The sequence below is a fragment of the Rhinoraja longicauda genome, chromosome 4 (assembly GCF_053455715.1).
Source record: "Rhinoraja longicauda isolate Sanriku21f chromosome 4, sRhiLon1.1, whole genome shotgun sequence".
NCBI classification, from domain to species: domain Eukaryota; kingdom Metazoa; phylum Chordata; class Chondrichthyes; order Rajiformes; family Arhynchobatidae; genus Rhinoraja; species Rhinoraja longicauda.
The window spans coordinates 68,163,740-68,273,328 of NC_135956.1; the positions used below are offsets into that span (position 1 = coordinate 68,163,740).

Consider the following 109,589-nt stretch of genomic DNA (forward strand, 5'->3'; position numbering starts at 1 on the left):
TCCCTTCCTACACAATGACATGTAGCTGACCGGCAATGTAAACAATAATCCCGAGAGATTTGACAGGTATATTGAGATAAGGTGGCTTGGGAAAGAATAGGTCTCCTTAAAGATCAGCATGGCTGTCGTAATGTAGAACGAGAGATGAGGGAGATTAAATAAATTCTGATTTTACTGAGAAGATCATTGAAGCTAAATTAAGGCATAGGAGTTGTGATGAGTTCGATCAGATATGAATTATCTGTGAGGAAGTATTGACGGTTTTCAAACATATTGAGGTGAACATTTCCCCAGCGCCTGACAAGTACATCCTCGTACCTTGGGAAGTTAGGGTGGAAATTGTGGAGGTTCCTGTAGAGATATTTGCATCATCGTTAGCCACAGATGAAGTTCCAGAAAACTGGAGGGTGGTTGACACTGTACCTTAATTTTAGAATGGCAGTAAGGATAAAGTAGGAACTACAGGCCGGTGAGCCTGACATCAATGGAGGATAGGATTTTAGAGGGAATTCTGAGAGAAAGGATCTACAAGCACTTGCCATAGGTATGGACCGACAAGGGTTAATTAATTCAGTGAGAAGAAGGGCCTCGACCCGAAACCTCACCCATTCCTTCTCTCCAGAGATGCTGGCTGACCCACTGAGTTACTCCAGCAATTTGTGATACCTCGGGTTAATTAACTTGGCTTTGTGTATGGGAAATCATATCTCACTGATCTGATACAGTTTATTGAAGAGGTCACCAAGAGGATTGATGAGGGCATTGTTTAGTTTAGTTTAGTTTAGAGATACAAAACTAAACAAAGCAATTGTGTATATGGACCAAGGCGAGGCCTTTGATAATGTCCTGTGTTGTAAGCCAGTAGAGAAGGTTAGATCACATGATCTCGCCTTGTACTCGCTGGAATTTAGAAGACTGAGGGGGGATCTTATAGAAACATATAAAATTCTTAAGGGGTTGGAGAGGCTAGATGCGGGAAGATTGTTCCCGATGTTGGGGGAGTCCAGAACCAGGGGTCACAGCTTAAGGATAAGGGGGAAGTCTTTTAGGACCGAGATGAGAAAACATTTCTTCACACAGAGAGTGGTGAGTCTGTGGAATTCTCTGCCACAGAAGGTAGTTGAGGCCAGTTCATTGGCGATATTTAAGAGGAAGTTAGATGTGGCCCTTTTTGCTAAAGGGATCAGGGGGTATGGATAGAAGGCAGGTACAGGCTACTGAGCTGGATGATCAGCCATGATCATATTGAATGGCAGTGCAGGCTCGAAGGGCAGAATGGCCTACTCCTGCACCTATATTCTATGTTTCTATGTTTCTATGAAATCCAAGGCAAGTTACCTAATTGACTGAAATTTGACTTGGAAGAAGAACTCAAAATGCAGTTGTGAAGGGTTGTTTTTCAATTGGAGGCTTTGACTACAGAAGCAGACATAATTACCAATTTCAAAAGTTATTTGGACTACCATATGGATAGGAAGGGTTTAGCGGGCTGTGGGCCAAATGTAGGAAAATGGGACAAGCCCACAATGCCAACTCAGTCAGCATGGATAAACGTAGAACAGACCATCACAGAACAGGCCATTCAGCCTACAATGCATGTGCCGACTCAGTCAGCATGAATCAACCAGACCAGCACAGCCCAGCACAGCCCAGCACAGCCCAGCACAGACCAGCACAGACCAGCACAGACCAGCACAGACCAGCACAGAAAAATGTCTGAGCCGAACATGATGCCAAGTTAAACGTATCTCTTCTGCCTGCATATAATCCATACCCCTTCATTCTCTGCATATCCATGTGCCTATCGACAAGCCTCTTAAACATCACTATCTTGTCTGCCTCCAGTGCCCACCACCCTCACCAGCACGATCCAGGCACACACCACCGGTAAAATATATTGCCCTGCACATTTCCTTTAAATTTTTTCCCTCTTATTTAAAACCTATGGCCATCTAATATTTGACATTTTCACCCTGGGCAACAAGGTTCTGATTTGTCTACCCCATGTGTGCCTCTCATAATCGTACAAACATCCATCAGGTCACCCCCTCGGCCACTGACGCTGCAGAAAGGGCCTGTTTCCCTGTTCCATGACTATGAATCTTATTCGGCTCTTCAGCACACCCAGACCATATTAGTTATCAGGCACCCATCTACACTATTTGCTCAACACTCAGTCCGCAGCCTTGTATGTTGGAGTGTTTCACTCATCAAATTAAGAAGTGCAAGTGCCTTCCCCCAATAGGCTCTGCAGGAAATGCGACACCATTTCAGCAGCTCAGTGCTGGCTCTTGGTTTCTACAAGTTTGGCAGCATTACAGGCGCCAGCTCTGGGAGCAAACTGAGAAGATCCAACAAGCAAGATCCTTTCCCCAGCACCACACTGTAAACTGGAACACCTGGCTGAAAAGTATGGCAGAAGTAGGCCCATTAAATGCAGCATAGAAAAAAATGGCAGTCCATTTGCCTCCAGAAATAAAGTTTGATAAAATCCAACATTGTGTAGGCTGATCCAGAAGATTAAGATGCACAGGGTTAATAGTGACTTGCCATATGAATTCAGTACTAGCATACTGAAAGAAGACAGAGGGTTGTGGTGTGAGGACAATATTCAGGCTGTGACCAGTGGAGTTCGGCAGAGATCTGTGCTGGGACTTCTGCTGTTTGTGATATATATAAATGACTTGGACGTAAACATATATGGATTGGTTAGTAAGTTTGCAGATGACACCAAGATAGCTGGGGTTGCGGGCTGTGAGAAAGGCTTTCAAAGTATACAACGGGATATAGATCAGCTGCAGAAATGGACAGAGACATGGCAGATGGAGTTTAATGTGAGCAAGTGTGAAGTGTTGCTCTTTGGGAGGTCAAATGTAAGGGGAAAATATCGAAAGAATGGCATGACAATTAACAGCATTGATGTTCAGACAGATCTTTGGAAAGGATGAAGTGAATGTTTATCAGATTGTTGCCTGGATTAGGAGATATTAGCTCCAGGGAGAGGTTAGACAGACTTGGATTGTTTTCTCCGGAATGTGGGGGATGCAGGGAGACCTGATAGAAGATTAAAATTATAAGAGGCATGGATAGGGTAGACAGTCAGAACCTTTTTCCCCAATATGGAAAAATAACATACTATAGTGTATAGCTTTAAGGTGAAAGGGGCAAACTTTAATGGAGATGTGCATGGCAAGTATTTTACACAGAGACCGATGAGTGCCTGGAATGTGTGGCTGGTGGTTGAAGCAGATACGTAGGTGCCATTCGAAAAATGATGGTCTTGGCACCATGGGCAGCACAGACATTGTGGGCCAAAGGTCCTATTCTTGGGCTGTACTGTTCTGTGTTCTATATTCTAGATGCCACCGTGTTCCTCCAGCAGTCTGCTTTCTGCTCGCTAAATATATAATTCATTTCTCTCGGTTAAATAAGTGATCTGCAGAGCTCTGAAGAAAGGGGAAACTGGACTAATTAGTGAGAATCTCACCTGAAGAATCTATTGTCATGTGGCTCAGCAAAGTGGGTCATTAGAGTCATACTGCACAGGAACAGGCCCTTTGATTAAACACATTACACTGACCAATCTGGGAGTCTTATTTGTCTGTGTTGACCCATATCCCTCCAAAGATTTCCTATTCATCTACCAGTCCAAATATCTTACAATTATACCCACATCTACCACATCCTCTAATAGCTTGTTCCATGTACCCACCACCCCATGTGAAAAAGGTTGTCCCTCAGGTCCATTTTAAATCTTTCCCCGCTCATGTTAAATCTATGCCCCTAAAAAAAAGTCCCAGACTTGCCTTATACTCAAGCCCTCCAGTCTGGCAACATCCTCATGAAAATTTTCTGCCCACTTTCCAGTTTAATGACATATTTCCTAGTCAAGTCAAGTTTATTTGTCACATACACATACACGATGTGCAGTGAAATGAAAGTGGCAATGCCTGCAGATTGTGCAAAAAAAGAATTACAGTTACAGCATATAAATTAAAGTTAATACAGAAAACACAAAATTTAGTCCCTGGAGTTATAATAGTTAACAGTCCTGATGGCCTGTGGGAAGAAACTCCGTCTCACCCTCTCCGTTTTCACAGCATGACAGCGGAGGCGTTTGCCTGACTGTAGCAGCTGGAACAGTCTGTTGCTGGGGTGGCAGGGGTCCCTCATAATCTTGCTTGCTCTCGATCCACACCTCCTGATGTATAGGTCCTGCAGGGGGGCGAGTGTAATTCCCATGGTGCGTTCTGCCGAACGCACTACTCTCTGCAGGGCCTTCCTGTCCTGGGCAGAGCTGTTCCCAAACCAGACCGTGATGTTGCCGGACAGGATGCTCTCTACAGCCCCAGAGTAGAAGCATTGAAGGATCCTCAGAGACACTCTGAATTTCCTCAGCTGTCTAAGGTGGTAAAGGCGCTGCTTTGCCTTACCCACCAGTGCGGCAATGTGCGTTGCCCATGTCAGATCCTCTTTGATACGGACTCTCAGGTATTTAAAGCTGCCCACCCTATCCACAGTAGACCCATTTATCTCCAGTGGCGTGTACGTCCTGGGATGTTTAGCCCTTCTAAAGTCCACAATCAGCTCCTTAGTTTTTGTGACATTCAAGAGGAGGCTATTGTCCTGACACCAGAGTGCCAGATCAGCCACCTCCTCCCGGTAGGCCTTCTCATCGTTGTCGGAGATCCTGCCCACCACCACAGTGTCATCAGCAAACTTGATGATGGAGTTTGAGCTGAACCTGGCCACACAGTCATGTGTGTACAGGGAGTACAGTAGGGGGCTAAGGACCCAACCCTGGGGGGATCCTATGTTCAGGGTGAGGGGGCTAGATGTGTGTTCCCCCATCCTGACCACATGGGGCCTGGCGGTGAGAAAGTCCAGGACCCAGGCACACAGAGGAGTGCTAAGCCTCAGTTCCAGCAGCTTCTCAGCCAGTCTGGTGGGGACTATGGTATTGAAAGCTGAACTAAAGTCAATGAACAGCATCCTCACATAGCCCCCCCTCTGGCTGTCCAGATGAGAGAGAGCGGTGTGCAGAACCTGGGAGACCGCATCATCCATGGACCAGTTCGGACGGTATGCGAACTGTAGTGGGTCCATGTTGCGAGGAAGGAGGGCACAAATGTGCTTCTTGATTAGTCTTTCGAAGCATTTCCTGACAACCGAGGTGAGGGCCACCGGTCAGTAGTCATTAAAACAAGCTGGAGAGGCATTCTTTGGCACCGGTACAATAATGGATCATTTGAAGCATGCAGGGACCACGGACTTTGCCAAGGAGAGGTTAAATATTGTGGCGAGCACTGGAGCAAGCTGAGTATCACAAGACTTTAGTACTCGCCCAGCTATACCATCTGGGCCTCCAGCTTTCCTCGTGTTCACACGGGCCAGAGCCCTCCTCACATCGTGCTCGGACACCGAGAATGTGTGCACATCCCCGGCGGTGGATCCCCCTCCAGCCTCGCTAACCAGCGCCCTGTCGGTGTTGTCTACAGCTGGGATATCCGCACTACACACAAGTGTGATGGTTTGAACACTCAAAGGCAATTGTTCTAACTTGGTGCGAGAGTCTGAAATGGCTTTTCTTCAGCACCAAGGTTTTAAAGGAAATTGGAATCACGGTAGAGTAGGTAGTGCATATTGCATTGTTCTTCAGGGACAGAGATGGGTCACTGCCAGGCAAATTAAAACCATGAAATGCCAGTGCTGGTGCTGTGTACTTCAGTACAATGGCTCCGGAACAACCCTAGCAATACCAAAAGACTCATCCATCTCCTGCTGAAAATGTAGACGGGAGCTAGGTTTAACGGCTGCAGTTGTGGACAAGATTGTCTCCAGATGCATTCCAATGCAGCAACTGGAAGGTTTGACATGTGGGAGTGTCTGCTCCCAATGCTTCACTGCCAGGTTTGATAATGGTTTGGTGAAGACCATACATGACAAACCTCTTCTGAAAGAGGAAGTGAAGAGATGGAATCAACTTCTGTCACAGCATAGAAACTCAAATACTACACGAGGTAAATATTGGCTAGCACTTTTATTGGGCAGCTTGCAGCCCAGCGTTATGAACATTGACTTCTACAACTTTAGATAGTTCCTCTGTCCCTCTCTTCCTCTCCCCCTTCCCAGTTTTCCCTCTATCTTCCTGTCTCCACCTATATCCTTCCTTTGTCCCGTCCCCTTGACATCAGTCTGAAGAAGGGTCTCGACCCGAAACGTCACCCATTCCTTCTCTCCTGAGATGCTGCCTGACCTGCTGAGTTACTCCAGCCATTTGTGAATAAATACCTTCGATTTGTACCAGCATCTGCAGTTATTTTCTTACACTTATTGAAAAAGTTAGTCAATTTGACAATTGCAAGGTCAACTGCACCTGAGAGCTTGACAGAGACATTGACAGCTCAATCAACAATGCACATTTACCCATTTCAGGAGCGATGCTTGAAATTCGGATCTTAAGGGTTGAGGAAGTCTCCAAGGGCATCAGGGGCTGGGAAAGTTATGGAATGTGCAATAATCTAAAAGGCAGGGTTTGCAGGAGGGACAAATGGGTGGACAGATGTTCACACCGAGTGCACATGACCCAGGGCCATTAGAAGCACTTGCGATGGACAATGGAGGGACCAGACTCATCATACTCCTGCTTACTGATCCACATTTGCTGGAAGGTGGAGAGAGAAGCCAGGATGGAACCTCCGATCCACACTGAATACTTCCTCTCTGGTGGAGCAATGATCTTAATCTTCATGGAGCCAAGGCTGTGATTTCCTTCTGCACCCGGTCAGCGATCCCTGGGAACATGGTGGTTCCACCAGTTAGGACAATGTTGGCGTACAGATCCTTCCTGATGTCCACATCACACTTCATGATGTTTTTATGACAGGTCTCATGGACCCCAGTAGATTCCATCCCAATGATGGATGGTTGGAAGAGGGTTTCTGGGCACCTGAAACGCTCGTTGCCAATGGTGATAACTTGGCCATCAGGGAGCTCGTAGCTCTTCTCCAAGGATGAGGAGGAGCTGGCCGTCTGCATCTCAGATTCGAAATCCAGGGCCACATAGGAGAGCTTCTCCTTGATGTCACGGCTCCCTCTCGGCCGTGGTTGTGAAGGAGTACCCACGCTCGGTCAGGATCTTCATCATGTAGTCAGTGAGATCCCGACCAGCCAGGTCCAGACGCAGGATGGCGTGTGGCAAGGCGTAGCCTTCGTAGATGGGCACAGTGTGACTTACACCGTCCCCAGAGTCCATCACAATGCCAGTGGTGCGGCCAGAGGCATACAAGGACAGCACAGCTTGAATGGCAACGTACATGGCTGGGGTGTTGAAGGTCTCAAACATGATCTGGGTCATCTTCTCCCGGTTGACTTTGGGATTGAGTGGAGCCTCTGTGAGGAGGACAGGGTGCTCCTCTGGGGCCACTCGCAGCTCGTTGTAGAAGGTGTGGTGCCAGACCTGTCAAAGTACCTGTTCTTGTGCTGTTCTGTTCAATGTTCTCTGTCCAGCGAAAAGCTTTATTTTGCATGCGGTCTAAACAGATCAGATATACGATACATAAATACAATTTAGTGAAACTCAAGTACAATAGGTAGAGTAAAAGGGAAGATATAGTGCAGTATATAATAGAAAGTAGGTGCAGGAGTAGGCCTTTCGGCCCTTCGTGCCTGCACCACCATTCAATATGATCATGGCTGATCATAATTCTCAGCATTGCTGCGCATAAATTTAATAGGCAATGTTCAAAGTCTACAATGGGGGAGAGGTGAATCGGGCATTACGATAAATTATGGAAGGATCACTCAGAAGCCTGATAACAGAGGGGGAAAAGCTGTGGATATGTCTGTGCAACTGAGATGGTGTAGCCATTCCAGAAACCTGGTTAAGATTGACAGCTTAACGTTCCAGGGTACAGATCCTTCAGGGGAGATAGATGTGGGGTAAAAGAGTAGGAGATGTTGCCTTATTGATTGAGGATGTTACTACAGTGGTCAGCGATGACATTACTGATGGTTTGTCCAGTGAGGCTATACGGGTGGAGCTAAGGAACAAAAAAAAGGAATGATTACATTGTTGGAGGTGCACTGCAGGCCCACAAATAGTCAACAGGAATTAAAAGAGCAAATATGCCAGGAGATTGCAGGCAGCTGCAGGACTACTGAAATTGTCATAATAAGGGATTTTAACTTTCCCAATATTGACTGGGAATTTCACAGTGGAAAAAGTTTAGATGGAGCAGAATTTGTCAGGAAAGTTTCCTCAGGCAATATGTAGAGGCCCATAAATGGGAGAGGGCAACGCTTGATCAATTCTTAGGGAATTGGGAGGGGCAAACACACAAAGCGTTCGTGAACGAGCCTTTTGGGACCAGTGACCATTGTTCGATTAGGTTTAAGATAGTTATGGATAGAGGCAGGGCCGGAACACAAGTCAAAATTCTGAATTTGGCAAGGCCAACTTCGAAGGGTATTAGACAGGAACTCGTTCAAGTTGATTGGAGAAGGTTGTTTGAAGGAAAAGGAAAGCTGGAAAGCGGGATGTTTAAGCGGGATGTTTTTAAAAAATGTGCAGGAGCGGAGATAACAACTGGAACCTCTGCACTCGCACAAGACCAAAATATTCACTGTCAAATCTCTGGGATTTCAGTCGAAGTCCATGGCAGGTGGCATCTCGCAGTCTCATTCCTTTCAGAGATTCAAAGTGGTTGCGATGCAGGGGGGGGGGGGGGGGGGGGGGGGGGAGGTGCCCAGCAAGAGTTAGAGACAGCATGGTGAATGGGATTAGGTAATAATCAATGCAAGGCAGGCTCAATGGGAGTGGCGGGGAGGTGGGAAGGAAATGACAAGTTTGGGCACAGAGGCTCCTACAGCAGAGATGGGGATCTTATCGAAACGTATAAGATTATTAAGGGGTTGGACACGTTAGAGGCAGGAAATATGTTCCCAATGTTGGGGGAGTCCAGAACCAGGGGCCACAGTTTAAGAATAAGGGGTAAGCCATTTAGTACGGAGATGAGGAAAAACTTTTTCAGTCAGAGAGTTGTGAATCTGTGGAATTCTCTGCCTCAGAAGGCAGTGGAGGCCAATTCTCTGAATGCATTCAAGAGAGATCTAGATAGAGCTCTTAAGGATAGCAGAGTGAGGGGGTATGGGGAGAAGGCAGGAACGGGGTACTGATTGAGAATGATCAGCCACGATCACATTGAATGGCGGTGCTGGCTCAAGGGGCCGAATGGCCTACTTCTGCACCTATTGTCTATTGTCTATTGAGTTAACACAAAGCATGGAGTTCCCAGTAAGAGAAGTCAGAACTCAGGTGTGGTCAGGTTTCCCTCCAGCCTCCCTGAACACAACCAGCTCAGCTCTCCAGAGACTCCAATCTCCCATTTCTACAAGGGGGAGAGAAAGGGGACTCTGACTCAGATGACAGCACACACTGATTGACACCTACATGGCACAAACACCAAGAGAGAGGCTGCAACTGAACAGAACAAACCAGGACATGAGGAAGGAGGGGTATCCAGCAGAAAACAGCTGGAGGACTCACCTGGTGTCGAGGCCATCCCACGATGGAGGGGAACACAGCCCTGGGGGTGTCATCCCCTGCAAACCAGCCTTGCACATCCTGGAGCCATTGTCCACCACCCATCCCCTGCACAGCCAGCCTTGCAATTCCTGGAGCCATTGTCCACCACCCATCCCCTGCAAAGCCAGCCTTGCACATCCTGGAGCCATTGTCCACCACCAGCACGGCAATATCCTCTTCAGCCTTGGTTTACAGTGAGTGGGGAGTGACTGAAAAAGAAAAAAAAAACGTTAACCCCAAGACACAACTCAGAGCACAGACCCAAACTACATCAGCGCATACTAAAGTAAACCTCACCTCATTTATTTGTGTAAATTCCTAATTAGAGATTCCCACTAAATCCCGTTGCTCATGAGTTAGCCCAGAACCATTACTTGCACATTAAGCCACATGTTGTCGACCTCCCCGTGGTGAGCCCTGTCAACTGACCTCAGTCAGGCGAACGACAACAAACAGAGACAGCAAAAGCAGAAGCAGCTTCATAACTTCTGCCGCCTCCATCGCAAGAAGAAGAAGCCACAATCACTGCCTGTCACAGAGAGCTGACTCAATTCCACTCCTTTTGCAAGAGACGAACTCTGCTGACTCCGACTTCCTTTATATGGTGCCCAGTCCTTCTCTGTACTGCCCAAGGACTGCCAGCCATGAGGATCAGCAGGATTCAGTTCAGTTTATTGTCACGTGTGCCGAGGTGCAGTGAAAAGCTTTTGTTGCGTTCTAACCAGTGAGCAGATAGACAATACAAGGGGGCCTTCAACCAGAGCTGCACCTGGAATGTCAGTCATTTATCGGTTATTTTATCCAACAGCAACTCTCTGACTAACACATTTTTCCACTTTCCATTCTGATTTTAATGATAATGTCTGTTCAAAAACTACTATTCAATTAAACTATGGAAGTGTATGCCTATCTTTCTTTCTTTCATTCTTTTTCTCTCTCTCTATCTCTCTCCCTCCACTTTCCTCCAACTCTCTCCACCTGAGGCCCTATCCCAGGTGTTGTTTCCATTGGTCGTACGCCAGCTTCTTCTGTTTTGCGGGTGGAATTTGACAAAGCCACCAGTCTGAACATGGCATTCACATTCCACTGCAGCACAGATACATACACGCACACTGCTCATTAAACCTCCAAAAACCTTCTTGAAGTAACAGCAACATGCCAGCTGCATTTCTCATTTGCCTGCTGCATGTGCAGACGTGATTTCACTGAACAAGATAAGGCCTCTCAGGTCCATCAAAATTGCTCATCCTCACACCGTTTAAAAAAAATGTTCAGCACCACCTGACCATTTTAGGTTTATCTACTGAATTCTACTTATTTCCTCCACAAAATGTAAACATCTATAAATGGGAAGTGTGGCAAGTCCAGAAGCGGGTGAGTGTTGAAGACAGAGTTTATTTGCATGGGCAAAAACCCCGTAACAAACGCAATACTCACAACTGTAGACAACCAACGAATACGTCCTTACTGGACGGAGTTCAACACTAGACTAACTCGGCTCTCCCGCGCTGGCCCACCTCGTGACATCGTTAGCCAATCCGAGGGTTCGAACTCTCAGCCAATCCCTATGTCCCTACATGACCCCCCCCAGAACCCTCGGTACGGTACCTAACGGGCAGCCGGACCGCCCGGCCTGAACGGGTACAGGGAGGGGAGGCCGGTACCCCCGGCGACGAGGGAGGCGGGGAGGGCCCTGCAGGTGGAGGCGATGGGAGCAACGCTGGGAGGGGGAGGTAGGGAGGGCCCTACAGGTGGAGGCGATGGGAGCAACGCTGGAGGAGGAGGCAGGGAGGGCCCTTCAGGAGGAGGCAGCGTAGCTGGAGGGGGCAGAGGAAAGACGACCGGGGGCAGCGGAGGCCGGGGCGGCGGGGGAGAAGACGCAGCTGGGAAACCAGGTGGGCCGGCCAGAGGAGGTTGACCCACCAGAACGGGATGGTCCTGGTCTAAGTGGGCCGGTTTAAGCCGGGAGACAGAGACCAGCTCCTGTCGGGTGTCCACTTGCAGAGTGAAGGTGACCGCCCCTCTTTTGAGCACCTGGAACGGGCCCTGGTAGACCGCAGAGGGGGCCGGTGGGAATCCCGCCGGAGGAAAACGAACTCGCAGTCGTGCAAGTCCGCAGGTACGTGCGCTGCGGCACTCCCGTGACGGGAGGCCGGGACCAAGGCCAGGGAACCTACCTGAGCCCGGAGAGAAGCCAAAACCGACGGAACGGAAGACGGCAGGTCGGAGGATGGAGGAAAAATGTCGCCCGGCACCCGCAGGGGCGAGCCATAGACGAGTTCCGCCGAGGAAGTACCCAGATCGGACTTAGGGGCCGTGCGAATACCGAGGAGGACCCAAAGCAGCTGGTCAGCCCAGTCAGGGCCGGTCAGGCGGGCACAGAGGGACGCCTTCAGCTGTCGGTGGAAGCGCTCTACCATCCCATTAGCCTGGGGATGATAGGTGGTAGTCTGCTGCAAGCGGGACCCATACAGCTGCGCAAGCGCGACCCACAGGGACGAGGTGAACTGGGCGCCCCGGTCGGTAATGATGATGGCCGGGACGCCGAAACGGGCAACCCAATGCAACGCCAGGGCTCGTGCGCAGGAGGCCGCCGAGGTGTCCGACAACAGAAAAGCCTCCGGCCAACGAGTAAAACGGTCTACCACTGTCAGGAGATGAGTGTAGCCCCTAGAGTAAGGCAATGGACCAACCAAATGTACATGGATGTGGAAAAAACGGATGGGCGGGATCACGAAACTCTGGCACGGAGGCTGGACGCGGCGGTGGACCTTGGAGGTCTGGCACGGGACACAGGCGCGGGCCCAGGCGGCAACCTGCTTCCGCAGGCCGTGCCAGACAAACCGGGCGGCCACCATAGCCGAGGTCGCCCGAAAGGACGGGTGTGCCAGGTCGTGAATGGCCTCAAAAACCTTCCGCTGCAGGGCGGTCGGCACAACCGGGCGGGGGCGGGGAAGGGAAACGTCACACCAAAGTGTGGTACCTGTGGGGCCGCATGCCACCTGGCCCAACCGCAACCCTGAGGCGGTGGAGGCATACGCTGAGGCAATGTCTTCCAGGCGCTGAGCCTCCGCTAGCTCCCGAAAATCCACCTCAACCCCCACCGCCACAACAGAGGAAATGGCCGGGCGGGACAGGGCGTCAGCAACAGCGTTAAGCCTACCCGCGATGTGGCGAACATCCGTGGTGAACTCCGAAATGAGGGTGAGGTGCCGTTGCTGGCGGGCCGACCACGGATCCAAGACTTTAGAAAAAGCAAACGTGAGGGGCTTGTGATCCGTATAGACAACAAAAACTCGGCCCCCCAAAAAATAGCGAAAATGACGGACAGCTAAATAGAGGGCCAGGAGCTCCCTGTCGAAAGCACTGTAGTTCAGCTCAGGCCGAGTGAGCTGCCGGCTGAAGAATGCCAGAGGCTGCCAGTGACCATCGACCTGTTGCTCTAAGACCCCACCCACCGCCACGGCTGAGGCGTCCACCGTGAGGGCCGTGGGGGCCGAGGGGCGGGGGTGCACGAGCATGGTGGCGTTGGCGAGGGCCAGCTTGACCGCATCGAAGGCCGCCTCGGCAGCTGTGGTCCAGACCAACTCAGCGGGATAACCCGCGAGGCATTGAAAAAGGGGGCGCATGATCCGAGCTGCCGCAGGCACGAACCGGTGGTAAAAATTCACCATGCCTACGAATTCCTGCAAGCCCTTGATGGTGGTAGGGCGGGGAAAGGCGCGGACGGTGTCCACCTTGGCGGGCAATGGAGTGGCACCGGCTGGTGTGACCCGGTGGCCCAGGAAATCCACCGCGGACAGGCCGAACTGGCATTTGGACGGGTGGAGGATCAGGCCGTGGACCTGCAGCCTTTGGAACACAGTGCGAAGGTGGAGCAGGTGCTCTGGGACCGATCGACTAGCGACCAGAATGTCATCGAGATAAATAAACACAAAAGACAACCCGCGACCCACATGATACATGGGACGTTGGAATGCCTGAGCCGCGTTTTTGAGACCAAACGGCATGCGCAACCACTCAAATAAACCAAACGGAGTAATCGTAGCCGTCTTGGGAATGTCCGTTGGGTGGACAGGGATCTGATGATATCCTCGCACCAAATCGATCTTCGGAAACACCGTAGCGCCCTCGAGGCTGGCTGAGAAGTCCTGTATGTGAGGGATCGGATAGCGGTCAGGCCGAGTGGCAGCGTTAAGACGCCGGTAGTCCCCGCATGGTCTCCACCCCCCCCAGATGCTTTGGAGACCATATGCAAGGGGGAGACCCACGGGCTGTCTGAAGGCCGAACAATCCCCAGCCGTTCCAAATTCAGGAACTCTTCCCGAGCCATGGCCAGCTTGTCGTGGGGCAGACGCCGAGCCCGGGCGAATACAGACGGCCCCTCGGTAGGGATGAAGTGGACTCCAAAGACGTACGGGTATGTAGGTTAATTTGACTGGGTAAATGTAAAAAAATTGTCCCTAGTGTGTGTAGGATAGTGTTAATGTGCGGGGATCGCTGGGCGGCACGGACTTGGTGGGCCGAAAAGGCCTGTTTCCGCGCTGTATATATATGATATGATATGATGATATGATGATATGACACTGTGCTTGGCGGAAGGGGCATCGAACCGCTGTACGAGGTCCGGGAAATCGGCGAGGACCACAGCGTACTGATCGGTGACCGCGGTGACGGCCTGGATCGACGGGTAGGGTAGAGTGGCAGGTGGAGGAGTAGCAGGCTCCATGCTGTTAGCCAAGGGCTGCAGGCCCTTCCCGCGGACGTCTGCGACCAACGAAAAAGCCCAGAGGAAATCCGCGCCCAGGATGGCCTGGCCCACGTCGGCAACGATGAACTCCCAATGGTAGGTCGCGGGCCCGAAGGACAGGGATATGGCCCTCTTGCCATAGGTGCGGATGGGACTGCCGTTGACCGCGATGAGGGGCGGATCCTTCCTACCTGATCGAACTTCGCAGCCGTAGGGAGGCACGATGCTAATGACCGCTCCCGTATCGACCAGGAACACGGTGCCGGTACCTCGATCCTTGATGTAGAGGCGGCGATTGCGGCCGATCGAGACTGCCTCTATGTTCGATCGGCCGAGGCATTTCCCGAAAAGGTGCACATGCCCTGCAATTTCGGGCTTCCCCGCCCCACCGCTGGTGGAAGAAACACCAGCCGCGCCTGTGCGGCTCTGTTGCATGGGCCCGCTGCGAAATGGCGGGCGCCGCAGCTCCGTCTTGGCGGGCTTTCTGTAAAATGGCGGCTGATGTGCCGCCATCTTGGCCGCGCGGCCGGTCATTCCTAGGCCTGGAAACCCGGTTTATCGACTCGTCTCCCGTCGGGGCCTCCGTCACGAGGGCGTCCGCCTTCTCCGCGAACGCCACCGGGTCATCGAAGGAGACATCCGCCAAAACTAACCTGACGTCCCGGGGCAATTTCTCCCGGAATGCCGCTTCAAACATCATGCACGGCTGGCGGTCGCCGATCAAGGTAAGCATCTCGGTCATTAGGGCGGACGGTAGTCGATCCCCCAGCTCCGGTAAACTTTTTCTGTCAGAGAGTTGTGAATCTGTGGAATTCTCTGCTTCAGAAGGCAGTGGAGGCCAATTCCCTGAATGCCTTCAAGAGAGAGCTAGAGAGAGCTCTTAAGGATAGCGGAGTCAGGGGGTATGGGGAGAAGGCAGGACCAGGGTACTGATTGTGCATGATCAGCCATGATCACATTGAATGGCGGTGCTGGCTCGAAGGGCCGAATGGCCTACTCCTGCACCTATTGTATATTGTCTATTATTCAGATAATAATTTGCCTTCTTGTTTTTGCCACCAAACTGGATAACCTCACATTTATCCACATTACACTGCATCTGCCCAATCACCTAATCAATCCAAGTCACCCTGCAGCCTCATAGCATCCTCCTCACAGCTCATACTGCCTCCCAGCTTTGTGTCATCCGCAAACTTGGAGATGTTACATTTAATTCCCTTGACTAAATCGTTAATATATATTATAAATAACTGGGGTCCCAGCACTGAGCCTTGCGGCACCCCACCAATGCCATTCTTCAAAGAATCTTTTAATTCCTACTCCTTGCTCCCTGTCTGCCAACCAGTTTTCTATCCACGTCAATACCCTACCCCTAATATCATGTGCTCTAATTTTTGCACACTAAACTATTGTGTGGGACTTTGTCAAAGGCTTTTTGAAAGTCCAGATACACCACATCCACTGGCTCTCCCTTATCCATTCTAGGTTATATCCTCAAAAAATTCCAGATTAGTCAAACATGATTTCCCCTTCATAAATCCATGCTGACTTTGACCGATCCTGTCACTGTTTTTCAAATGCGCTGCTATTATATCTTTAATAATGGACTCAAGCATCTTCCCCTCTACCGATGTCAGGCTAACAGGTCTATAATTCCCCGTTTTCCCTCCTTTCTTAAAAAATGGGGTTATATTAGCTTCCCTCCAGTCCACAGGAACTGATCCAGAGTCTGTAGAACATTGGAAAATGATCACTAATGCATCCCCGTCACCTGTGCGGGTTTTCTCCAAGATCTTTGGTTTCCACCCACACTCCAAAGATGTACGGGTTTGTAGGTTAATTGGCTTGTTTTAAAGTAAAATTGTCCCTAGTGTGTGTAGGATAGTGTTAATGTGCAGGGATTGCTGGTCAGTGCGGACTCGGTGGGCCGAAGGGCTTGTTTCCGCGCTGTATCTCTAAACGAAACTAAGAAAGGTGGGGAGAGAGAGAGGGACGGACGAGGGGGAGAGAGAGGGGCGGGCGGGGAGAGAGAGAGGGGCGGACAGGGGAGAGAGGGGCGGAAGGGGGCAGAGAGAGGGGCGGATGGGGTAGAGAGAGGGGCGGACGGGGGAGAGAGGGGGCGGACGGTGGAGAGAGGGGGCGGACGGGGGGGGCGGACGGAGGAGAGAGGGGGGCGGACGGGGGCAGAGAAGGGGGTGGACGGGGGAGAGAGGGGCGGACGGGGGCAGAGAGGGGGGCGGACGGGGGCAGAGAGGGGGGCGGACGGGGGGCGGACGGGGAGAGACATAGAGAGACAGAGGGAGCATTTTATCCCATGCAAAGAAACTCAAATAGTACACCGATAAATATTGGAAAGCACTTTTATTCAAAATGTTAGTCAATTTGACAATTGCAAGGTACAGGTAAATATTCAACTGCAGCTGGATTTTGACAGAAACATTGACAGCTCAAACAACAATGCCCATTTACTCATTTCAGGTGTGATGCTCTAAACACTCTCAGGGATTTTTTTTTCCTTAAACGTGGTTCAGTGTCCAGTGGCATCAGGAGTTGGGGAAGTTATGGAATGTGCAATAAATCATAAGGCAGGTTTGGCAGGAGCTGCAAATGGGTGAAGACTGATGGTCACAACGAGTGCGCATGACCCAGGGTCATTAGAAGCACTTGCGATGGACAATGGAGGGACCAGACTCATCATACTCCTGCTTACTGATCCACATCTGCTGGAAGGTGGAGAGAGAAGCCAGGATGGAACCTCCGATCCACACTGAATACTTCCTCTCTGGTGGAGCAATGATCTTAATCTTCATGGTGCTTGGAGCCAAGGCTGTGATTTCCTTCTGCATGCGGTCAGCGATCCCTGGGAACATGGTGGTTCCACCAGACATGACTACATTGGCGTACAGATCCTTCCTGATGTCCACATCACACTTCATGATGCTGTTGTAACTGGTCTCATGGATCCCAGAAGATTCCATCCCAATGAAGGAGGGTTGGAAGAGGGTTTCGGGGCACCTGAAACGCTCATTGCCAATGGTGATAACTTGGCCATCAGGGAGCTCGTAGCTCTTCTCCAAGGATGAGGAGGAACTGGCCGTCTGCATCTCAGATTCGAAATCTAGGGCCACATAGGAGAGCTTCTCCTTGATGTCACGGACAATCTCCCTCTCGGCCGTGGTTGTGAAGGAGTACCCACGCTCGGTCAGGATCTTCATCAAGTAGTCAGTGAGATCCCGGCCAGCCAGGTCCAGACGCAGGATGGCATGTGGCAAGGCGTAGCCTTCGTAGATGGGCACAGTGTGACTCACACCATCCCCAGAGTCCATCACAATGCCAGTGGTACGGCCAGAGGCATACAAGGACAGCACAGCTTGAATGGCAACGTACATGGCTGGGGTGTTGAAGGTCTCAAACATGATCTGGGTCATCTTCTCCCGGTTGGCTTTGGGATTGAGTGGAGCCTCTGTGAGGAGGACAGGGTGCTCCTCTGGGGCCACTCGCAGTTCATTGTAGAAGGTGTGGTGCCAAATCTTCTCCATGTCGTCCCAGTTGGTCACAATCCCGTGTTCAATTGGGTATTTCAGGGTCAGGATGCCCCTCTTGCTCTGGGCTTCATCCCCAACGTAGCTGTCTTTCTGACCCATTCCCACCATCACACCCTGGAATGGAGAAATTGGACAGTAGATAAAGTAGAAATTAAAAACATAGTAAAGATGTTTGTAAAAAAAAAAAAATGTAATCTCATCTCCAACAGAGCTTTGAACATAGAACATAGAACAGAGAACAAAAAGGATGTCTATTTCCCTTAAGTTTGCATCAATTATGTGTTGGAGTGTTTGATACTGTACACCAAGCCCCTGTATCATCCCAAAGTCCACATCAAAGTTATTCATTATCAAAGATTCAGACGTGTGAGGAGTTGCATTTTGGAAAGTTAAACCTACGCAAGACTGAGGAAATTGAAATGCCCAGGGGAGTGTTGTGGAACCATCAGATACATGAACAGATTCTTCCCTGCTGTTATCAGGCTACTGAACAGTCCTCCTACAAGTTAGGGTGTGGTATTGATCTTCCAACCTACCTCATTGCAGACCTTGGACTTTTTCGCTGCAACTGTAATGCTATAATTTTGTAATGCTTTATTCTGTAATCTGGTATTTTTCTCTTTGCACTGTTTAACTTGTGTATGGTTATGCTGTACTCACGTACAGTATGAATTGATAAGACAGCACTCAAAACGTTTTTCACTGGTACATAGGACAATATTAAACCAATGTCATTACCAATTGAACAGAGAGACCTAGGAGTGCAAGTGCATAGAACCCTAAAAGTGAAGATAAAGATAGACAAGTTAGTAAAGGTGGGATTTGGTACGCTTGTCAGGGCACTGAGTGTAGAAGTTGGGATATCACATTACTGTGTACAAAACATTGGCAACAACACACCCGGAGAATTGGGTTTGGTTCTGACCACCATACTATAGGATGTGACCAAGGTAGAGGATGCAGAAAAGATTAAGAAGGATGTTACTTGGACTGGAGGACTTGAGTCATGAGGAGAGGCTAGAGGAAAGAGAGCTCAGGAGTGCTTTGAGAGGTTTATAATACAATGAGGGACATAGATAAAGTTGGATGTTCATGGTCTCTCTTCCAGAGTTGGGGAGTCTAAAACCTTGAGGGCATAGATTCAAGTGGAAGAATATTTGAGAGGGTTTTGAGGGGCAGTTTTTTTCTGCCATGGAGGATAGAAGGTAAGTTCAACAATCTGCCAAAGGATGTTGTGGAGGCAGGTACAATTACAATATTTAAAAGACATTTGGACAATTTCATGGCTGGGAAAGGTTCAGTAATATGGGGCAAATGAGACAAGCTCAGGAAGCTCCTTGGTTGGCATGGATGAGTTGGGCTGAAGTGCCCATATCTGTGCTGTACCACAATGGCTATCAGAGTTGATTGGCTAGGAAGACCTTTCACACTGGCACAGCACCAGAGGCAATCTGTGGTGAGTAATGAAGGGAATGCACAAGTAACTGCATATACTGGAATCGTGAGCAAAACACAAGGTGCTGGAGGAACTCAGCGGGTCAGGCAGCGCCTCTGGTCCTTCGGCCCACAATTGTCTGCGCCGAACATGATAGAAGGTTAAACTGATCTCCACTGCCTGCACATGATCCATATCCCTCCATTCCTTACATATCCAAGTGCCTATCTAAAAGACTCTTTAATGCCACTATCGTATCTGCCTTCACTGCCAACCCTGGCAGTATGTTCCAGGCACCCACCACTCTCTACGTTATAAAAAAAAATTGCCCATCTCACCTTAAAGCTATGCCCCCTAGTCTTTGACATCTCTACCCTGGGGAAAAGGTTCTGACAGTCTCAGGTGCTTTCTGACCTGCTGAGTTCCTGTAACTTGGACAGGTTGTGTGAGTTGGATGAAGGGATTAAAAGTACCATTAGCAAATTTGCAGATGATACAAAGCTGGGTGGCAGTGTGAACTGTGAGGAAGATGCTATGAGGTTGCAGGGTGACTTGGACAGGTTGTGTGAGTGGGCGGATGCATGGCAGATGCAGTTTAATGTGGATAAGTGTGAGGTTATCCACTTTGGTGGTAAGAATAGGAAGGCAGAGTATTATCTGAATGGTGTCAAGTTAGGAACAGGGGACGTACAACGAGATCTGGGTGTCCTAGTGCATCAGTCACTGAAAGGAAGCATGCAGGTACAGCAGGCAGTGAAGAAAGCCAATGGAATGTTGGCCTTCGTAACAAGAGGAGTTGAGTATAGGAGCAAAGAGGTCCTTCTGCAGTTGTACAGGGCCCTAGCGAGACCGCACCTGGAGTACTGTGTGCAGTTTTGGTCTCCAAATTTGAGGAAGGATATTCTTGCTATTGAGGGCGTGCAGTGTAGATTTACTAGGTTAATTCCCGGAATGGCGGGACTGTCATATGTTGAAAGATTGGAGCGACTAGGCTTGTATACACTGGAATTTAGAAGGATGAGAGGGGATCTTATCGAAACGTATAAGATTATTAAGGGGTTGAACACGTTAGAGGCAGGAAACATGTTCCCAATGTTAGGGGAGTCCAGAACCAGGGGCCACAGTTTAAGAATAAGGGGTAGGCCTTAATGCTGCAAGTGCTCAGCGTCTGTGGGGAGCGGATGTTTCAGATTCACAAACCTTCATCAGAGTGGGGGGGGGGGGGGAGGGGGAGGGGGAGGAGGAGGGGGAGGGGAGGGGGAAAAGAACCAAAGGTTTTCTCTCTTACCTCTGACAAATGGTCGGCTTCTGAAACATTAACTCTGCCTCTCTTGCTACATTTGTCATCGGACCTGCTGAGTTTCCAGCATGTTCTATTTTGTTTATTCGTACCCAATCACCAACTGAATCCACATAATTACCTCTGATCCATATGCCGTACAGGCGGTTCTCTAGTATAGGAGGTGGTTCTGTTGCTTCACAACTCTAGGACACCAGTTCAATCCTGACTTGCAGTGCAGTCTGTTGTGAGTTAACATGTTGCCCCACTGTTACCCCCACAATGAGTGCCCGGTAGAATTTCTGGGCACTCCAGTTACCCCTTACATCCTGGAGCTGTGCTGCTTGGTTATTTGTAAGAAGTTGTGGACGTACCCCAGTCTATCACACAGGCCAGACTCCCTACCATTGACTCCATCTACACTTTACACTGCCTCGGGAAAGAAGCCAACATAGTCAGGGACCACTCACACCCTGGTCATTCCCTCTTCTCCCCTCTCCTGTGAGGCAGAGATAACAGTCATCCCATAAGCTAAGGGTGTAGTCTCGATCTTCCAACCTACCTCATGTGGAGCTTGGTCCTTTTCTCTGCAACTCCAACAGTATAACACTAAATTCTGCCCTCTGGTATTTTTCTAACTGCACTACCTGTTGTATTTGTGTACAGCTTGATTGTACTCATGCGTAGGATAATTTGACTGGATAGTACACAAATAAAACATTTTCACCACATGACAATAATAAACCAATACAAATAATTGTTAAATGTCCTCAGTGTAGATTAATGGGGAAGGAATCAAAAGGGAGTCAATGGACATGTGAGAGAACAGGTTTTAGAGATAGAGTGAAGTAAGAACAGAAATGAGACCGTTGGGATTGCTCCTCAGTAGCTGTAGACTACACAGCATGGAAACAGGCTCCTTGGCTCAACTCTTCCATGCTGACCCAGCTGAGCTAGTTCACTGCCCTGGTCCACAGCCCTCCAAACCTTTCTTATCCATGTAACTGTCTTTTAAGTGTTATTATACCTACTTCAACCACTTCCGCAGGCAGCTTATTCTGTGTGAAACAAAATTGCCCCTCATGTCCATTTGAAACACCTCTCGCCTTTAAACCTATTACCTTTAGTTTTAGACTCTCTTATCCCAGGGAAAAGACTATAGCTGCTCACCTTATCCATGGCGCTCATGATCATTGATACACCCCCCATCCCTACAAGTGGCGGCGCTGCCCTGCAGCTGCGGCTCGCCGGCAGTCAGTTTGTCTTTCTTCTTTCTTTGTCTATTTGTTAGTGTTAGATGTATGAAATAGCCTATCTTTAGCTGTGTATATGTGGGGGGTGGTGGGGGGGGTGGGGGAAACCTTTAAAAAAATCTCTTCCTCAACGGAGATGCGACCCTTTCCGAGTCGTATCTCCGTTTGCGTTAAAAAAAAAAAATTAAAACGCGGGGCCTTCCATCGCCCGCGGGGCCTTCCATTGCCCGGCGCGGCTCGGCCGCGGGACTTAGCTGCGCACGGTACGACCGCGGGGCCTTCCATCGCCCGGCTCGGCCGCGGGATGTTTCAGCGCCCGGTGCGGCCTCGGCCGCGGGGACTTGGGGAAAAGAGCGGAAGTTTTGTTGCCTCCATCACAGTGAGGGGGTGTTTGGAGTCACTGTGATGGATGTTTGTGTGACTGCTGGTAACGTGATTTCGTTCGGTACCTCGGTACCTCGGTACCGAATGACAAATAAAGGCTCTGTACTCTGTACTCTGTACTCAGGGGAAATGAACTTCATATGCTGGTTTATACCAAAAATAGACACAAATTTCCAGAGTAACTCAGTGGTTCAGGCAGCATCTCTGGAGAAAAGTAGGGGGGGGGGGGATGAAAGTAATGCAGGAATTACTTGACATTAGAGAAATCAACAATGCTGCCTGACCCGCTGAGTTACTCCAACACTTTGTGCTTTTTTTGTAGACCAGCACTTGCAGTTCTTTGTTTCTACACCAAGGGTGTATTCGGATACTGTGCGTTCCTCCACCAGGATGATGGAGGGAAGCAAAGGATCCGAGGGAGCCCCCCAATTCATGGGGAGAACGTTCACACCCAAAGTTAGACTTACACCTAGCTCCCTGCAGGCGTCAGGGCAACAGCACCACCTGCTGCTGCACAGCGGAATAGTACAACCACATGCAAACTGCAGGAAGAGCACCTCAGGTTCTGCTTTTGTTGCATACAACCTAATGGTATGAACACTGACTTCACCAATTTCAAGAAATATCCCCTATCCTCCTCCATTTCCCCTGCCCTGCTCACTCCGGTGCGTACACATTTCTCTCACCACTCTGCTCGCCTTGTTCCTTTTCCCTCCTCTGTACACTCATCTCCCATCCCAAATCCCACATTTTCCCTCCACCCTGTCCCCTTTCACCCATATCTCTCCTTCTGATTTTACATTTCACTCCTCTTCCCAGACACCCTTTTGTCTCCTTTCCCCTATAGCCCTGGTCACTTAGTCCATCCGTCTGCCAGCCACCCTCCTCTCTCCCTCACCAGTACCCACCTATCACTTGCCAGACTTTGCTGCACCCACTCTTTTTTTGCAGCTGTCTCCTCTTTACTCCATCAGTCTGATCAAGGGTCCTGGCCTGAAATGTTGCTGTCCATTTCCTCCACAGATACTGCCTGACTTGCTTAGTTCCTCCAGCACTTTGTTTTTTTTAACAAAAGGATTCACTCTTGAAACTTGGGAATGTAGAGAGTGGTTCAGGTTCTTGGAATTTACGAACTTTTAGACTCCACCGGATTTTCAAAAGTGGTGAGAAATGGGGAGGGGGATGAACTCCGGAAAATAAGAGGCACCACCCCAAAACATGGGGCCAGGCTGCGTCGGGAAAAGATCAGAAAATCTCTTGCCTACAAATTCAGATGTTCTGTAAAAAGCTGAGAGGCTGCAGTCAGTTTTAATCAGGTAACGTGTTATTGATGGGTTACACAACCAAGGAAAGTGAATGGGATAAAAACGCAAGCCATGTGGCTGCCGTTAAATGTTCACGAAGCAAGATGGGAACATTTTACTGTGAAAATTAAGTGCAACCGGATGACTGATTAAACAGAAGAATGCCTAGTGTTATGTAGACACACGGCACTGCAGATACTGCTTTACAAAAAAGACAAAGTGCTGGAGTAACTCAGTGGGTCAAGCAGTATCTCTGGAGAACATGGATAGGTAATGTTTCCGGTTGGGATCCTTCTTCAGACTGATTATAGTAGGGGGAGAAAGCTGGAAGAGAGATGGGGATGGGACTAAGTCTGGCAAGTGATAGGTGGGTACATATGAGCAGGGTATTGATGGTTATACAAAGGCCAGAGATGAAAAGACAAAAGAGTGGTGAGACGTGGGGAGAAGACGAGTGAAACGTGAAACTAAAGGAAGGAATATAGGAGGAAGGGGATGGGGAGAAATGGGTGCGTATCCAGATAAGGCACAGGGAAAAGAGGCAGTGGAAAAAGGGGAAGGGTGTGTTTGAAGGTTAGTTAACTAAAATTGGAGAATTCAATGATGATAATGTTGAGTTGTAAGTTACCCAAGCGAAATACGAGGTACTGTTCTTTTAGTTTGTGTTGAGTTTTAAGTGCCGTGCAACTTGTGGTCACAAAAAGTGGGACTAAATTAAGGTCAAAAGAGACAATGGAGCAGGTGTCGATTGGTCAGGAGAGTTTAATTGTTAATGTACAGGGAACAGAAGAATGAAATTCCTACTTTGAGAAATGTTCTGAAAATTACTCTTAAATCTCAAAGATTCTGAATGTGCTGGGTCTGATGTGGCGAGTTGTGTAACCCGAGACATTGCGCCTGCAGCCATTGTGTATCTGCAGCTTGAGAGAGAGGAAGGCGGTCAAAGCGAGATAGTGACTCTGCAAGTCAGCACGAGATAAGGGAAATGCAAGGAAACCGCCTGGCAAGTCGGCGCAACTATTCCATATATGGAAGTAACTGTGTCCTCGCCCTCTGATTGGCTTGCTCGAGATGCAAGGGGCCTGTACGTTCTGAATGAGCAAGAGAGAGCCCAAAGAGGAAATTCAGCACATGGGCAGCCACAAGGCAGGACCTACCATTGCAGGACAGCCTAGTTCAGCTTCAGATTACAGACCCAGCCAGTACACCTCCCACTCAGCACCCAGACTCGAGCCACAAGTTGCAGGATTTGTAGCAAAGAGAATCAAGCAAGAAGAGCAAGTTAAAAAGACATCAATTGATCTCCTTAATACTTTAGACAGGCACAAAATGTTGGAAACTTAGCGGGACAGGCAGCATCTCTGGATAGAAGGAATGGGCGATGTTTCGGGTTGAGACCCTTCTTCAGACTGGAGACCAGCATTTTGTGTCTATCTTCGGTTTAAACCAGCAACTGCAGTTCCTTCCTACATACTCCTTAATACTTTAAGTGACTTTAGTGCAACTTGGTCTTCAGAAAGAACCAAGCTCAGCTCAAAAATTTGTTTGCCCTCAACATCAATTGACATCTAAAAAGCAAGAGGATCGACACATCCAACAGCCAAGAGCAGACTGGCCAAGGGAACACATTCGAGAACAAGTTAGAGGCCCCATCAGAAGCAAAGACCTTAACACTTAGCCCGGAGCTCCACTTAAGAAAGGCAAGATTAGAGAAGGACCTACTAAGTTCCATTGGATCCCTCCATTAGCCCAAGTGTCCCAGAAATCCAAAGTCATGCCTACAAACCAGAGAGAGGAACCAACAAGGATGTTGGATCAGATGACAGCACAAACCCCACAAAGACAGGCTGCAGCTCAAATTGAACAATTGAGCAGTCAGGAGAACGAGCTAAATTCATACTCAGGACACAAGTACAGTGAAGGGTGTCAAGCAGACAACAGCTGGAGGTCTCACCTGGTGTCGAGGCCGTCCCACGATGGAGGGGAACACAGCCCTGGGGGCGTCATCCCCTGCAAAGCCAGCCTTGCACATCCCGGAGCCATTGTCCACCACCAGCGCAGCAATCTCTTGATCATCCATGGTTTACAGTGAGTGGGGAGTGGCTGAAACAGAAAGAGAACCCGTTAACACCAAGACACAAACTCAGAGCATAGAACCCAAACCACACCAGCGCACAGAAAACTAAACGCTGTCTCATTTCCTTGCGTAAACCGCCTGTTACAAAATCCCACTAAAGCTAGCTTCTGCCCCAGAGTTAGCCCAGAACCATTAAGCCACACTCACTGCCTGTCACAGAGAGCTGACTCAATCTCACTCCTTCTTCAAAAGAGGAACTCTGCAGCGCAACTGTCTATTCCGACTTCCTTTATATAGTGCCCAACCCTTCTCTAACCCACCACAGGATTGACAGCCAATGAGAATCATAAAAGGAGGGGGGGGGCGGGGGGGTTAGGGGGGGGGAAGGGGGGAGGGGGGAGGGGGGTGGGGTTGGGGGGTGAAAGAACAACCAATTATCTTTCAGGGGTAGAGCTGATAATGTCAATCATTTATTGATTCATTATGATATGATGATATGATTTATCCACCAGTGACTTTCTGACAAATGCATTTTCCACTTCTTTTGAGTTTTTAATGACCTATTATCCAATTTCACTATGAAAATGCATGTCTCTCATTATTAACCTCCCTCTCTTTCACACACCAAGAGACGAGGGTCAAAAGTGTTTAATTGTCATGTGTCATGTGAAAGACAACGGAACAATTACATTCTTACTTGCAGCAGCTTAGCAGACTTAGCATAATAACACAAAGTAGAATAATCAAAGAAAATTCAATAAATTAATAAACATAATACTACTGCAAAAAAAAAAACGGAAGTCTGTAAGGCAACTAAGACCTGCCCTTATAAGTTCATAGTTGCTGGTTGTGGTTATGGTTGTGCAGTGTGCAAGAGCCTGATTGTTGCTGGGAAGAAGCCGTTGAACCTGCAGATTACAGTTTTCAGGTTTTCTTCCCTCCAACTCTGTTTCCCTCCACCTCAGGCCCCTTATCCTTGGCATTGCTTCCATTCCTCAGACTTCAACTTCTCCCCATTCTCCAGGTGGAATTTGACAAAGCTACCAGTCTGAACACAGCATTCACATACCACCACAGGCACAGGCACAGGCAGAGACGCACACACTGCTCATTGCAGATTCTCAATGCTTCCTCCTCACTGCCAGTACACACTGATAGCACACACACTCTCTGCTTTCAGAGACTTTTGTAGATTAAATGCTCGTGGCTCTTCCTTGACACCCTGTGGTGTGAAGGGTGTCAGATAGGGAAAAACGTAAGTAGTGAAATGTAAAGGAGGGAACTGCAGGTGCTGGTTTACACCGAAGATAGACATAAAATGATGGAGAAACTCAACGGGACAGGCAGCATCTCCAGATAAAAGGAATGGGTGATGTTTTGGGTCAAGATCCTTGAAATGTAAAGCCAGAGAGAGGAATATAGGTGGAAGAGGAGGGGGGCGGGGCGGGGGGGGGGGGGGGGGGGGGGGGGAGTGAGGGAGGAGGATTGCATCCACCTCTTTTCCAGCTTTCTCCTCTCCTACCACAAATTAGTCATGCCTCCTTTTCCCCCTTCTAACCTCTTCCACCTATATCTCTTCTTCTAGCTTTACATTTCACTTTTTTTCCCCCCTTACCTGACACCCTTTTGTCTCTTGATCTACTTTTTGTCCCTTTTTGTCATGTCTTTTCATCTCCAGTATTTCACAAAAAGCTGGAGTAACTCAGCGGGTTAGGCAGCATCTCAGGAGAGAAGGAATGGGTGACGATTCAGGCTGAGACCCTTTTTCAGATGGAGTCTGAAGAGAGGTCTCGACCCGAAACGTCACCCATTTCTTCTCTCCTGAGATGCTGCCTGACCCGTTGAGTTACTCCAGCTTTTTCTGAATTACCTTCGATTTGTACCAGCATCTGCAGTTATTTTCCTACACCCTTTTCATCTCTAGCCTTTGTCCACCATCTACCAATCAAACCCCCCTCATATGTATCCACCTATCACTCGCCAAGCTTTGTCCTGCCCCCACTTCATTTCGAGCTTTCTCGACCCCTACTATAATCAGTCTAAAAATGGGTTCCACCTAAAACCTATCCATGTTCTCCAGAGATGCTGCTTGACCTGCTGAGTTTCTCCAGCATGTTTTGCACAAGATTGCAACATCTGCACCTTTCCTTGTGTCTCCATCCTCTCAATACTCCTGGCCAAACACGGCTGGAAATCCCCTGAGGACAAGATTGCTCCTGGAGCCCTCTCCTCCTGTTAGCTCTTTCATTGTTCACCACCACTCACAACCAGTGACCAGCTGGATGACAGAGGTCAATCTCATTTAGCGCTTGCGCCCCTGATTATCTTTGTTACCTTCTGTTTCTCATAACATAACATAACATAACAACACTTTATTGTCATTCGGCACAACACCGAACGAAATTTCAGCAGTCACAAGACACAGCAAAAAAGAAAAAAAAAACACAGGACACCCGACCCCAACACAAACATCCATCACAGTGACTCCAAACACCCCCTCACTGTGATGGAGGCAACAAAACTTCCCCTCTCATGCACACTGTCCTTCATTTCAGCTCCATCAGGTTGGCACTCAGGTTGGCAGCCTGTCCACATTCCGCATAAAAACATGTGTAGGAAAGAACTGCAGATGCTGGTTGAAATCGAAGGTAGACACAAAATGCTGGAGTAACTCAACGGGGCAGGCAGATTCAGGAAGAAGGGTCTCGACCCAAAACGTCACCCATTCATTCTCTCCAGAGATGCTGCCTGTCCTGCTGAGTTACTCCAGCATTTTGTGTCTACCCTCATTAAACCATGGTCTATAATACAATCCACTTCTTCGAAACTCCCTATCACTTTAGCCAATCTTCAGCCAATAGGTTAAGAAAATCAATCAGGAGGGCCAAAATATGAATAAAATGGAGTTGGCAGGCAATGTAAAGTCCTGAGAGATTTGACTGGTATATTATGAGCAAATGGGTGGCTTGGGAAAGAATAGGTCCCCTTAAAGATCAGCATGGCTGTCTTTATGTAGAACAAGAGATGGGGAAGATATTAAATAAATTCTTCTCATCTAATTTTACTGAGGAGAAGGTTATGGAAGTTGAAGGATCGAGGCATCGGAGGTGTGATGTCTTAGATCAGATCTGAATGACCAAAAAGAAGGTATTGGCCTGCAGCGTGAATCAGCTGGAGATTGGGATTGTTGAGAGGAAGTGGAGATGCTATCAACAATATTGGCCAAACATGGCTGCAAATCCATAGATAGACACAAAATGCTGGATTAGCTCAGTGGGACAGGCAGCATCTCTGGATCTCTGGATAGAAGGAATGGGTGACGTTTCAGGTCTGACCGCAAATCCACTGAGGACTGGATTGCTCCTGGAGCCACCTCTTCCTGTTAGCTCTTTCATTGTTCGCCTCCACTCACAGTAGCTGGGTGACAGCGGCTGATCTCATCCACCACTTAAATCGCTTAGGTTATCATTGTCACATGAACCGAGCGAGGTACAGTGAAAAGCTTTGTTTTGCATGCTATCCAATCAGATCAGATAATATTGTACATAAATACATTCAAGTCAAACACAATGTTTGTGAACAGGGCTGTGTTCTGAGCCCCATGCTCTACTCCCTCTTCACACACGACTGTGTCTATGATCCAACAGTAATGGTGGCGTGAGGATATACCGGGCCATGAGGTTACAGACTGCAAGGATGAACATATCTGCAACTGCCGATGGCCCGCACTGCCTCCTGGGTGCCCAGGATTGACTGCCTGACCTGTCTGACACTATCCCATTTAGTACAGTTGTAGGGCCGCACAACTGATGGAGGGTGTGCTTTGAGTTTATTTATTAACAGGAGAGGTGGATGGATTGGGAAGGTTGAGAAAGATTTAGTGGCCTGCCTTTGGGAACTGAAGCACCCAAGGGAATCACGAGTTCACAAGCAGAACCTGCAAACTCCACACAGTCAGCACCAGGGATCGGGATTGATCCAGGATTGCCGGACCTGTGAGACAGCAGTTCCACTTGCTGCAGCTCTGAGTTGTCCCCATTGTTCCTTTATCCATAATATTGGTTTTAACGGATGAGAAAATGTGTCAAACCCCCACTTAGTATCCTACATGCGCCTGCAAAGCTGCAGCAAGTAAGAATTTCATTGTTCTGGTTTGATATCCGGTGCAGAGACACTCTTGATCTTGATCTACATCCTACAATTAATATAGAACAGTACTGCACAGGAACAGGCCCCATGGCCCACAATATCTACACCAAAAATGAAGGCAATATTTTACACAAAAACTGCACTGAGGCATGTGAGATGGCGGCACCACATGGATTCTCTGTTAGATGCAGTCCTGATGCTAGACTCAAAATCTCCATCATCTATGATTCTGTGAGAAATATACACACGTTTAAGCATTAGAATCGCACAGCTGAGAAGCAGGTCTTTCAGCCCATCTCACCCATGCTGGTCATCGAGAAGCCACCCACATTAATCCCATTTACCAACACTCAGTATATATTCTTCCTATACTGAGGGGTTTCAAATGCTCATCCACTGATATGGGAGAGCTTGCCCTCACCTCCCTCTCAGGAAGTGTAAATATCATTTCCGCAGGCCAGTGCTGCCTCTGGTTATTGTGGTTTCTACGAGTTTAGGCTCTGTGATGCTAAGCTTTGCAGGCTACGGTTTCAGCGGACTGACAAAGACTCAAACAACCAATGAGCAGGTTTCATTTTTCAGCACCTCACTGCAAAATGAAGCACAGCGGAAGTGGGTTCATTAAACATTTATTCCATTTCCCCCTAGTTAAAAGAGTAATCTACAGAACTTTGGGGAAGAGGGAGTAGAAACTGGACGAATTGGGTACAAAGTCTTTCACTGTATTGCGCTACATATAACATGAATGCAGAGAGAGGTTTGTCAAAAAGACATAAGGAAGCATATACAGGATAAGGTTTAGGAAGGTGAAATAAGACAGGGCCTTTGAGGAATATATATGAAAAAAACCCGGGAAAGAACTCAAGTAGGGAATTAGTAGGACCGGGAAGGGGCCATGAAATGTTGGATTAACGGTAACAAGGGGAAAGATAGAACCATTCACGAATAAGAGAGGGAATTTATGCTTAGATTCAGAGGATGTAGGCAATGTACTTAATGATTACTTTGCATTGGTATTCATCAAGGAGGAGGACATCGAGGATGATGAGATTAGCGTGGGGTATACTAATTTACGAGGGCAGTTTGGGATCTAGGTGTTGGGTTTACTGAAGAGCATTAAGGTGGATAAACCCACAGAACCCAATGGGGTCCGTCCCGGGTTATTTAGAGGGGCAAGGGAGGAGATTGCAGGGGCCTTGATGAAGATGGTAAGCCTCACATAAATGGTAGAAACAAGAAACTGCAGATGCTTGTTTACAAAAACATATAAAGTGCTGGAGTAACTCAGTGGGTCAGGCAGCATCTCTGGAGAACATGGATAGGCAACATTTCTGATAGGGATCCTTCTTCAGACTGATTGAGGTAGTGGTGGTGGGGGTGGGAGGGAAGAAAGCTGGAGGAGAGGAAGGGCAGGATAAAGCCTGGCAAGTAATAAGAAGATACCGGTGAGGGGTGTTGAAGCTCTTGGAGAGGATTCTTGGGAATAGGATTTACTTACATTCAGAAAAGAATGAGCTAATTAGGGACAGTCAGCATGGCTTTTCCTGAGAGCAGTTTTGAGGAGGTGACAAAAGTAGTTGATAAGGTTGGGACAGTGGACGTAGCCTACTGGGAATTTAAGGCATTTGACAAGGTCCCTGATGAAATGCTGATTCATCAGTTCATGATGCAGGAGATCCACAGTGACGTGTCATTTGGAATCAGAACTGGCTTACCCATAGAAGGCACAGGCTTGTGGTGGAATGATGTTATTCTGGCTGGAGGTCTGTGACCAGAGTTTCATAGGGTCAGTGCTGGGACCTCTTGTTAGGGTTATATTTAAAAAAACTTGGATGAAAATGTAGATGGGTTGGTTAGTAAGTTTGCAGATGACACAAAAAAAGACCAAAAAAGTTGTGTAGAGCTAAGGAGGCTGTTAATGGATACAGATCAGCTACAGAAATGTGTGGAAAATGGCAGATGGCATTGAATCCAGACAATTGTGTGGTGTTCCACTTTGGGAGGTCAAATGTAAGGGGTAAGTATACAATTAATGGCAGGAGCCTTAACGTCATTGATAAACAGAGGGATCTTATGATTAAAGTCCATAGCTCTGTGATAGTAGCAAAACAAGTGGATAGAGTGGTAACGAAGGCAGATGGTATGCTTGCTTTTATAGTTCGGGGCAGTGAATACAAGAGTCAGGAAATAGTTTTGCAGCTTTGCAGAACTTTGGTTCGGCACTATTTGGAGTATTATGTGCAGTTCTGGTCACCCCATTAGAGGAAGGAAGTGGAGACTTTGGAGGGTGCAGAGGAGGATATTTGGATTAGAGGGTATTAGCTGTAAGGAGAGGTTGGACAAAATGGGATTATTTGTCTGATCTCTAAGCTCAGAGGTTGAGGGGAGACCCGATTAGAAATAGATACTGTAAATAATGAAAGGCATAGATCAGGTAGACATTCAGAACCTTCACAGGGTAGAAAGGTCAGACTAGAGAGCATAGCTTTAAGGTGAGAGGGGGAAAGTTTAAAAGAGATGTGTGTGGCAAGTTTTTTTAAAATATAGTGAGAGCGATGGGTGCCTGGAACACTTTGCCAAGTGTGGTGGTTGAAGATGTTAAAAAGTTTGGAGGAGTGCTTTGGTGAGATGCCCCAGTTAAACAAGCCATCGCTCAGGACCTTTAAGTGCATTCAGAACTTGCTTTTGGCAACATCTCCTCACTATTTGCTAATTCACAGGGTTCCTTAGGAGTGACCAAAGTTTCCATTCTAATATTAATACTGATGCATGCACAGGACAGGATAGATAAACAATCTTGTACAGAGGAAACCTGCATGCCATAACATTCAGAGACCAATTGCTTTCACGTCTGCTGACATCCCTTGATGTATTTCCCTCTCAGTCGCCATGTGGCCGCAGCAGCAGTTAAACCTTCATATGCAGGGAGCAACAGCAGAAATACCCCAAGGCTCATCCATGTGCACCTAGAAGTATAGGCAGGAGCCAGGCTCAATGGCTATACCCGTGGACAAGCTTGGTTCCATCTGGGTTCCAACACAGCAACTGGAATGTTGGACACGTGGGAAGTGTCCACTCCCATTGCTTCACAGCCGGAGTTGGCAATTGGATCCATGGTGAAGATCCCATATATCTCTGAGAAATAGATGGATCAGACTTCTAGCTTCAATATAGAAACTCAAAGACAGGGAAGAATTATTAGCAGAAAACTTTTATTCAAAATTTATATAATCTGACAACTGCAAAGTACAAACATACTGCTTAATTGAAGCTTTAGGATCTGTGTCCCCCCCCACGCTCCCCCCCCCCCCCCCCCACCCCCAAGACATTGATAGTTCAACCATGAAGGCATATTTATCCATTACAGGAATAATACTTCAAACACACTCATAGACAATTGTTTCAACATTGTGTCACAGTTTGCAATCGGCATCATAGGTTGGAAAAGTTATGGAATGTACAATAGATCAAAAGCAGGGTTGGAAAGAGTGACAGGTGAGTGAAGACTGATGGTCACAATGAATGCACGTGACCCAGGGCCATTAGAAGCATTTGCGATGGACAATGGAGGGACCAGAACCATCGTACTCCTGCTTACTGATCCACATCTGCTGGAAAGTGGAGAGAGAAGCCAGGATGGAACCTCCGATCCACACTGAATACTTCCTCTCTGGTGGAGCAATGATCTTAATTTTCATGGCGTTTGAAGCCAAGGCTGTGATTTCCTTCTGCATGCGGTCAGCGATCCCTGGGAACATGGTGGTTCCACCAGTTAGGACAATGTTGGCGTACAGATCCTTCCTGATGTCCACATCACACTTCATGATGCTGTTGTAACTGGTCTCATGGATCCCAGAAGATTCCATCCCAATGAAGGAGGGTTGGAAGAGGGTTTCGGGGCACCTGAAACGCTCATTGCCAATGGTGATAACTTGGCCATCAGGGAGCTCGTAGCTCTTCTCCAAGGATGAGGAGGCGCTGGCCGTCTGCATTTCTGATTCAAAATCTAGGGCCACATAGGAGAGCTTCTCCTTGATGTCACGGACAATCTCCCTCTCGGCTGTGGTTGTGAAGGAGTACCCACGCTCGGTCAGGATCTTCATCATGTAGTCAGTGAGATCCCGGCCAGCCAGGTCCAGACGCAGGATGGCGTGTGGCAAGGCGTAGCCTTCGTAGATGGGCACAGTGTGACTCACACCATCCCCAGAGTCCATCACAATGCCAGTGGTGCGGCCAGAGGCATACAAGGACAGCACAGCTTGAATGGCAACGTACATGGCTGGGGTGTTGAAGGTCTCAAACATGATCTGGGTCATCTTCTCCCGGTTGGCTTTGGGATTGAGTGGAGCCTCTGTGAGGAGGACAGGGTGCTCCTCTGGGGCCACTCGCAGTTCATTGTAGAAGGTGTGGTGCCAGATCTTCTCCATGTCATCCCAGTTGGTCACAATCCCGTGTTCAATTGGGTATTTCAGGGTCAGGATGCCCCTCTTGCTCTGGGCTTCATCCCCAACGTAGCTGTCTTTCTGACCCATTCCCACCATCACACCCTGGAATGGAGAAATTGGACAAAAGATTAATTAGATTAGGTTAAAATGATCACTTAAAACTTTGGACACTTGGAACAATAGAAATTCACTTATTGCAGGTGCTGATGCAACATCTCCTGGGGATATCTTCTCACCAACCTTGCCAAGTCAACAACCACACCTTGCTGTCAACGGGTCATAGAATTAGAGGTGTACAACACAGAATCAGGACTTTCAGCGAAACATGTCCATGCCAAACATCTAGTCCACATCTATACAATCCAGTTCATCCCATCTTTAGTCTTCTATGCACTGGTGATTCTGTACTTCTCAGGATTCTAACATGTTCAGATTCTCTTCCTTCTTTGGCGCTTCAGTGCGTTCCCAACTCCAATTGTTCTCTGGCTGAAAGCGTTCTTCCTCAGTTCCCCTCCAAACCATACTGCTAACCCAGAATGGAATTTTGGACACCTTGGAGGAAAACATCTACCATCTACCCCATTTTTGCCATCCAATTCTCAATACTTCTCCTGCCCTCCTCATCGTACTGCGCTCCTAGGAAAACAAACCCAACCCCTCATGACATAAATGCCCCATCCCAGTCAAAAACTTTTCTCACCCGGTCATTCCTTCTTCTCCCCGCTCCCGTCCGCCAAAAGGTGCAGAAGCTTGAAAGTGCGCATCAGACAGAAACAACTGCTTCCCTGGGTCATAGGCTTTCAATATGAGAAGCAACTCTCCACTACCACCTTCTATCTACTTCAAGCAAGTCAATTTTGTACCCACTTGGCGATCTCACTCTAGATCCAACATGATCCGACCTTTCAGACTCACCAATCATGTGACACTGTCAAAATTTTCCTCAATCACCCTTTTCGAAATAAAATGCAATCAAATTGGTAAGAACAATCATCCACGCACAAAGCCGTACTGACTACCAGTAATCAGTCCTCACTTTTCATATGCCGGCTGATCCTGTCCCTCAGAATCCCTTTCAGTAACATTCCCACCTCCCACTTCATGCACTGCCTTGAGGACATAAAATGTTGGATGGCACAGAACTTCCTTCAACTAAACGAGAGCAAGTCTGAGGTCATCCTATTTGGTCCCCCCCGACTCCATCAAAACGATAACAGGCAGCCTTGGAAACCTATCCTCCCTAGTCAAACCGCATGTCAAAAACCTTGGCGTGATATTTGACTCTGCATTAAAGTTTGACAAGCAAGTCAACGCTGTGGTAAAAGCCAGCTTCTTCCAGCTTCGTACCATAGCTAAAATCAAACCATTCCTCCAATTTGACATTGAAAAAATCATCCATGCATTCATTTCCTCCCGCCTAGACTACTGCAACTTCCTATACACTGGGATCAGCCAATCATCCCTATCCCGCCTGCAATTGGTCCAAAACGCCGCAGCGAGACTCCTGACGGGTACCCGTAAAAGGGACCACATCACCCCGATTCTGGCCTCTCTCCACTGGCTTCCAGTACAGCACAGAATCAACTACAAGCTCCTCCTATTCACATACAAAGCACTAAACGGGCTTGCATATCAAAAAATCTTCTAACCCACCACTCTATCGCCAGGTCCCTCAGGTCGACCGACTTGGGGCTACTGACTATCCCGCGGTCTAGGCTTAAGCCCAGGGATGACCGCGCTTTTGCGGTTGCAGCTCCTAGACTGTGGAACAGCATCGCCCTCCCCATCAGAACTGCCCCCTCCATCGACTCCTTTAAGTCCAGGCTCAAAACCTATTTCTACTCCCTAGCATTTGAGGCCCTCTGAGGGGGCGCTGTGAACTGTTTATGTATGTGCTGTTATGTTTGTGTGCCATTGTATGTTCGTTCTTAGTACCTGAACTGATGTACAGCACTTTGGTCAACGTGGGTTGTTTTTAAATGTGCTATACAAATAAAATTGACTTGACTTGACTTGATATCGCAGGCCCATCAACCCTCAATCTCCAAAGGAAACAAACCCAGCCTCTCCATACTAAAGTCCTCCAATCCAGGCAACATCCTGAAATAGGTAAAATCCTGATGCAGGGCATCAGCCCAAAAGGTGTCAACCATCTCTCTGTCTCTGTAGACACTGTAGGCTCTGTAGACCCATCGAGTTGCACCAGCTTTTTGTTTCACTTACGTTTTTGCTTTTTTCCTTTTTTTTTCACTTACATTTTTATTGTTTTTCACAGAGAGATATATACAAAACAGTACAACACCATCAACATAAATTAAAATAAAATAAGAAAAGCAAAAAATAAAAAATAAAATTCAAAAAACAAAAAAAATAAGAATAAGACAGTATGGTACACTTACCAAATAAAAATTTTAAAAGTAACAATGATTGGTTATCTGGAGATATTTCAATATTCGCACAAACATACCATCTAGTTCTAAATAACACAATCTTCCAATATCTAGCTAGGTGTTTATTTTGCTTAACATCTCCTCTGCACCCTCTCCAGCACAACCACATCCTTCCTGTAATGTGGTGTGCAGAACAAGTGCAGCCTAACTAGTGTTCTGTAAAGCTGCAACATAATATCCCACTTCTTGTATTCTCTGTCCTGTCTTTCTGAGTTGCCACTTTCAATGCATCTTGGACTTGAACCTCAAGGTGTCTCTGTTCATTAACATTTCTAACATTTCTTGGTATTTCCGGTTTATTGTCGCATGTACTGAGATACAGTGAAAACATGTTTTGCAGGCAAACTAAAGCACTCATGAGTACACCAAGTAATGCATAAAGAGAAAGGAAACAGTGTGTTGGATATAGCATTACAGCTTCAGAGAAAGTGCAGATAAAAAAAGTGCAAGGGCTACAACAAGGTGGATTGGGAATCATTCATTGGTTTATGTGAGTTCCATTCATAGTCTGATAGTGGGGAGGAACCTGTTCCTGAATCTGCAGATACATGATATCAAGCTTTTGTACCTTCTGCCCGACGGGAGAGAGAAGAAGAGAGAATGGCCGGGGTGAGAATATCCTTGATTATGTTGGCTACTTTGTTGAGGCAGCGTGAAGTGTAGAAGGAGTCAATGATGGGGAGTCTGGTCTGTGTGATAGGCCAGGCTACATCGACAACTCTGCAATTTCCTCGATCTTGACCAGAGCTGTTGATATCCCAAGCTGTGATGCATATCGATAGGATGCTTTCGGTTGCTCTGCTGATAGGAAAGTTGAGGGAATACAGACAGATGGACAAGGTGGACAAAAAACACCCATTTGTATGTTGTACAAATTTTTATGAGACATTGTGCATGGTGAATTGCCCTTTTTATGAAAAATTGCTTCCCCTCTATAGATGCTGGTTTACACAAAAGGACACAAAGTGCTGAAGTAACTCAGCGGGTCAGGCAGCATCTCTGCAGAACATGAATAGGTGACATTTCCCTTCTTCAGACTCAACATGGGTATTGGATATTTTGGGTCGGGACTCTTCAAAAGCGTCTTCCGATGACCCAAAAGGTCACGTATCCATGTTGTCCAGAGATGCTGCCTGACCCGCGGAGTTGCACAGCACTTTGTGTCCTTTTACCTTTTTCCCGGGTCAGGGAGCCTCTCTGGAGCACATGGATAGGTGACCTTTTGGGTCGGGACTCTTCTTCAGACTTACGAGAAGTCCTGAATGAATACTTTTCATCAGTATTCAAAATGGAAATAGATTTTGTAGTTGGAGAATTCAAAAAGATATGTGAAAGTTAAGTAGCGCTCTCCTTAAACAAAATGGTGATATTTGATGCCTTGGCAGGTTTAAAATTGGATAATCCCCAGGACTGGATGAGATTTATGCCAGGCTTTTGTGCAAGGCAAGGGAAGAGATTGCTGGGACTCTGGCTGGTAGTTTTAAATCTTGCTCGATACAACTGAAGTAGCAGATGATTGGAGGGCAGCAGATGTGGTCTTCCTTTTCAAGGAAGGCAGCAGGGAAAAGCCTAGTAACTGTAGACCTGTGAACCTAACAATCAGTGGCAGTGAAGATGCAAGAATAATTCCGAGGGAGAGGATTAATGATCACTTAGAAAGACAAGGACGAATCAGAGACAGTCAGCAAGGCTTTGTCAAGGTCAAATTATGTCCGACCAATCTGATTGATTTCTTTGAAAAGGTAAAGTGTTTTGATGAGGGCAGGGCCCTAGATGTGATTCAGAACATTGAACAGTACAGCAAGAAACAGGGTTTTCAGCCCACCATGTCTGTGACAAACATGTTGCCAAGACAAACCCTTAGCTCCCTGCACATGATCCATATACTTCTGACTGTCTATCCTATCTATGCCTCTCATAATTTTATATACTTCCATCCGATCTCCCTTCAACCTCAGGGAAAACAATCCAATCCTCTCCTTGTAGCTAATATCCTGTAATCCAGGCATAATTTGGTAACGTTCACACGTTAGAGGCAGGAAACATGTTCCCAATGTTGGGGGAGTCCAGAACAAGGGGCCACAGTTTAGGAATAAGGGGTAGGCCATTTAGAACTGAGATGAGGAAAAACTTTTTCAGTCAGAGAGTTGTGAATCTGTGGAATTCTCTGCCTCAGAAGGCAGTGGAGGCCAATTCTCTGAATGCATTCAAGAGAGCTAGATAGAGCTCTTAAGGATAGCGGAGTCAGGGGGTATGGGGAGAAGGCAGGAACGGGGTACTGACTGAGAATGATCAGCCATGATCACATTGAATGGCGGTGCTGGCTCAAAGGGCCGAATCGCCTCCTCCTGCACCTATTGTCTATTGTAAACCTCCTCTGCTCTTTCCAAAGCCTCCACATCCTTTTACCTAAACATTCTCTCAAGGTGAAACAGTGAAACACTTACACTTCCTTCAGTCAGGCACAGTCCATTCAATGTTTACTACGTGACCTCTAGACTTGAGAAACCAAACTCAGTGACCATACCCATTTCATTCCCCAACTGGAATAGATAGTGTTGACAGTCAGAACCTTTTTCCCAGCATGGAAATATCAAAGACTAGAGGGTATTGCTTTAAGGTGAAAAGGGCAGTGTGTAAAGGAGATATGCAGGACGTTCTTTAAAAAAAAATGACACAGGGTGGTAGGTGGCTGGAACGTACCGCGGGGAATGGTAGTTTAAGCATTCCATGCACCTACCAACGTCTTTAATCCTGTTTAAGAGGCTTTTAGATGGGCATTTGGATATGCGGGGAATGGAGGGACATGAATCACGTGCAGGCAGAGGAGATCAGTTTAACTCGGCATCATGTTCGGAACAGACATTGTGGGCCGAAGGGCCCGTTCCGGTGTGTATATTTCTATGTTCTAACTGGCTTTGATCAATTCCCCCTGCACTGGTGCTATGCAAACTGAAGGAATAACACTTTTGTCCGGGCACATGGCAGCGTGTGGGACTATAAGATCAGGTTCTCTGACTTGAGGCAACAGATCACTATCTGTATTAGTGTGGGGATTTCTGCCCAACATCATTGAGTTTCATTTCTGTCTGGTGTGGCCCATTTGGGGATTTCCCACAGCCTCACCCGTACACAGATACCAGCTTAGTCTGACCACACCTACACCACATTAGGTCATCTGGTCTTACCCTGGATCTTTCTTTTCCAATCAGGTCAAGTTTATTGTCCAGCGCAAGTACAGCGAGATACAGATACAGTATGATGAAAATGAATAAAATTAAATCCCTTTGTTCAACCCACCCACCTCACCACCTTGTTTTCTCTCTGATGAAGGGTCCTGGACCTGATGCATGCACCATTTCATTTCCCACAGAGGCTGCCCCTTCTGCTGAGCATCATCAGATTGTATTTCAGGTTTTCAGCATCTATAGTTTTTGATTTTTAATGGTTTTTAAACCAGTATTTTCTATATGGCGAGACTGGTGAAGAAGGCAAGCACACCAGATGCTGTGAGGGCCTTTCCATTTACTCTATATTTTTCCATATAGTGCATAAATTGAATGTTTACCCAGTCGTTTTTCCCCAGGCGAGGGGAAAATCAACAACCAGAGGGCATAGGTTTAAGGTGAGAGGGGAAACCTTTTTCCACAGAGTGGTGGGTATATGGAACAAGCTGCTAGATACCTAGTATGTAGCTGCCTCAAATAGTTGAGGCAGGTACAATAACAACATTTAAAAGACATTTGGACCAGTTTAAGGATAAGAAAGGTTGCTAAACACAGACAAATAGTTCTAGCTTAGATGACCAGCTTGGTCTGTATGGATCAGTTGGGTTGAGATCAGTTGGCCTGTTTCCGTGTTGTGTGACTCGATGAGAAAGGGGCCCGAGGGGCAATTTAACACAGAGCAAGGCGTCTATTACCAAGCCAGTTTTGAATAAATTTTTCCTTGGATCCCAAGGGCATGTGGGATTGAACCCATTTCCCACGTGGGATAGGCCTTGAAGTCCATATAGACGACATCAATCACCTTACACTGAATGTACCTTATTAACCTTTTGAGCTTTTCCTAACAAAGTCATGTTGGCTATCCCAGGTAATCCCCTGGCTTTCCAAGTGCAGATTTTCCATTCATATTGTTCAATAACTTCACCACTGATGTTAGATTTATTATTCTGTAAAGGTGGCACAGCAGTAGTGCTGTTGCCTTACAGCGCCAGAGATCAAGGTTCGATCCTGACTACAGGTGCTATCTGTATGGAGTCCGGCCGTTCTCCCAGTGACCGCGTGGGGTTTCTCTGGGTGCTCCAGTTTCCTCCCACATTCCAAAGACGTGCAGGTCTGTAGGTTAATTGGCTTTTTTAACATTGTAAAATTGTCCCTAGTGTGTAGGATAGTGTTAGTGTACGGGGATCGCTAGTCGACACAAACTCCAGTGGGCCGAAGGGCCCGTTTCCACGCTGCATCTCTAAAGTATAATTTGGTTTGTGTAAAAAAAAGTAAGACCTTTGATTTCATCTGGTACTTGATTTAAAAAATATATATTAAGGTCCCAGCAATCTCCTGCTTGCCGCTCATACTATCCTGGGATACATCTCATCAGGCCCTGGGGATTTATCCCTCGTGTTCACAGTAGGACTGGACCCAATGGGAGTAGAGATATATCTGTAATCAGCCTAAAGATCAGGGCAACAGGTTCAGTACAGAACATTTCTAATGGTACAAAGATGACAACTGCTCATCAAGAACCAAGTGCAACCCTGTGCTTGGTCTGACGAGGGCATAATACCTGGCATGTCAAGTCACAGAGAAGGGTTGTTCTGTCTGCCTCCACAGAAGATGCCACAACCTAGAGTTCCAGTGAACACATACTAGTCCAGGTTAGAGCCAGTGAGATAGAGCACAGAAACAGGAGATAAGGAACAGCAGATCATGGTTTAAAAAAAAGAATCAATATGCTGAAGTAATTCAGCAGGTCAGGAAGCATCTCTATCCATGGGGGGGGGGGGGGGAGCTGAAAGTGAGGAGGCGTAGGTCAAAGCCTGGCAAGTGATAGATGGACACAGGTGAAGAAGGCTCAGCAGACCACTGCAATGGTTCTCAACCACCAATTTACACAATCCACATTAATACCTTGTTTTATTCCCTCTACATTATACCCCTCACCCATACAATAGGGTGATTTATAGCCGCCAACTAACCCATCGGCTGTATTTCCTTGGGATGTGGGAGGAGATAATGCAGATTGGGGAAATCAATGCAGTAACAGGGAGAACATGCACTTAGACAACGCCAGAGGTCAGGATTGAACCGTGTCTCTGTCGCTGCGATATAGCACACATCTGAACCTAAGTTGGTCCCGTCTCCCCCTTTTGGTGAGGTCCTCCCTAAAATGGGAACAAAATTAATTTCCATCAGCAAAATGTCAAAAGAAGAATAAGAAACTGGAGATGTGGAATCTCAAGTGGTAACTTAGCAGGTCAGGCAGTGAATGGACAGATGACGTTTCCAGGTCAGGACCATTCTTCAGACTGATTGGAGTGGGGGGAGGAACGCTGGGGAAAAAATGTTGGGGTCGGTGCAAAGCCGAGCAAGTGATTGGTGGATACAGTGATAAAGGCTGGAGGTGAAAAGGCAATAAAGGGGGTCAGATAAGGAGAGCAGAGGAGGGGTGAGATGTAAAGCCAGAGGGAGCGATGTGGGAGGAAGGGAACAGGGGATAGAAAAGTGGGACGATGAAAGGGAAATGGGGGACAGGGATGGGAGATAAGTGTACAGAGAATGGGGAAGGAGCAGGGTTAAAGATGGTAGGGAAGTGGGGGGGGGGGGGGGGGTGTCACAGATAAGAAAGAGGGAGTGGGGAGTATTCCATGAAGTTTAGTTTAGACATACAGCATGGCCCACAGAGTCCATGCCAACAATCAATCACCCATTCACATTAGTTCTAAGTTATCCCACTTTCACATCCTCTCCCTACACATTAGGGGAAATTTACAGAGGATGATTAACCTACAAACCTTTATGTCTTTGAGATGTGGGAGGAAACCCAGGCAGTCATAGTGAACGTGTAAACTCCATACAGACAACACCCATGATCAGGATCAAACCCAGGTCTCTGGCGCTGTGAGGCGGCAGCTCCACCTGCTGCACCACTGTGCCGCCCTTTTTAGTAGAGAGCAGAAGTTGGAGAATTCAATGTTCAAAGAGGGGGAGTTTTCTCCTTGGCCAGTTAGCCCCGACCCCACCACAAGTAGCAGTCAGCTGAGCTGGGGGAAACTCCACTGTCAGCAGAGGGAAGTCAGACCGGGCATTAAACAAGACAAAACAGGAGAGGAAAGAGAGGAAATGTGGTGAAAAGGAAAGAACAGAATGGAGAGGATCATGTTTCTGTCTCCCAGAAACCAGCGAGAGAAGTTCAACAAGAAAGCAGGATCAGACGTTAACCCGCATCAGAGGGCACACCTACACTGCACGGGATGCAATGGGATCTCATACACAGGCACCACTGAAAAGGCAAATGGCTTATACCTCAGTCCGGCGAGCGAGCCAGCTAATGGCAAATGGAAGGAGGGGTATCCAGCAGACAACAGCTGGAGGACTCACCTGGTGTCGAGGCCGTCCCACGATGGAGGGGAACACAGCCCTGGGGGCGTCATCCCCTGCAAAGCCAGCCTTGCACATCCCAGAGCCATTGTCCACCACCAGAGCGGCAATCTCATCTTCAGCCATGGTTTACAGTGAGTGGGGAGTGGCTGAAACACAAAGAGAGCCCATTAGGACAGTTGAAAGAGACCGCAGATGCAGGGATCTGGAGCAAAGAATAACGCTCTGGACATCAGGCAGCATCTGCTCAGGCAGAAGGATGGTCGACATTTTGGGTCTAGACCCCACATTACAAAAAAAACATTAACACCAGGTCACAGTTACCAAATCCCCAAACCTGCCACACCAAACACCCAAACCAAGTCAATGAAACATTTCAACCACACCCAAGCAAGTGCCAATGGATACCGGAATTAGGACTTTGATTTACTTGCCGGATGAGAAAGTAACTCAACGATGCTGCTCCCTCTTCCCTGCTTTATAACAGTTGGGAGACCCACCCACACCTTTGTGGCATCAGGGAGAGTACAGCCAATTAGGTGGAGGCGAGGCAAGAACAATCAATTGTCACACTGAGGTGGATCTAAGAATGTTGACCATTTGTGTTGGTTTAAACTGAAGACACAAAAAGCCAGAGTAACTCAGCGGGACAGGCAGCATCTCTGGAGAGAAGGAATCGGTGATGTTTTGGGTCTGAAGAAGCATCTCGACCCGAAATATCACCCATTCCTTCTCTCCAGAGATGCTACCTGTCCCATTGAGTTACTCCAGTTATTGGTGTCTATCTAATGATAATCATTTATTGGCTAACCCCCCCCCCCCCCCCCCCCACACAGGGAAATAAACCTTTTGTATTTCTTTTCCATTTTAAAGCCAATGCTTCTTTAAAAACTCCTGTATTGTTCATCGACAGACATTCCTTGGGTATTTTTAAAGTGCTGATTAACAGATTGTTGATTTGTAATGGTGTCAAAGATTATGGGAAGATGGCGGGTGAATGGGGTTGAGAGGGAAGGATAGATCAGCCATGATTGAATGGGGGAGTAGACTTGATGGGCCGAATGGCCTAATTCTGCTCCTGTGATTTATAATATGCTTTTACAAAGTGGGACCAAGGGCAAAAAGGTCAAAGACTAGAGGATGTAGCTTTAAGAACAAAGTGGTAAAGTTTAAAGAAGAGGTACAGGATGAGTTAGTTTACACAGAGGATGGTGTGCGCCTGGAACGTGCTGCCCAGGATTGGTGTTGGACGCAGATATGATAGTGACGTTCAGGAAACTTTTAGATAGGCATATGGATATGCAGGAAATGGCGGGATATGGGTCACGTGCAGGCAGAGATTAGTTTAACCTGACATTATGTTCTACAGACATTGTGGGCTGAAAGATCTGTTCCTGTGCTGTTCTATTTTCTAAAAAGACCGAAATGTCACCCATTCCTTCTCTCCAAGAAGCTGCCTGACCTGCTGAGTTACTCCAGCATTTTGTGATACCTTAGAATAAATAAGCAGTCATTCATTTAAAATTGCGGTGTGTAGAAATTTCTTATTTTAGAAGTAATAAATCTCTGTAGTTGTCTGCCCCCCAAAGATGGTGTCGGGCAGATGGTGTTGGACATATTTAAGGGGGTAATAGTTAAATATTTGGATGGATGGGGAATTAAGGGATATGAGGGACTGGGTTTATGGTGAGAATGGAAAGATTTAATAGGGACCCGAGGGTCAAAGTTTTTGCACAGAGGGTGGTTGGTATATGGAACGAGCTGCCAGAGGAGGTAGGAGTTGAAGCAGGTACAATAACGACATTTAAAAGACATTTGTATAGGCGTGTGGATAGGAAAGATTTAGTGGGATATGGGCCAAATGTGGGCAAATGGGATTAGTGTAGAAGGGGCATGTGCAGGAAGGAACTGCAGATGCTGATTTAAACCAAAGAGAGATGCAAATTGCTGGAGTAACTCAGCAGGACAGGCAACATCTCGGGAGAGAAGGAATGGGGCATCTTGGTCGCCAGGGATGAGTTGGGCCAAAGGGTCTGTTTCCGTGCTATATGACTCTATGACTGGCACATAAGAGGAATTGAAGTCGCCATAGATTAGACATGATCATATTGAATGATGGGACAGGTTTGTGGCCCAGTAACCACTCCTCCTATTTCTTTGTTTCGAAACAAAGAACTGCAGATTTTGGTTATCACCACAAAAGGACACAAAGTGCTGGAGTAACTCAGCAGGTCAGGCAGCATCTCTGGAGAACGTGGACAGGTGAGCCTAAGGAAGAATACCATCCGCCTGAAATGTTACCTGTTCCTTTTCTCCAGAAATGTTACATGATCTGCTGAGTTGCCCCAGCATCCTGTATCTATCTTATGGATAGATGACGTTTCAAATTACTGTAAGTCCAAAGGGTCTTGACCCGAAATGTCACATATCCACGTTCGCCAGAGATGTTGCCTGACCCGTTGAGTGACTAAAGCAATTTGTATCTATTTTTGTTCTTGTGCTTGTGAATGTGTTGAGATGTTTGGGCAATTGATTTACCATTCAGGAGGTCCCATGGCTCAACGTATCTGTGCCAGATGTAAAATATTCCCAGTGTAATCACTCCCCCCATTGAAGGTTTCGTAGTCCTGAGGGATTAATTTAAATCTGAAGGCAGTCTCTACGTATATTAAAGACAAAGGAATAATTAGGGGCCATTAGAGACAACAGGGCAATCTTTGCACAGAGCCAGGCTGCAGATGCTGGTTTACAAAAAAAGACACAAAGTGCTGGAGTAACTCAGCAGGTCATGGCGCTTTTCTGGAGCACATGGATAGGTGACCTTTTGTGTCGGGACTCTTCTTCAGACTTGCGAGAAGTCCTGAATGAATACTTTTCATCACATCATCAGTATTCAAAATGGAAATAGATTTTGTAGTTGGAGAATTGAAAAAGATATGTGAACGTTGAGTAGCGCCCTCCTTAAACAAAACGGTGATATCTGATACCTTGGCAGGTTTAAAATTGGATAATCCCCAGGACTGGATGGGATTTATGTCAGGTTTTTGTGCAAGGCAAGGGAAGAGATTGCTGGAACTCTGGCTGGGATTCTTAAATCTTTGTTCAATACAAGTGAAGTAGCAGATGATTGGAGGACAGCAGATGTGGTCTTCCTTTTCAATGAAGGCAGCAGGGAAAAGCCTGGTAACTGTAGGCCTTTGAGCCTAACAATCAGTGGCAGTGAAGATGTAGGAATAATTCCGAGGGAGAGGATTAGTGATCACTTAGAAAGACACGGATGAATCAGGGTCAGTCAGCAAGGCTTTGTCAAGGTCAAATCCTGTCTGACCAACCTGATTGAATTCATTGGAAAGGTAAAGTGTTTTGATGAGGGCAGGGCACAAGATGTGATTCAGTACAGCAAGAAACAGGCTTTTCGGCCCACCATCTCTGTGGCGAACATGTTGCCAAGACAAACCCTTAGCTCCCTGCACATGATCCATATCATTCTGATTGTCTATCATATCTATGCCTCTCATAATTTTATATACTTCCATCTGGTCTCCCTTTAATCTCAGAGAAAACAACCCAAGTCTGTCCTGCGTGCCCAATCTCTCCTTGTAGCTAATATCCTGTAATTCAGGCATAATTCTGGTAAACCTCCTCTGCTCATTCCAAAGCCTCCACATGCTTTCTCTATCAAGGTGTATAATCCTGTTTGTTAACACCCTTTCTGGCAGTCTGGTGAGCCTAATATCAGTGGTAGATTTTTTTTGGATTTAGAGTTTTAGATTTAGAGATACAGCGCAGAAACAGGCCCTTCGGCCCACCGGGTCCACGCCGCCTAGCGATCCCCGCACATTAACACTATCCTACATCCACAAGGGACAATTTTTACATTTGCCCAGCCAATTAACCTACAAACCTGTACGTCTTTGGAGTGTGGGAGGAAACCGAAGATCTCGGAGAAAACCCACGCAGGTCACGGGGAGAACGTACAAACTCCGTACAGTACAGCGCCCGTAGTCAGGATCGAACCTGAGTCTCCGGCGCTGCATTCGCTGTAAGGCAGCAACTCTACCGCTGCACCACCGTGGTAGGAAAGTTACCAGCAAAGATTCTGGTGGCAGGATCTACATTTAGGTTGCCACAGGGATAATTTCTGAGTCCTCGGCCATGCGATTTACAAAGAGGAAATAGTAGGAGTTTAAATTACTAGACTATTAACGTGGAGCAGCAGACTGAGAATCCAAAATCCTGATCCAATCCTACCACTCAACCTGTGGAATTTAAATACAATTGAGGGGGAGTGTCTTCAGAAGTGCTCAACATGAACTCCAGATCCCCAGGTCACAGGCATCAGGTCAAACACAGACGGTACACTGATTAATGTCCGTGTTCAACCAAATGGAAGGAGCAAGTCATGTCCAGTCGAGTTGACACCAAGTTTAGAGAGATCTTACCAAGTCCACGTCAATCATCAATCACCCTTTCATACTAGTTATACACTACGAGCAATTCACTCAAGCCAATTAACCTGGCTTTTGGTTCTGGTTCTGGTTGATTACTGCACAAACACCTCATAAGTGATTATGTCGCGCAGGTGGGAGTACCCGGAGGAAACCCATGCGGTCACAGGGAAAATATGCAAACTCCGCATGGACAGCCCCCGAGGTGGGGATCGAACCCGGGTCTCTGGCGCTGTGAGGCAGTGGCTGTACCTCTACATGTACAATGAAAATTTTGCTTGCAGCAGCATCACAGGCACATAGACTCAGATAAACATAAATTATACATAATGTGTAGGAAGGAACTGCAGGTGCTGGTTTACACCGAAGATAGACACAAAAAGCTGGAGTAACTCAGGGGTCAGGCAGCATCTCTGGAGAATATAGATGACGTTTCTGGTCGAGACCCTTGTTATACAAATGTAGAAACAATTGCAGATGCTGGTTTACAAAAAAACAAAGTGCTGGAGTAACTCAGCATCTGTGGAGAACACGGATAGACAATAGGTGCAGGAGGAGGCCATTCAGCCCTTCGAGCCAGCACCGCCATTCAATGTGATCATGGCTGATCATTCTCAATCAGTACCCCATTCCTGCCTTCTCCCCATACCCCCTGACTCCGCTATCCTTAAGAGCTCTATCCAGCTCTCTCTTGAATACATTCAGAGAATTGGCCTCCACTGCCTTCTGAGGCAGAGAATTCCACAGATTCACAACTCTCTGACTGACGGGCGACGTTTCGGGTCGGGACCTCTCTCCAGACGCGTTGTTTGACTCCATGGAAGGCCCTTCGGCCCTTCCCTCCCTTCCCCCCCCCCCCTTTGATCAGCCGGTGCTGCTCGCTTTAAGCGGAGGGTCACGTGGAGCAGCCGGTGCTGCTGCGATGCTCCGAGCGGCGGGGAGCCGCGGCCTGTGCTCCGGCTGCGGCCTTTGGATCAGCGCCGCCCTCCGCCGCCGCCCCCCCCCCGGGCCCAGCAGGCCCAGGACCAGGCCCGCCTGGCAGGGGGCGCCGCCGGCCCGGCCCACCGTGCGGCCGAGGAGTGGCGGCGCCGAGACCCGGAGCGCGTCCGCGGCCGCTGCCGGTGAGAGGAGGAGGAGGAGGAGGAGGGGAGGGGAGGGGAGGGGAGGGGCCTAGCAGACCCCGTCCCTCATTACACGTCCCCAGGCTGACACCCCTCCCAGCCTACAGACCATGCCCTCCCCTGGACCGTGCCCCCCCCCCCCCCGGGCCGTGCCCCCCCCCCCCCCCGGGCCGTGCCCCCCCCCCCCCCCCCCCGGGCCGTGCCCCCCCCCTCCCCCCCCCCCTGGCCGTGCCCCCCCCCTGGGCCGTGCCCCCCCCCCCCCTGGGCCATGCCCCCCCCCCCCCCCCTTGGCCGTCCCCCTCCCCTAGACCAGACCGTGCCCTCCCCTGGACCGTGCCCTCCCCTGCACCAGACCGTGCCCTCCACTAGACCGTGCCCCCCCCTGGGCCGTGCCCTCTCCTGGACCGTGCCCTCCCCTGGACCGTGCCCTCCCCTGGACCAGACCATGCCCTCCCCTGGACCGTGCCCTCCCCTGGACCGTGCCCTCCCCTGGACCAGACCATGCCCTCCCCTGGACCGTGCCCTCCCCTGGACCGTGCCCTCCCCTGGACCGTGCCCTCCCCTGGACCGTGCCCTCCCCTGGACCGTGCCCTCCCCTGGACCGTGCCCTCCCCTGGACCAGACCATGCCCTCCCCTGGACCGTGCCCTCCCCTGGACCAGACCGTGCCCTCCCCTGGACCCCACCCTGTCCTGATAGAACAGCCCCCACGTCAGCGCACTATCTGAGCCCCATTTTTTATACTTCTGTCGCCTTTGTTTTCCACTTATCATTATCCTGCAAAAGCCACATCCCCTCTTCTGCTCCTCCCATTCGCTCATCTGCTCTCCTTCATTTCCCCATCTGCTCTCCTTCATTTCCCCACCTGCTCTCCTTCATTTCCCCACTTGCTCTCCTTCATTTCCCATCTGCTCTCCTTCATTCTCCCTTCTGCTCCCCCTCGTTCTCCCATCTCCCTCTCATACTACTATCACCCTGCCATTCCACCATCTACCCACCCATCTTCCCCCATCTACCCACCCATCTTCCCCCATTCCCAACATCTGCCTCCTTCATTCCCATATCTCCCCACCCCCCATTTCTCACATCTTCCCCCACTCCCCCCACCCCCCTCATTTGTCCATCTGCCACCCCTCTGTATTTCCCCATCTAGGATCCTGGAAAGTGTTGTAAAGGAGAGGAATATAGGTGCACAGATTCCTGAAAATTGTGTTACAGGAATAGGGTGGTGCAGAAGGCTCTAGGTACATTAAGTGTAAGAAAATAACTGCAGATGCTGGGACAAATCGAAGGTATTTATTCACAAAATGCTGGAGTAACTCAGCAGATCAGGCAGCATCTCAGGAGAGAAGGAATGGGTGACGTTTCGGGTCGAGACCCTTCTGAAGAAGGGTGCCTGACCTGCTGAGTTACTCCAGCATTTTGTGAATAAGCTCTAGGTACATTGGTCTTTTTCAGTCAGGGGACTGAATAGAGAAGTTGGGATGTGATTTACAGTTGTACAAGACTTTGGTGAGAGTGCTATGGGAACATAGAAACATAGAAAATAGGTGCAGGAGTAGGCCATTCGGCCCTTCGAGCCTGCACCGCCATTCAATATGATCATGGCTGATCATCCAGCTCAGTAACCTGTACCTGCCTTCTCTCCATACCCCCTGATCCCTTTAGCCACAAGGGCCACATCTAACTCCCTCTTAAATATAGCCAATGAACTGGCCTCAACTACCTTCTGTGGCAGAGAATTCCACAGACTCACCACTCTCTGTGTGAAGAAATGTTTTCTCATCTCGGTCCTAAAAGACTTCCCCCTTATCCTTAAGCTGTGACCCCTGGTTCTGGACTTCCCCAACATCGGGAACAATCTTCCCGCATCTAGTCTCTCCAACCCCTTAAGAATTTTATATGTTTCAGTCTTCTAAATACCAGCGAGTATAAGCCTAGTCTATCCAGTCTTTCTTCATATGAAAGTCCTGCCATCCCAGGGATCAATCTGGTGAACCTTCTCTGTACTCCCTCTAAGGCTAGAATGTCTTTCCTCAGATTAGGAGACCAAAACTGTACACATTACTCCAGGTGCGGTCTCACCAAGGCCCTGTACAACTGCAGCAGAACCTCCCTGCTCCTATACTCAAATCCTCTTGCTGTGAATGCCAACATACCATTCGCTTTCTTCACTGCCTGCTGCACCTGCACGCTTGCTTTCAATGACTGGTGCACCATGACACCCAGGTCACGTTGCATCTCCCCTTTTCCTAATTGGCCACCATTCAGGTAATACTCTGATTTCCTGTTCTTGCCGCCAAAGTGGATAACCTCACATTTATCCACATTATATTGCATCTGCCATGCATTTGCCCACTCTCCTAATCTATCCAAGTCACTCTGCAGCCTCCTAGCATCCTCCTCGCAGCTAACACTGCCACCCAGCTTCGTGTCATCCGCAAACTTAGAGATATTGCATTCAATTCCCTTGTCCAAATCGTTAATATATATTGTAAATAACTGGGGTCCCAGCACTGAGCTTTGGCGGTACTCCACTAGTTACTGCCTGCCATTCCGAAAAGGACGCGTTTATTCCTACTGTTTGCTTCCTGTCCGCCAACCAATTCTCTATCCACCTCAACACTGAACCCCCAATACCGTGTGCTTTAAGTTTGTACCCCAATCTCCTGGGACCTTGTTGAAGGCCTTCTGAAAGTCCAGATATAACGCATCGACTGGTTCTCCCTTATCCACTCTACTAGTTACATCCTCGAAAAATTCTATAAGATTCGTCAGGCATGATTTGCCTTTCATAAATCCATGCTGACTTTGTCCGATGATTTCACCACTTTCCAAATGTGATGCTATCACATCTTTAATAACTGACTAGCATTTTCCCCACTACCGATGTTAGGCTAGGAAGGATATTATTGTTGGAAATAGCCCAGATAAGATTTACGAGGATACTGTCAGAGCTTGAGAGCTTTTAGCAGAGGTTGGGCAGCTAGGACTATATTCCTTGGAGTGCAGGAGGCAAAGTGATGATGATACAGAGGTGTATACAATCATGAGTGGAATAGATACTGGCTTTACCTTGCACTAAACGTTATTCCCTTATCGTGTTTCTATATACTAAATTGATCGATTGTAATCATGTATTGTCTTTCCACTGCCTGGTTAGCACGCACCAAAAGCTTTTCGCTGTACCTCGTGACAAAAACTAAACTAAACCAGGGTGAATGCACAGAGTTGTTTTTACCCAGAGTAGGGGAATCAAGAAACGGAGGGCAAAGGTTTAAGATGTGAGGGGAAATATTTTTTCGAAACCTGAGGGGCAACTTTTTCATACAGCTGCCAGTGGAGTTAGTTGAGGCAGGTATTATAGCATCATTTAAAAGACATTAAGATGGGTAGGAAAGGTTAACATGGCTAGGAAAGGTTTAGGATATGGGACAAATGGAACTGGTGTAGATGGGACATCTTGGTCAGCATGGACGATGGGCAGAAGGACCTGTATCTGTGCTGTGTGACTCGGTGACTATGCACCTCCCATTTCCCCATTTGCCCCATCTATTGCCTCCTGGTGTGTTGCCTCTTCCCCACTGATGGTCAGCTTTCTGCCCCCTTCCCCAGCTCTGCTCGCTGCCTTTGGCATCTTTCAGCGCGGTGAGAAACCGACGGAGACCGAGGACCAGATCATCCTCCTCATCAAGCACGCCAAGGTCTGGCTCAGCGAGCTCGGGCACAATCACCCCTCCCCACCCATACCCCCACACAACCCATCCATCCCCCCTTCCCCCAGCGCCGCACTGTGGGAGGGGCGGTACTGAGGGAGCGCGCACTGTGGCAGGGGTGGTCCTGAGAGAGCGCGCACTGTGGGAGGGGTGGGCCTGAGGGAGCGCACACTGGGAGGGGCGGTACTGAGGGAGCGCGCACTGTGGGAGGGGTGGTACTGAGGGAGCGCGCACTGTGGGAGCGGCAGTACAGAGGGAGTGCTGCACTGTGGGGGATGGTACTGAGGGAGCACGCACTGTGGAAGGGGTGGTACTGAGGGAGTGCCGCACTGGGAGGGACGGTACTGAGGGAGTGCCGCACTGGGAGGGACGGTACTGAGGGAGCACGCACTGTGGGAGGGGCAGTACTGAGGGAGCAAGCACTGTGGGAGGGGCAGTACTTGAGGGGGTACCGCAGTGTGGGAGGGGGTGGTACTGAGGGAGTGCTGCACTGGGAGGGACGGTACTGAGGGAACGCGCACTGTGGGAGCATTGTACTGTGGGAGGGGCAGTACTGAGGGAGCACACACTGTGGGAGGGGCAGTACTGAGGGAGCAAACACTGTGGGAGGGGTGGTACTGAGGGAGTGCCGCACTGGGAGGGATGGTACTGTAGGAACGCGCACTGTGGGAGCGTTATACTGTGGGAGGGGCAGTTCTAAGGGAGTGCCGCACTGGGAGCGGTGGTACTGAGGGAGTGCCGCACTGTGGGAGCGTCGTACTGTGGGAGGGGCGGTACTGAGGGAGCTCCGCACTGTGGGAGCGTCGTACTGTGGGAGGGGTGGTACTGAGGGAGTGCCGCACTGTGGGAGCGTCGTACTGTGGGAGGGGCGGTACTGAGGGAGCTCCGCACTGTGGGACATTCCCAGTGGAAATGGTGACTCTTGGATCGATTGAGTTCAAGCTGTGAGCCCATTGATCGTGGTGGGAGTGTCTCTGGCGGGTTACCTGGAGGTGCATGCTGCACTCTTCACTCCTTACCTCACACGGTGGCACAGCGGTAGAATTGCTGCCATACAGCACCAGAGACCGGGTTCGATCCTGACTCCGGGTGCTTGTCTGTACGGAGTTTGTTTCACCAGGGTTTCCTCCCACACTCCAAAGACGTACAGGTTTGTAGGTTAATTGGCGGTGTCATTGTAAATTGTTCCTGGTGTGTAGGATAGTGTTATTGTGCATGGATCACTGGTCAGTGTAGACTTGGTGGTCTGAAGGGCCTGTTTTGCAACCCTTTCTAAACCCTAAACTAAACTCTGCAGCTGAGTGCTACCAAGGGGGACCTCGAGGATGCTGATCGTTTTTTACACCAGGCCCTTCACCTGGCCCAGCAGTCACAGCACAACCAGGCCATCACCTACATCTACATTCAGGTAAGGCGCTGATTAACAGCAGCAACAGCAAAAACATTTTGATTCATAAAGTATCGATAACCTTTGTTGAGCCGTAGCTGCATCTCAGTCCCACACTTGTTTTTTTGGTCACTCAGTATGGAGGAAGGAGGGGCGGACGCTGGGGTAGATTTTCCCTGTTGGTTTACTCCTGGCCGGGCCATGGTGGCCGTTCACAGGACAGGGCAGCGGGCAGTCAAAGGTCCTGCCTGTCACTCTCCTGAGCCTATGTCCGTGATCGTGTGTCCCTGGAGAGGGAACACACGGTACTCACAGGGACTATGTAGGTGCTCGGTAAACGCTAGTCACCGCGGGGGGGAGGGGTCAGCGCGTCTTGGTGAGGGATGATAATGTTGTCATTAAACTGTAACAGCCTCCTCTAACATTTGAGAGGGAGACTAGATTCTGAAGAAGGGTCTAGACCCAAAATGATTGTGCGAAAACTTCAGACGGATTTCACTCTATTTCGGGACACATGGCAATAATAAAGCAACATTAATGGTATTCAGCGGGTTCAGACTAGGATGCGAGTTACTGGATGATGGGCATTGGGGATCAGGTAACGAGCTGGAAATGGGGGTTGAGTGCTACTCTCCAAATCTCCCAGACTGTCTGGTATATTTCCGATCTACCTCATTGTGGACATAGCACTTTTTCTCTGTAACTGTGAGGCTTTAACACTCTAACACTATATTTTGTACTCTGGTATTTTCTCTTTGCTCTACCTATTGTACTTGTGTGTGGCGTGATTGTACTTGCGTACAGTATGATTTGACTGGATTTTTAATTTGACTGGAGTTTATCGTTATCACCTATACCGAGGTACAGTGAAAAGCTTTTTAGTGCTTGCCATCCAGTCAGCGGAGGGACGATACATGATTACAATCGAGCTGTCCACATCGTAGATACAGGATAAAGGGAATAACGTTTAGTGCAAAATAAAGTCCTGTCATGTCTGACCAATTTCAATGCTAATCAGTGGAGCTTGACTCTATAATGTGAGTTTCTGGGAGATGGGAGTGCTTGTCTGGGGAGAGGTCATGAGCTGGCTGCTGGGGAGGAGGAGTGGGGATGAGGTGGGGAGTGGGGTGGGAGTGGGGATGTGGTGGGGGAGTGGGGATGAGGTGGGGGTGTTGCTCTCCGTGTCCCTCAGGTCCGGCCCTCCGTGTCCCTGGGGTCCGGCCGCTGTTGAGTCTGTGTGCGTCTCCTGATGCTGCTTCCTCCGATCTCTCTGCAGATGGCGAACCTCGCCTTGCTTCGTGGGGACCTGCTCAGTGTAAGTGAGATCAACAGTGATAGCTTGACCTCCTGCCCTTTGACTGCAAGGCCCGACCCCCATTCCCAAGCATGCTCCCCACCCCACACAGCCTATCGCTGTTGAACTCTGAGCCTCCTGACCTCTCTTTGAGTCCCAAGACTGCATTCACCCAATTTATTTCCCTTCGATGAGTCCTCAAATATGCTGGGTACAGCTATACAAGTATAGCTGTACCCAGCATATTTGAGGACTCATCGAAGGGAAATAAATTGGGTGAATGCAGTCTTTTACCCAGGGTAAGGGAATCAAGATGCCGAGGGTATGGGTTTAAGGTGAGAGGGGGAAAATTGAATAGGAACCTGAGCGCAACATTTTTCACACACAGGGTGGTGGGTTTTTGGAACGAGCCGCCAGAGGTAGTTGGGGCAGGTAGAAAATAAACATGTTAAAGGCACTTGGACAGGTACATGGATTAGAGGGATATGGGCCAAACGAGGGCAAATGGGGCATATACAAGGTTAACAGTCAAGACCATTTTCCCCCAAAATGGAAATATCAAACCCTAGTGGGTGCAGCTTTAAGGTGAGAAGGGTAAACTTTAAAGGAAATGTATGGGACAAGTTGTTTACACAAAGAGTGGTGGGGACCTGGAATGTGCTGCCAGGGGTGGTGGCGGAGGCAAATACAATAGTGGTGTTTAAAAGACTTTTAGATAGGGACATGGATTGCAGGGAATGGAGGGATATGGATCCTGTGCATACAGATAAGAGTTTTGCGGCATCATGTATGGCACAGGTGTTTGGGGCCAAACGCCCTGTTCCTGTGCTCTACTGTTGTAAGTAAATGGGACTAGCTTAGATGGGGCATGGTCGGCATGAATGAGTTTCAGTGCTGTATGACTGTGTGATTGAGTGACCCTTTGTCTCCCTCGCAGGCAGAGAAGCTCTTCAAAGCAAGCATGAGCCAATTCCTGGGATCAGGAGGGCAGCAGGTAAATGCCAGCGGACAGGCAGTGATCACTGCTGGGGAGGGGCATCCTATCCCCCCTGGTTAAATCCCTCCCCACCTACGTCCAAGACACCTCACACGCTCTCCAGCTCCTTGATAACTTCCGGTTCCCAGCCCCCCACTCCCTCATCTTTACCATGAATGTCCAGTCACTCTACACTTCCATCCCCCTCAAGGATGGTCTCGAAGCCCTCCGTTTCTTCCTCGACCGTAGAACCAGCCAATCCCCATCTACCAACACTCTCCTCCGCCTAGCAGAGCTGGTTCTTACCCTTAACAACTTCTCCTTTGACTCCTCCCACTTCCTCCAAACCAGAGGCATAGCTATGGGCACTCGCATGGGCCCTAACTATGCCTGTCTCTTTGTCGAACAATCCCTGTTCCGGGCGTACACCGGCCCCATCCCCGAACTCTACCTCCGCTACATCGACGACTGCATTGGTGCTACCTCTTGTACCCATGCAGAACTCACTGACTTCATACACTTCACTTCCAACTTCCACCCTGCCCTTAAATATACCTGGACTACCTCCGACATCTCCCTCCCGTTTCTGGACCTCATCATCTCCATCACAGGAGACAGACTAGTGACTGACATCTACTATAAATCCACTGACTCGCACAGCTATCTGGACTACACTTCTTCCCACCCGGTCTCCTGCAAAAAGTCTATTCCCCACTCCCAATTCCTCCGTCTATGCCGCATCTGCGTCCGGGATGAGGTGTTTCACACTAGGGCTTCAGAGATGTCCTCATTCTTCAGGTAACGGGGCTTCCCCTCTTCCATTATAGATGAGGCTCTCACTAGGGTCTCTTCTACATTCAAATTTATTGAATTATTTTTGGTTTATTGTTATCTATGAGTGTTTACAAACTTCTAAGGCCGAAGCAAGTAAGAATTTCATTGTTCTGTTTTCAGTACATATGACAATTAAACACTTAATCTTCTTTCCCCTCTCTCCATCCCTCTGCCTTTCTCCATTCTTTCTCTCTCTATCACTCCCTTCCGCCCCCTTTCTCTCACTCCATCCCACCCCTTCTCTCCCCGTCTCCCGCCTCCTCAGGATGACAACGCCCTCATCGAGATGTCTCTGAAGTTATGCAACATCTATGCCTCCACTGAGCGGTGAGTAACCCTGGCAGCAGCAAAAGTGCCCCTGGGTGTGTTTGTAAAACTAGTTGCCCCTCCCGCCTCCCTCCCCACCCACTCCAGCAGCCAGGTATGGGACCCAGAAGCACTCTGCCTGGGGTATGAAGCTCTGGGCACTTGGTCCATTTGAGGGGTTTGGGGGGGGGTGGGTGGGGAATGGAATGGCTTTTCTCCAGTGATGCTGTCTGACCCGCTGAGTTACTCCAGCTTTTTGTGCCTATCTTCCGTTTAAACCAGCATCTGCAGTTCCTTCCTACACAATACTGCAAGTGCAGACTCAACAACATCTTCTACAACTGTAACATAACAACCTGTCTTCTGTACTCAGTGCCCTGACAGGTGAAGGACAGCAAACTAAAAGTCTTCTTCATCACCCAATGTATTGTGATGCCACGTTCAGGGACCTATGTACTTGTACTCCAAGATCTCTCTGCTCACCAACACTCCCCAGGGTTCCAGTCCCATTATCCTGCACTTGGACAACTTTGTCCAGAGCTCTTTACCCCACCCCACCTCTCTAGCCCATCAACTGCCTTCAGCATATTCGACAACCTTTCCATCTTAGAAACATAGAAAATAGGTGCAGGAGTAGGCCATTCGGCCCTTCGAGCCCGCACCGCCATTCAATATGATCATGGCTGATCATCCAACTCAGTATCCCGTACCTGCCTTCTCTCCTTACCCCCTGATCCCTTTAGCCACAAGGGCCACATCTAACTCCCTCTTAAATATAGCCAATGAACTGGCCTCAACTACCTTCTGTGGCAGAGAATTCCACAGATTCACCACTCTCTGTGTGAAAAAAAACGTTCTCATCTCGGTCCTAAAAGACTTCCTCCTTAAACTGTGACCCCTTGTTCTGGACTTCCCCAACATCGGGAACAATCTTCCTGCATCTAGCCTGTCCAACCCCTTAAGAATTTTGTACGTTTCTATAAGATACTTACAACCCCATTTTCTGTTGTTGATATGATGCCTGACCTTGTGGCTCTTTCATTTCCCGATGCAGGCACTATTTGGCAGTGGAAGGATACAAGTGGTGCATTGACACACTGGAGGAGAAGATTCAACTGGAGGAGAAGATTCAACGTGAGAAGGCTGCACCTGAGAAAAGTTTGTCAGGTAGGACTGTTCATCTGTGGGTCACCTGGATGTTACATGGGCCTTTGGGCTAGTGTTATCGGGAGGGTCGATAGGCTGGAACCTTTTTCCTTTGGAGTGTAGGAGACTGAAGCGTGACCTTATTGAGGTGTATAAGATCATGAGGGGCATGGATAAAGTGAACACTCAGTATTTTTTCTCAGGGTAGATAGACAATAGGTGCAGGAGGAGGCCATTCGGCCCTTCGAGCCAGCACCGCCATTCAATGTGATCATGGCTGATCATTCTCAATCAGTACCCTGTTCCTGCCTTCTCCCCATACCCCCTGACTCCGCTATCCTTAAGAGCTCTATCCAGCTCTCTCTTGAATGCATTCAGAGAATTGGCCTCCACTGCCTTCTGAGGCAGAGAATTCCACAGATTCACAACTCTCTGACTGAAAAAGTTTTTCCTCGTCTCAGTTCTAAATGGCCTACCCCTTATTCTTAAACTGTGGCCCCTTGTTCTGGACTCCCCCAACATTGGGAACATGTTTCCTGCCTCTAACGTGTCCAACCCCTTAATAATCTTATACGTTTCGATAAGATCTCCTCTCATCCTTCTAAATTCCAGTGTATACAAGCCTAGTCGCTCCAGTCAGGATTGCTATTTTTTACGTCAGGATTGCTATTTTTTAATTTTGTTGCACTTGTTGCAACGACAATAAATGAATATTATTATTATTATTATAAAACAGGGGGCTTAAGGTGAGAGGAGAGAGATTTAACCTCAGGGGCTACTTTTTCATACAGAGGGTAGTCCATACCTGGAACAAGCTGCCAGAGGAAGCTATAGAAGCTGGTGGGGCAAGTAGCGGGCCTTGCGACGCTGACGATGGTGTTTACTCTGTGTCCCAGCGGAGGAGATGACGAACATGCAGCTGCTGCTGGGGATGAGCCTGGATTCCTGCGCTCGCTACATGATGGTCCGGGGACAGCTACATCTGGCCACAGGGCTTTACGAGAGAGCGCTGGCCATCGCCCGGGACATACATGGGGAGGCGCACCCACAGGTGATGGCCGCACTCTCCCCCCGCCCTCCAGCATTCTCCCCGCTCTCCCCCGCCCCCTCGATTGACCCCTGCACCCCCCTTCCTTTCTCCCCTTGCTCCCCTTCCTCCCTCCCCCTGCCCCCTTTCTTCTCTCCCCTTGCCCCCCTTCCTCTCTCCCCATATCCCCCAGAGGGGGGGGGGGAGACCTAATAGAAGTGTATAACATTATGAGAGACATAGATAGGGGTGACTGTCAGAATGTTCTTCCAAGGGTGGAGATGCCAAATTCTGGAGCACATCGCTTTAAGGTGAGAGGGAAGAGTTTAATGGAGAAGTGCAGGGCAAGTTTTTTTACAGCAGATGGTGGGTGCCTGGAACGTGCTGCCAGATGTGGTCATAAGTGATAGGAGTAGAATTAGGCCTTTCGGCCCATCAAGTCTACCCCGCCATTCAATCATGGCTGATCTATCTCTCCTTCCAAACCCCGTTCTCCTTGCTTCTCCCCATAACCTCTGACACCCGTACTAATCACGAATCTATCTATCTCTGCCTTAAATATATCCACTGACTTTGCCTCCCAAGCCTTCAGTGGAGGTTGGGGTAGATACGATTTAGATAGGCACATGAATATGGAGGGATATGGGTCACATGTCAGAACCCTTATCCCAGCACGGAAATGTCAAAATTAGATGTCATACCTTTAAGGTGAAAAGGGGAAGTTTGAAGGATTTGAGCGGGGTAAGTATTTTTACACAGAGGGTGGTGGGTGCCTGGAATGTGCTACCTGTGGTGGTGGCAGAGGCAAATACGATGGTGGTGTTTTTTTAGACTTGTAGACATACAGCGCAGAAACAGGACTGTTGGCCCACCTATTTCACGTCGACCACCCAGTGCAGTAGTTCTATTCTATCGTCAATTTTACTAACGCCAATTAACCTACAAACCTGTACGCCTTTGGAATGAGGCAGAAAACCGGAGCACCTGGAGAAAACCCATGCAGTCACAGGGAGAATGTACAAACTCCACAGATAGCACCCGGTTTCGGGATCTGGTCTCGTGGCACTGTAAAGGTAGCAACTCTCCTGCTGCGGGAGAGGAACATGGATATGCAGGGAATAGAGGAATATGGATTATGTATAGGCAGAGATTAGTTTAATTTGGCATCATGTTTGGCACGGGCTGAAGGGCCTGTTCCTGTGCTGTACTGTTCTATGATTGTGAGCACAGACAAGATGCAGCTGTGTTGATGCCTGAGCTCCATTAGCGTGGTCACCTGTTATGCAGGAAGGCTCTCTGTGCTGCTCCTGTCCTCTCCCTCTGCCCCTGTCTCCCCACACCCTCTGCCCACTGGTCTTGCCCTACCCTCTCCCCCTGTATTGTCCCACCCGCTGTCCTTGTCCCCACCCTCTGCCACCTCCCCGCTCCCCCCCACCATCTCACACTCACTTTCTGCCCCGTCTCGCCACCACCCTCTGCCCCATCTCGACCCACAGACGATAGTGGTGATGAATGACCTGGCCACGGTGTTGGAGCAGAGGGACAGTCACCAGCGAGCCCACGAGCTCGCCAAGAGGGCATCGAGCCTGGCGAGGGAGACAGCACACTCAGACCTGCCCGCCATCCTCAGCAATGAGGCTGCCATCCATTTCCACACAGGTAACTTGGGCATTGAGTAGGGGGAGTTTGGGGGAGTGGGAGTGGAGTTGGGGCAGAGGGAGCAGATGCAGAGGGTGGGAAGAGTTGGATCAAGGGTAGTGGGTATGGAGAGTTGGGTCAGGTCAGGGGTGGTGAGAGCTGGGTCAGGGGATGGGGAGGTTTGAGTCCAGGCAGGGAGAGTGGGTCAGGTGCAGAGGGAATAGGGGGTGGGGGGGGGATTAGATAAGGGGTATAGGTGGGGGGAGTTGGGTCAGGGAGAGTGGGGCGAGGTGGGGGGTGTGACGGGCTGGGAAGAGCTGGAACGGGGTTTATAATGTAGACTCTACATTAACACTATTTCCCTCATGATCTGAAACGCCTAAATAAGATCTCTCCCTGCCTCCTGCACTAAAGTCCAAGCCTGCTCAACCTGTCCCTGTAGCTCAGGCCCTTGAATCCTGACAACATCCTCGTAAATCTCCTCTACACTCTTTCCAGGTTAACAATCTCCTTCCTATAGCAAGCTGACCAAAACCAGACGCAGTACTCCAAAAGCAGCCTCACCAACTAGCTGTAACATAACATCCCAACTTCTATACTCGATACCCTGACTGATGAAGGTCAATGTATCGAAACCCTTCTTGACCACCCTACACCTGTGGCGACACTTTCAAGAAACTAGGTACTTGCACTCCTATTTATTCACAAAATGCTGGAGTATTTCAGAATTCAGAAGGGTCTCGACCCGAAACGTCACCCATTCCTTCTCTCCTGAGATGCTGCCTGACCTGCTGAGTTACTCCAGCATTTTGTGAATAAATACCTTCAATTTGTACCAGCATCTGCAGTTATTTTCTTACACTACTCGCACTCCTAGATCCCTCTTCTCTACAACACTCCCCAGGGCCCTGCCATTTACTGTGAAGGTTCTGTGCTGGTTATACTTCCCAAAATGCAATGCTTCGCACTTAACTATTAACCATTTCTCAGCCCAGCTGCTGCAATTTTTGATAACCATCTTCGCTATCTACGATACCACCCACATTAGTGTCACTTTAGTGAGACTTTAGTGTCCAAGGACCAGTCTCACCCCGGTCACTCCCTCTCCTCCCTACTCCCATCAGGCAAGAGGTACAGAAGTGTGAAAACGCACACTTGCAGATTCAGGGACAGTTTCTTCCCAGTTGTTATCAGGCAAATGAACCATCCTATCACCAATTAGAGCGGTCCTGACCTACCATCAACCTCATTGGAGACCCTCGCATTTTCACCCTTGAACGTTACTGGGCTTCATCTTGCACTAAACGTTATTCTCTTTATCCTGTATCTGTACAATGCAGATGACTTGATTGTAATCATGTATAGCCTTTCCACTAACTGGTTAGTACGCAACAAAAGCTTTGCTCTGTACCTCGGTGCACATGACAATAAACTAAACTAATCTATCCTTTGGGTTTTTCCAACCTCTGCCTGTAGCTAATACCCTCTGATCCAGACATCATTCTGGTAAATCTCCTGCACCCACTCCAAGGCCTTCACATCCTTCCTGTCATGGGTTTGTTGGGAGGGGTGTTTTGAGGGGGTTCAGGAAGCAGATTGGGGGTTGCCAAAGGCTGGATCAGTCCCTTCACCTGGCACCTGTGCTCCTCCGACAGGGGACTACAATGAGGCCAGGCAGCTGTACAAGGAGGCTTTGGAAGAGGCGAGGGCGCAGGGCGACAAGCGGATGATTGAGCGCATCCAGGAGGCAATGGTGGAGCTGGAAGCCAGGATCCGCAGCTCCCGTGATCAAGGGGAGGAGAGGCAGTGAGGGAGGTCTCCACTGCTCCATGCCCGCAATAATTCCCAAGACCATGGCACTGTGATTATTACAGGATCGCAGTCACAAAGGTTTGGGCTCAAGATCCACGACAACTCTCAGATATTGTAACGAGGGAGATCAGCAGTATTGAGGGAGGGCTGCACTGTTAGAGGCGTGGTACTGAGGGAGGGGTGGTGAGGGAGCGCCACACTGTGGGAGGGGTGGTGAGGGAGCACTGCACTGTTGGAGGGGTGGTGAGGGAGCACTGCACTGTTGGAGGGGTGGTGATGGAGCGCCGCACTGTGGGAGGGGTGGTGAGGGAGCGCCGCACTGTGGGAGGGGTGGTGAGTGCCACACTGTGGGAGGGGTGGTGAGTGCCACACTGTGGGAGGGGTGGTGAGTGCCACACTGTGGGAGGGGTGGTGAGGGAGCGCCGCACTGTGGGAGGGGTGGTGAGTGCCACACTGTGGGAGGGGTGGTGAGGGAGTGCCGCACTGTGGGAGGGGTGGTGAGGGAGCGCCACACTGGGAGGGGTGGTGAGGGAGCACTGCACTGTTGGAGGGGTGGTGAGGGAGCACTGCACTGTTGGAGGGGTGGTGAGGGAGCGCCGCACTGTGGGAGGGGTGGTGAGGGAGCGCCGCACTGTGGGAGGGGTGGTGAGTGCCACACTGTGGGAGGGGTGGTGAGGGAGCGCCACACTGGGAGGGGTGGTGAGGGAGCACTGCACTGTTGGAGGGGTGGTGAGGGAGCACTGCACTGTTGGAGGGGTGGTGAGGGAGCGCCGCACTGTGGGAGGGGTGGTGAGGGAGCGCCGCACTGTGGGAGGGGTGGTGAGTGCCACACTGTGGGAGGGGTGGTGAGGGAGCGCCACACTGGGAGGGGTGGTGAGGGAGCACTGCACTGTTGGAGGGGTGGTGAGGGAGCGCCGCACTGTGTTAGGAGCAGTACTGAAGGAGCACCGCACTACCAACTTTTGGGTGAGTTGTTGAACCAAAGTCTTTTAAATCAGTTTTGGGCACTGTAGTCAAGGAAAACTGGAAATTTGCTGATTATTCCTCGTAAATTGGGCATTAAGGGCTATCCTAGAGTTCTGCAAAATAAATCTTTAACTGCAAGTAGCTGTTCTTTACATTAAATGTTCTGGAACAAATCACGCACGTCACATGTTGTTTGTTGAGTGGCTGTGGCCTTGAGATAGGTTTGAGTGAACCTGTGAGCAATGCTGTGTCAGCAAGTCATATGGCACAGAAACAAGCCCTTCAGCCCAATTCATCCATGCTGACCAAGTGGGACAACAGATTGTAGAGGAAGAGTGAGGTGAGAACAGAAATGGGACTGGCGTGATTGTTCCCCAGTAGCGGTAGTGTTATACAGCATAAAAACAGTGATGTAATGCTGAGGCTCTATATGGTGCTGATTAGGCTGCATTTGGAGTATTGTGAGCAATTTTGGGCCCCATATCTGAGGAAGGATGTGCTGGCTCTGGAGAGGGTCCAGAAGAGGTTTATGAGTATGATCCCAGGAATGAATGGGTTAACATGTGATGAGCGTTTGACATCACTGGGCCTCGCTCTACTCACTGGTGTTTAGAAGGATGAGAGGGGAACCTCATTGAAACTTACCGAATGGTGAAAGGCCTGGATTGAGTGGATGTGGAGAGGATGTTCCCACTAGTGGGAGAGTCTAGGACCAGAGGTCAGAATTAAAGGACATTTCTTTGGGAAGAAGATGAATAGAGATTTCTGTAATCAGAGGGTGGTGAATCTGTAGCATTCATTGTCACAGAAGACTGGAGGCCGTCAATCGATATTTTTATGGCAGAGACAGATTGATTCTTAATTAGTACGGGTGTCAAGGGTGATGTAGAAGGCAGGTGAATGGGGTTAAGGAGAGAAAGATCAGCCATAATTGAATGGCGTAGACTTGTTGGGCCGAATGGCCTAATTCTGCTTCTATCACATATGAATCAGACCATTCAGCCCAACGTCCATGCTGACCACGTTGCCTAGCTGGTCCGAAGAAGGGTTCCGACCTGAAGCATCATGTAACCATGTTCTCCAGAGATGTTGTCTTACACACTGAGTTACTCCAGCATTTTGTGTCTATTTTGCCTAACTGAGCTGGTTCCACTTGCCTGGTCTATATCCCTCCAAACCTTTCCTAGCCATGTAAGTGTCTTTTAAATGTAGTTATTTTACCCACTTCAACTACCAATGCTGACAGCTCATTCCATACACCCATCAACCTGTGAAAATTATGCCCCTCGGGTTCCTATTAAATCTTTCCCTTCTCATCTTAAGCCGATGTCCTCTGGTTCTTGATTCCCCAACCCTGGGTAAACCACTCTGCATTCACCCTCACCATTGATTAGGGGAGCCTCCCTGAATCGGGCAGTATGATGATGCACCCCTGCCTCGGGCCTGGGCCTGACCCAACAGGCACTGACCATGGACCCTCACAGCCATGCCCACCCGATGCATAGCCAAGCCCACGGGAGACAAGGATCTCCTCACACTGCCTCTGGGCCCAGGCGCTCACTGGCTCCTGCCCACTAGACCATAGTGGTGCAGCGGGTAGAGCCACTGCCTCAAGATGCCAGACACCTGGGTTCAATCCTGACCTCGAGTGCTGTCTACGAGGCACATTCTCCCTGTGACCGCGTGGGTTTCGCCCAGGTGCTCCGGTTTCCTCCCACACTCCAAAGACGTGCGGATTTTCTAGGCCAATTGTTCTCTGTAAATTGCCCCTAACGCACCTCCGAATCCTTCCGAATTTGGCAGAAAGTTTCCGCTTTCTTATATCATTTTCGCCATTCCGATTTCGCCTAATTTTTCCGCAAAACAGTCGGTAATTGCAATTTGTTCATTCGGCTGCTAGAAGTCGCTTGGGTTCCGCGAGATATCCCTGCGCCCTGGAAATCTCCTTGAAAATGTGGCACCTAGGCTGGGCAAGGCAGCCAATCTCGACCTCATCGGGACTTCCATGGCCAATCGGTGGATTGAATTTGCAACCTGCGGCTGGGGCTCTGGAACTCCAGCCCAGCTGGAACCAGCTCATCTATCCCCATACTGACTTTCCTGGCCGGCTGGATAAACCAGCAAAGCTCTGGAACCAAGAGTGCCAGAAAATCAATGGTGTAACTGTAATGAGTAAATATTAAATTTAAGTGCAAGATTATATAACTAAATTAATTAAAATAATAAAAATATTATTAGTATACAGTGCCATATTCACATTATTTTGTAATGTCTGTTTTTACTTTGAAATGCACTAAAAGAGGCTTGAAATTGGTAATTTTGTGTGTAAATTTTCCCAAAAAAATCCAATTTTTGGATCCTCGCTATACGCCTAACACAAGCGCTCGACTCTTTTCCTCATTTTTTTACCTCACTCACATGCCTGAAAAGTACAATAATCATAGGGAATATATTTAGCGACGTCTATATGGCGCCAGTGTGAAACGACCTTTAGTGTTCAGTGGACAGGAGCTGTACGTGACAAATTTTGATGTAGGGGTTCCCTGAAACATGAAAATTATTTCAAGGGTTCCACAAGGGTAAAAAGGTCGAGCGAGACACGCTGTGCCAGGTGGTAAAGGAGTGATCGAAATTACTGACTGTTTTTGGATGGTCAATATCGATGCGTTGTATTGTGATCCTTGTTAGCACGGTCACAGACTCACGCTATGAAATGCTTCCATTATGATTAGTCGAGTTGCATATATCAACTCTTTCTTCATAACTTAGTCATACATTTTATGACCATTGTTCTTTTATTCAATACCAAGAGAATTGGGATGTGTAAGGAAAAAGCAAAATAGAAAAAACAAAACCTTTTTTTTTTCTTTGTGTTGCAAAAAGTATCTCTGTTCAATAACTTTTCTATAAATAGCAGAATATACTCATGATAGGCCTGACATTGTACATGTAGTCAAGAACTACAGACTGTTGGAAATAAGTTGTTTTTCACACATTAATGTAGTGTATGCGCATTTGGCGTGCATACTTTCTTTTGCTGAAAAGTTGCATTACGTGCCATATTATGAATTTTGATGTAAAATTCTGAATTTTGGACATAAATTATGAATTTGTAAAATCAAATGTTGGGAGGTCTGCCCTACTATGTAGGAAGTAGATGTGAAAGTGGGATAACATAGAACTAGTGTGAATGGGTGATGGTTGGTGTGGACTCAGTGGGCCAAAGGACCAGTTTGCATCGAAGGTAGATAAAATTCAGCGGATCAGACAGCATCTCGGGAGAGAAGGAATGGGTGACGTTTCGGGTTGAGACCCTTCTTCAGACTGATGTCGGGGGAGGGGGAGAGACAAAGATAGGATGTAGTCAGAGACAGGAAGAATGGCGGGAGAACTGGGAAGGGGGAGGGGATAGAGAGGGGAAGCAGGGACTACCTGAAGTGGGAGAAGTCAATGTTCATACCGCTGGGGTGTAAACTGCCCAAGCAAAATATGAGGAGCTGTTCCTCCAATTTGCGCTGGGCCTCATTCTGTCAATGGAGGAGGCCCAGGACAGAAAGGTCAGATTGGGAATGGGAGGGGGAGTTGAAGTGCTGAGTCACCGGGAGATCATGTTGGTTGAGTCGGACAGGTGCGGAGGTGTTCAGCGCTTGGTCTCGCCGATGTAGAGAAGTTGACATTTGGTACAGCGGATACAATAGATGAGGTTGGAGGAGGTGCAGGTGAACCTCTGCCTCACCTGGAAAGACTGTTTGGGTCCTTGGATGGAGTCGAGGGGGGAGGTAAAGGGACAGGTGTTGCATCTCCTGCGGTTGATGCAACCACATTGTATGGGGAGGGGAGGGGATGGTTTGGGTGGGAAGGGACGAGTGGACCAGGGAGTTACGGAGGGAAAGGTCTCTGCGGAAAGCAGAAAGGGGTGGAGATGGGAAGATGTGGCCAGTAGTGGGATCCCGTTGGAGGTGGCAGAAATGGCGGAGACCTGTTTGCATGTTGTATCTCCAAACTAAACAAAACATAGAACTGTTCAGCACAGGATCAAGTCCTTCAGCCCACAATGTTTAGTTTAGACATACAGCATGGAATCGCCCTTTGGCTCACCGAGACCATGCCGAGCATCAATCACCCGTTGTCTGTGTCGAACATCAATACGTGAGGATCCCGGAAGTGCAGCACCTCGCACTTGCTCCGATTTCTCTGCCCATTTCTGTGGTTGATCTAAATCCCATTGTATACTTTGACATCCTTCCTCACTATCTACAGCTCCAGCAATCGTGGTGTCGCCTACTAACCAACTCAGTTACAATTTATGTAACTAATTTATATATACCCTGTAGACACAAGGAACTGCAGTTGCTGGTTTACAAAATAACACAAAATGCTGGAGTAACTCAGCGGGTCCGGCAGCATCTCTGGACAACATGGATCTGATGGTTTGGGCCGGGACCATTCATCAGTGAGGTATGGCCCAATCACCGAGCGAGGCAGAGCAAGATGGAAGGCAGACGTTTATTAATTCTCTGCAATATAATGTGCCGCAGCAAAATACAAGATTTTGTCACAAAGGAAGCGTGAAGAAGTTACACAACATAACATAGAACAGGAGATACCGCAGATGCTGTTTATTTTACAAAAAATGACACAATGTACTGGAGTAACTCGATGGGTCAGGCAGCATCTCTGGAGAACACGGATATTCATGTTCTCCACGGATGCTGCTTGACTTGCTGAGTTACTCCAGCACTTTTGTGCCATTTTTTAATCGACGTAAATCAGTATGACAATGGAGGAATGTGCAGGCTGGGGAGATTAATGTAGCTTGGCTTCACGTTAACGGATATTGTGGGCCAAATGTTCCTATGCTGTACTATTCTGGCTTTTACCCACCCCGTAACATATATTTGCTTAAAAATTCCAGTTCCCTCCTCCAAATGAAAGGAAAGGTCTTTCATAGAGTCATACAGCGTGGAAACTGGTCCAACTTGCCAATGCTGACCACATGCCCCCAGTAGACTAGTCGCACCTGCCTGTGCTTGGCCCATATCCCTCAGCACTTTTCCTATCCCCATACCTGTCCAAGTGTCTTTTAACGTGACGCTGAGGAGCACTGCCTTTTGCTGCAGTCTATGTATGTGGACTGCACTGTTGCTGTGCCTGCCTCGGTGGAACAGATTGGATTGTTGCTCAGGAGGACAGAGGTGGTGTTTTGGAACAACGTGGGGTCCCATTGATCAATGAGGTTATGGGTGAGCTGCAGACACTTTAGCATTGGGAGATTGTTGGCAAAACCTCGGGGCAAGCCAACGAGCCGGTTAAAGGAGCAGGTCAGTTCCTCCAGTAGTGGGAGTCCATGGAAGATGGGCAGGCCGCTCAGCCGGTTGCTGTCGAGATGCAGGAACGTCAGATTTGCATTCAGTCTGAAGGCCTCCCTCGTCATCTCGTCGATGAGATTATCGGAGAGTTTCAGGGTTTGCAGTTCCTTCAGCCCGGAGAGGAGGTCGCTGGGCAGGCAGGCCAGTGAGTTGTTGGACAGATCGAGCAGTGATAATTTGGTCAAGTTGGCGAAGATGCGAGGGGGGAGAGCAGCGATGAGGTTTCCAGGGAGCGACAGGTATCTCAGGTTCCCCTGGTGGGCAAACAAAGACCTTGCGAGATGCTTCAGCCTGTTGTGGTCCAGCCGTAAATCACTTAGCTCCCAATGGTGGCTGAAGAGTCGGTGAGGCAGGGAGCTCAGCTCGTTATGGGACAAGTCGAGCGTATCGAGGAGAGGTAGTCGGTCAAATAGCGTGACGGGCAGTGTCTGCAGCCGGTTTTTGCTGAGAAGGAGAGTGTCCAACCGAGGCAAGTAGTCAAACGTCCCTTGGAGTACAGCGAGCTGGTTGCCGGATAAATCTAGATAGGTCAGTTTGTCGTGAGCCCTCAGCACAGGAGGGGTCCGCAGCTGGTTGTTGGCCAGCACTAACCAGGTGAGGTTGGAGAGGTTTCTGAACATGTCTTCCCGCAACTCGGACAAGTGGTTGGTGGACATGTCCAACGCTTGGAGCCCGAGCAGCAGACTGAACGTGTAGTTGCGCATGACAAGGCGATTTCTGGACAGACCAAGGTAGCTCAGGCTTCTCAAGTTTTCAAAGGCGTGTGGAGGGATCCTGACCAACAGGTTGTTATCCAGGTATAAGATTTTCACACCGTGGTCAATGTTAGCTGGGACGTGCGGCAGGGAGGTGGCACGGCAGTCAACGACTGTGGAGTAGCAGGAACACTGTTCGGGACAAGCGGCGAGCAGCTGTGGGAGCAGGAGCAGGAGAAGGAGCGGGGCAAGTCTGTCCATGGTCATCTGTACGGCAGAGAGAAGGCCTCAGTAAATGCAGACTCCAAAAACACTCGTTTCAGATGAAACTTCAGTTTGCAACTGAAGACAAGAGTGTTTTATTGGCATAGATCCCAAAACGCAACAATAAAATTCTTACTTGCAGACAGTAAGCACTATAATAAACAACAAATATCAAACAAACAATAATAGTGTAAAGCCAAAAAAAATAATGCCCCTTGTAGTTTAAGCTGCTCCTGAACCTGGATGTTGCTTTCTTTATCTTCTTCCCAATAGCAGAAGTGAAGCTAATGAGCGCAATCTTCTAAGCACAACCAAACGCACACGGCAAGCGTGTTTCTCCACTCCCAGAGCATCACGAGGAACTTTAGAGTCACAGAATTACACAGCATAGAAACAGGCCATTCGGCCCAACACGTGCACACTGACCAGTGGGCACCTGTCCGCATTAGTCCTTGTGCAGCACCTGGCCTGTAGCCTTCTAGATCTAACTGCTTCTAGATGCTGCTTCTCAAATGTTGTTGAGAACAGCTTGTACTGGATGGAGCCTAACAGGGAGAAGGCAATTCTGGATTTAGTGTTGTGTAATGATCCTGATCTGATAAGGGGACTAGAGGTAAAAGAGCCATTAGGAGGCAGTGATCACAACATGATAAGTTTTACTCTGCAAATGGAAAGGCAGAAGGGAAAATCGGAAGTGTCAGTATTACAGTATAGCAAAGGGGATTACAGAGGCATGAGGCAGGAGCTGGCCAAAATTGACTGGAAGGAGGCCCTAGCAGGGAAGACAGTAGAACAGCAATGGCAGGTATTCCTGGGAATAATGCAGAGGTTGCAGGATCAATTTATCCCAAAGAGGCGGAAAGACTCTAAGGGGAGTAAGAGACACCTGTGGCTGACAAGGGAAGTCAATAACAGCATAAAAATTAAGGAGAGGAAGTATAACATAGCAAAGAAGAGTGGGAAGACAGAGGATTGGGACTCTTTTAAAGAGCAACAAAAGTTAACTAAAAAGGCAATACGGGGAGAAATGATGAGGTACGAGGGTAAACTAGCCAATAATATAAAGGAGGATAGCAAAAGTTTTTTTAGGTACGTGAAGAGGAAAAAAATAGTCAAGGCAAATGTGGGTCCCTTGAAGACAGAAGCAGGGAATTTATTATGGGGAACAAAGAAATGGCAGACGAGTTAAACCGTTACTTTGGATCTGTCTTCACTGAGGAAGATACACACAATCTCCCAAATGTTCTAGGGGCCGGAGAACCTAGGGTGATGGAGGAACTGAAGGAAATCCACATTAGGCAGGAAATGGTTTTGGGTAGACTGATGGGACTGAAGGCTGATAAATCCCAGGGCCTGATGGTCTTCATCCCAGGGTACTTAAGGAGGTGGCTCTAGAAATAGTGGAAGCATTGGAGATCATTTTTCAATGTTCTATAGATTCAGGATCAGTTCCTGTGGATTGGAGGATAGCAAATGTTATCCCACTTTTTAAGAAAGGAGGGAGAGAGAAAATGGGTAATTATAGACCAGTTAGTCTGACATCAGTGGTGGGGAAGATGCTGGGGTCAATTATAAAAGACGAAATTGCTGAGCATTTGGATAGCAGTAACAGGATCATTCCGAGTCAGCATGGATTTACGAAGGGGAAATCATGCTTGACAAATCTACTGGAATTTTTTGAGGATGTAACTAGGAAAATTGACAGGGGAGAGTCAGTGGATGTGGTGTACCTCGACTTTCAGAAAGCCTTCGACAAGGTCCCACATAGGAGATTAGTGGGCAAAATTAGAGCACATGGTATTGGGGGTAGGGTACTGACATGGATAGAAAATTGGTTGACAGACAGAAAGCAAAGAGTGGGGATAAATGGGTCCCTTTCGGAATGGCAGGCAGTGACCAGTGGGGTACCGCAAGGTTCGGTGCTGGGACCCCAGCTATTTACGATATACATTAATGACTTAGATGAAGGGATTAAAAGTACCATTAGTAAATTTGCAGATGATACTAAGCTGGGGGGTAGTGTGAATTGTGAGGAAGATGCAATAAGGCTGCAGGGTGACTTGGACAGGTTGTGTGAGTGGGCGGATACATGGCAGATGCAGTTTAATGTAGATAAGTGTGAGGTTATTCACTTTGGAAGTAAGAATAGAAAGGCAGATTATTATCTGAATGGTGTCAAGTTAGGAAGAGGGGATGTTCAACGAGATCTGGGTGTCCTAGTGCATCAGTCACTGAAAGGAAGCATGCAGGTACAGCAGGCAGTGAAGAAAGCCAATGGAATGTTGGCCTTCATAACAAGAGGAGTTGAGTATAGGAGCAAAGAGGTCCTTCTACAGTTGTACCGGGCCCTGGTGAGACCGCACCTGGAGTACTGTGTGCAGTTTTGGTCTCCAAATTTGAGGAAGGATATTCTTGCTATTGAGGGCGTGCAGCGTAGGTTCACTAGGTTAATTCCCGGAATGGCGAGACTGTCGTATGTTGAAAGGCTGGAGCAATTAGGCTTGTATACACTGGAATTTAGAAGGATGAGGGGGGATCTTATTGAAACATATAAGATAATTAGGGGATTGGACACATTAGAGGCAGGAAACATGTTCCCAATGTTGGGGGAGTCCAGAACAAGGGGCCACAGTTTAAGAATAAGGGGTAGGCCATTTAGAACGGAGATGAGGAAGAACTTTTTCAGTCAGAGAGTGGTGAAGGTGTGGCATTCTCTGCCTCAGAAGGCAGTGGAGGCCAGTTTGTTGGATGCTTTCAAGAGAGAGCTGGATAGAGCTCTTAAGGATAGCGGAGTGAGGGGGTATGGGGAGAAGGCAGGAACGGGGTACTGATTGAGAGTGATCAGCCATGATCGCATTGAATGGCGGTGCTGGCTCGAAAGGCTGAATGGCCTACTCCTGCACCTATTGTCTATTATTGACAACTCTGCTTCCACTCTCCCCAAACTTCCCGCCAAAAGCAGGAACAGAGTTCCCCTGGTCCTCGCCTTCCACCCCCACACACCAGAATCCACATTCAACATATCTATAGTCGTCTAGAACAGTACAGCACAGGAGCGGGCCCTTCAGCCCACAATGTGCCAAATATGATGTTATTAACCTCCTCTGCCCGCATGTGATCGATCTCTATCCCTCCATATCCATGTGCCTATCAAAACGCCTCGTAAACACACCATTATCGAATTTGCCTCCACCACCACCCCCGGCAGCACATTCCAGGCACCCACCACCCTCTGTGTAAAAAAACATTATTATTGTCATGTGTACCAAGATTCAGTGAAAAACTTTGTTTTGCATGCTATCCAATCAATCAGATAATATTATACAAACTCATGTAAAATAGGTAGAGCGAAGGGAAAGGTACAGAGTGCAGAACGTCGTTGTCAGCGTTGTAGCACATTAGTTTCAGAGACAAAGTCCAATGTCCGCAATGGGGTAGAGGTGAATCGGACAGTACCTTTGCATATGGAAGGACCATTCAGAAGCCTGATAACAGAGGGGAGGAAGACAGGAAGAGGACCATCAGCCCACAATGTCCGCGTTGAACATGATGCCAAATTAAACTAATGTCCAAATTAAACTAAAGCATGCAGGTGTAAAAATAAACTATCAATGGCGCTCAAGCTAGGTGATTGCCTGCTGTTCCCAGAAGTGGATCTGCAATCATTCATTACAATTGCTGCACTCTTAAACCTCTACTCCAACAGCAGCGTTTCTTGCTGTAACTATGGTCTTCTTAATCTTCTCTCAGATCTGGATTCCTTTTATCCTGCATCTGTACACTGTGGGTGGCTTGCTTGTAAGCATGTATAGTCTATCCTACGACTGGACGGCACGCAACAACAAAGCTTTTCACAATACCTTGCTGCATGTGACAAAAACTGAACTAAACTAAACCTATGGGTCCCATGCAGAGTGACTCTCCGAGCTGCCTTCACTTGTCGCAGATTACTAACAGCGCACAATTCCTTGGCACAATAAAGATTAAATCCTCTAGCACTCACCAGTGTCGTCTCTTGCCACAAAGCAAAGGGCACAAAGTATTATTTCTTCACGCTGGGATTGCTGCAATCGTTTGTTGACCTAGTCTGTTTACGGCTCAATTTTCACAGCAGGTCAGCAACATAAAATTATGAGAGGCATAGATAGAGAACACGATCAGAACAGTAGACAGTCCAAGGGTGGAAATGTCAAATACTAGAGGGCATAGCTTTAAGGTGAAGGGGCAGTGTTTAAAGGAGATGTGTGGGACAAGTTTTGTTTTAGAGAGGGTGGTGGATGCCACTGGAATGTGTTGCCAGGGGTGTGGTGGGGGGCAGATATGCTAGTGGTGTTTAACAAGCTTTTGGATAGGCACATGGATATGCAGAGAGTTGAGGGATATGCATCACGTGCAGTTGGTCTTGCATCATGTTCGGCATAGGCATTGTGGGCTGAAGGGCCTGTTCCTGCGCCATACTGCTCTATGTTCAATGTGCATATCTGGTAGAGACTGGGAGCTGGGGCTGCTGATATTTTCAGAGGAAAAATCCATCCTCGGTCACTCCTGCAAAATATGCAATAGGAATTGGACAAAGAATAGTACAGCACAGGAACAGGCCCATCTTCCTTTCCCAAGATGTGAGACAAAACAGACACAGCTACTCTTGATGATGTCTATAAAGTACATTGTACAATTGCAGTACTTTTTCTTCCCATCCAATTAATGATGCACATCTTGAAGCAGATACACTTGCACTCTGAGTGATCTTGCATGATCACTTATAATCATCTCCAAAAAAAATCCTGGGCCTTTTGCCAAACATTCATTTTAATTCATAGAGCTATAGAGCACGGAAACAGATCCTTTGGCACAACTTGCCCACGGTGACCAAGTTAGCATTTTAGGCTGATCCCATTTGCGTGCATTTGTGTAGCTTCCTATCCAATGATATGAACATTGAATTCACAATTTTCAAGTACCTCTCCTCCCCCAATTTCAAGTGATCCCTAATTGGCCCTTCTTGATGGGCCGAATAGCCTAATTCATCCCCTATCACTTATGACCTTATGACCTTTTACACGTCTAGTATTTGTTGCTTAATCCATCCATCCATCCACCTACCAATAGAACCTCCCTCATCTGCATCCACCCACTTTTGCAGCTCTCTCCCCTCGACTCCATCAGTCTGAAGAAGAGTCTGGATCTGAAATGTCATCTGGCCATTCCCTCTATTGATGTCGCCTGACCCACTGAGTTCCTCAGCACTTTATTTTGCTCAAGATTCCAGCATCTCTGGTCTCCAGTGCCTCCTTTTTAGTTTTAAGTACTCTTTTCTTTTATAACACCTGTTTCTCAAACCACATGCTGTTTAGACACAGTAGCTCAGAAAGTATCTCTAGAGAACATGGATGGATGACGTTTCCGGTCGGGTCCCTTCTTCAGACCATTTACAGAGCAGCAAAGAAAGTGGGAATAGAGGAGGGACAGGACAAGGCCTGGCAGGTAATAGATTGATAGAAGTGAGGAATGGCTTTGATAGGCAGGTAGTTGGATAAAGGAGACATGAAAAGACAGAAAGTATGAGACAAAAGGATTGAAAAGTTGGAAATTGTTAAGCTTAAGGAAGGAATGGAGGGGGAGGAGAGAAGTAGGTATGAGTTTAGGTGGGGTCTATCAATGTTCTCCAGAGATGCTGCCTGACCCACTGAGTTACTCCAACAGTTGTTTGTTTCTACCTGTCCCCACTGACGGTCGGTTCCCCAACATGGCAGCCAACACCCTATTAGCCGTTGCATACAGCACATAATCCTCCAACATTTTCACCACCTCCAACGGGATACACATCTTCCCAGCTCCACCGCTTTCCGCAGGAACCGTTTCCTTCACAACTACCTGGTTAACTCATCCCTTCCCACCCAAATCACTCCCTCCCAAGGTACTTCCCGCGGCAACTGGAGGAGATGCAACACCTCTCCATATACCTACCCCGCTGATTCCATCCAAGGACCTCGACAGACCTTACAGGTGAGGCAGAGGTTCATTTGCACCTCCTCCAACCTCATCTATTGTGTCCGCTGTTCCAGTGTGGACTCTTATATATTTACGAGACCAAGTATAGGCTCAGTGATTGCTTCGCTGAACACCTCCGCTCAGTCTGCCTTGGCCTTCATGATCTCCTGGTTGCGAAACTTTTTATGTCCCCTCCCATTTCCACACTGACCTTTCTGTCCTGAGCCTCCTCCACTGTAAGAATGAGGCCCAACACAAATTGGAGGAACAGCATCACATATTTCGCTTTGGTAGCTTGCATCCCAGTGGTATGAATATTGATTTCTCATATTAACTTCAAGTAACCCTTGCTTTCCCTCTCTCTCCATCCCTCCCCCATCCTAGTTCCCGACTAGTTTCATTGACATCCTGATTCATTTTACTGATTGTATGCCTCATTGTCATCTTCCCCACAGCTAACAATGAACCATTCTACCTTTCCTAATGTGTAGAGAAGAATTGCAGATGCTGGTTTAAACTGAAGATAGACACAATAAGCTGGAGTAACTCAGCAGGACAGGCAGCATCTCTGGAGAGAAGGAAAGGGTGATGTTTCGGGTCCCAGGGGTGCTTCTGTTTCCTATTGCACAACCGCCAACATCTGGGCTATCTCGTGCAGGTTTTGCTCGCGTGGGTACTGGTTGTAAAAAGGTTATTTAAATTTTTATGTGGGCAAGTTTGGTGAGATGATCCATGTCCAAGTTGTCGAGCTGTGACTTGAAGAGTCGTCGTCATCGTGGCTATCCCTCGAGGTCGAGGATAATGGTCTGCTCTCCGATGTCAGAATGAAAACATCTGTGCATGTGTTTGTTTAACGTGTACTTAATGTTGCACTCCAAGAAGCACACGGTCCTTCACAAATCAATCAACTAATTCCAATGGCAAGGGAACCAAGACTATTGGAGCTGATAGATTTGTTGCAGCCTTCATCCGCCTTCACAGCCATTGAGTTCAATAAGGTCGATAAGGTCTTGTACGTTGGAGTGACAAGGTTGGTGCACATCTGGTGGTGTCTGGAAGGGTGTTCCACTCTGGGATAGTCCATGGATATAGTGACTGTAGGTAGCTATTTCTGTTTGCTCTAATTCTAGTATAAATTAGGACTGTCTTGTAAATTTCTGGGTATTGGGTCGAATAAAGTGAGATATGTTACTGCCAGACCCTCTGAGTTACTCCGGCTTTGTGTGTGTGTGCGTGAATATGTGTGTGTGTGTATATGTGTGTGTGTGTGCATGTGTGTGTGTATATATGTGTGTAAGAAAATAACTGCAGATGCTGGTACAAATCGAAGGTATTTATTCACAAAATGCTGGAGTAACTCAGCAGGTCCTTCACAAATCAGTCTGAAGGGTCTCGACCCGAAACGTCACCCATTCCCTCTCTCCAGAGATGCTGCCTGACCTGCTGTATATATGTGTGTGTGCATGTATATATGTGTATGTATATGAATATGTGTGTGTGTGTGTATGTATGTATGTGTGTATATGTGTGTGTATATGTTATGTGTGTGTATATGTTATGTGTGTGTGCATGGCGGCCACCAGGGCCGCCTGTGACGTCACAGGAAAGCCCTCTATGCAGAGCGCTGCGGAGTGTGACCTCTGACCTGGGCGGGGTCCAGCGGCCGATCGTCAACACATCGCGGGCGCTTTGCCCGGGCCTATCCCGTCCCGTCCCTCACCCCGGACCCCCGTCACAGCGCGGTGCCCAGGCCCCGCAGCGGGCGAGTCCCATCACAGCCCCCGTCCCGGCCTCAGCCCCAACCCTAGCGCCGAGTACCGTAGACCGGCCCCGGACCCGGAGCCCAGGCCTCGCCCCCTCCAGCCACAGGCAGCCACAGCCCGGCTCCAGTCCCAGTCCCAGTCCCAGGCCGCGGCCACGGAGCATCTCCTCGGCCCCGAGCGCAGCATTAGGTTTTACCCCGCCGTGGAGGATGGAGCCCGGCGTTGCGGCGCCTTCACAGCCCTGGAGAGAGAAGGTACTGAGGGAGCGCCGCACTGTGGGAGGGGCGGCACTGAGGGAGCGCCGCACTGTGGGAGGGGCGGCACTGAGGGAGCGCCGCACTGTGGGAGGGGCGGCACTGAGGGAGCGCCGCACTGTGGGAGGGGCGGCACTGAGGGAGCGCCGCACTGTGGGAGGGGCGGCACTGAGGGAGCGCCGCACTGTGGGAGGGGCGGCACTGAGGGAGCGCCGCACTGTGGGAGGGGCGGCACTGAGGGAGCGCCGCACTGTGGGAGGGGCGGCACTGAGGGAGCGCCGCACTGTGGGAGGGGCGGTAGACAATAGACAATAGGTGCAGGAGGAGGCCATTCAGCCCTTCGAGCCAGCACCGCCATTCAATGCGATCATGGCTGATCACTCTCAATCAGTAGTGGGAGGGGTGGTACTGAGGGAGCGCCGCACTGTGGGAGGGGCGGCACTGAGGGAGCGCCGCACTGTGGGAGAGGCGGCACTGAGGGAGCGCCGCACTGTGGGAGTAGTGACACTGAGGGAGCGCCGCACTGTGGGAGGGGCGGCACTGAGGGAGCGCCGCACTGTGGGAGAGGCGGCACTGAGGGAGCGCCACACTGTGGGAGTAGTGACACTGAGGGAGCGCCGCACTGTGGGAGGGGCGGCACTGAGGGAACGCCGCACTGTGGCGGGGTAGTACTGGGTGCCCGGAAAGCGCTGCCAAGGGTTGTGATGGAGGCAGATACCATTGGTGACATTTAAGTGGCTTTTAAATAGGTACATGGATATGGAGAGAATGGAGGGATATGGTTCATGTACAGGTAGATGTGATCAATTTAACTCAGCAAACAGTCTTTCCAGGTGAGGCAGAGGTTCACCTGCACCTCCTCCAACCTCATCTATTGTATCCGCTGATCCAGATATCAACTTCTCTACATCGGCGAGACCAAGCGCAGGCTAGGCGATCATTTCGCTCAACACCTTCGCTCAGTCCGCCTTAACCAACCTGATCTCCCGGTGGCTCAGCACTTATCATCATATCATATATATACAGCGCGGAAACAGGCCTTTTCGGCCCACCAAGTCCGCGCCGCCCAGCGATCCCCGCACATTAACACTATCCTACACCCACTAGGGACAATTTTTTACATTTACCCAGTCAATTAACCTACATACCTGTACGTCTTTGGAGTGTGGGAGGAAACCGAAGATCTCGGAGAAAACCCACGCAGGTCACGGGGAGGACGTACAAACTCCTTACAGTGCAGCACCCGTAGTCAGGATCGAACCTGAGTCTCCGGCGCTGCATTCGCTGTAAAGCAGCAACTCTACCGCTGCGCTACCGTGCCACTTCAACCCCCCCTCCCACTCCCATTCTGACCTTTCTGTCATGGGCCTCCTCCAGTGTCATAGTGAGGCCCACCGCAAATTGGAGGAACAGCACCTCATATTTCGCTTGGGCAGCTTACAGCCCAGCGGTATGAACATTGACTTCTCTAACTTTAGAAAGCTCCTCTGTCCCTCTCTTCCCCTTCCCAGTTCTCCCACTGTCTTCCTGTCTCCACCTATATCCTTTCTTTGACCCCCCCTGACGTCAGTCTGAAGAAGGGTCTCGACCCGAAACGTCACCCATTCCTTCTCTCCAGAGATGCTGACTGACCCGCTGAGTTACTCCAGCATTTTGTTATACCTTCGAGTTTAACTCAGCATGTTTGGCACAGACATTGTGGGCCGAAGGGCCTGTTCCTGTGCTGTACAGTTCTGTGTAGTGCAAGGCTGATTCGGAATGTAAAGAACATTCTGGCATAGCCTTAGTGCCCAGATCCCCCCAAAATGATTGAATTAATCCTCTTCTGTTTTTCAGTGTTAGACAAAGTAGTTGTTTTCCTATTGTTAAACAGATTTGATTTCAATGAGTTCCAACGTAATACTGTAACTTAATTGTTTAGCATTGGCCTGGAGGAATGAGCTGAATGAGCAGTGAAGGAAAATTGTGACAAGATGTCTTAAATATCCGCACAGCCAAGGAATTCATTGCCTTTGTAAAGTTGTCAGAGTCGTGGCAAATTACCAGCCATGTTCCTAAAGATGGTGGTGCTCAACAGCGAGCTATTTGTTTAGTCTGAGAAATATTTCTCCCTGGAGCAGCAAGGGATTTCCCCGGCTCTCACTCTGTACCCACGGCACCGTGTAATCTGCTGAATCTGCCAGCATGTTAATCATAAAGTCACGCAGCACGGAAACAGGCCCTTCAGCCCAACTCGTCCACGCCGACTAAGATGCCCAATCTACACTAGTCCCACCTGCCTGCGTTTGGCTCATATCCCTCTAAACCTTTGCTATCCATGTACTTGTCCAAGTATCTGTTAAATGTTGTTATTGTACCTGCATCAGCTACTTCTTCCAGCTGCTCGTTCCATACACCTACCACCCTCTGGGTGCAGGAAGAAAACCTGCAGATGCTGGTTTAAATCGAAGGTAGACACAAAATGCTGGAGTAACTCAGAGGGTCAGGCAGCATCTCGGGGGAGAAGAAATGGGTGGCGTTTCGGGTCGAGACCCTCCGTCCTAATGGGTGACGTTTCGGGTCGGGAGTCTCGACCAGAAACGTCACCCATTCCTTCTCTCCCGCGTTGCTGCCTGACCCGCTGAGTTACTTCAGCATTTTGTGTCTACCCTCTGAATGCAAATGTTCTGCCCCGCCCCCCCCCCCCCCCCCCCCGAGTTCCAATTAAAGGTATTACGTTATAATATTCCTGGTATTATGTCTCTTACAAGAGTACTATGCTCACATTTCTGTTGTGCTGCTACAAGTAAGAATTAGGGATAAATAAAACACTCTTGATGATTCTCCACCTGTTACTCTTCATGGGGATTGTCCAACAGGGGTCCATAAAACATAAAATTATTCAACCTCATTATTCCACTTTTGTCTTGATTCTCGTGCTGAAACTGTGGCTGTGGAATCCAGCAGGGCTCCTATGGCCTCACTAAACTAATCGTGCCGGTGTGGAGTTGTGTATCAAGTCATGCCCCACATGGCCTATACCACCCAACGAAAACCTAAGAGTTCATCTGATAATTACCATCGTTCCCATTTGCTGATTCCCTTGTTCTGTTTGTGAGCTCCACTGGCCCTTGAACTAGTGTTTTACATTTCTCTCAGTGGTGCAGTGGTGAGATTTGTTACCTCAAAGCGCCAGACACCCGGGTTCAATCCTGACCTCGGGTACCGTCTGTGGAGTTTGCACGTTCTCCCTGTGACCGCGTGGGGTTCTTCTGGGTGTTCCAGTTTACTCCCACATCTTAAAGACGTGCGGGTTTGTCGGTTAATTGGCCTCAGTAAATTTCCCCTAGTGTGTAGTGAGTGGATGTGAAACTGGGATAACATAGAACTAGTGTGAACGGGTGAGGGTTGGTCGGCGTGGACTTGATGGGCATGGGGGCTATTTCCACGTTCTATCTCTAAACTCAACCTTTGTTTTTGTGTTTCTCCAACCTCTGACTGTACGCAATGTTGCCTGGCTGCACGACAACTCTGAACGATTCTCTCCCACTGATTTCCTTGTATTTCATCTTCGTTCTGCACCTTTCCTGTGTGACTGTCAAGTCAAGTCAAGTCAATTTTATTTGTATAGCACATTTAAAAACAACCCACGTTGACCAAAGTGCTGCACATCTGATTAGGAAAAAAAAAAAGAAACATACAGTGGCAGGCAGCCAAACACAACGGCGCGGCCATCTTGAACAAAATGTTTAACTAAAGCAGAATGGTGTCCCGCGGCCGCGCCGCACCGGGCGATGGAAGGCCCCGCGGCCGAGCCGCACCGGGCGCTGTTCAGTCCCGCGGCCGAGCGCCATTTCTTGCCTGAGTGTCTTAAATTTCCTGAAGATTTTTGAGAGCTCTGGATAAAGCTCTGATGAAGACCTTGTGAGTACAGCAATCACTGCATTGTAAAGGGAGGTCCTGACCCCAAACCTTCCAAGTACTGTGCAGGTGCTGGTTTACCAAGGATAGATACAAAATGCTGGAGTAACCCAGTGGGTCATCTCTGAGAATATGGATAGGTGATGTTTTGGGTTGAGACCCTCCTTCAGACCGATGAGGGTTCCATCTGAAGAAGGGTCACCTTTCAATGTTCTCCAGAGATGTTGTCTGACCCGTTGAGTTACTCTAGCACTTTGTGTCTTAACCTGTTGAATACTACCCAGTTACAAGCATGAGAAATTGGTCTGGTTAACACATAGGGTGATTGAAGCCGCAAGCAGTCTTTGTATCTTCCGCAAAAGGCATGCAAATAAACAAAATAAAACACAACTTGTGTCTCCATAACAACCTTTGTGTTGCGGCAAGCCCTTTAATTGTTCAGACAAGCAGGGAATACAAGGCAAAGGTGGTGATATGATCAGGAAAGGGCATTGCATGGCTCAGAAAAAGGAGCTGGTATTAATCATACTGTTTCACCTGCTTTAGAGTAGTTTAGAGACCCAGCACGGTTTAGAGATCCAGCACGGAAACAGGCCTTCATCCCACGGAGTCCAAGCCAACCATTGATCATCCATTCATACTAGTTCTATATTATCCCACTTTCGCTTCCACTCCCTACACACAGGCCAATTCACCTACAAACCTGTTTACAGAGGCCAATTAACGTACAAGCCTGCACGTCTTCAGTATGTGGGAGGAAACCGGAGCACCTGGAGGAAACTCACTTGGTCACAGGAAGAATGTACAAACCCCACACAGACAACACCCATAGCCAGGATCGAACCTGGTTCTCTGGCACTGTAAGGCAGCAACTCTACCATCTGTGCTACCTTGCCGCCCTTTTGAATAAAACATCCAAGGTATCCGTTTTGACACTTCCGGTCTTTTTCTGTAGTGTCCGTGGGGAGCATCTCCTCTGGAGCGAACGCCCTGCTCCCTCACCGAGGTGATGAGTGAAGAGCTAGCTAAGGAGTTGCAGCAACAGGAAGAGAACGCAGCCTTCCCTCATGTTATCGGGTGAGTCACAGAAACATCGGTAAAGGATGACCTTTCTGTCCTGGCCTTCTCCATTGCCAGAGTGAGGCCACACACAAACTGGAGGAACAGCACCATGTATTTCACTTGGGTAGCTTACAACCCAATGACATGAACGTTGAATTCTCCAATTTCAGGTCAGTTTTATATACACCTCCCACCTGGGGTGGGAGAGCCAGTCTGCGGTTAAGAGCTGTGATTAATGGCAGATGGAGTTTAATCTCGGCAAGTGTGAGGTGTTGCACTTTGGGAGGTCGAATGTAAGGGGAAAATGGTAAGACCCTTAAAGCATTGACATTCAGAGGGATCTTGGGTTTCAAGTGCAGTAAGAAATATGCTTCCTTTATTCAAATCTCCTTATGATAAAGGCCATTGTACGACTTGCCATTGTAGCTCCTTGCTGCACCTGTTTGTTATCTTTCAGTTATTGGTTTATTATTATCAAGTGTTGTAAAATATAGTGATATAGCTCTGTTTTATGTGCTACCTAGTTAAATATAGTGTTAATGCTACAGAGAAAGCACAGATGTTGCCCTTGAATCCTCTACAGACACAAATTGAGGGCGTGCAGCGTAGGTTTACTAGGTTAATTCCCGGAATGGCGGGACTGTCATATGTTGAAAGACTGGAGCGACTAGGCTTCTATACACTGGAATTTAGAAGGATGAGAGGGGATCTTAAGGGGATCTTATCGAAACGTATAAGATTATTAAGGGGTTGGACATGTTAGAGGCAGGAAACATGTTCCCAATGTTGGGGGAGTCCTGAACAAGGGGCCACAGTTTAAGAATAAGGGGTAGGCCATTTAGAACTGAGATGAGGAAAAACTTTTTCAGTCAGAGAGTTGTGAATCTGTGGAATTCTCTGCCTCAGAAGGCAGTGGAGGCCAATTCTCTGAATGCATTCAAGAGAGAGCTAGATAGGGCTCTTAAGGATAGCGGAGTCAGGGGGTATGGGGAGAAGGCAGGAACGGGGTACTGATTGAGAATGATCAGCCATGATCACATTGAATGGCGATGATGGCTCGATGGGCTGAATGGCCTCCTGCACCTATTGAAATTAAAATTTTTTAAAAATCATCGTTTATTTAAGGTGCAATAAGTAAATGTCATTTGCCAGTGGTGAAACTTGGGGGCGGCACAGTGGTAGACCCGTTGCCTTACAGCATCAGAGACCTGGGTTCGATTCTGACCACGGTTGCTGTACGTACTGAATTTGTATGTTCTCCCTGTGACCACGTGGGTTCACCCAGGTGCTCTGGTTTCCTTCCACCCTCTTAAGACATGGGTTTGTAGGTAAATTGGCTTTGCTAAAAAATGTAAATTGTCCTTGGTGTATAGGATAGTGTTAGTGTAAGGGGTGATCGGTGGTCAGAATGGACTTGGTGGGCTGAAGGGTCTGTTTCCATGTTCTATCTCCAAACGAAATTAAGCTAAACTCAGTCGCTCTTGCGGTGATGTGGAGCATTCACACAGCCGTTCACATTCAGCTGTGATGTGTACGCCACGGCAAAACCTAGCGTGGTGGACCAGGCGACCGCATCACCGAACTCTCGTCCATGGTCTGCAATGACCTGCTGAATCTCCCGGTTGCTAACCATTTTAACTCCCCTTCCCATTCCCACATTGACCTTTCTGTCGTGGGCCTCCTCCGTTGCCAGCGTGAGACCACACGCAAACTGAAGTAACAGCACCTCATATTCTGCTTAGGTACCTTACAACCTAACAGTATGAAAATCGAATCCTCCAATTTCATGTTACACTCGAGTCCATTATCTCCCCAGTATGATAACAGAGGGGAAGAAGCTGTTCCTGAGAATCTTTTTCCCAACTCTGTCAATCTTTGTTGGGTAACACTGAGCCACGTGGGGTATTAAAGTCTGTTCACAGTGCAGCAATTGCGTGTGGTCGTTTGTGTGTGAGGAGGCTCATGTGTTTCTGTGATGTGCAGCATCGACAAGGCCGTTCTCATCGGGGAGGGCACGGAGACCTCCAGCGACCTGCTCTTGGCTCAGATGCTGCAGATGGAGTTTGACCGGGAGTACGACGCACAGCTTCGCCGGGAAGAAAACAAGTTGAATGGTGACAGCAAAAGTAGGAATAAAGGCCCCAGCCCATGTATTGTAATCGGAGTCATACAGCGCATGCCCAACTCTTCCAAAGCCAAGGTGCTCCATATACACTAGTACCACCTGCCCGACCCTAGCCCATACCTCTCTCAATCTTTCCCATCCATAACCCTGTCCAACTGCTCTAAAATGTTATGGTTCCTGCTGTAACTACCTCCTCTGGCATCTCAATCAACATACCACCCTCTGTTTGAAAACGTGCCTATTAAATCTTTCCCCTCTCACCTTAATCCCATGGCTTCTACTTCTTGATTTCCCAGCTCTGGGAAAAATACTCTGTGCTTTTACAGAGTCTGAAGTCAGAGTCAATCTGAAGCAGGGTCTCAACCAAAAACGTCACCTATTCCTTTTCTCCAGAGATGCTGTCTGACCCACTGAGTTATTAAAGCATTTTGTGTCTATCTTCTGTGCATTTATCCTATCTATTCCCCTCGTGTTATCATCCTCATCCGGTGATGGATTAAATTACACGGAATTGAGGTTGGATCTGCCGTATTGTGCTCTGCAACTTACAGAAGTTGGGCTCTGACATGCATTAATCCTCTCTATTCAAATCTGATTCACCGTGAATTATTGAGCTAGTTTCTTTCCTTCTGCTTTTCCACTCAGTTTCCATCTCTTTTGAGAATTACCGAATGGTGCATCCGTATGAAGACAGCGAGAGCTCAGAAGATGAGGTGGATTGGCAGGATACGCAGCACGATCCTTACAAACCTGGTAATGCCCAACCCTGCATCGCGCAGATACGTCTGGCCCAGCCCTGCATTGCGCAGACACGTCTGGCCCAGCCCTGCATCGCACAGACCCGTCTGGCCCAGCCGTGCATCGCTCAGACGTGTCTGGCCCAGCCCTGCATCGCACAGACTCGTCTGGCCCAACTCTGCATTGCACAGACACATCTGGCCCAGCCCTGCATCGCACAGACACGTCTGGCCCAGCCCTGCATCGCGCAGACACGTCTGGCCCAGCCCTGCATCGCACAGACACGTCTGGCCCAGCCCTGCATCACACAGACACGTCTGGCCCAGCCCTGCATCACACGGACACGTCTGGCCCAGCCCTGCATCGCGCAGACCCGTCTGGCCCAGCCCTGCATCGCACAGACACGCCTAGCCCTGCATTGCACAGACGCGCCTGGCCGATCCCTGCATCACACAGACACGCCTAGCCCAGCCCTGTATCACACAGACGCACCTGGTCCAGCCATGCATCGCACAGACACGTCTGGCCCAGCCCTGTATCACACAGACGCACCTGGCCCAGCCGTGCATCGCACAGACACGTCTGGCCCAGCCCAGCATCGCACAAAACCTGTCTGGCCCATCCGTGCATCGCACAGACCCGTCTGGCCCAGCCCTGCATCGCACAGACCCGTCGGGCCCAGCCCTGCATCGCCCAGACACGTCTGGCCCAGCCCTGCATCGCACAGACCCGTCTGGCCCAGCCCTGCATCACACAGACACGTCTGGCCCAGTGCTGCATCACACAGACGCGTCTGGCCCATCCCTGCATCGCCCAGACACGTCTGGCCCAGCCGTGCATCACACAGAGTGTGCACACACACATCCCTGCAGTCCTGGCTGTTTGTGCTTTCCGCTGTGTGGTGACTATCGTAAAGCTAGTGTAGATGTCCCCACTTTAGTTTAGTTTATTGTCACGTGTTCTGAGGTACAGTGAGAAGATTTTGTTACATGCTAACCAGTCATGATGCATGATAAAGGGAATAAGATTTAGTGCAAGGTAAAGTCTGATGAAAGATAGTCCGATGGTCTCCAATGAGGCAGATAGTAGTTCAGGACTGCTCAATAGTTGTTGGTAGGATGATTCAGTTGCCTGATAATAGCCAGTGGCTTGAGATGCCAGTGGCAGGCTTGTTTACAGTTAGTATTGTCACATACAGGTGGCACAGTGGCGCTGCGGTAGAGTTGCTGCCTTACAGCACCAGAGATCCGGGTTCGATCCAGACTATGGGTGCTGTCTGTATGGAGTTTGTATGTTCTCCATGTAACCACGTGGGTTTTTTCCAGTTTCCTCCCACACTCCAAAGACGTGCAGGTTAATTGGCTTCTGTAAATTGTCCCAAGGATATGTGGTGCTGAAGGGCCTGTTTATCTCTAACCTAAACTAAATGTAACAAGGTACATGGATGAACTACAACAAGTGTTCATCCCAGTCTGGCAAAAGAACAAACCAGGAAAGATAGTGCATCCGTGGCTAACAAGGGAAATCAAGGATAGTATTAAAACAAAAGATGAAGCATACAGATTAGCCAGACCATGGGACTGGGAGAAATTCAGTCCAGCAGAGGAGGACAAAGGGCTTAATTAGGAAAGGGAAAATAGATTATGAGGGAAACCTGGCAAGGAACATAAAAACTGACTGCAAAAGCTTTTATAGATATGTCAAGAGAAAAAGATTAGTTAAGACAAATATAGGTTCCTTGCAGTCGGAAACAGGTGAATTGATCATAGGGAACAAGGAGATGGCAGACCAATTGAACAAATACTTTGGTTCTGTCTTCACTAAGGAAGACATAAACCGTCTGCCGGAAATAGCGGGGGACCGGGGGTCTAATGAGATGGAGGAACTGAGGGAAATCCAGGTTAGTTGGGAAGTGGTGTTAGGTAAATTAAATGGATTAAAGGCAGATAAATCCCCAGGGCCAGATAGGCTGCATCCCAGAGTGCTTAAGGAAGTAGCCTCAGAAATAGTGGATGCATTAGTGATAATTTTTCAAAACTCTTTAGATTCTGGAGTAGTTCCTGAGGACTGGAGGGTAGATAATGTAACCCCACTTTTTAAAAAGGGAGGGAGAGAGAAAACGGGGAATTATAGACCAGTTAGCCTAACATCGGTAGTGGGGAAAATGCTAGAGTCAGTTATTAAAGATGTGATAGCATCACATTTGGAAAGTGGTGAAATCATCGGATAAAGTCAGCATGGATTTACCAAAGGCAAATCATGTCTGACGAATCTTATAGAATTTTTCGAGGATGTAACTAGTAGAGTGGATAAGGGAGAACCAGTCGATGTGTTATATCTGGACTTTCAGAAGGCCTTCGACAAGGTCCCACATAGGAGATTGGTGTACAAACTTAAAGCACACGGTATTGAGGGTTCAGTGTTGAGGTGGATAGAAAATTGGTTGGCGGACAGGAAGCAAAGAGTAGGAATAAACGGGTCCTTTTCGGAATGGCAGGCAGTGACTAGTGGGGTACCGCAAGGCTCAGGGCTGGGACCCCAGTTATTTACAGTGTATATTAATGATTTGGACGAGGGAATTGAATGCAACATCTCTAAGTTTGCGGATGACACGAAGCTGGGTGGCAGTGTTAGCTGCAAGGAGGATGCTAGGAGGCTGCAGAGTGACTTGGATAGATTAGGGGAGTGGGCAAATGCATGGCAGATGCAATATAATGTGGATAAATGTGAGGTTATCCACTTTGGCGGCAAGAACAGGAAAGCAGATTATTACCTGAATGGTGACCGATTGGGAGAAGGGGAGATGCAACGTGACCTGGGTGTCATGGTGCACCAGTCATTGAAAGCAAGCATGCAGGTGAAGCAGGCAGTGAAGAAAGCGAATGGTATGTTGGCATTCATAGCAAGAGGATTTGAGTTTAGGAGCAGGGAGGTTCTGCTGCAGTTGTACAGGGCCTTGGTGAGACCGCACCTGGAGTATTGTGTGCAGTTTTGGTCTCCTAACCTGAGGAAAGACGTTCTTGCCTTAGAGGGAGTACAGAGAAGGTTCACCAGATTGATCCCTGGGATGGCGGGACTTTCATATGAGGAAAGACTGGATAGACTGGGCTTGTACTCGCTGGAATTTAGAAGACTGAGGGGGGATCTTATAGAAACAAATAAAATTCTTAAGGGGTTGGAGAGGCTAGATGCGGGAAGATTGTTCCCGATGTTGGGGGAGTCCAGAACCAGGGGTCACAGCTTAAGGATAAGGGGGAAGTCTTTTAGGACCGAGATGAGAAAACATTTCTTCACACCGAGAGTGGTGAGTCTGTGGAATTCTCTGCCACAGAAGGTAGTTGAGGCCAGTTCATTGGCTATATTTAAGAGGGAGTTAGATGTGGCCCTTTTTGCTAAAGAGATCAGGGGGTATGGAGAGAAGGCAGGTACAGGCTACTGAGCTGGATGATCAGCCATGATCATATTGAATGGCGGTGCAGGCTCGAAGGGCCGAATGGCCTACTCCTGCACCTATTTTCTATGTTTCTATGTACAGTGAAAAGGCTTGTTTTGCATGCTATCGAAACAAATCAGATATACCTCCTCCAACCTCATCTATTGCATCCGCTGCTCTAGATGTCAACTCATCTATATCGGCGAAACCAAGCGCAGGCTCGGCGATCGCTTCGCTGAACACCTGCGCTCGGTCCGCATTAACGCCACTGATCTCCCGGTGGCCCAGCACCTCAACTCCCCCTCCCATTCCCAGTCTGACCTCTCTGTCATGGGCCTCCTCCAGTGCCATAGTGAGGCCCGCCGGAAATTGGAGGAGCAGCACCTCATATTTCGCCTGGGCAGTTTGCGGCCCGGTGGTATGAACGTCGACTTCTCCAACTTCAGATAGCTCCTCTGTCCCTCCCTTCCCCTCCTCCTTCCCAGATCTCCCTCTATCTTCCTGTCTCCACCTATATCCTTCCTTTGTCCCACCCCCGACATCAGTCTGAAGAAGGGTCTCGACCCGAAACGTCACCCATTCCTTCTCTCCCGAGATGCTGCCTGACCTGCTGAGTTACTCCAGCATTTTGTGAATAAATCGATTTGTACCAGCATCTGCAGTTATTTTCTTATACCAGAAATACAATTGAGTTGAACAAGTATAATAGTGCAAAGCGGACGATAAAGTGCAGAATGTAGTTCTCAGCATTGTAGCGCATCAGTTCCAGAGACAAAGTCCGTAATAGAGGGTAGAGGTGAATCAGACATAGAACCATAGAGTGTGGAAACGGGCCCCATCGGCTAACTTGCCCATGCTGAACAACATGCGTTTGGCCCATATCCCTCTAAACCTGTCCTGTCCATGTACCTGTCTAAATGTTTCTTAAACGTTGCGATAGTAACACGTTCCATACACCCGCCACCCTTTGTGTAAAAAAAAAAAGTTACTCCCTCAGATTCCTATTAAATCGTCCCCCCCCTCACCTTAAACCTATATTCTCTGGTTCTTGATTCCCCTACTCTGGGCAAATGACTGTGTGTTTTCCCGCCTTATTCCTTGCATGATTTTGTACACATCATGTACACAACTGTATACTTCCAACAGTTCTATGTTTAGGAATCAAATGCCTGGAAGTGATGATGATTAGGAAGGAGCAAGAAAAGTAGAATTAGAATGATAAAGTTTGACGGTCCCACGTGAGAATGTTTGGCACAGGATGGATGAGTGAGTTTGGGACCTTGAATAAGCTTCGGCTAACACAACTCAAATGTCAGATCCCACAAAGAAGTTTTGGTTTTTATTATTAAACCGAGTAAGAACATTGTATTTTCCTTCAATGTGTCGTGAAGGTTTTCTCTTCAGTATTTGTAAAACTAAATTCCTCAAACACCTTTCCTCTGCCGGTAGATAAACCCTCAACAAATCCAAAACGTGGATTTGCAGGAAAGGGGAAAGAGATTACCACCAAGCACGATGAGGTAACATGTGGCAGGAGGAACACTGCGCGAATGGAAAACGTAAGCATTGGTCGACCATTGGTAATGTTCTACATCTCAGGCAGTGAAGGTGTTGTCAAGAATTACAGCTGGGATCTTAATCAGTTGGGCAAGTGGGCTGAGGAATGGCAAATGGAGTTTAATGCAGATAAGTGTAATATGTGTACGAAGGAACTGCAGATGCTGGTTTGTGCTGTAGATAAACACAAAGTGTGGGGAGTAAATCAGCGTGTCAGGCAGCATCTCTGGAGAAAAAGGATGGGTGGCATTTTGGTTCGGAATCCTTCAGACTGAAAGTAGGTGGGGGGTGGGGGAAACGAGAGGTAGGAAAAGGCCAGAACAAATAAGGGCCAGTACAGATGACCAAGGAAATGAGCATAATAAGCACTGTTTGCATCCCTGTATCCTTTCGTTATCACCTCTTCCCCAGCCAACAAGGGGTCATTGTGAGCTCCACCTTTCCTTGATCATCTATTACTGACCCTTATTCTGGCCTTTTGCTACCTTTAGTTTCTCCCCTCCCACCCCCATCTATTTTCAGTTTGTAGAAGGGTTCCAACCCAAAACGTCACCCATACTTTTTCTTCAGAGATGCTGCCTGAGCCGCTGAGTTACTCCAACACTTTGTGTCTATCTAAGTGTAATTTGTTGTATTTTGGGAAGTCAAACCAGGGCAAGACCTTCACAGTGACCTAAAGGGCCCTGGGGAGTGTTGTCGAACAGATGGGATCTAGGAGTACACGTATATAGTTCCCTGAAAGTGATGTAGCAGGTAGATAGGGTGGTGAAGAAGACCTTTGGTACACCAGTCTTCATTCGTCAGGAAATTGGGTTTAGACATTATATTTGAGTTGTACAGGACATTGGTGAGGTTGCATTTAGAATATTGTGTTCAGATTTGGTCACCCTGCTATAGGAAAGATGTAATTAAGCTGGAAAGAGTGCTGAGAAGATTTATGAGGATGTAGCCAGGGGGCATCTAATTCACACAGAGGGTGATGGGTTTCTGGAGCTGCCAGAGGAGGTAGTTGAGGAGGGTGCAGTAAAACATATAAAATACATTTAGAGAGATTCATGGATGGGAAAGGTTTAGAGGAATATGGGCCTGGCTTCGGCAAATGGGACATGATTAGATGGGGCATCTTGATATGCATGGACATGTTGGGCCTGTTTCCGTGCTGTTTGACATGATGAATGTGACGTTTCTGAGTGCGGTGCCTAGGGTTAGAGGTGTTGGTCAGTATAATTGTCGATGTACATATATCTAATGCAATATGTAAAAACAAAACAGATACTGAACTAACCACGGAGGTGTAGTGTAAAAACTACCGGATGATTTGCAGTTGCACAAGTTTAATGAGGAAGGAAGTTTCTGTTTGCTAAACCGTGGAGCCAGACTCTGTCCTGTGGCACTGCTCTTGGTGGTGCTTCATAATGATCCATTATATCTCTTCCCTTTCAGTTTGCTCCGGAGTTCCAGGTTGGCGATGGGATTGGAATGGATTTGAAGCTGTCCAACCGGGTTTTCAATGCACTGAAGCAGCATTCGTACTCGGAGCAGCGCCGCAGCGCCAGGATCCACGAGAAGAAAGAACACTCCACTTCCGTATGTCTCCCTGGCAGCGATTACTAACAACATCTCACCTTTGTCCTCACCTCACCTCATAGGCCCAACTGTGGGCATAGGTTTAAGGTGCGGCATGGTGGCGCAGCGGCAGAGTTACTGCCTCACAGCGCCGCCAGAGACCCAGGTTGGATCCTGACTCGGATGCTGTCTGCACGGAGTTTGTACGTTCTCCCTGTGACCTGCGTAGGTTTTCTCCAAGTGCTCCAGTTTCCTCCCACACTTCAAAGACGTACAGGTTGCAGGTTAATTGGCTTTGATAAAAGTGTGTTGTCCGTGTGTAGGATAGTGCTAGTGTACGGGGTTATTACTGGTCAACACGGACTCAGTGGGCCGAAAAGCCTGTTTCTGCGCTGTATCTCTAAACTAAACTAAACTTGTGGTGAACTCTTAGTGTAAAAGGATGATGATGATACTTGTCACGTGCCTATGATCCAAGGCACAGTGAATATCTTTGTTTTGCATACAAACCAGTAAAAACATGCTATAGATAAGCACAATCATAGATAAGTACAAAAGCGCAACGATTGTCGTGTAATAGTAGACTTCACCGAGACTGCACAAAGAGTCGCCATGTGGCGCCAACAATGTTTCAAAGTTCTTGAGTGCAATCTTATCTTGGCCTTAAAGGCCCATTTTCCTGGCGGCACCGAACCTCTCCCCTGTTTGCACTGGCCCTTTCCAAATACCCATTTGTCCCTCTCTCCTACTCAAAATCTAAGAGTGTTTAAATGTCATATGCGGCAGCAACAGAACAATTAAATTCTTACCTGTTGCAGATTAACAGGCCTTAAACTAGCACACTGATCATAATACTTTCATTTAATGATCAGCGGTACAGGTCCACCACCGATTTTCTGGCAACTGATGTTCTGGCACCTCCTTCAATCCAGACAAAATTACGGGAGCTTTGCGTGTGACGCATGCTCTCGCGGAATATGTGCCTCTGTCCTGAAAGAGTTAATTGTTTACTTCTTTGTTAATTGTTAATTCTTTATTTAAGTTTCTAGCAGTCCATGGTGCTTTAGGGACACGGGAGGGGTATAATTTGTGGGTCAGAGATGCAATGTTGAATTATTATTATGTGACCTCTGTTGTTACGGCAAAATGAATAATCTGGCAAAGCTTTGGAACCAAGGGTGCTGGACAATCGATGGTGTACCTCTACTAGGTAACCATAATAGTGCAAAATGAGAAACAGCAGGGCAACCAAAGGCACAGTCCTTAGAAGATCATAGCTCTTGAGTTCTGAAGAAGGATCCCGACCCAAAACATCACCTCTTCGTGTTCTCCAGAGGTGTTGCCTGACCCACTGAGTTACTCCAGCACTTTGTCTTTTTTTTTGTAAACTAGCATCTGCAGAACAACTTTCTCTTTGCTGAGGTTAGTGTTGTGCATTGCTCAAGAGCCTGATAATTTTTGGGAAGAAGCTGTTCTTGAACCTGGGGGCCATGGTTTTCAGGCTTCTGTACCTTCGTCCTGATGGTAGCAGTGAGATGAGAGTGTGGCCAGGGTGGTGTGGGTCCTTGATGTCTGGCTGCTTTGAGGCAGCGCCTCCTGTAAATCTCTTTGATGATGGGGAGGTCAGTACCTGTGATGGCAGTGTCCACCACTCTCTGTCGTTTCCTTTTAATGTTCTCTATACTAGACTGTGTAATAATCTACAGAGTAGATTGTGGAAATCCCACAGAGTCTGCGCCAGCCAGCGATCACCCCCTACACTAGCACTATCCTAAACACTAGAGACAATTTACAATTTTACTGGCCAATTAACCTGCAAACCTGTATGTCTTTGGAGTGTGGGAGGAAACCAGAGCACCCGTAGAAAACCCAGCTGTGATCAATATAATTCAGTCCAACAAATGATATTCTATGTGAAAAGAAATTACAGATGCTGGAAATCTAAAGTAATAACTCAGAATGTTGGAAACTCAGCATGTCAGGCAGCATCTGTAGAGTGAGAAACTATCAACATTTCAGGTGGAAGACCCTTTGTCGGAACTGGCAAATGAATTCAACCTGAAACATTAACTTTCTCCCTCTTCCCATGTGTGGCCTGACCTGCTGAGTATTTCTGTTTGAATATTAGTGTTCAGTTCCCTACCTTCTTGAGCTCTTACCATGGACCCTGGGGAGACCTTGCAGCTATCAAGCGTACTCGTGTTCTGATTGACTTGGTTTAGTTCAGAGATACAGCAGAAACGGACCTTTCAGCCCACCTTGTCCATGCCACCATGCCGACTGTTCCCACTAGTTCTATGTTATCCCACTTTCACATCCACTCCCTACATACTCGGGGAATTTACAGAGGGCCAATTAACCTACATACCAGCAAGTCTTTGGGATGTGGGAGGAAACTGGAGCACCAGGAGGAAACCTATGCCGTCACAGCGAGACACAAGGTACTGCAGATGCTGGTTTACAAAAAAATCAGTGCTGGAGTAACTCAATGGGTCAGACAGCATTTCCTGGGAACACGAATAGGTGATATTTCCGGTCGTAACCCTTCAACGTGCAAGCTCCACAGAGATGGCATCCGATGTCAGGATCGAACCCCGATCTCTGGCGCTTTGAGGCAGCAGCTCCATGCTGTGCCACTGAAATGTTGACTTGAATTGTAATGTGCAGGCTTATCTTGCCTTTGTTTCCTTCATTTTAAATTTCTCCAGTCAAACTTGTCCTGCCATGATAAGTTCATTAGTTATTGGAGCAGAATTAGGCCATTCGGCCCATTGGGTTTACTCTGCCATTTAATCATGGCTGATCTATCTTTCCCTCTCAACCCTATTCTCCTGCCTTCTCCCCATAAACCCTGACAACCTACTAATCAGGCAACTGAACCATTCTATCAACAACTAGAGAGCGGTCCTGAGCTGGTATCTACCTCATTGGAGATGCGAGGACTATCTTTAACCGGACTCTACTGGACTTAATCTTGCACTAAATGTTATTCCCTTTATCCTGTATCTGTACATTGTGGACGGCTCTATTGTAATCATGTATAGTCTTTCTGCTGACTGGTTAGCACGCAACAAAATCTTTTCACTTTACCTCGGTATACATGTCAATAAACAAGAACAGTCGATCTCCGCTTTAAAAATACCAATGATTTGGCCTCCCGCCATCTGTGGCAATGAATTGCACTGATTCGCCACCTTCTGACTAAATAAATTTCTCCATTCCTCCAGGATCAAGCGGTGGATTCGAAAACCCGCCTGCTGCTGTACAAGATGGTGAACTCTGGGCTACTGGAACGCATCAATGGCTGCATCAGCACAGGCAAGGAGTCTGTGGTGTTCCACGCTAACGGGGGCAGGTGCGTAAGTCCAGAAACAAACCACCTTGTACCTGTCCACAAAGTCCGAACAAATGCACCTCTTTGTTGGAAAAGGCAGCTGAGGGACGTGGGTGGGAAGTGAACAAGAGTTAATGTTTCAGCTTGAACCCTTTCAGCTACTTTTCCCATTATTTAAAGCAGGTCAGTAATTTCCCAAATTTGATGTTGTGTGTTTGCTTCTCCCTGAACAGCTTGGGTGACAAAATGGTTCCTTCAGAGTGTGCCATCAAGGTTTTCAAGACTACTCTGAATGAGTTCAAGAACCGAGACAAGTACATCAAGGACGATTACAGGTTCAAGGATCGCTTCAGTAAGCTGAACCCGCGCAAGATCATTCGCATGTGGGCCGAGAAAGAAATGCACAACTTGACCAGGTGGGTGGGAAGCAGATTTGCCCTGATATTCTGTAACTATGCTCCCTCGCTTGTTTTTGTTTAATTTATTTTATTGTCATATGTACCGAGGTACAGTGAACAGGTTTTGTTGCATGTTGTTTAGTCAGCAGACAGAATAGACATGATTATAATCGAGTCTCCACAGTGTAGAGATACAAGGTAAAGGGAATAACGTTTAGTGCAAGTCTGAGGGTCTCCAATGAGGTAGATGGTGGCTCATGACTGCTTTCCAGTTGTTGATAGGGTGGTTCAGTTGCCTGATGACAGCTGGAATGAAACTGTCCCTGACTCAGGAAGTGTGCGTTTTCACACTTGTACCTCTTGCCTGATGGGAGAGGGGAGAACAGGGAATGACCGGAGTGAGACTGGTCCTTGATTATGCTGCTGGCCTTGCTGAGGCAGCATGAAGCGTAGATGGAGTCAATGGAAGGGTGGTTGGTTTGTGTGATGGTCTGTGCTGTGTCCACAATTCTCTGCAATTTCTTGGGGTCATGCATATAGCTGTTCCCAAACCATGGTTTGATGCATCCCGATAATATGCTTTCAGTTGTAAATTCTCTTTATACGGGAGATGAACATGCAGTCCCATTGACAGGTAGTGAAGACGTTATTGTCAGTTTGTGATGCAATAATCACCAATATTTCTCAAGAATGGCTGATATCATTTCACTTTATTGCTTGACATAGTTGCCTCTGTTGTTTCCATTCTCCTATGAAAGAGGGAGGCCATTCAGCCCATCAAGTAGATACTGGTTTGCAGAGCAATCCATTTGCCCTATCCCGTCTATATCTCTCTCCGATGTAACCTATTCTCTCCATGTTCCGGAAGCAGATATGTTACAGATACGATAATAGTGCTGTTAAGTGTCTGGTCATTAACTGTATACTTTCCCCTTACATTTGACTCCCAAAGTGCAAGACATCTCACTTTTTTGGATTAAACTCCACCTGCTATTTCTCTGTCCATATTGTAGCTCATCTATATCCCTCTGTATCTTTTGACAGCCTTCCTCATGGTCCACAACTCCACCAATTTTGGCAACACAAGTAAATGGAGATGGAATATGGGCAAAACACAAAGTATTGGAGGAACTCAGCGGGTCAGGCAGCATCTGAAGAAGGGTCCTGACCTGAAATGTTGTTTGTCCATCTGACACTGCCTGATCCACTGAGTTACTCTGGCACTCTGTGTTTTGCCACCATTTTTGGTGTGCGTTTGTGTATGTGTACATATACACACACACACACGTACACGTGTATATGTATGTATAGATATGTGTGTGTGTTTATTATTGTCACATGTACTGAGATACAGTGAAAAGCTTTTGTTTGCGTGCTATCTCGTCAAAGAAAAGACTGTACATGATTACCATCAAGCCATCTGCAGTGCACAGACAAAAGGGACAACAATCAAGGAGGTGAGTAGACTATTCCTGCTTCTCTTTGCTTGCATAAATGCAGGTTATTGAACATTTTTTTGTCCAATTTTCTTCCCCAGAATGCATAAAGTTGGAATTCCCTGTCCATCGGTGGTTCTTCTCAAGAAGCACATCCTGGTGATGTCATTCATTGGCCAGGACCACGTGGCTGCTCCCAAATTAAAGGATGTTCAACTTAGCAACGAGGATATGACGCAAGCCTACCACCAGGCTTTGCATGTAAGCTCATGCCCCAACTCTTCCTTCTTCCTCTCCCCTGTGTCCCACCTGCACCAGCACCCCTCACCATCCACTTCCACCATCATTCCTTCCTCTAGCGTCACAATTTGCAACTCTTCGATCCTTTTGTCTCACATCTTCTGTATTTTCATCTCTGGCCTTTGCCCAACCATCTGCCCATCATCTGCTTCAAACATGATCCAGAAGAATTAGGTTGTACATGGCCCGCAAGAGTGTTACAAAACACAGAGATCTGGAAGTATAGGTGCATGGTTCCATGAAAGTGATGAGGGATAGACGGGCTGGTTAAGGAGATATAAGGAACTTTGGATACTGGAATTTTAAGCAAACCACAAGGTGCTGGAATAACTCAGCGGATCAGGTAGAGTAAATGGAGGGAATGGACATCCTTCAATTGTTGGTGAAGACGGCTGTACAAGTTGTTGGTGAAACCACATTTGGAGTACTGTGCAGTTCTGATCGCCCAGCTACCAAGAAAGATGTCATTAAGATGGAAAGGGTGCAGAAGAGATTCACCAGGATGTTACCTGGGCTTGTGGGCTTGATTATAAGGAGAAGTTGGGTAGGAGGGTCTTTGTTTTTTGGAGCATCGAAGGCTGAGGGGTAATCTTGTTTAAGTGTACAAGATTATGAGGGGCATGGATAAAGTGAATGCTCCTCCCATGATGGAGGATTCTAAAACTAGAAGGCATAGGCTTAAGGTGAGAGGGGAGAGATTTAAGAGATACCTCAGCGGCAAATTTCTCACTCCGCGATTAGTCTGTCTGGAATGAGCTGCCAGAGGAAGTGGTCACATTAACAACATTTGGACAGATATATGAATAGGAAAGGCTATGAGCGGAATGCAGGAAAATGGGACTAGCCCAGTATACCAACTTGGTTGGCACGGACAAGGTGGGCTGAGGGGCTGTTTCCGTGCTGCATTGTGCTCTTTCAGCAGCTTTGCGCCCCATATCTGGGGAAGGATGTGCAGATTTTGGAGAGGGTCCAGACGAGGTTGACAAGAATGATCCCAGGAATGATTGGATTAACATGAGAGGATATCTTGACAGCACTGGGCCGTCATAGTCACTGGAGTTTAGAAGAACGAGGGGGAACATCGTTGAAACTTTCCGAATAGTGAAAGGCTTGGATAAAGTGGATTTGGAGAGGATGTTTCCACTAGTAGGAGAGTCTAGGACCAGAGGCCATAGCCTCAGAATAAAAGATGAGAGGAAATTTCTTTAGTCAGAGGATGCCGAATCTGTGGAATTCATTGCCACATGCAGCTGTGGAGGCTGTCAATTGATATTTCGAAGGCAGATATTGACAAATTCTTGATTAGTAAGTGTGTCAGGGGTTCTGGGGAGAAGGCAAGAGAATGGGGTTGAGAGGGAAAGATAGATCAGCCATGATTGAATGGCAGAGTAGGCCTAATGAGCCGAATAGCCTAATTATGAACTTGACTCTATAAATGCCTCTACATTTGCAAGTCTCAAGGATTTTAAGTACATGGTTTACTGTGGACCTGCTTGTCAATTGGCCTCAGTACTGTGTTTGACGGTCTACTTTGCTTTACAGATGATGCAGCAGCTCTACACCAAATGCAACCTCGTTCATGCTGACCTGAGCGCTTACAACATGCTGTGGCACATGGGGAAGGTAAGGACGCTTGTAATAGCGCCAGGAAACTGGCTCTTCTGCCCATCGAGTCACTGCCAGCCACTAACTGACTAGTGGGGTACCGCAAGGCTCGGCTATTTACAATATACATTAATGATTTAGATGAAGGGATTAAAAATAACATGAGCAAATTTACAGATGACACAAAGCTGGGTGGCAGTGTGAAATATGAGGAGGATGCTATGAGGATGCAGGGTGAATTGGACAGGTTGGGTGAGTTGGCAGATGCATGGCAGGTGCAGTTTAATGTGGATAAATGTGAGGTTATCCACTTTGGTGGCAAGAACAGGAAGGCAGATTATTATCTGAATGGTGTCCAGTTAGGAAAAGGGGAAGTACAATGAGATCTGGGTGTCCTTGTACATCAGTCACTGAAAGTAAGCATGCAGTTACAGCAGGCAGTGAAGAAAGCTAATGGCATGTTGGCCTTCATAACAAGAAGAGTTGAGTGTAGGAGCAAAGAGATCCTTTTGCAGTTGTACAGGGCCCTGGTGAGACCACACCTGGAGTATTGTGTGCAGTTTTGGTCTCCAAATTTGAGTGCAGCATAGGTTCACAAGGTTAATTCCCGGGATGGCGGGGCTGTCATATGTTGAAAGAATGGAGCGACTGGGCTTGTATACACTGGAATTTTAAAGGATGAGAGGGCATCTTATTGAAACATATAAGATTGTTAAGGGATTGGACACGTTAGAGGCAGGAAACATGTTCCCGATGTTGGGGGAGTGCAGAACCAGGGGCCACATTTTGAGAATAAGGGGTAGGCCATTTAGAACGGAGACGAAAACCTTTTTCACCCAGAGAGTTGTGAATCTGTGGAATTCTCTGCCTCAGAAGGCAGTGGAGGCCGATTCTCTGGATGCTTTCAAGAGCGTTAGATCGAGCTCTTAAAGATAGCGGGGTCAAGGGATATAGGGAGAAGGCAGGAAGGGGGTACTGATGAGATGATCAGCCATGATCACAATGAATGACGGTGCTGACTCGAAGGACTAAATGGCCTACTCCTGCACCTATTTTCTATTATTAACTACCCATGAGGAATACACGCAGTGCTGGAGGAACTTGGCGGCTCAGGCAGCGAGTGACCAGTCCAGATGGAGGGTCCCAACCTGAAATGTTGCCTGTCCATTCCCTGTACAGATGCTGTTTGGCCCACTGAGTTCCTCCAGCACTTTGTGTTTTGCTCCAGATTCTAGCTACTGCAGTCTCTCATGTCTCCACTAGGTTGAGGTGCATTATTGTCAGGTTTGGGCAGAGCTGTTCCCAAACCAAGTTGTGATGCCATCCACCAGGTTTCTTCCTGTGGTGACCTGTAGAAGTTTAAGAGTCACTGAAGACTTGCCGGATATACACTGGAATTTTAAAGGATGAGAGGGCATCTTATTGAAACATATAGGCCTGTCAGGAAGTAGAGGCGTGGCTGTTGCTTCAATGTGGTCAGTCCACGACAGATCAGTGGTAATAAGGGTCTGTTTCCGTGCTGTATCACTCTGACTAGTTTAGAGATACAGCCCCTTCGGCCCATCGAGTCCATACCAACCAGCGATCCCTGTGCACTAACACCATCGTAAACACACTAGGAACAATTTACAATTATACCAAGCCTATTAGCCTACAAATATGTACGTCTTTGAAGTGTGGGAGGAAATCAGAGCGCCCATTAAAAACCCACACAGGTGAGAACGTACAAACTCCATACAGACAGCACCCATCGTCAGGATCGAAACCGGGTGTCTGGAGCTGTGAGGCAGCAACTCTACTGCTGCGCCACCGTGCCGACTCTGAGAGGTTGTTGCCCTGACACCATGTCACTAAGTTCTCTACCTCCTCCCTGTACTCCCTGCATGAAAAGGTCAGTTTTGGAACAGCAGTCCTGCCGACCTTGTTTGTGATGTCCCATCTAGTGGTGACAGATCTTGTGTTGTGTTTATGTGGGGGTAACCTGCAGGAGCCCATACTGTATATTCTCTTCCAGATCTGGTTGATTGACGTTGGTCAGTCCGTGGAACCCACTCATCCACATGGCCTCGAGTTTCTCTTCAGGGACTGTAAAAATGTCTCTCAGGTAATGCAGTAAATTGCTTTTTGTTGTCATCCATCCATGATAACTTGCTTCGATAGCCGTGACTTAGAAATTACCTGCTCAGAACGGGCCATACGGCCCAACAAACGTCACTTTCCTCATGAGTTGTTTACATAGTCTATCAGCATAACCTTTCATTCAATAGGTCATTCTGCCCATCAAGTCTACTCTGCCATTCAATCTATCTTACCCTCTCAACCTCATTCTCCTGCCTTCTTCCTATAACCCCTAACACCCATACTAATCAATTCCGAACACAGGAATGCCACCTCATATTCCGCTTGCGTAGCTTACAGCCCATCAGTATGAATGTTGTATTCTCCGATTTTAGGTAACCTCTACAAGCCCCCTTTCTCCCCACTTGAACTGGCAACACCCCCCCCCCCCCCTCCCTCCTACATTCTTTCCTCGGGCTTATATGTTTGTACGCACCGTCAGGATTGGCTATTTTTTAATTTCGTTGTACTCGTTGCAATGACAATAAATGAATATTATTTATTATTAACAATTCACATCTCTTCAATCCTTTTGTCTCATACGTTCGATTTTAAACTGGCCCCTGTTCTAAACATCTGCCTATCATCCGCCTCCCTCACCTGTGCCTACCTTTTACCTGCCACTATTTCTCCTGCCTTGCCTCTTCCCCAGCCACCTTCCCCCCTCCCCCCACAAGCAGTCTGAAGAGGGTCTCAACCCGAAATGTCAACTATCCATGTTCTCCAGAGATGGTATCTGACCCGTTGAGTTACTCCAGCACTTTGTGTCTATCTCCAATGTCTACAGTTCAGCTTTAGTTTAGTTTAATTTAGTTTAGTTTAGAGATACAGCAATTGAGTCCATGCTGATCAGCGATCCCTGCACACTATCGCTATCTGATACAAATTAGGGACAATTTACAATTTACAAAAGCCAATTAACCTACTAACCTTTACGTCTTTAGAGTGTGGGAGGAAACCGGAGCACCCGGAAAAACCCACGCAGTCACAGGGAGAAAGTACAAATCCATAAAGAAAGCACCTGTAGTCAGGATGGAATCCGGGTCTCTGGCGCTGTGAGGTAGCAACTCTACCGCTGCATCAATGTGCAGTAGCTATTCTTTCCACCGTGCTCTACAGCATTGCTTTTATAAAAGAAGAGGTTTTAGGTTTAACTTCTGACATCTACAATCAGATGTCACAACAGTGAACTCCAATAATCTGGTACATTCAGCGGTGTCAGATTATTGGACTATTGGATGTTATTCCTACCAGTACCCCACCGCCACCTTTATAAGATCTTGCACTGTATAATATATCTTCCAGTGGGAGATGGGGCCCTGGTGATTCAAAGGGAGCTTTGATGTGTGCCCTAGTGATGTTAAACAGATCAGGAAACGGGTCTCTGGTGAGTTTAAAGAGAGTGGGGAAAGTGGGACTTGGGAAGCAACTCTATCGCTGCGCCACTGTGCCACCCAAATATTGACTGAACTGTTTCATGGTCAGAGTTGTACAGCGTGGAATAGACCCTTTGACCCAACTTGTCCACACCAACCAACATGCCCCATCTACACTAGTTCCACGTGCCTACGTTTGACCCATATCCCTCTATACCTTTCTTATCCATGTACCTGTTCAAATTCTATTTAAAGGTGTGTTAGTAAACGGCGCCAGGCACGATCAGACATTGTGTGTGGTTCTCCTCTCAAGGGCCTGACTGTGTAACATGCTCTTCGCCTTGTTGTAGTTCTTCCAGAAGGCAGGTGTTATGGATGCAATGAGTGAACACGAGCTTTTTAACGCCGTTTCCAGTTTGGACATTACTGCCGACAATGAGGGGGACTTCCTTGCTGAGGTATGTCCATTTATTGTCATATACAGGGTGTTCCTAAACTCAGGAATTTAACTGTGAAATGTTTCATCCTGTTATTAGATGCTACATAAAGTCACTGGGAACAAACTTGACATTTCAGGTCAAAATCTTTTTTCAGAACAGGGAAGGAGACAAAAAGATGCTGCTGGAAGGGTGGGGGATGGAGAATCACCGAGTATAGTGGGTGTGATCGTGAGGTTAAGCTGTAAACAAGGTATTGGTGTTGGTTTATTATCGTCACGTTACGGAGATACAATGGAAAACTGCCTGCTCCCTGGTCAATTCATGCTGTAATGAATACAATTGAGGCAATAAAAAATATACCAGAGTGCAGAATATAGTGTTACAGTTACAGAGAAACTGCAGATAAAAAAAATATAAGGTCCACATTGAGGTAGATTGGAAGATCAGGACGGCAGCCTAGCTTCCTGGAGGACCGTTTTGTGGTCTGATAACAGCGGGTTCCTGAATCTGATGCTTCCAAGATTTTGTATCTTCTGCCCAAATGGAGAGGAACGAAGAAGGACCATTTCTACAGAAGTGCCATTGAAAGCATCCTATCGGGATGCATCACAGTTTGGTTTGGCAATCGCCCTGTCCAAGACCGCAAGAAATTGTAGAGAGTTGTGGATGTAGCCCAGTCCATCACACAGACCGGACTCCCCACCTTTAACTTCATCTACACTTCACGCTGACTTGGGAGAGCAGCCAACATAATCAAGGACCATTCACACCCTGATCATTCTTTCTTCTCCCTGCTCCCGTCGGGCAGAAGATACAAAAACTTGAAAGCATGTTGAAGATACAAAAACTTGAAAGATTCAGGAATGGCTTCTTCCTTGCTATTATCAGAGTCTTGAATGGACCTCTCATAAGCTAAACATCTCCAATCTACTTTGTTGCACCCCTTGCACTTTTTTATAAATGATCTACACTTTCTCTGAAGCTGTAAGACTCTTTTCTGCACACTTTTATGGTTTAATCTGCCTAGCTAGGCGGGTTTTCATTATATCTCGGTACATGTGACAATAATAAATCAATACCTTAGTGGTTTCGTAGAAGTGTTCTGAGCTCAGAAGTGAATAAATTGCTCTACTGACCGGTGGGTCACGATTAATAATTTCTTGATAATCCTTCAGTACTCCAGTCACCTGGTAACTAATCTAGTATGTGCAGATTTCAAAGCTAAACATCAAGACCACTCTGATAATGTTGCTGATTGTCCCTGGTACAGAGTGAAGAGCATGCTTAATTTTGGTGTCTTTATTTATCTGCAGATCGAAGCTTTGGAAAAGATAAATGAAGATCACGTGCAGCAGCATGGGAAATACGCTCAGTTTGAGTCTGACGAAAGTCCAGTGGATGATTAAAGGAGGAAAGGATTTTAAAGTAAAGATTTGATGTAGCTAGCCGTTTGCTAGAGGGATCAGTAACCTGGAAAACTAGGATTCAACGGAGCTGGAAACGCAGTTTAATCTGAATTAAAATTAAAAATGAGTGCCGGTAGATTTGTGTGATTGATATTTATTCTGTGAGAAACAGACTAATGCTGAACCGCTAGAAGCTACAGTTCGCTGCACCCTTCATTGGTGTGATCCCTGTGTGACAATTAAATACTGTGAGGTATTAAAAACAAAATCTAAGCAAACTACAACGACAATACATGTGATTTTTGTATGTTGATGCATTTTAATATAACCAAAGGTGTGGATTGCTGCCCAAATGTGGCATTGAAATGGAGTCCGAGTGAAGTCTGTGATCACTGAACAGTACCTTGTATTCCACTGAGTGCCCTACATCCCAATGGTATGAACATTAAATTTTCCAGTTCCAAGTAATACCTCCTATGGACCTCTTTCTGCCCATCCCTCTTGTGGTCACAGGTTGACCAAGAGGGCAGGGAGAGTGTTGTGTACTCTGCTTGTTTGCTTGTCTGCCATCTACCACCCTCGCCCACAAGCTGAAAACAGCAAACTTGAGATTGCCACAGGTGGGCTGAAGCTGCCTGGTTCTGTGCTGTATCAGCTAATAGAGCTGCTGACTCACAGCACCAGAAACCCAGGTCCGATCCTGATCTCGGGTGCTGTCTGGGTGGAGTTTGTACGTTCTCCCCTGTGATCGTGTCGGTTTTCTCCAGGTGTTCCAGTTTCCTCCCACATCCCAAAGATGTGGGGATTTGTTGGTTAATTGGTCTCTGATTGCCCCTCGTGTGTTGGGTGTGGTTGAGAAAGTGGGATAACATAGAACGAGTGTGAACGGGTGATCGATGGTCGATGTGGACTCCGTTTAGTTTAGCGATACAGCACAGAACCAGGCAGCTTCGGCCCACCGTGTCCACACCGACCAGAGATCCCTGCACATTAAAGATTGATTAGTAGGACTAGATGTTACAATCCCTAAGGACACACACAAGGGACAATTTTACACATACACTAAGCCAATTAACCTACAAACCTCTGGAGTGTGGGAGGAAACTGAAGATCTCAAAGAAAACCCACGCAGTCACAGGGAGTACGTACAAACTCCGTACAGACAGTACCCATAGTCGGGATTGAGGTCGGGTCTCCGATGCTGTAATGATATGATAGAACTTTATCCCAGGAGGGAAATTACTTTGCCAACAATCATAAAAAACACAAAATACATTAAACATGTAAATAAAGTGAAGAGTGGTAATGATTTGGGGATGTGCAAAGATTGGGTGGAGGAGGGGGGGGGGGGGGGGTGGTGCTCAGTCCCAGTCTACCCCACGACGGGGGGGGGGGGGTGGGGGGAATGGAGCTCAGTCCCAGTCTTCCCCACGACAAGGGGGGGGTGGGGGGAATGGAGCTCAGTCCCAGTCTACCCCACGACAAGGAGGGGGGGAGGAGTTGTACAGTTTGATAGCCACTGGGAAGAAGGATCGCCTGTGGTGTCCTGCATCTTGATGGAACTAGGCTGTTGCTGAACGTACTCCTCAGGTTGACCAGTGTGTAATGGAGGGGGTGAGCTGTATTGTCTATGGTGTTCCGCAGTTTGAGGAGCATCCTCCCTTCCAAGACCACCAGGACGGAGCCAGCCTTCCTGATAATGACAGCAACTCTGCCGCCGAAGGGCCTGTGGGCATGTTTCCAGGCTGCATCTTTCAATCAATTGACGAAAGGTTGAGTAGGTTCCCTGTATGACAGCCCAGCCAGGGTCGCAGAATGAAGCAGGTGTAGGGACATAGGGATTGGCTGGGAGTTCGAACCCTCGGATTGGCTAACGATGTCACGAGGTGTGCCAGCGCGGGAGAGACAAGTTAGTCTAGTGTTGAACTCCGTCCAGTAAGGACGTATTCGTTGGTTGTCTACAGTTGTGAGTATTGCGTTTGTTACGGGGTTTTTGCCCATGCAAATAAACTCCGTCTTCAACACTCACCCGCTTCTGGACTCGCTACATTGGTGACCCTGACGTGATCGACGATCACAAGAAGATGTCTCAGGAAGGAGCGAACAGTGGGCAGCCCAACGCGACCGACGTTCACCTGCCCCCGTTCTGGGCTCATCAACCGCACCTGTGGTTCGTACAGGTAGAGTCCCAGTTCCACATCAAGAGAGTCGTGGAGAACCAGGAGAAGTTCCACCATCTGGTAAGCTGCCTACAGCCCGAGGTGGCCGTGCGGGTGGGACGGTACCTGACCAGCCCCCCCCAAACCGAGAGGTACGAGGGGCTCAAGAGGCTCCTCCTGAGGGTTTGTGGCTTTAGCCAGAACCAGCGGGCTCTGAAGCTCCTACATCTACCGGACCTGGGGGATCGGCTACCGTCCACCCTAATGACCGAGATGCTTACCTTGATCGGCGACCACCAGCCGTGCATGATGTTTGAAGCGGCATTCCGGGAGAAATTGCCTCGGGACATCAGGTTAGTCTTGGCGGACGTCTCCTTTGCAGACCCGGTGGTGTTCGCGGAGAAGGCGGACGCCCTCGTAACGGAGGCCCCGACGGGAGACGAGTCGGTAAACCAGGTTTCCAGGCCTAGGAGCGACCGGCCACGCGGCGAAGATGGCAGCGCATCAGGCGCCATTTTACAGAAAGCCCTCCAAGACAGAGCTGCAGCGCCCGCCATTTTGCAGCGGGCCCACGCAACAGAGCCGCACAGGTGCGGCTGGTGTTTCTTCCACCAGCGGTGGGGCGGGGAAGCCCGAAATTGCAGGGTCCCGTGCCTCGGCCGATCGAACATAGAGGCAGTCTCGATCGGCCGCAATCGCCGCCTCTACATCAAGGTACCGGCACCGTGTTCCTGGTTGATACGGGAGCGGTCGTTAGCATCGTGCCTCCCTACGGCTGCGAAGTTCGAGCAGGTAGGAAGGGTCCGTCCCTCATCGCGGTCAATGGCAGTCCCATCCGCACCTACGGCAAGAGGGCCATGTCCCTGTCCTTCGGGCCCGCGACCTACCATTGGGAGTTCATCGTTGCCGACGTGGGCCAGGCCATCCTGGGCACGAATTTCATCTGGGCTTTTTTGTTGGTCGCAGACGTCCGCGGGAAGGGCCTGCAGACCTTGGATAACAGCATGGAGCCTGCTACTCCTCCACCTGCCACCCTACCCTACCCGTCGATCTGGGCCGTCACCGCGGCCCCCGATCAGTTCGCTGCGGTCCTCGCCGAGTTCCCGTTTCGATGCCCCCTCCGCCAAGCACGGGGTCGTCCATTTCATCCCTACCGAGGGGCCGCCTGTATTCGCCCGGACTCGGCGTCTGCCCCCCGACAAGCTGGCCATGGTTCGGGAGGAGTTCCTGAATTTGGAACGGCTGGGGATCGTTCGGCCTTCAGACAGCGCGTGGGCCTCCCCCTTGCATATGGTCTCCAAAGCATCTGGGGGGGTGGAGACCATGCGGGGACTACCGGCGTCTTAACGCTGCCACCCGGCCTGACCGCTATCCGGTCCCTCACATACAGGACTTCTCAGCCAGCCTCGAGGGCGCGACGGTGTTTTCAAAGATCGATTTGGTGCGAGGATATCATCAGATCCCTGTCCACCCACCAGACATTCCCAAGACGGCTACAATTACTCCGTTTGGTTTATTTGAGTGGTTGCGCATGCTGTTCGGTCTCAAAAACGCGGCTCAGGCATTCCAGCGTCTCATGGATCATGTGGGTCGCGGGTTGTCTTTTGTGTTTATTTATCTTGATAACATTCTGATTGCTATTCGTTCGGTCCCAGAGCACCTGGTCCACCTTCGTAGTCTGTTCCAGAGGCTGCAAGCCCACGGCCTGATCCTCCACCCGTCCAAATGCCAGTTCGGCCTGTCCGCGGTGGATTTCCTGGGTCACTGGGTCACACCGGCCGGTGCCACTCCATTGCCCGCCAAGGTGGACGCCGTCCGCTTTTTTCCCCGCCCTACCACCATCAAGGGCTTGCAGGAATTCATGGGCATGGTGAATTTTTATCACCGGTTCGTGCCTGCGGCAGCTCGGATCATGCGCCCCCTTTTTCAATGCCTCGCGGGTAATCCCGCTGAGTTGGTCTGGACCACAGCTGCCGAGGCGGCCTTTGACGCGGTCAAGCTGGCCCTTGCCAACGCCACCATGCTCGTGCACCCCCGCTCCTCGGCCCCCACGGCCCTGACGGTGGACGCCTCAGCCGTGGCGGTGGGTGGGGTCTTAGAGCAACAGGTCGATGGTCACTGGCAGCCTCTGGCATTTTTCAGCCGGCAGCTCACTCAGCCTGAGCTGAACTACAGTGCTTTCGACAGGGAGCTCCTGGCCCTCTATTTAGCTGTCCGTCATTTTCGCTATTTTTTGGGGGGCCGAGTTTTTGTTGCCTATACGGATCACAAGCCCCTCACGTTTGCTTTTTCTAAGGTCTCGGATCCGTGGTCGGCCTGCCAGCAACGGCACCTCGCCCTCATTTCGGAGTTCACCACAGATGTTGGCCAC

At 48.4% G+C, this 109,589-nt stretch overlaps 5 protein-coding genes and 1 pseudogene across 10 annotated transcripts; 2 read left to right on the forward strand and 4 right to left on the reverse strand.

Annotated features, from left to right (window-relative positions):
* Positions 1 to 6,563: 6,563 nt before the first annotated feature.
* On the reverse strand, positions 6,564 to 7,430 carry LOC144592826 (actin, non-muscle 6.2 pseudogene; annotated as a pseudogene).
* A 9,250-nt stretch (positions 7,431 to 16,680) lies between these two features.
* Positions 16,681 to 25,896, reverse strand: LOC144592827 (actin, non-muscle 6.2-like). Its single transcript, XM_078397953.1, has 3 exons — positions 25,821 to 25,896; positions 25,491 to 25,639; positions 16,681 to 17,995 (listed from the first exon to the last, which is right to left on the reverse strand). The coding sequence occupies exons 2-3, from the start codon at positions 25,614 to 25,616 to the stop codon at positions 16,991 to 16,993; spliced, it is 1,131 nt and encodes a 376-aa protein (XP_078254079.1). The 5' UTR covers positions 25,617 to 25,639; positions 25,821 to 25,896; the 3' UTR covers positions 16,681 to 16,990.
* A 7,295-nt stretch (positions 25,897 to 33,191) lies between these two features.
* Positions 33,192 to 43,408, reverse strand: LOC144592829 (actin, non-muscle 6.2-like). The gene is made up of 2 exons (XM_078397955.1): positions 43,260 to 43,408; positions 33,192 to 34,309 (listed from the first exon to the last, which is right to left on the reverse strand). Exons 1-2 carry the CDS (start codon positions 43,383 to 43,385, stop codon positions 33,305 to 33,307), a joined length of 1,131 nt encoding a protein of 376 aa, XP_078254081.1. The 5' UTR covers positions 43,386 to 43,408; the 3' UTR covers positions 33,192 to 33,304.
* Positions 43,409 to 48,588: 5,180 nt separating this feature from the next.
* ttc19 (tetratricopeptide repeat domain 19) lies at positions 48,589 to 66,542 on the forward strand. 2 transcript variants are annotated; one of them, XR_013547178.1, is made up of 11 exons: positions 48,589 to 48,828; positions 52,443 to 52,531; positions 53,841 to 53,951; positions 55,207 to 55,245; positions 56,162 to 56,218; positions 57,300 to 57,361; positions 58,395 to 58,507; positions 59,383 to 59,537; positions 61,010 to 61,172; positions 62,807 to 63,041; positions 65,830 to 66,542. XR_013547178.1 is itself a non-coding variant. In XM_078397954.1 (10 exons), exons 1-10 carry the CDS (start codon positions 48,630 to 48,632, stop codon positions 62,959 to 62,961), a joined length of 1,143 nt encoding a protein of 380 aa, XP_078254080.1. In that variant the 5' UTR covers positions 48,590 to 48,629; the 3' UTR covers positions 62,962 to 63,138. The 2 variants fall into 2 exon arrangements, 1 of the variants encoding a protein (XP_078254080.1); XM_078397954.1 differs by lacking the exon at positions 65,830 to 66,542 and having other exon boundaries at positions 48,590 to 48,828; positions 62,807 to 63,138.
* Positions 66,543 to 68,426: 1,884 nt separating this feature from the next.
* LOC144592830 (uncharacterized) lies at positions 68,427 to 74,389 on the reverse strand. Of its 4 annotated transcripts, none has more exons than XM_078397958.1 (2): positions 74,261 to 74,389; positions 68,427 to 70,260 (listed from the first exon to the last, which is right to left on the reverse strand). In XM_078397958.1, exon 2 carries the CDS (start codon positions 70,258 to 70,260, stop codon positions 69,013 to 69,015), a length of 1,248 nt encoding a protein of 415 aa, XP_078254084.1. In that variant the 5' UTR covers positions 74,261 to 74,389; the 3' UTR covers positions 68,427 to 69,012. The 4 variants fall into 4 exon arrangements, with proteins under 4 accessions (XP_078254084.1, XP_078254085.1, XP_078254082.1 ...); XM_078397959.1 differs by lacking the exon at positions 74,261 to 74,389 and adding an exon at positions 74,154 to 74,177; XM_078397956.1 differs by lacking the exon at positions 74,261 to 74,389 and adding an exon at positions 73,714 to 73,827.
* A 3,502-nt stretch (positions 74,390 to 77,891) lies between these two features.
* Positions 77,892 to 105,527, forward strand: riok3 (RIO kinase 3 (yeast)). Of its 2 annotated transcripts, none has more exons than XM_078397965.1 (13): positions 77,892 to 78,265; positions 83,121 to 83,242; positions 85,211 to 85,341; positions 85,998 to 86,105; positions 90,973 to 91,082; positions 92,524 to 92,667; positions 95,874 to 96,001; positions 96,214 to 96,396; positions 97,916 to 98,075; positions 99,657 to 99,737; positions 101,734 to 101,823; positions 103,564 to 103,671; positions 104,967 to 105,527. In XM_078397965.1, exons 1-13 carry the CDS (start codon positions 78,221 to 78,223, stop codon positions 105,057 to 105,059), a joined length of 1,503 nt encoding a protein of 500 aa, XP_078254091.1. In that variant the 5' UTR covers positions 77,892 to 78,220; the 3' UTR covers positions 105,060 to 105,527. The 2 variants fall into 2 exon arrangements, with proteins under 2 accessions (XP_078254091.1, XP_078254090.1); XM_078397964.1 differs by having other exon boundaries at positions 85,211 to 85,353; positions 104,967 to 105,519.
* Positions 105,528 to 109,589: the final 4,062 nt, after the last annotated feature.

Bases quoted from the DNA above. Each gene is read 5' to 3' on its own strand.
- LOC144592827 (XM_078397953.1), bottom strand. From the start codon at position 25,616: ATGGATGATCAAGAGATTGCTGCGCTGGTGGTGGACAATGGCTCCGGG. The intron at 17,996-25,490 runs GTGAGACCTCCA...TCTCCATTCCAG, and splicing joins TGGGACGGCCTCGACACCAG to GGTGTGATGGTGGGAATGGG.
- ttc19 (XM_078397954.1), top strand. From the start codon at position 48,630: ATGCTCCGAGCGGCGGGGAGCCGCGGCCTGTGCTCCGGCTGCGGCCTT. The intron at 53,952-55,206 runs GTAAGGCGCTGA...ATCTCTCTGCAG, and splicing joins TCACCTACATCTACATTCAG to ATGGCGAACCTCGCCTTGCT. The intron at 56,219-57,299 runs GTAAATGCCAGC...CCGCCTCCTCAG, and splicing joins TGGGATCAGGAGGGCAGCAG to GATGACAACGCCCTCATCGA.
- riok3 (XM_078397964.1), top strand. From the start codon at position 78,221: ATGGAGCCCGGCGTTGCGGCGCCTTCACAGCCCTGGAGAGAGAAG. The intron at 99,738-101,733 runs GTAAGGACGCTT...ATTCTCTTCCAG, and splicing joins TGCTGTGGCACATGGGGAAG to ATCTGGTTGATTGACGTTGG. The intron at 103,672-104,966 runs GTATGTCCATTT...ATTTATCTGCAG, and splicing joins AGGGGGACTTCCTTGCTGAG to ATCGAAGCTTTGGAAAAGAT.
- LOC144592829 (XM_078397955.1), bottom strand. From the start codon at position 43,385: ATGGCTGAAGATGAGATTGCCGCTCTGGTGGTGGACAATGGCTCTGGG. The intron at 34,310-43,259 runs GTGAGTCCTCCA...TCTCCATTCCAG, and splicing joins TGGGACGGCCTCGACACCAG to GGTGTGATGGTGGGAATGGG.
- LOC144592830 (XM_078397956.1), bottom strand. From the start codon at position 73,734: ATGGTCCTTCCATATGCAAAG. The intron at 70,261-73,713 runs GTACTGTCCGAT...TCTGCCGTACAG, and splicing joins TGGTCCTTCCATATGCAAAG to ATGACCATGGACAGACTTGC.